Here is a 123263-nt window from a genome sequence, read left to right as displayed (position 1 = left end):
TAACACTTTCTGGAGAAACACTTCCTGGAGTCCTGCAACACCTGCAACTGGCTCGATATCAGACTGAAAGTTGCCTAAACATTCAATAAAAACTTTATTCATATGTTGCTGAGTCACATCAGTTCCTACCAACCAACCTTTCTGTGACATGTTAGTTTTATTTTAAAAGAAGAAGTCCGAGGGCGTGGCTATGGCGCGGAGCTGAGCGGTCGCACTTTGAGCTCTCTCCGTCATAATCGGTTAAATTGAAATTATCCTGTATTTAAAGCGAACGAACTTCTTCATAAAACCAAGTTAGGTGTTTCAGCAACCTGGAGATGTCGTCCAAACATCCCAAAACCCCGAGCCTTCAGACCCGCCGGGCTCAAACCAAATCCGACCAACACGAGGGTTCAGGTGAAGATGCTAGCATGCTGGCAACCGCCGAGCAGGCTCCGGGAACAGCGGGGATTTTGGAAGCAATCACAGCCCTGAAGAACGACTTCGGCTCCAAATTTGATGGAGTTCTTACTGCAATAAATGAGATCAAGTCGGACTTCAAAGATTTTTCAGGGAGATTGGGACAGGCAGAGGTCCGGATTAGCGACGTGGAAGATGATATTGCTGGAGAGAAAACTAAAATAGCGGCACTGGAGAAGCAGGTGTCTGAGCTCATCAATAAAGTAGACGACCTGGAGAACCGCAGCCGTCGCTCTAATCTCAGACTAGTGAACCTTCCGGAGAAAGTCGAAAAAGGTAATGCAGCTGCTTTCCTGGAGAACTGGCTACCCGCCGTCCTGGGCCCGGAGACTTTCCCTGCCCCGCCGGTTATCGAACGAGCGCACCGGCTGCCAGGCGCGCCGCGCTCCGCCGCACCGCGAGTGATGATCATGAAGTTCCTCAACTTCCAGGACAAGACTCGTGTCATGCAGGCAGCGAGGAAGATGGGCAAGATCATGTTTGAAGGCCACCACGTCATGTTTTTCCAAGACATCTCCACCGAGCTCCACAAGAAAAGGAAGCGCTTTGATGATGTTAAAAGGCGATTACGAGACCTGAGCATTGAATATGGATTCATTTACCCTGCTAAACTCCGGCTCTTCCACGAAGGAAAACCTTACGTGTTTGCTGATCCTACGGGTGTGGATTCGTTCATCAAAGACCTGGATACCTAACTGGCCGGTCCCGGTTTACGGATTACTCTGAGATGATCACGTTAAGGGACTGGCCTTTTTTTCTCTCCCTCTCAGCGGCAACAGGCAACGTGAACTTCCGAACCGGACTTTTTTCTTTTTTTTCTCTCTCTCTCACCGTCTGTCTGCTTCAAACACACGGTAATGTTGCCTCTTTGCTGTAACTTAAAGTTTAATTTTTTATGAAGAATTATATATCCTCTTTTTGGTTGTGCTGTACATTATCACTGCATACTGACGTGGTTTCAAACTCTAGATACACGTGTATATTAGACTATGTTCGCTCATTTTATTAAGCCGATTGTAGGCGGTAGTTTGTTTATTTTGTGACGCATTAGTTCTTATCTGCTCCTCTTATTAGTGGATCAGTTGAGCACCTAGTTCGCTCTTAATGTTACGAGGGGAAGCGCGCTGTCTCGTTCGGGGTGACAGTGATGGGATTAATTTAAGGGTCATAAATGTAAATTTTATTTTGTGTGGGACAGCGACATACGATCTAACTGCTTTAAGAATGGGGTTGCAATTTACAAACGTGTGTTTACTTTCAAGATGTCTATGGCATGGTTGATATATTTCATATTTGAATATAGTAGATATGGCTTCTAATGCAAATTTAAAGTTTACATCCTGGAATGTTAGAGGCATGGTTAAAATGGTAAAAATGAAGCAAGTAATCAACAGGCTTAAACAATTAAAATCATCAATTGTATATCTCCAAGAAACGCATCTATTGTCAGATGAAGTAATAAAGGTAAAAAGGAGATGGTCAGGGCAGGTGATATCAGCCTCTCACTTATCACACACCCGTGGAGTGATGATTCTGATTCACAGATCTGTACCTTTTGAAGTGAACAATGTAATTCGTGATACAGGGGGTAGATATCTTATTGTCCAGGGTACATTAATAAATGAAAAGATAAATATGATAAACATTTATGCCCCAAACGATGACAACCCTAAATTCTTTGAAAATTTGTTTTTGTTAATAGCCTCTCTCCCAGGAAAAGCTCTTATAGCAGGCGATTTCAACTGTACTTTGGATCCTAAATTAGACCGTTCATCTGGGGTGGACTCTTCTCACATTCAGAGTAGAAAGAAACTGTTACAATATGTAAATGATCTGGGCCTATGTGACCCCTGGAGGAGACTTAACCCTGGTAAATTAGAATTTTCCTGTTACTCGGCACGTTTTAACTCATACTCTCGTATAGACTATTTCCTCATTCCCAATTCTATGTTTTCCTCTGTGGTAGACTGTAATTATGATTCTATACTATTATCAGACCACTCTCCTACGTCACTTGTATGTAAAACACCGGGCCTAGTTAAAGCCACTCATAGATGGAGATTTCATCCCAGATGGTTGTCCGATTCAAATTTCCTGCTTTTCCTAGAGGCGCAAATTGAGTCGTTTTTTATCACAAATACAGATGAGACCTCTGCCACCATCAGATGGGAGGCCTTTAAGGCGTATATCAGAGGCATGATCATATCATATACTAGCTCAAAAACAAACAAACTCAAGCTGAAAATGAAGGAGTTAGAACACAAAATTAGACAACTGGAGAGAGAAGCAGTTTTGGATGACTCCACAAAAAAATAAACAAGAATTAATGTCTCTCAAAGCCCAATATGAAGAATTGTCCACATCAAAAGTTGAAAATAGTATAATTCGGCTAAAACAGAGTTATTATGATCAGGGTGAAAAATCAGGGAGATTGTTAGCCTGGCGAATTAAAAAACTGAATGCAGACAGGGCAATTACTGCAATTCAAACAGGAAGCGGAACAACAACAACGGACCCTCAGGAAATTAACAACATTTTTACCTCTTATTACAAAACATTGTATACATCTGAGTCCGCGGGGAGATTGGGAACACAGACTGAGTTCCTAGACAGTATCCATATTCCTTCCATAGATGATGATATGAAAGCACATATGGATGAGAAACTAGTTGCCTCAGAAATTAATGACGCTATTACCAATATGAGGGGAGGTAAAACTGCAGGTCCCGATGGACTGCCAGTTGATATCTATAAGATATTTAAAGACAAATTAATCAAACCTCTCTTAGCAATGTATGAAGAGGCGTTTCAACAAGGCTGTCTCCCAGACTCCCTGAGAAATGCACTAATAACACTTATACTGAAACCTAATAAGTCACCTACCAACTGCACATCATATAGACCTATTTCGTTACTTAACACCGATGCCAAGATTATTGCTAAGGTGATAGCTAGAAGATTAGAACCAGTGCTCCCATCAGTGATCAGTCTAGATCAGAATGGTTTTGTTAAAAACCGTCAGGCTTTCCATAATACCAGAAGGGTGTTGAATGTAATACATGCAAGTGAGGGGGCCCTTGACACTGCTATCCTGTCTTTGGATGCTGAAAAAGCATTTGACAGAGTGGAGTGGAGCTATTTATTTGATGTGCTGTTGCGCTTTGGTTTTGGTGATTACTTCCGAAAATGGATCAAGATACTTTATACTGACCCGTTGGCAGAGGTTTCCACCAACCATTTAATATCATCCCCTTTCAGACTTTCAAGAGGTACCCGTCAGGGATGCCCTCTCTCGCCAATGTTATTTGTTTTAGCAATGGAACCGTTTGCAATAGCGGTAAGATCACACCCCTCAATTTCAGGCATTAAAGTGTCAGAAACAGAGCATCGTATCATAATGTATGCTGATGACACTCTTTTGCTGTTAACTGACCTAAAAAATTCAATTTTTAATCTGTGCAACTTAATTGACACATTTGGAACATTTTCAGGCTTTAAAATAAATGAAACAAAATCCTCTATCATGTTTCTGAATAAGCAGGAACGATCAAATCCAGTGATAAATCACCCCTTCAACAATGCAGTGAACGGATTCAAATATCTTGGTATCACCATTACCCCAGACATCAAAGACTTAGTACCCTGTAATTATGAACCCATGATCTCTACAGTAACCGAATCCATAAACAATTGGTCATCTATGCCAATCTCCCTTATAGGACGTATAAATGTAATTAAGATGAGTATACTGCCAAAGTTTTTATATTTATTTCAAACTATCCCTTTACCTCCACCGCCACAGTTCTTTTCGAAAGTGAAGCAAATATTTACAACATTTATTTGGAATAACAGAAGGTCAAGGTTGCGCCTTTCACTTCTTTATTTGCCATATGAGAGAGGAGGATTACAATTACCCAATTTACAGTGGTACTTTTGGGCTGTTCAACTTAGGGCTGCAATGTACTGGTTCTCACCTGAGCCTTACTTACCATGGGTACAAATTGAAAGTTTCTGTACCAAAGGCCTGCGACTTGACACTTACTTATATTCTGCACCTGTCAAAAAACTAAAAAGACTCACCGATAACCCCTTTGTGAGAAACACAATTAATGTCTGGCATAGTGTACAATCATTTTTGGGTGAATCTTCTTCACTTTCTGGTTTTTCACCAATATGGGGGAATGATAGCTTCTCCCCTGGTAAAAAAGACCAAGGCTTTAAAATATGGACAACAAAGGGCATTTATAAAATCCTGGACCTATACAAGGAGAACAAATTAATGTCATTTGAGGAACTTGTAAATGAATATGGTATCTCCCGGACCCACTTCTTTAAATATTTACAGTTAAGGAGCTTCATTTATGCTAAAACACATTCTGTTACACAACCTCCTCTATCCATATTAGAAAATGTAGCTGTGAATAACTGCAATGGCAAAGGTCAAATATCCCTTTTCTATACTATACTAGCAGAAAACCATAAAGATTCTACTGAGCATAAGAGAACTCAATGGGTGAATGACATGCAGAAAGATATCTCAGATGAGGCCTGGAAAAAGATTTGCTCAGGAGTTCATCGTCTTACAATAAATACTCGCCTGAATCTGATTCAGTACAATTGGATTATGAGGACCTATATCACTCCGGAGAGACTGAATAAGATGAATCCTAATATTCTTGATGTCTGTGTCAAATGCAATGTGGAAAAAGGTACTTTATTTCACTGCTTTTGGGGTTGCCCTGAGATACATAAGTTCTGGAAGGAAGTTGTAAAATGCATTTCTCAAATGACCTTAAATCCAGTCCCTGATTGCCCTGAACTATGCATTCTCAATTTGTATCCGGAAGACTGTCTGCTGAACAACAAAGAGAGGAAAATGACTGACTTATGTCTTGTACAAGCTAGACGCTTGATCTCTCTATGTTGGAAGGATGTTAAGAGCCCTACGATTGGTCGCTGGCTGAAGGAGTTATCAACATGCCTTGTCCTTGAAAAACTGACGTACACGATGAAAAAGAAATCAGCCAAATTCCATGAGATCTGGAATCCCTTTCTTTCGTTCTTGGAGAACTGTGATCTTGGAGAATTTTTAGAAACTTGAAGGAGATATATTCATTTGGAAATATTGATGTAACCTCTGCATCATCTATCTGATATTTCAAACAAGTAATGTCGTTCCCTGTTTGTTTGTTTGTTTGTTTTTTTTTTTTTTTTTTTTTTTTTTTTTTTTTTTTCTGATTTCCCTTTGGGAGGGGGGAGGGTGGGGTTTTCGCTCAATTTTATGTGCAACTGTCTATGTGCAATACTGTTTTGTTTTGATTTAAAAGAAAATCAATAAACACATGTGTATAAAAAGAAGAAGTCCATCCATTATAGATAATGGATGGATGGATGGAAGTTTAGAGAACCGTTTCCTCGCAGGGCCACATATACAGACAAACAATCAGACATACTCACACTCATGGGCAATTTAGAACCATCAATTAACCTAATAGCATGTTTTTGGACTGTGGGAGGAAACCGGAGTAACCGGAGAGAACCCACACAAGCACGGGGAGAACATGCAAACTCCACACAGAAAGACCCTGCTGGGCCTGGGAGTCAAACCGGGAAACTTCTTGCTGTGAGGCAACAGTGCTAACCACTAAGCCACTGTTACAAAAACAAAAATGTCATACATTCTGGATTCATTACAAATCAACTGAAATATTGCAAGCCTTTTATTATTTTAATATTGCTGATCATGGCTTACAGCTTAAGAAAACTCAAATATCCTATCTCAAAAAATTTGAATATTCTGGGAATCTTAATCTTAAACTCTCACTCACTCACTCATCTTCTCCCGCTTTTCCGTTACCGGGTCGCGGGGGCAGCAGCCTCAGCAGGGATGCCCAGACTTCCTTCACCCCAGACACTTCCTCCAGCTCTTCCGGGGGGAGTCCGAGGCGTTCCCAGGCCAGCCGAGAGACATAGTCTCTCCAGCGTGTCCTGGGTCTTCCCCGGGGTCTCCTCCCGTAGGGACATGCCTGGACCACCTCCCTAGGGAGGCGTCCAGGAGGCATCCGGTACAGATGCCCAAGCCACCTCAGCTGACTCCTCTCAACGTGAAGGAGCAGCGGCTCGACTCCGAGCTCCTCCCGGGTGACCGAACTCCTCACCCTATCTCTAAGGGAGCGTCCAGCCACCCTGCGGAGGAAACTCATCTCGGCCGCTTGTATCCGCGATCTTGTCCTTTCGGTCACTACCCAAAGTTCATGACCATAGGTGAGGGTAGGGGCGTAGATTGACCGGTAAATCGAGAGCTTCGCCTTTCGACTCAGCTCCCTCTTCACCACGACGGTCCGGTACATCGACCGCATTACTGCGGACGCTGCACCGATCCGTCTGTCAATCTCACGCTCCATTGTTCCCTCACTCGTGAACAAGATCCCGAGATACTTGAACTCCTCCACCTGAGGCAGGACTTCCCCACCCACTCGGAGAAGGCATGCCACCCTTTTCTGGTCGAGAACCATGGCCTCGGTCTTGGAGGTGCTGATTCTCATCCCTGCCGCGTCGCACTCGGCCTCAAACCGCCCCAGCACATGCTGGAGGTCCCGGTCTGATGAAGCCAACAGGACAACATCATCTGCAAAAAGCAGAGATGAAATCCTGAGGTTCCCAAACCGGATCCCCTCCGGCCCCTGGCTGCGCCTAGAAATCCTGTCCATAAAAATTATGAACAGGACCGGTGACAAAGGGCAGCCCTGCCGGAGTCCAACATGCACTGGGAACAAGTCTGACTTACTGCCGGCAATGCGAACCAGACTCCTGCTTCGATCATACAGAGACCGGACAGCCCTTAGTAGAGGGCCCCGGACTCCATACTCACTCAGCACCCCCCACAGAATGGCACGAGGGACACAGTCAAATGCCTTCTCCAGATCCACAAAACACATGTAGACTAGTTGGGCAAATTCCCATGAACCCTCGAGCACCCTGCGGAGGGTATAGAGCTGGTCCAGTGTTCCACGACCGGGACGAAAACCGCATTGTTCCTCCTGAATCCGAGGTTCGACTATCGGCCGTAATCTCCTCTCCAGTACCCTGGCGTAGACTTTCCCCGGGAGGCTGAGAAGTGTGATCCCCCTGTAGTTGGAACACACTCTCCGGTCCCCCTTTTTAAACAGAGGGACCACCACCCCGGTTTGCCACCCCAGCGGTACTGTCCCCTTCCTCCATGCAATGTCGCAGAGGCGCAGGTCGCGACCGAAAGTCCTCCTCCATGGCCTCCCCGAACTCCTCCCAGACCCGAGTTTTTGCCTCCAAGACTGCCCGAGCCGCGGCCCGCTTGGCCTGCCGGTACCTATCTACTGCGTCAGGAGTCCCACCGGCCAACATAGCCCGGTAGTACTCCTTCTTCAGTCTGACGGCATCCTGTACTTCCGGTGTCCACCACCGGGTTCTAGGATTGCCGCCACGACAGGCACCGGAGACCTTGCGTCCACAGCTTCGAGCCGCCGCGTTGACAATGGAGGCAGAGAACATGGTCCACTCGGACTCAATGTCCCCCGCCTCCCCCGGGATCCGAGAGAAGCTCTCCCGGAGGTGGGAGTTGAAGATGTCCCTGACAGAGGGCTCGGCCAGACGTTCACAATCCGTTTGGGTCTGCCCGGTCTGTCCAACTTCCTCCTCCGCCAGCGCATCCAACTCACCACCAGGTGGTGATCAGTTGACAGCTCAGCCCCTCTCTTCACCCGAGTGTCCAAGACATGCGGCCGAAGGTCAGATGAAACGACAACAAAGTCGATCATTGACCTCCGGCCTAGGGTGTAATCTTAAACTGTAAACCATAATCATCAATATTAAAATAATAAAAGGCTTGCAATATTTCAGTTGATTTGTAATGAATCCAGAATGTATGACATTTTTGTTTTTTTAATTGCATTACAGAAAATAAAGAACTTTATCACAATATTCTAATTTTCTGAGACAGTCCTGTATGTTCATGTGGTTGATTGTGAGATTGTTTCAGTTCCACTCTTGTGTAACTTATCTGGTGATGTGGGGACTGTCGTGTCCTTCACGTGTGGTCGTGAAGTTATTGCTGACGTCACGTTTCCTCATATTCTGGACTTCACTGCATCACCAGTGAGTGTCGCCAATGGACAAAACATCAGAAAAGTGCGTTGCCAGACTTGATGTGTGTGTGTGTGTGTGTGTGTGTGTGAAAGACCGCAACTTTCCACGTTTAAAGGTATTGTGACATCATTTTTAACATGCTTTTAACACTATTAAAAGTCTTGGCCAACATCCCTCAAATGTGTCTAAAAGAGTGTAACAAGAAAAACTTCACTCTAGTACTCTTTTCCTGGCTTTTTATTACAGTGTTTTTTTGCGCCGTGAAAAATGCTTCCTTTCCCCCTTTCCTGTCAATCATTGCTCCGCTCCTCCTCCAAACCTCCTCCTCCTCCAGCCATACGCTCACAGCGGCGTCGGAGCGACAGGCGAAGCATGCACGGAAAAGCAGGAGGGCGAACCACAGCAAACAATCATAAAAATAAAGGCATGCAAGCAGCACTGTCCCCTTATCTTAAGTCCAGTCAGTGGCCGCGGGTCTTCTTAGCAGTTTTCCTCCGGTGATTAGAACAGAGGGGGCTCTAAACAGCTCCGTGTTAAGCCTCATTTATGGTTCCGCGTTAAATCGACGCAGACCCTACGCCGTAGGGTTCAGCGTATGGAGCGCGTCGCCGCGTAACCCTACGCCGTAGGCTCTGCGTCGGTGTAACGCGGAACCATAAATCAGCCTTTATGGTGCGCTGGAGAGGAGAGGAGACAGGGAGCTGGGTGGAGGGGGCGGTGATTTAGCGGATCGTTACGTAACGATCCGCCACCAAACCACATGCGCCGTTTTTGCATAGTTATGCGGAAAATCCCAGAAAGCACACAATACACTGAATGTTAAAAGTTCGTTGTTTTTTGGGTTTAATTGATGTCAAGACACCCAACAAAACACAAAAAATCAAGAAAAATGTGTTTTTCATGTCACAATCCCTTTAAGTCACTTTTTGGACCTCTGACCGTGAGCGTAGAAAGTGGTGTACGCGCGTTTTTTGTGCACCGCCCTATTAGTATCATGAGGCCCCTGGTCTGGAGGTCAGTAGTGATCCCTGCAGGTCGGCAGCAGCACAGCAGCCAACTGACTGTAGATGGAGTGATCCAGAGTTAAGAAGTGAAGGCTCAATCGTGGCACATGAGGACCAGGTGTGCAGGACCAGCTGTGCAGGACCAGCTGTGCAGGGCCAGCTGTGCAGGACCAGCTGTGCAGGACCAGCCGTGCAGGACCAGCCGTGAAGGAACAGCTGTGCAGGACCAGCCGTGAAGGAACAGCTGTGCAGGACCAGCCGTGAAGGAACAGCTGTGCAGGACCTGCTGTGCAGGACGAGGCCACAGCCACAGGGAGGAGCCAAACAGCAGCCAGACAGGATCCTGACATGTAACTGATGCCTATGTAAGAGGTTCACTGTTTTGTTGTGAATAAAGTTTATGTAAAAGGCTTTTTTGACTTGAAAATTAACCATATGTATGATGTTTTCTGTTTCATATTAAGTGTATGCTGGAGGTTTTCTGTGGTTTTGGAAAATTAAATGCATGTATTGAAATTTTCCATTATGTGTAAATGAGGCATACAAAGTCTGTTTTGTAAATAAAAGCATATTTTTAGGTTTTCTGTGTTTTATTGTAAATAAAGTCTATGAATTAGTTTTGTGTGTTTAGTTGTTAATAAACTACGAGGTGTTTTATCTTGTAAATAAAGATTAAATCTACTACTACTGTCATTTAGCAGACGCTTTTATCCAAAGAGACTTACATCTGAGACACACACCATCCTCGGAGACAAGGGCAAGACGACAGGGTTTAGATCAGGGGTCAGCAACCCAAAATGTTGAAAGAGCCATATTGGACCAAAAACACAAAAAACAAATATGTCTGGAGTCGCAAAAAATGAAAAGTCTTGTATCAGCCTTAGAATGAAGGCAACACATGCTGCATGTAGCTATATTAGTTATAACTGGGGGAAGATGTTTTTTTCATTATGCACTTCGAGAAAAAAGTCAAAATGTTGAGGAAATAGTCAAAATTTCATGAAAAAAGTCAAAATGTCGAGAAAAAAGTCGAAATGTCGAGATTAATGTTGAAGTACAATCTCCAGAAAAAAGTCGAAATGTTGAGAAAAAAGTCAAAATTTCAAGAAAAAAGTTGAAATTTTGAGAAAAAAGCCAAAATGTCGACAAAAAAGTCGAAATGTCGAGCAAAAATTTGATATTTCAAGAAAAAAGTCGAAATATCAAGATTAATGTTGAAGTACAATCTTGAGAAAAAAGTCAAAATTTCGAGAAAAAAGTTGAAATGTTGAGAAAAAAGTCGAAATGTTGAGAAAAAGTCAAAATTTCGAGAAAAAAGTCGAAATATCGAGATTAAAAAGGAAAGGAAAAAGGAAGAAAAAAATTTGAAAAACGGAAAAAGAGAAGAAAAGAGAAAAAAAGGAAAGTAAGAAAAAAAGAAATAAAAAGAGAAAAAAAGGAAAAAAAGAAAAAAAAAAGGAAAAAAAGGTCAAACATTTTTGAAAAAGCTCCAGGAGCCACCAGGGCGGCGCTAAAGAGCCGCATGCGACTCTGGAGCCGCGGGTTGCCGACCCCTGGTTTAGATGGATTGAATGATGGACTAAGTCCAGGCTGGGCTAGATGGGCGGTAAAGGGAAATTGACCTCAACGTGGCCCCTATCCACTGCCAAAGCACATACACACACCACATGTATGTATATGTATGAGGTTTCCTGGACCAACTTCAGCACACATCTGTTTCACATCTGTTCCCCTGCAGCCAGCACTAACAGCGATTCATCTCTTCAAAGATGAGTCTGCTGACATCACCAGTGACTCACACATTACATCAGGGCCTCACGTGTCCATGCTGCACTAACTCACCTGGGTGTGACAGGGGTCTGGCAGGTGAGTCAGCTGTGACGTCATCCCCTTTAGAGCTGCTCACCTGCAGACAAGCAGACTCGTTTAGACAGCCACAGCTGTTTTACCTGCCACCAGATGCTTTCCACCAAGACAGAACAGGAAATGAGCAGACACCTGAGCTGGAGACTTGGGCTGGGCGGTAACTCCAGACAGCTGCTCTGTCTGCTCGTTTGTAAGATGGGCTGTTGGAGTTACTGTGCAGGGAAGTTATTTTCTCAGTGTGAGAAATTGCCATGTGTGGCATGAGAGTGTGTGGACTGGCATGAAATGTGTGAGTCTCACACTAGACAGCCCTGTTATGTCAGCCAATTCTTCGTTGGAACCATCAGCTATTTTCTTCTCACAGTGCAGGTTTACTCGTAGTTCCTAGTGTATTCAAATGTAGATTTGGAGGACGGTCTTCTGCTATCAGGAACCGTTACTATGGAACCAACTTCCAATCTGGGTTAAGGAGGCTGACACCACCTCCACCTTTAAAACTAAACTAAAACCTTTCATCCTAGATATGCTGCTATAGAGCTACGCTGCAGGGGGACACGACATGATCCACTGCCCTGTACCCCCCCACCCCCCCTCTGACCACCTCAGTGTCTGCTGTCTGCACCTGTTTATATACTGGTGTCTGTAGTCCACCAACTAACTAGGTATCAGTCATATCTACATAGAACTCTTAATTCTCCAGTTAGCGGGTCATTAGTACTAATATATCTGCTCACTGTACCTGGACTGTACCTGGACTATATCCGTGTCTCTCCTCTCTGTTCTTCTTTCCTATCTCTCTTTTCCTGCTCTACCCAGCTGGTCTTCAGCAGGAGGCCCCCCCCTTATGATCCAGGTCCTGATCCAGGTTTCTTCCCTCCTAAAGGGGAGTTTTTACCTGCCGTGGTTTATAAAATAATTGCATAGCAACCATTATACATGACATCCTCCCCACAAACTGTCAAGGTTTGACATTCCCCCCAGCTTTCAGTTTCTGTTTTGCCCCGCCTGTGTCCCATCTGCCCTGATTGTCTGCACCTGTGTCTCGTCATGTCTCGTTATCCCCTGTGTATATCTGGTCTTGTCATTCCCTTGTTCCCTGTTGGACCGTAATGTTTTGTTCCCCATGTCTCCTGCCACGTTTTGCCTCCTCAAGTTTTTGATCCCTGTTTAGTTTGTTTTTATCCTGCCAAGCAGCGCTTTGTTTTTGCCTTTTGTTAATTAAATCCTGTTTTTTGCAGACTCCTGCCTCCCGCCTCCTGCTCTCCTGCGTTTGGGTCCACACCTTACACCCCAGACGTGACCTAAACAATGGACCTGAGAAGATAAAAAAAATTCAAGGCATCATTATTCCACTGGAGGTTTTTTCTCTTTTAAATGTAAAGGATAGTGCAATTAGCTGATTAGTCAGTGTTATGACACCCATCAGTGAGTTTAAGGTTAACTATGTCATCCAGATTGAAAAATGAAGTAAACCATCATAGATTTGTTGTCAACAGAAAGACTGTTTTGCAAGAACAATGAGGCCAAGTCCACTCTGATGGTATTTATTGATATCATCAGGGATGGTATCAATAAATACAATGGTACCATGCATTTTCAAATCTGAGATTTGAAAATGCACATAAGGTATCTCAGTGCCTGGTCGGTGGCAGTTCTGCATGGCCACGTCAGGTGGCCTTCTCTGTTCCTGATCTGCGGTTGAAGCTGCGTGTCGGCCCACTCTGGGTCCTGGGACCCTTCTTGCAGGGAGTTCCTGGTGGTAGGGGCACGTGCTGGTGACCTGGCTGTACGTCTTATGGCGCTTTTCCACTAGTACCTACTCAGCCTGCCTCAGTTTGGCGCCTTTCCACTGGGGGTCGAGGCGTGCCGAGTAGATACTTTTTCTGTAACTACTCTACGAGGTTCTAAGCGGCTGAGTCGGCTGCATCCGACGTCAGCGTAAGAGCGACTCTGACGGTGGCTTCTTGTTCATTTTATTCAACCAGCAATGGCAGCAAAACTCTGTTTCATGATCCAACTCTGAGGTGCAGATGTTCATAAACCTGGTGGCTGAGGAGAGAATTAAAAAGGGATCTAGACGGGCGATAAGGAACGACCAGATCTACCAGGAGCTCTGTCACTTCATAGCTGCTCACGGCTCCAGCTGACTTTTCAGCAGCGCCGAGATGAACTAAAAAAAATTAAAAAGCCTCATTTGAAGCTTCTCTCACTCTCATTTTTTAACTTTTTAACTTTATCTAAACTTCGTTTAGATCACACAATCAAATACGTCACAGCAGCTTCTCCAACCTCCTACTTCTGCTCCAAGTGCTGAATTGCTATGGAAAAGAAACCAGGGCGAGTTGAGTCGAGCCGAGTAGGTACTAGTGGAAAAGTGCCATAACATACGTCTATAACATCTCCTATACGGGATAGCCCTCTGCCCGGGACTTTCCTCCTCCAACCCCAGCCCCATACATACACACCAAATTGTATCCAGTAACTTGGAGAGTTGGGGCATGCTGGGATGGTCACCCCTGCACGCCCCACGTTCTTTGTAATGCACTCACTCACAAGACATATAAACAAAGAACATGGGGGAGGGGGGCTTTTTTTTTAACAAAACATACATTTTAGTTGACACTAAAGGCTTAGAGCGTGCAGGGAGTATCCACCCTGCATGTCCCACCTTCTGTTTTTAGTGTACCCAAATCACACTTGAATTTACATAAACATATAACATAGGGGGGAGGTGAAAAAGAAAGAAAAAAGAAAGAAAAGTGGAAAAATAAAACAAATCAAAATTGGTCAAGTCATCCAAAATTGGCGGGCGTTGGCAAGGCAGGTCATGGGACATTTTAGCCCTTCTGCTGCCAAGCGGGACCGTTGGGTGGGGGGCTTTCCGGTTCATGGCTGTCTGGTGTGCGTCCATGTTATTCAGGACTGGCCTTGTGGAATGGACTCTCTGGGCCTCAGGGTTACACCTTGGCTGGTGGGTCTGGTGCATGAGCCGGCCTCCGCAGATCCCTCTGGAGGGAGTGATGTGGTGACTAGTCGCTGGCTTGGTGTGCCCATCATGTCTTATCCGGTTCCGTATGGCTGGCCCTCTGGGTGCCAGCCGTCCCTCCCCTTGTGCAGCTGCTGTCAGACTGCCTGCAGGTAGCAGGCCGGGGGGGGTGACCGTCCCGTACCTTCTGAGGTTGGTTGCGTTGCTCTGGTCTCTCCATCCTCTTTCTCTTCTTCTTCACTGCCTTCCCCCGCCCTCTGCCCCAATGGTCGTGGATTGGTGGCGGGGGTGGCGGTGTCCCCGCGGTGGTTGCCGGGCTGCATGGGGTGGGGGTCTACTGGGTTTGTTGGACGTTGGTTTGGAAGGGGGTACAATGGGGTTGGGGGGTCTGGGGGAGGGGTGGCCTCATCGTTAGCCTTGTCTCTTGGGTCCTACTGGGTCTGTGGTTGGGGGATGGGGGCCCAGCTGGTGTATGAGCATATATATATATATATATATATATATATATATATATATATATATATATATATATATATATGCATGGGTGGGGTGCTGGAGACTGGGGGACTCACATGGGCGATGACAGTGAGACCTGGAAGGGCATGATTGGGAGGAACGGCCCCTCCGATGTGAGACTAACCTATGTTCTGTTATTGGACTTTAGTGCTCATCATGGATTGTTAATTCAATTCAATTCAAAAGTCTTTATTTCGAACATGATAGCAGTGTAAGTAACAAACATGCTTGAACATTTAAACAATGAATGCAAGAGCAGAAACAGCAGTCTTGCCATGTTCATAAAGCGGTAAAAAACTTTCAAATGGACCCTCGTTATTAGATATCAAAAATGTTTACATATTTAGAAGTTACGCAAATTAAGAGTAGGAGTTTTACACATAATAAATTAGCAGATACCTCAGTGATTATTGTCATATGCAGTTATATGTCACTGTATATAAACACTATTTACCCTGAATCCCTGTATTCATCGATACATAAAAGCATACATCTAAGACGTGTATTCATATTCACCCTGTAGAATCTTATTCATTGCAAGCATTCTTGCTCAGATATTTCTACATGCATTAAAACATACATGTACACACATACTTGTTACTGTCTATATATGTATAGATATACGCATTTCCACATACATATATATACACCTACAGTATATACATTCTCAACTATACAAGTCCAGTCCCCCCACCAACCTCTCACCCAGGAGCCCCCTCCGTGACAGAACAACAACAGAAGGAAGTCCCCCATCCCAATTGGACAGCACAAGACACCCCACAGCATCATCCATCCATCCATCCATCCATTATCTATACCCGCTTTATCCTTTGCAGGGTCGCGGGGGGTCTGCAGCTATTTTCAGGCGAGAGGCAGGGGTTACACCCTGGACAGGTCGCCAGTCCATCACAGGGCCACATATACAGACAAACAACCAGATACACTCACACTCACACCTACGGGCAATTTAGAATCACCAATTAACCTAGCATGCATGTTTTTGGACTGTGGGAGGAAACCGGAGTACTCGGAGGAAACCCACGCAAGCACGGGGAGAACATGCAAACTCCACACAGAAAGACCCTGCTGGGCCTGGGAGTCGAACCGGGGACCTTCTTGCTGTGAGGCAACAGTGCCTCACAGCAACAGTCCAAGAAAAAGAAAGACAGCATCAATTAATTTCAATTACATTTTATCTATATAGAATCTATTACAACAGGCATTGTCTCTAGGAGCTTTCCAGAGACCCAGAACATGACCCCCCAGCAATTATTACATAAACATAAACAATGGCAGGTAAAAACTGCTTGGGGGTCATGTTCTGGGTATGGGTCTCTGGAAAGCGTCTAGAGACAACTCTGTTGTATTAGACGCTATATAAATAAAATTGATTTGAATTGAATTGAATTGAAAAACTCCCCTAATGGGAGAAAAACCTTAAGCCAAAAGTGGCAAGCAGGCATCTACCAGACATTGATGAAGACAGGTGGAGGGAAGCAGTGGGATGATCAGAGGGGGGGACTGCAGGTCAGCATGCAGCTCCTGAAACTCTGGCCTGCAAACATGCACAGAAGACAAAAAGGGGGGCGGGGGGGCAGACCAGCACAACAAACTACAAGAACAATGGAGAACAATGATGGTTATGAGATGTTGTGGAGCCGTCTTGGTTGACACAACTGTGCAACATCAGAAGCAGTAAGGTCCTTAGTTTGAAGAAAGAGCAGCCTCAGAAGATCTATGGACCCACTACACATCTGCTAAATGACTCCCTGGTTTTATTCATGCTTTATTCACCCCTGCGCTCCTGTGCAGAGGGGTTTTTGTTCTGTTTGTCTGTGGTAACAAATTTGACCAAGTCAATATAGCAAATGGATATGGGAATCTCCAATATATCACAAAAGTGCTTTTAACATTTGCAAAAGGAGATTTTTTTTTTGTGATTTGAAAAAAGAACATTTCACAAAACTGCAGCAGAGTCCCATCATATTTCCTGTGGTAACTGATGATGAAGCAGGTCCCCCGGAGGAGCTAGAAGTTCTAGAGTCATCCCGAAGACCTGCATCCACCTCCCAGTGCTGGATTCAGCCAGCCCCCTCTACAGGGATAAAAAATTTGTTTTATCAGGATTTATAAATATCTGTTCAATTTAGCACCAAAACTGGGACTGAAACAGCCGACGTCTGATTACCAGCATGCTGCCTCGACCACACCTGCCCCTCATTACCCATCATCCCCTGGGGCGAAGTAGTCGGCCCACACTGCTGCTCTGCCTCATATCTGTGTTGACAAGAATCCTCGTTTAGACCCCGTTTAGACCAGAAAACGTCATTTAAGAATGAAGCTGGCTGTAAAGAAAAGCAAACATCTGTCGACATCCAGCAGCTGTAATCAGATCAATAACGTGTGTGATCAGACCTGATCATAAATACCTGCTGTAAACATACACTAAAGCCCCCCCCCCACTGTCTGGTTGGAGGTGGTGTTGAATTTCAATGAACATCCATAATGCATGATGTGTCTGTTACCATGGAAACATAAACCCAAGGTTACACCAAACCCAGCCCAACCCCCATACACCCTGAGACATAATTGGTCGCCACGGTAACTATTCTGAACTGAGTCCACATGGAGGGAGACATATCCACCAGCCCCCACCCCCCCACCAGCCAGAGCTCCCAGTCTGATTCTGGGAGGAGAAGGAGGAAATCAATCCAGCTTGTTTTAAGAGCTTATTTTTACATTTTGTTATCATCATGCATTAAAAGCGTCTTCTTTAAAACTGTCCAGACGCGTTTCCTCCCATGAGGCAAGACAAGGCAAGTTTATTTGTAAAGCACAATTCAACACACGCTAATTCAAAGTGCTTTACATCAACATTAAAAGCGGAAAGACACAATTAAAACATAAATAACAAATAAAATGAAACAAAATGATAAGAAAAGAGGTAAAATAATAGAAAGCACAAGTTTTTAAAAAGTAAGGGCAGTAGAGTACAGCAGGTACATCTCATTCTTACAATGGCAAGAATTACATTTCTATACGGTCAAAATGTACAAAGACCGGGTCAAATACAGTATTACAAAAGTAATCTGTGTCGATTCGTGCGGTGAATCAAACCAATTTGACAATTCTACGTCACAATGCCTGCATTCAGGGCTTATCCATTACTTTGTGCGGTTTTCAAAAAGTATTTAATTTAAGAGTACGCTTAAATAACAAATAAAATGATGAGAAAAGAGGCACAAGTTGTTAAAAAATAAGGGCAGTAGAGTACAGCAGGTAAGTATTTAATTCAGTAAACAGTAATGTTTTTAGGCCTGATTTAAAGGAGCTGACAGTTGCAGCAGACCTCAGGTCTACAGGAAGTTTGTTCCACCGGTGAGGAGCAGAATAACTGAACGCTGCCTCACCTTGCTTGGTTCTGGTTCTGGAACCACAACAAACCAGATCCAGATGAACCTCAGGGGTCTGGGAGCTTCATAGGGAACTAACAGATCAACCATGTATTTTGGTCCAAGACCATTCAGTGCTTTGTAGACCAGCAGTGAGATGGAATTTACTGTTTTTAGTGGTACTGGGTTCAAAATCATGCAACATAAATGTTTTGGGTGAACACAGAGATCAAAGAAACAACTACCAGAAGCATTTCACTTCCTACTAACCGGGCTTATTTCTGAGGTTTCTGCTCTATGATGACATGTGTGGTCACAATTGAGGTTATTGCAGCAACTATACGCTGTATTTCAGAAAATCTGGCATTTAGATAAAAGAAACGTGTGAGATTCCAGGAGAAGTGTAAAAGGAAGCATAAATATTACGTCAGGGTAAATGAGCAGAAGTATCTGTTTGGACTGATGCAGTTTGAGCCTAAATACTCCATTCAAGAACATCTGACCATCTACTGGACCAAGACTGATTTTATTTGTCTTTAGAGGTGTTTGAAGAGGAAGGTTCCGACAGACGTTTTAAATGACACATCTTGGTACATTTAGGAACAGCTGCTGAGCTGTGGGTGTTGGTACGAGGACATATCTCAGGAATGATGATGGACCTGGATGACGGATAATAGAATCTACACGAACATATGATCAACACGCGGTTAACTAAACATCGTAACTAGACATCGTAACGAGACATCATAACTGGACATCGTAACTAGACTTCGTAACTGGACATCATAACTGGACATCGTAACTAGACATCGTAAGTGGACATCATAACTGGACATCGTAACTAGACTTCGTAACGAGACATCATAACTGGACATCGTAACTAGACTTCGTAACTGGACATCATAACTGGACATCGTAACTAGACTCTGTAACTGGACATCATAACTGGACATCGTAACTAGACTTCGTAACTGGACATCATAACTGGACATCGTAACTAGACATCGTAACTAGACATCGTAACTAGACATATTAACTGGACATAGTAACTAGACTCCGTAACTGGACATCGTAACGAGACAAAGTAACTACACATCGTAACTGGACATCATAACTAGACATCGTAACTAGACTTCGTAACTGGACATCATAACTGGACATCGTAACTGGACATCATAACTAGACTTCGTAACGAGACGCCATAACTGGACATCGTAACTAGACATCGTAACTGGACATCGTAAGTGGACATCATAACTAGACATCGTAACGAGACGTCATAACTGGACATCGTAACTAGACATCGTAACGAGACAAAGTAACTACACATCGTAAGTGGACATCATAACTAGACTTCGTAACGAGACGTCATAACTAGACATCGTAACTAGACATCGTAACTAGACATCGTAACTAGACATCGTAACTAGACATCGTAACGAGACATCATAACTAGACATCGTAACTAGACATCGTAACTAGACATCATAACTGGACATCATAAGTGGACATCGTAACTAGACTTCGTAACTGGACATCATAACTGGACATAGTAACTAGACTCCGTAACTGGACATCGGAACGAGACAAAGTAACTACACATCGTAACTGGACATCATAACTGGACATCGTAACTAGACATCGTAACTAGACTTCGTAACTGGACATCATAACTGGACATCGTAACTGGACATCATAACTAGACTTCGTAACGAGACGTCATAACTGGACATCGTAACTAGACATCGTAACTGGACATCGTAAGTGGACATCATAACTAGACATCGTAACGAGACGTCATAACTGGACATCGTAACTAGACATCGTAACGAGACAAAGTAACTACACATCGTAAGTGGACATCATAACTAGACTTCGTAACGAGACGTCATAACTAGACATCGTAACTAGACATCGTAATGAGACATCATAACTAGACATCGTAACTAGACATCGTAACTAGACATGATAACTGGACATCATAAGTGGACATCGTAACTAGACTTCGTAACTGGACATCATAACTGGACATAGTAACTAGACTCCGTAACTGGACATCGGAACGAGACAAAGTAACTACACATCGTAAGTGGACATCGTAACTGGACATCATAACTAGACATCATAACTAGACTTCGTAACTGGACATCATAACTGGACATCTTAACTAGACATCGTAACGAGACATCGTAACTACACATCGTAAGTGGACATCGTAACTACACATCGTAAGTGGACATCGTAACTGGACATCATAACTAGACTTCGTAACGAGACGTCATAACTGGACATCCTAACTAGACTTCGTAACTGGACATCGTAAGTGGACATCATAACTAGACATCGTAACGAGACGTCATAACTGGACATCGTAACTAGACATCGTAACTGGACATCGTAACTGGACATCATAACTAGACTTCGTAACTAGACATCATAACTGGACATCGTAACTGGACATCGTAACTGGACATCGTGACGAGACATCGTAACTGGACATCGTAACTGGACATCGTAACTGGACATTGTAACTAGACATCATAACTAGACTTCGTAACTAGACATCATAACTGGACATCATAACTGGACATCGTAACTAGACATCATAACTGGACATCATAACTGGACATCGTAATGCAGTTATGTGATGTGTCCAAAAGTATGTAACGATAACTTCCTTCTCTCCAAACATTGGTCATTGTGGGGTCTCCCAGGCAGATCTTCCCAGTCCTTGTGTGATATTTCCTCCTGTATCACAGCCTCCCATCTCTCTTTAATATGTTTTGAGTAAGACTGAGTCATGTATAGAAATTCCTGGTATGTACTAGAAATTAATATTCCTCTATTTTTCCCCAATTGTAATTTTGCTGTAGTATGTCTCTAGTCCTGTTGGGTTTCTAATTTTATTCCAGTCATTATGCGCCAATGAGGGCGTCACCACGGGAAAACTGCCTGGATCAGGGCCGGCCGGTGTCCACAACATCAACTAGACATCGGTACCTAGACATCATAAACTAGACACTGTCAACTAGACTTCAACTTGACATCGTCAACTAAGCATTGTAACTAGACATTGTAAACTAGACACCGTCCTCTAGACGTCAACTAGGCATCATAACTAGACATCGGTACCTAGATATTACAAACTAGTCGCCGTCAACTAGACATTCAAACTAGAAATCATAAATTACCAGACGTTATTAACTAAACTTCCACTGGACGGTAACTAAACATTGTTAACTACACATCATTAACTAGCCGCAATCAACTCAACATCGGTAACTAGACATTAACTAGACACGGTCAACTAGATGTCAACTTGACATTTATACATCAATAAGTAAATGTTGATAATATAGCGTAAACTAGACGTTGTTGACTAGCATGTCTTACATTGTCTTGGAGCTCTGACATTAAACATTGTAGTCAGATGAGTCTAGACAAGCTTGGTGTTGGATAATTATGTCAACAGGGACCAATGCACCAAAGGTGGCTAATTCCTAATGACTAATCTGTTCCTGCTAACGCTTCAGATTTAGCTCATTAATGTTATTTTCTATGGTGATGATATGCATCTGTATTTGTCTATGAAGATGAGCAAAACTTCAGGCATGTCTTAAGGACATTAAGTCCAATTAATGTCCACTAACTTTTTAAACTTCTAAATTCTGATAAAACAGAGGTTATTTAATCTCCCAGGGTGATGCTGAAAAACTAATTCCCGTGTTTGTAACTTCTAGACTAGATTATTGTAATGTGTTATTAGCAGGATGTGCTCCCAGAGCTGCATGCTGCCCCCCCGCCCCCCAGCCGGGACCTAAATCTGTCTCTCCTCTGTTTTCATCCTCTCTTTTCCTGCTCTACAGCAGGATGGTCCCCCCTTATGATCCAGGTCCTGATTCAGGTTATTTCCTTTCTAAAGGGAGTTTTTACTTGCCGTTGTTTATGTAATAATTGATCCAAGGGTCATGTTCTGGTCTCTGGAGACGATGTTGAAGTAGAAGTTATATAAATAACATTGAACTGAACTGCAGCTTTGCATGCCTGCTTTAGATTAGAGTCAGGCTAGCAGCAGGTTAGTAGTTTTAACTCAGTTAAGACATTATCTACAGTTCTTTTAGAGATGAATACTTTTTACTACCAGAAATCATGAAACAGGTTAAACCCAGATACAAACATTTAAGGAGATATTGTCTGATGCTAAATTTTGACATTACAAGATGACAAATATTCTTTGATTTAAGAGTCCAGACGCAGTTAAACTACCGTCCCAAGGTCTTAAAATTAGCGCTCCAGTCGGCCAAAATAAGAATTAAAGAGGTCTGATCATGTATTGTTTTCAAGGTTACTAAACAAAAAGATATACTTTTATCCTTGAATAGATTTAAATACTTCCTGACCCAAAGTTAAAGACTGTAGGAGATAAAAAACATCCCAAAGAAAAAAAAATAAAAACTACCTTTTTAAGAAGCTTGACAACCAGTAATAGACCAGAGCAGCAGTCAAGGATGGATCAATAAAGACTCAGTAGTTGATCAGTTCCAGCTGATTTATTCAGTTTCACACACTTTCATTAAAGTTACAAAAAAACAACGGCCCGAATGGCCCGTTCATTTCCACAAAACTAACAAGTAGGAACCAAAACCAACTAAATTATCAGCAGCAGCTTCTTACTGCTGTCGTCAAACACAGAAAAGTCTTGAATTCGAATCACTTAACACCACATCCACCAGTACCCCCCCTCCCCAGTAACCCCTCCCCGCAGTCACAACTGCAAGGCATCCCATCACAGCAGGCGGCGTGGAAGCCCCAACCCACTGACATTCAGGTAACGTGAACAAGCGCCCGACGTTCCCTTTGACCTACAAAAATACACCTGAAAATACTTTTATTTTGTATTTCTGTAAAAAAAAAAAAAAAAAAAACACGAGGTATGTTTGTTTCCAACTACAAGAACTGGTTGTGATTCTCTTCAAGAAGCTCCAAAAACTATGAACACGCTACATATTCAGAAGGAAAAATAAACAGTCCTGAAGTCCTGCAGCGAGCAGAACTGGGTCTGTGGAAGGTGCATAGTCCGGGTCCCGGCTCAGAGGCCAGGAACACAAAACCACAAATCAGAAAACCCTGTTGGCAATAGTTCAGGAAGGAGAGGACAGTTGGGATGAGACGGCCCATGGTGATGGAGGACACACATTTGTGGATCTCCAGTTCAAGTTCAGCAACAGGAAGCTAGTGAGTGTATACGTTGCCGAGGCGTCTTAGTTGTTGGGGTTGAGTCTCATCCTGAGGCCGACCTGGTGGTTAAGAAGTCTTTGTCTAGTGTATCTTTAGAGCCGGGACGCATTGGTCCCAGTACCACCACCCCGACCCGGCCCCGGGGGTCAGTAGGTGAAGACCAGGTCGGAGAAGCTGGCCTCCAGCCACCCCCCCGCGATCATGCGGCTCAGCTCGGGGGTGCAGTGGTCGGGGAACTCGAAGTGGCTGCCCCGGCTGCTGCTGCACGAGTCCAGGTCCTGGTCCACCAGGGAGAGGGCGGAGGCCGCCCCCACGGGGCTGAAGGCGGGGCTCCAGGGCTCCAGGGCCGAGGCCTCTGGGCTCCCCAGGGGGCCCGGGGGGCTCAGCTGGTCCAGGTCCTCCCCCCCGCCGCAGCACTGGGACAGGGAGGCCGGGTACGAGGGGGAGGACAGCACCTTCTGGGTGATGTTCTTCAGCCGGAAGAAGAGGCGGCGGGGAGGAGGGTCGTAGGGGACGGGTCGGGCCGGCTCGGAGAGGCTTAGACCGGGGCTGGACCGGGACGGGGGGTCCGGGTCCAGGTCTCCCTCTTCCTCCTCCTCCTCCTCATCCTCGTCGGTAGAGTCCTGGTTCTTTAAGCTGGTCCCGGCCCCCCCAGCCCTGCTGGGCTTCAGCTTGGAGGGTTTCCTGCAGGCGGGGGGGCCCTGGGGGGCCCCCTCGGCCCGGGGCCTCTTCCTGGGCCGGTACTTGTAGTCGGGGTGGTCGGCCATGTGCTGCAGCCGCAGCCGCTCCGCCTCCCGCACGAACGGAACCTTCTCCGCGTCCCGCAGCGCCTTCCAGCGCTTCCCCAGCCGCTTGGAGATCTCTGCGTTGTGCATGTCCGGGTTGTGCTGCATGATCTTCCTCCGCTCCCCCTTGGACCACACCATGAAGGCGTTCATGGGCCGCTTGATGTGTCCCGGCGCGCCCCGGCAGCGCTCCGTCCCGGCCGGGCTGGCCCCCCGCGGGGCCCCGGCCCCGGCCCCGGCGCGGGTCCTGGGGGTCCGGCCGCCCCCCTGGCGGACCTCCGTGTGCTGCACCATGGCTCCCCGGCTCCGTTTACAGCGCTTGTTTCCCGGCGTGTCCCCCCGAGCACAGACTCTCCTCCGCTCCGCTTCTCCGGCTTCTCCTCTCCGTCTAATTAACCGGCTGGTCCCGCTACCACACGCGCGTCCTCTCAGCCAATCACGGCCCTCGTCCACTCAACCCGCCAGGAGCGTCTCAGCCAATCACAGGCCGCCATTCCCTTGTTTGTTCCCGCCCACCGGCGTCTCTCTTTAAAGCCGTCCGGCCCCGCCCCCTGGACCGTCTCAGCCAATCACAGACCGGCACCCGGCTCCGTTCTTCCCGCCCACCAGCGTCTCTGACCGTTACAATGATTACATGCCAGATTTGAAAAGATTCATTCACAGATTTTAAAACGATTCAATCCCAGATTAGAAACCATCCAATCCCAGATTTGAAACCATTCATTCCCAGATTTGAAAACGATTCAATCCCAGATTTGAAACCATTCATTCCCAGATCTGAAAACGATTCATTCCCAGACTTGAAACCATTCATTTCTAGATTTGAAAAGATTCATTCACAGATTTGAAAACGATTCATTCACAGATTTGAAAAAGATTCAATCCCAGATGTGAAATGATTCCATCCCAGATTTGAAAATACTGAAATATGTATACAAGGCTACAATATAATCAGACTGGATAGAAACAGACATGGAGGTGGAGTACCTTTTATATACAGGATCATATTCTAACAAAATTAAGAGGTGATCTTAACTATCCAGATGTGGAAGCAATCTGGATTAAGGTTAATTTGCCTCATCTCAAGCCATTACTAATGCTGTTATAGGCCACCGAACTCTGATGCTGTTTATCTTGAAAAAATCTGCTCAATGCTTCAGAATGTTTCAGAAACAGACAGAGAAATGTATTTTGTAGGAGACTTGAATATAGACTGGCTCTCAAAAAGCTGCCCTATGAAAAGAAAGCTTAAGGACATCGTCACTGTATGTAACCTATCTCAAATAAACGTACCAACCAGAATGAATATAAAGAAATCTGGTGTATCATCTTCAACCTGTATTGAACATTTCCTTACAAACTCAACTGATAAATGCTCAAATGTGTCAGTTCCTATTGGTTTCAGTGACCATAACATGATAGCCACAGCAAGAAAAGCCAAAGTCCCTGAATGGGTCCTAAAATTATATATAAAAGAATCTATAAGCCTTTCTGTGATAGTACATTTATTGAAGATATGTGCAAAATAAAGTGGGATAGTGTATTACAGTTTACTCACACTGAAGATGTTCTACATGAATTTATGAAGTTGTTTTCCTCTGTCTGTGACAAGCATGCACCACTAAAAAACTTACCGTCAGATCTGTCAAAGCACTTTGGCTCGACTCTGACTTCAAACTTCAAACTTTATTTATTTATATAGCACCAAATCATGCAATATAAATGCAACACATGGTGCTTTACATACAAAATAAAATAACAATCAAAAATACAATTTCTTGAGAAAATTAATGAAAGAAAGAGATCAATTGAAAAAAAATGCTACAAATTCAGGGTGCTCAGAGGATTGGCTGGTATATCGCTCTCTAAGAAACAAAGTGACCAAATTAAATAAACAGAAAAAAAGGCTTTACTATCAATCAAAAATTGAAGAAATGAAACATGACAGTTAAAAACTTTGGCGTACTCTCAATCAAATCATGGGTAAAGATAAAATGAAAAAATCAACATCTTTCATTGAATCAGGTGATGGTTTCATCACCAAACCCAAAGAAATTGCAGATCATTTCAATAATTATTTCATAGATAAAGTGAATACAATAAGAAACAGTATGCTGCCTGTAAATAGTCAACTTTCTGAATCAATTATAAAAAAACATATCATGCACGACAAAAGATGTCAATTTAAATTTCTGCCCACTAGCATGTTAGAAATTAAAAAACTTTTGTCTGAATTGAAACAAACAAACCTTGTGGACATGATAATTTAGATAGCAGACTGTTAAAACTCTCAGCTGAAATTGTAGCTGGACCAATATCCCATATTTTCAACTTGAGTTTGGAAGAGGGTATTTATCCTCAAGTGTGGAAGTTAGCTAAAGTCACTCCTTTACCTAAAAATAGAAAAGAACCATTCACTGGCTCAAACAGCAGGCCGATCAGTATCTTACTTGTTTTGGGAAAACTTATGGAAACAATTGTATTTACACAAATTCAAAATTACTTCTCTATAAATAATATCAATTCTGATTTTCAACATGCGTATATTCAACATGCACTGCTCTCACACAACTGACAGATGATTGGCTTAAACAAATTGATGGTAAATTATTGGTGGGAACAGTGTTGTTGGATTTTAGTGCTGCCTTTGATATCATTGACCATAAACTGCTCCTTTCAAAACTAGCTGCTTATGGTTTCCAACCCTCATCTATTAGCTGGATGAAAAGCTACCTATTCAATAGAAGGCAGTGTGTCATGTTTAATGGAACTTTTTAATGTATTAAAACATTACATTGTGGCCTTCCTCAAGGAAGCTGCCTTGGTCCTCTACTGTACTCGATATTTGTAAATGATATGCCTTATATTTAAAAAAATGCTCACACTGCAATTTATGCAGATGACACAACAATATATGCATCTGCAAAGAATGACACAGATCTGAGCAGTATTGTTCAAAAAGAGTTAACGCAGATTTCTAAATGGGTCACTGAAAATAAACTGAAACTGAATATATACAAAATGAAATGTCTTGTTATTTGCTCAAAACATGCTCGAAAAAAGGAACACAGATTATGTGTGTCCTTGCATGGAGCTGAAATTGAGCAAGTTAAGGAGGCCAGATTACTGGGTGTTACGATTGATGAAACATTGTTTTGGGACACTCACATAAACAACATTGTAGCAAAAATGAGTAGAAGCATCTCAATCATTAGAAGGAGTGCCTATTTTGTAACCAATACAATTATTAAACAAGTTATAGAATCTCTGGTTTTGTCACATATTGATTACTGCCCAGTAATCTGTCTAACGCCTCCAAACATGAAATAAATAAGATCCAGCTTACCCAAAATAGAGCAGCGAGACTCGCTCTGCATTGCTCGTATAGATATAGTGTCGAAAAAATGAATAATAAACTATCATGGATGAAAGTCAATGACAGACTAGCATGTAGCCTGATACTGTTTTTAAACAATATTTACACATGTCATACACCAAATTATCTCTTTTCTCAGTTGCTTCTTGCTAGTGATAGCCACAGCTATCATACTAGACACGAGAGGTCATTTCACCTGCCCACACCTAAAACCCACGCACTAAAAACAACAGTAATGTACAGGGCAGTTACTTACTGGAATATACTTCCAGAAAATCTTATTTCAACTAGTGGCAGAGTTGAAGCTTCAAGAGGAGACTAAGAAAGGAAGTTCAAAAGAAACTGGTTGTTTTAGATTGTGTCTAATGGTTTTAGCTTATTGATTTAAAGGAGCCGTCAGTAAGAAATGGCCAAAACTGGTACTGCAGTCACTTTCAAAATATTGTTGAGCGGCGTGTACCCTCCCCCTCCTCCCCCCGACCAGAGGTTGCCAGGTAGGCTGCAGAATGCAGCAGGAACGTAGGCTGCCATGGCTGCGATAATTAGAGCCGAGCTGGCAACCCGGATGCCGAAACAATACTGACTTGGTGATTGGGAGATAGGTGGAGGGTGGAGCTTCAGAAACAATACTGACTTGGTGATTGGGAGATAGGTGGAGGGTGGAGCTTCAGAAACAATACTGACTTGGTGATTGGGAGATAGGTGGAGGGTGGAGCTTCAGAAACAATACTGACTTGGTGATTGGGAGATAGGTGGAGGGTGGAGCTTCAGAAACAATACTGACTTGGTGATTGGGAGATAGGTGGAGGGTGGAGCTTCAGAAACAATACTGACTTGGTGATTGGGAGATAGGTGGAGGGTGGAGCTTCAGGCCAAAACAAAAAATGACAACATAAACATCAGTTGAGGGCTGCAACTCCTCTTTTTAAACTGGAATATCCTGGCTTGAGTGCTGTTGTCAGTGACATAAGTATTTGAAATGAACATGATTTTTAAATGTCTCTTGACATATCGGGGTCATTTTATGATTCGTTTTATTATTGCTCTTACATACAGCTCCTTTAATTGAGTTAGGTGTTATATAAATAAACATATTTTCTTGTCCTGCATTTAATTTACATTTTTAGTATTCTATTTTGCTGAGGTTTTGTGACGTTTCCAGTTATTTTCACTATTTACTTATTCTAAAATTTTCTTCTATTGAAATACATTTTTTTGTTTTTGTTTTTGTATTTGCCTTATTTAGTATGCACTTATTCATCTTTAGTTGTACTTGGATTTATCTTTAATCTATCTGTTTTTGGTTGTTATTTGTTTTTTTTTTGTTTTTTTTTTCATTTTCGTTTTTTCATTTAGGAAAATTAATTTTCTTTTTTTCATTGTTTTCTGCTTATTATTATCCTTAGTTTTTATTTGTTTTTGTTTTTTTTGTCTTGTTTTTCTTTTTAGTTGTTGTTCTTTGTACTTGTCATCTACTTTGTTATATTCTGTTTAACTAACATTTTATATTGTACTGTAAAAGTTTTATAGAAATGTATATTTGTACTGTTGGACCCCAGGAAGAATAGTTGCTGCTGAGGCAGCAACTAATGGGGATCTGAAATAAATAAATAAAAAAAAGATTCAATCCCAGATTTGAAAAGGATTCCCGTGAAAGTACCGGTAGTGCGCGTGAAGCGGGTTTACTGCTGTTTAGAGCAAGTATTCTATATAATCAATATTTACAGTCTCCTGATCAAAGTTGGCAGCATAAAGTCAGGATGTTCCACAAAAATACAGCATCTTTAAGCATCCAGGACTGTCTGACTGGAAATATTATTCACGTCGCACATCCATTTATTTTTGCTGGAAAACAAAGATCCTATAAACATCATGATTAAAGAAATGTTCTTTTACAGGAACATGTTGAGGCAAAGCTTGTTTTATGATGGGTGGGATAGGCGGGGCCCCCTGGGGTCAGCATACCCCCTCGTTTGCACCCCGATAACACCCAGCTATCACTACCACTACTACCATTTAGCAAATGAAAGGGAAAAGATCAGCGCTCACCTTGGCTCCATGTCATTGACAGCTACAAATCAAGCCAGAAATCTTGGTGTAATTATTGACTCAGACCTGAACTTCAACAGCTATTTAAAGTTTATCACTAAATCTGCCTATTATCACCTGAAAAACATTGCTAGAATTTTTAAGGGTATTCTGTCTAAACAAGACATGGAAAAACTTATTCATGCATTCATTTTTAGTAGGTTGGATTATTGCAATGGCATCTTTACAGGCCTTAACAAGAAATCTATCAGGCAGGCACTGAGATCCTCTTCCCAGGCTCTGTTGGTTGTCCCTCGGACAAAGTTAATAACCAAAGGTGATCGAGCATTTGCATGTTTTGCCCCCAGGGTATGGAACGAGCTCCCCTTCCACTTAAGAACAGTTGATTCTGTGGACATTTTTAAACGACTGCTAAAAACTCATCTTTTTAGAAAGGCTTTTCCACAGCTGGAATGATTAATTGTTGTGTGTTGATTGTTAACTCCATATTGTCTATTCTATTTGTTGTCTTATTTTATTAGAAATATTGGTTCCTGAATTGTTTTATTGATCATAATTGACTTGTTTTATTTTGTTCTTGTTAAAGCACTTTGTGACTGTCAATGTCTGTGAAAGGTGCTCTATAAATAAACTTTACTTACTTTACTTACAGCTGCAGCTGATCCAGAACGCTGCCGCCAGAGTCCTTACAAACACCAGGAAACTGGACCATATTACACCAGGAAACTGGACCATATTACACCAGGAAACTGGACCATATTACACCAGGAAACTGGACCATATTACACCAGGAAACTGGACCATATTACACCAGGAAACTGGACCATATTACACCAGGAAACTGGACCATATTACACCGGTCATGAAATCACTACACTGGCTTCCAGTGAGTCAAATGATAGAGTTTAAAATCTTACTGCTGGTCTACAAAGACCTGAATGGTCTTGGACCAAAATACATGGTTGATCTGTTAGTTCCTATGAAGCTCCCAGACCCCTGAGGTTCATCTGGATCTGGTTTGTTGTGGTTCCAGAACCAGAACCAAGCAAGGTGAGGCAGCGTTCAGGTATTCTGCTCCTCACCGGTGGAACAAACTTCCTGTAGACCTGAGGTCTGCTGCAACTGTAGATCCTTTAAATCAGCCCTAAAAACATTACTGTTTAATTAAATACTTAACTGCTCTACTGCCCTTACTTATTAACAACTTGTGCTTTTTATTATTTTACCTCTTTTCTTATCATTTTATTTGTTATTTACTGTTTCATTATGTCTTGCTGCTTTTAATGTTGATGTAAAGCACTTTGAATTACCTTATGTTGAATTGTGCTATACAGATAAACTTGCCTTGCCTTAGCAGACTAAATCTGAGAGAACAAATACAACAATTTGCCCGGGGAGCAGTTAGGGTTAAGGCCTTGCTCAGGGGCCCAAGGTGATTCATCTTGGTTCATTCTGGAGCTTGAACCTGGTCCTTCAGACTGGTCCCAAGCTGCTGAACTGACGGTAAGACCATTAAATGTCCTAAGTATACCATGAGTCCTTGAGGAATGGAAGGATGTTCATAGAAGAGGCAAAGCACTTCCCACCAGTTCTGCTTGAACTTTTTTTTTTTGTCTCCCAGGTCTTTGGAATCCTAATTTTTCAGATAAATCCAACCAGGAAACTCCAAAATCTCAGTTCCTCTACCGACCACTTGGATCCAGGTCCAGGTCCTGCTGTTCCTCTATCGACCACTTGGGTTAGATTCAATTTAGTTTGTAGAACAAAGAGTTGAAGATTGGTTCTAACCAGAGCTGGGTAGAGGAGCCAAAAATTGTACTCAAGTAAAAGTACTGTTACTTCAGAATAATTTGACTCAAGTAGAAATAAAAAGTATTCATCCAAATAATTACTTGAGTAAAAGTAAAAAAGTACTTGGTAAAAAACTACTCAAGTACTGAGTAACTGTTGAGTAACGTCTGAATGGTTGTGTTAAAAAAATAAATCAAACAGACAAAAGTACAAAATAATCATCTTCAGGCAAATTAAATCAATAAAATAAAGTTAATAAAAAATAGCTTAAATTAAAATAATCTTAAAGTAAATTCAAGTAGTTTAATACATAATAAAATAACAGAATAAAAAAATAAATTAAGCACAAGTAGCACAAAATTTCAAGCCTTTATACTTTTCTTTTTTAACCAGGCAGAAACTGTGTGTGTTTGAGTCTGTGTAAATGTGACAAAACATGCAAAAACAAACATTTTTCCCAAAGAATCACTCAGTGATGTCATGAGATTGACCCGTACGCGGATAAAAGGGATAAAAGAAAAGTAACAGCTCAACGTAGCCTAATGTAGCGGAGTAAGAGGAACAGTTTCTTCTTCACAAATCTACTCAAGTAAAAGTTAAAAGTATAGTGATTCAAAACTACTCCTAAAAGTACAACATCCAACCAACCAAAACTTACTCAAGTAAATGTAACAGAGTAAATGTAACTCGTTACTAGCCACCTCTGGTTCTAACCATCCATTACTGTCCTCTCCAAGTATCTTGATTGTTTACGGTTTTCAAATATTGGACATTAAAGTGCACAGAGACTGAAAGAGGGAGAGTGCGGGAACATGAGTGGATACAGACACCTGGATTTGAGAGGTTCTCTCAGAACTTCAGCAGTGTTGAAACTTGATCTGATAAAAAAACATGAAGCAGCAGTGTTCAACATCCAGATTTATTCACTTTTTCTAGTCCACGACAGTCACATGATCACACAAGCAGCAGAGACAGCGAACAATATCACCACCTAAACACTGGAACAACACAAATTCACTAAAAACATCCAATACTAGTGAGGCTCTTATTCTGAAGGAGACTGATTCAAACTTTACTTCGGGTTCAATGAAGCCTGACTTGTCCGTAGAAAGTAGGTGGAGATGAACCCGGTGTTCAATAAACCATCGTTCCTCGATCAACCTCAGAATAAAAAGCAGTCGTGGTGACGCAGGAAGGAGCAACTTCCTGTCTGAACACAGAAACAGCAACACAGTCAACGGTCACGGTTAATACTGATCACACTTCTGGAGATCCTGGAGCACCGATCGGGCTAAACATCTGCAATCAGCTCAGTGGATCCATTTAGAAAAGGACTGGCTGGTTTTAGCTGAAGGGATGGAGCACGAGTGGCTCCTGGTGACGTTAGCGGGAGGAACTCTGATTGGCTGTTTATGGTTTGATGAAGGTACATCAGAGTAGGCCTGTGTTGAAAAAAAAACCAAACAATTTTCCGATTCTAAATTGATTCTAATATTAATTCCTAAAAATCGATTTGTATGTCTAAAGATCGATTTTTTTTTTTTCATCATTACATTACAACTTTTGGTATTTTTTTTGTTTATGCCCATTAGATTATTAGACACAAGCATAACTAGTGCCATGTTTTTGCCTTTAAATATGTTTAAAGGTATGAAAACATTAAAGTTTTCAGTTATAATTGCATACATTGTCTATATTTCATTACTTTATATACTGTCTTGGGGTTATATTTCCATGAAATGCTAAAAACCAAATTCTCAAAAATTCAAAACCGAAAAAATGAAAACCGAATGTGGGAAAAAAATGAAATCGATTTCATACGTCCCTGTTTCCTCCCTGGATCTGTTTGATAATTCTTCCCCACGATGTTTCTGAAAGCAGTTCTATCAGCATTCTGGGAGCTGATTGGTCCTTACAGCATCATTAGCTGCCAATACTTGCTGTTGAATCTCAATATAATACTAGTATCTCGAAAAAGCTCAACAAAAATGTTTTAATAACACTAACCCAGATTGATATGGGAATCGAATCCAATCGTGATAATCGATTCTGAATCTTAAGAATCGGAATCGATTCTTGACATTTGAATGGATCCCCAGCCCTGCATCAGACACCTGTGATCAAGTGTTGCCATGACAACGCCCCACGTAGACTCCTGCCACCGAGACCTGAGCCTGGAGAGACTCAGCTAGCTGCCGCTCCGGCCCATCATGCACCTGCACCGCCGCTCTGAGGCGGGGATCCATCAGTCATTCATATCTTTAAAATATTTTATGTAATACTGTATTTGACCCAGTCGTTTTGACCGTATAGAAACGTAATTCTTGCCATTGTAAGAATGAGATGTACCTGCTGTACTCTACTGCCCTTACTTTTTAACAACTTGTGCTTTTCATTATTGTGGCAGGGTGCAGGATTGGCTGACCCCAGTAGCACGAGTTGGCTACTATTATTTTACCTCTTTTCTTATTATTTTATTTGTTATTCACTGTTTAATTGTGTCTTGCCGCTTTTAATGTTGATGTAAAGCACTTTGAATTACCTTGTGTTGAATTGTGCTATACAAATAAACTTGCCTTGTCTTGAATAAAATCCAACATGTGCTGATTCCAGACGTTTACCTCTCAGTTCCCTCCAAACCTTCAGTCCATTAAATACTTTTGTTGTTAAACGACAACATGCAGCTTCTAGTTTACGTGCAGACGTGGCGCTGGAGCGACCACAGCAGAGAGCATGCAGCTACGACCACGACACCAAGGACGACACTTCCACAACAGTTAGGCGGCTCCTGGGAGCTCCTGATTGGTCGAAGAGGAGGGGGCGGTTCTCACGGCCCCCGGGGCGGCTCCTCGTGCTCCCGGCGAGGTCACAGGATGCTCTCGCGCTCCTCGCCGAACGCCAGGGTGTCGGAGGAGACGGTGCAGACCTCGGGGGGGTCTCCGGGCTTCAGGCCCCTCTTCAGGTGCACCACCCGGACGTTCTCGTTGTTGGGGGCGGGCCGGGTGGCGGTCGGGGCCACGATGACGTCGGCGGTGGAGGAGGAGGTGGGCTCGGGGCGTGTCTGAGCGTTGGTGTTGTTGTTGAGCGTCACGTTGCTGGGCGTGCGGTTCAGGTTGGCTCCCCGGGAGGACGGCCAGCTGTCGTCGGGGCTGCTGGCCAGCAGGCTGCACTGGTCCTCGGAGCAGATGGACATGCGGGCCACGGCCGGGTCCTGCAGGCCGCCCAGGCCGGCGGGGACGCCGCGCTTCCGGGCCGGGCCGTCCTCGTCCAGCTCGATGAGGTCGGAGCGCTCCAGCTGCGACAGCTCCGCCTCCTCGTCCTGCAGCGAGTGGTTGGGCGAGCTCTCGTTGGAGCGTACGCCCGAGTCCGACGAGTCCTTCTTGTCCAGCGTGGCGTCCGACAGGTAGTCCTTCCCCTTGAGCGCCAGCGAGCCGCCGGGCGGCTTCTGCTCGGCCGCCTTCTTGCTGTCTTTGAGCAGGGGGGCGTTGTCCGACTCCTCCGACTCCTCGTCGTCGCTCGTCAGTTTCTGGTAGCGCAGCCCGCCGCCGGCTTTCAGCTTCAGGTCGGCGGCGCCCTGGAACAGCCCTTTGTCTGCAGACTTCTTACGGGTCAGCAGGGACTTGGAGGAGCCGTGGTCGCCCTTCTCATCCTCCTCCGTGATCGGGTCCAGGCCGTCGTTGTTGGAGACGAAGTCGGCGTTGTCGGCCGCCGGTTTGGCAGCGCTCCGCTTGTTGTAGGACTTGCGTCCGTCTTGCTCGGCGCCGTCCTTGCTCTTGTCCTCGGAGGACGGCGTCATGAACTGCTCGGGCTGCGGCTGGACGGGCTTCTCCCGGCCGCTGCCGCCGCCCATCTCCAGCGTGGCCATCTGGGCGATGTACTCCTGGTAGGCGCAGCGGTACTCCTGCTGCTGCTTGTCCGTCAGCTTGGCGATGTCGTTGGAGGATTCCTGGGAGTTGAGGCTGGTCATGCTGGCGGTGCGGTGAGCGCCCCCCTGAGGACAGATGGCAGAACAACGCTGAAGCTGAGCGGAGCAAAGCCATCACCATAACCCCACAGGGAATAATCAATAAGCCCTCACAGTTAACAGGGTTTACCAGCAATGATTCTTTTACTCTTAAAAAAGCTGATAATTGATCAAATCTGTTCAGTAACTGATCAGAACTAAGCCTGTGTTAAAAAAAAATCGATTTTCTGATACTAAATCGATTCTCATATGAATTCCTAAAAATTGATTTCTATGTCTAAAGATCGATTTTATTTTTTTATTAATTTTTTTTTTTTTTTTTTTTTTTTTTTCTCATCATTACATTTTTTCCTGGTGAACTTTAATCCCAGTAGTTTTGAAAACTCCTGAACTAAATTAACTTTTCTTTAGAGAAAATGCTGGACATTTCAGCTTAAATTTCTAAATGTTATATTAGTTCAATGAAGTTCATATTATCTATATTTACTATAGCTTGTTTGGTTTCTTTGTTATCGGACACGGTTTGTCATGAAATACCTGAAAAATGCCGGTGCTTCATGTCCAGCTGTGTCTGGTGACAGAATAAATCAGACAAGCTAAAATAATTTGTTTACTGCATGAACTGTTGCAATTTCTTTCTTTTTTTGCACTTTAAATTGATATTGAAAGGCCTATTTGAGTTATTTATTTCTTTGTTATTTCACAATAATTATTGTGAAATTATTATTTCAATCATTTTACCGTCATATAATCCAGGAAACACTAACCCAAATCAATATTGAAATGGATCGAATCAAATGGTGATAATCGATTCTGGATCTTAATAATCGGAATCGAATCGATTCTTGACATTTGAGTCGATATCATTCCTAATCAGAACCCGGTTAAACGTCTCTATGGTTACCATCCAGGGGGCGTGTCCGGGCCGCGGCCCCTCATCCAATCCCACGCCGCTCAGCTCCTCGAAGCTCAGGTTGAAGCTGTACATGGGCGACCCGTCCGGGTGGGCGGCGCCGGCGTGTGGCGGCGCGGCGGCCCGCCGCCCCGCCTCAGGGTGAACGCCCGCCACGCTGCCTTGCTCGCTGGCCGCTTCCTCGTTCAGCACCTGGCTCTCCAGGACACGCAGGTCCAGAACCTGCAGAGGGAGGCAGAGCCGGGTCAGACCTGGAACCGGTTCTGGTGTAAAACGGGCCTGAAGCGTTAGCGCGGCAGACCCACCATGGCTCGGAACAGCTGCCAGTCTCCGAAGTTCATGTTCATCTCCTTCTTCAGCTCATCGATGTTGCACTGGGACAGAACTCTGCCGTTCACGTTGGCCTGGAATCACAACACAGAGCAGAACCTGGTCAGAACCTGCTCAGAACCTGCTCAGAACCCGGTCAGAACCCAGTCTGGGGCTGCAGCAGGTTCCGAGCAACGGAAACGAGAGCCCTGCTGCGCGGGACTGTTTTCTTCATCCCGCTCCCGCTGAATTTCTGACCATTACCACCCGCAATGTGCGTGTTCAACTCCCGCCCGCATCGGCAAAACTCTGAAAATTCATGCCGCACAATAATAGAATTCAATTTTTATACAGAAAATAATTACAGTACATCTGAAACAAATGATTATAACAATATATTCGAGAGAAAAAGCGTTATTAAGAGTTATTTTGCCTCATTCAAATCATCATGTTGAAGTTTGCATCATAACTTCTCCTCAGCTGCCGGTTTACCTGCCGAACTTCCACCCATTTTTCTCCAGATTGTCGCTACGTTTCTCCATTTTCTGTTATCGCTTCTAATATTTTCTTCTTCTTTCTTACTGCTATTTTATTTTTCTTCTGCGTGACAGGGGTTCGCTTTGGCCTGGGGAATTAAATTCAGCACTCCCTTTAAAGATATCTCGCGCCATCTAGCGTTGTGAATGGGTATAACGTCCAGACCCCGAATGTAAGACGACCACCACTTTTTCAGTCTTATTTCAATGCAAAAAACACTGTCTTATATTCGGGCCAATACGGTAAGTGAATACACTTGAATTGAAAGTTCAAGGAGCGATTCATACGAACATCCTCAGTTCAAGACCAGGACCCAGGAACCAGGAACCAGGAACCAGGAACCAGGACCCCCCCAGACTGAGGGAGGTTCCTTTGACCTAAACTCCAGCCAGCCGGCAGCGTGATCTCCAGCATCACGTGATCGGCTGCTCTGCGTTTCTGAGCGACGCGTCACTGACCTTCCTGATGGTGGCGGCGTACTGTCCAGTCAGGTTCTGGTCCATGCCGTCCATCTGCCGCACACGCTCGCACACGGCGTCCGTCGTCATGGAGCTGAGGAGGACGGACGGAGTCACGGACACGATGGAAGGAGCACCCTGGAAACACACACACACACACACACACGCACACACACACACACACACACACACACACAAGTTAAAAACATCTGTTTGCAGTGTCAGCTACATCTGAGGTTGTACCGGTCGTCAGGACTCAACAACAACCCAGGGTTAAATGGGGGAACCAATCGTTGCATGACCTTGCAAGTCCAATCATTCGTCCCCAGAGGACAGTAGGAAGCCGTCCGTCATGCAATCAGCACGTCAGCCGGTGTCTGACCAAGACACCTGCAAGTCTGGAGCTCATATCTCTGTTGGTGAACTTAAACTGCTGCTGGTTTAAGAGTGCAGTGGGGGTGGGGGGGTCATGGGGGGGTGATGGGGGGCTAACGAAGCAGGAAGAGAGACAGAATTCAGATGGGTGGCAGGCATGTGGAGCCCCGCCATAGCTGAATTTTGTTCCTTTTCCTGCCCCATAGGTCTTACAAAAGGTGTCAGTGATGAAAGCACAAGTTTCCAGAATGAGCAGATCAAGCAACTACTACAGCTACGGGTGGACCAGGGGAGATGCATGCTGGGAGATGTAGCAGTTGGAACATTAGATCTTTATGTCCACAGCAACCGGATGAGTTTGGGCTGAACTCCGGTTTGGATGTTGCCAAATCATAGCTCAAATGTGGCTAAATCGTAGCTCAGATGTGGCTAAATCGTAGCTCAGATGTGGCTAAATCGTAGCTCAGATGTGGCTAAAACAAACTCTGGCTCAGACACGGCTGAGCTCTGGCTAAACTTCCGTTCGGGTTTCAGCTAAACTCTGGCACGGCTCTTTTTGTTGACAACCTCAACCTACTAAACTACTAAAACATCCTCTATGAATGTGTGAACACTTTATACTGCAGCTTAGGGCTGGGCGATTTTGGACGAAAATAAAATCCCGATTCCTTTTCTCTAAAAACCTGATTTTCGATTTTTTTGGTAAAACTACAAAAGACAATGGAATAAATTGTTTCAAATATTTTATCTTTATTTTTAAAGAAAAATAGCAAACAAATTTCCCTATTGGGAATGAAGTGCAATTGAAAGATACTGTAAATCCTCCTTGAGTTTAGTAAAGTGACAACATTTAAAATTTTCTTGACCAAACAAAGATGACTAGACGAGCTCTGTCTGTAATGCAGACAGCTGCAAAAAAGGAAAATCGATTTTCCGATTTTCCTTTTTTTAACATCGTCTTGATTAATAAATCCGATTTAGATTTAAAATCGATTACACAGCCCTACTGCAGCTGACAGTGCAGTTTACCAGTTTCCACCGCTCCAGCTGCAGCTCCTCCAATCACAGCCAGGGGGCGTGTTTGCCAAATGTCAATCATAGAGCGGTGAACCTGCTCCAGACAACCTCCCTCCTCCCTTCCTGCCTGCTTCACGTAAACATTGACACACCACCGCTTGAGGAAAACTAGATGTGAGGTGGTTGTAAGAGATTTATTAAAACAAACACTGCAGGTAAAGTTGCTGATATTTCCTTCAGCAGCTACTGTTTACACATGTAAGCGAAGTAAGCAGAAGAAAAAGAAGAAGGCAGCTGCAGAGAAGCAAGAAAAAAAGACAAACTGACGCGCCTGAATAAACCTCCGGTGAACGTTGGAGCGGTGTTTGGGGGCGGTGGACGGAGCTGCTGGACTTATTGGATGTAGAATCAGCAGTGATTGTTGACAGGAATCTCATTTTTGCCCATCTGGTTTATTTTTTGGCATTTAGGAGCAGACTAAGTGTATAAGGCGTACAGTAATGCCTGCATATTGTAAAAGAGGAAGATTGCGAGCTCAGCTGAGAAGGTTATTTTCACTTTATACTGAAAAGTTAAGTTGGCTTTATTATATATATATACTATATATTTATTCAAACTTTATTTGAACATTATCTACGGAAGAGTATTAGGGCCAGGCAGGAGAAAAATAAAATATTTTAAAAGGATTTTTTTTTCATTATGCATTTCAAAATGTCGAGAAAAAAGTCGAATTGTCAAGATTAATGTACAATTTTGAGAAAAAAATAAAAATGTCAAGAATAATGTTGAAATACACTCTCAAGAAAAAAGTAAAAATTTTGTGAATAAAATTGAAATGTTGAGAAAAAAGGCAAAATTTCGACTTTATTCTTGAAATTTCGACTTTATTCTTGAAATTGTATTTTAACATTAATCTCGACATTTCAACTTTTTTCCTCAACATTTAGACTTTTTTTCTCAAAATGCACAATAAAAAAAAAATCTTCCCCTCTCATATTTTTTCTCCTGCCTGGCCCTAATACTCCTCTAGTAAAGTAACAAACACAGACACGTGTTTGTGTTGTTATCAGGCGCTCTGTGCCCCCAGCGTCCACATAAACGCTTCAAGGACAACACATCCACTAAGTCTAAGTAAAAACTAAAAGTCACGTTACGTAGCACTCCATAATTCATACAGAGAGACATATGACAGGTGGACACAAGGTGTCTCGCCAAAGTCTGCGTTAAGTCTGGGTGAACTGTGGCTGAATTAACAGTTATATCTGAGATTCTAATGAGATGCTGACTTAAATGTCTCACAGCCTGTTCAAATGTGCTAGCTGCTTCTTTAGATTTGTTCTTAAATAACTTAGTAAGGTCAGCTTGTTTTCTAAGCTGCACGGAAGTGAAAATAAGTTTGTGAAATAACTTTTGTGAGCTATTTTGTAAAACTGAAACATTGAAGTTTGAATTTATTCACAATACCATAATAATAGTTATTATAATACAATCAAATTAAGTGGGTAGAGTGAATGGGTCCCCCAAGGAAGCTAGGAAAGCTTATAGCCGGGGGCCCCCTTCCATTCATAAGGGTTGTCCACTAAGTTCCATCAGATTTCAAAATGACCACAATAAACCAGTAACACCACCGCTTTAAAGAATCCTGTTTGTGTTATTTGTGAGATAATAAACTAACTTCTCTGTTGTGGTTTCTTCTTAAGAGCTTAGGATGTACCATTCAACTGAACTACTCTGTTGGGACCACAAGGCCATGAACCACTAGCTCAAACAGAGGTGTAGGGACTAGTGGACTGTGGGGATTTTTGCTGGGGTAAATGTCTGAAAACTGGAGCTACTAGAACAAGAAAGTGTTCATCCCAAACCCGATGTTTGCTGTGGACATCAGAGGAGGACAGGGGAGGTGATTCAGGGACAATTCAGTACCTGCTTCCTTCTTAGAGATGAACCCTTACACTGCAGACGGACAGACAGACAAGATGAAAACGTCAGGAAAACACACAGGAGCAGTGACACACAGAGGAATGAATCAAGAACATCAGCAGCTGCACTCCAACAACCGCAGAAGAAGAAGAGCAAAGGAAGCTCGGGAGCGCAGAAGAAGAAGACAGATGACACTGAAAGTGGTTTTGTGAAGTTAACAGTAACTCTGTTTTAAACTGGGACCAGTTACTTTTAGTTATATTCAACTTGATTAACAGTACTAGCTGACCAGCTAATTTGAACTTAATTAACAGTGTTGGTTTACTGGAACTAATTAAGTTAACAGTACTAGTGCTAGTTTATTGAAACCAGCTAATTAGTTATATTTAACTCCATTAACAATGCTAGTTTACTGGAACCAGCTAACTTGAACCCCATTAATAGTACAGGGTTACTGGAACCAGCTAACTTGAGCTCTATTAACAGTGCTAGTTTACTGGAACTAATTAATTTAACAGTACTAGTGCTAGTTTACTGGAACCAGCTAACTTTAACAGCCTGTCCTAACTGCACGCGAGCGTCCGACTATCGCGTCGCACTGTGTTACATTGAACGCTCTCTGTCCACAATGAAAGCGTTATGGGCCCCCACGTTATTTTGATTGACAGCTGAAACTCGCTTTTTAAGGCTGATTTATGGTTCCACGTTACACCAACGCAGAGCCTACGGCGTAGATTTTACACGGAACCATAAATCAGCCTTTATTCACTGCACTACCCGCCCGTGCGCTCCTGAAAGAAACTCCTAAAATAACTCCTAAAAGAGTAAAGAGACAAATAAAAGATGGGTGAGTACTTGTTATCTTCATTTCACTACAAAAACCTCAATAAAGTGGCATATTATTGTTATTATATATTATCTTATTATTATTATTAATTATTACTATTATATATTATCTTATTATTATATCTTATCAGAAACTTCCAGCTTCCTGGCGATCTCCCTTCAGCCAGCTGCCACTTTTTTGAAGTGAAATGAGGAGGAATCATAGAGATAACTTCTCATTTCAACTAACTGGATCAGACGTTCCTCATCCATGACTGTTTCCTACAGCGCTTTCAACCGGCTTTCAACGCGAGCAACAGGAAGAAAATAGAAGCAGGGCGTCCGACAAATGTTCAGCTCAAAACGGTGCGTCCAGTTAGGACAGTCCAATAGAAAATAAAGCAATGGAATTGATTTTGTCGCTAACGCTCGCTCGCATCGCATGAAGTTATGACACGGTAACTCCATTAGTAGCACTAGTGTACTGGAACTAATTTAGTTAATAGTACTAGTGCTAGTTTATTGAAACCAGCTCTTTTACTCCTGACCGAAAACAAACTGTTTTAGTCATGAATGGAACCCGCCCTTTTTGTCTGGGCCGGTACCAGCCCTTCTATTTTGGATCCACAACCAGCTGTTTCATTCTAGATCGGAACCAGCTCTTATAGTCTGCAGTCATGATATCCATCACATTGAAATGCCACATTAAAAAGTTCCTAGATGTGAAACCTCCTACTTCAAAAGCAGAAATGATTATCGACTTGTTTCGGGTGAGACTTGGTCCGTACATGTTCAGGGACTAACAATCAGTAAGGGATGTCAATTTGACTTCAGCTGCTGGTGGTACTTACAAGCGCAGCGGCATCCCGGATGAAGCCGCTTTTAGGAGGTGGGCGTGGATAAAGGTGTGGTGGGAAGGAGGCCACGAGTGGGCGTGGCAGCTGGTAAAGATGATGGGGGAAATATGGCTGGGGAAGGGGCAAAAAAATCAAAATAATGTTCATGGAGGTGAATCAACATAAGAAACTTAAAAAGAAGTGAATCTCTGCTGAAACATGTTTCTGCTCAAAACATGAGCCATAAAACATCACGAGCTGCTCACGTGACAGCGGAGATTCACTTTAAAACATGGAAACGGAACCAAATGAAGAATGAAGAACCAAACTGAAGCAGGAGTTGGGGGATCAATGGAGGGGTGGGGTGAGGGGGCGGGGTCTGTACGTACCCTGTTGTAAAAGGGGTGCTGTGGGCCGACCATCCCGCTGTAGTAGCTGCTGTGGGGCTGCGGGGAGACAACGCCCCCTCCTGCGTGGTTGAAAGGTCCGCTGAAGGATGCAGATGGAGAGCAGTTGGACGAGACCTGGCTGTAGACGGAGGTGGGGCGGGGCTGAGCCTCCGGCAGGGGGACCGGCGGGTACGTGACTGCACCCATGTTCATCTGCTCCCGGGCTGCACGCACATCTGCAGCAGAGAGACACATCTGGATGAGGAGTGCTGGCAGGGTCCTCTGTGACATCAGCAGATCCCTTTTAAATGGTTTTTATAACGGTATTTTAGCAAGTGTTGGGGTGGAAGCCTGACATTGGAGGACAGGAACAGGATTAATAAACTTATTAAAAAGGCTGGATCTGTCATAGGTATGAGCCCTTCTTCTCTGGAGGTCAGAACAGAGCAGAGGACTAGGAGGAAGCTCAGAGCTATCCTGTCCCAAGATGATCATCCCCTGTTAGTGCTGGGCGGTATAACCAAAAATTTATATCACGGTATTTTTCAAAATTATAATCGGTTTCACGGTATATCACGGTATTTTTTTTTTCATGCACAACTGGGTGTTAACCACATTTTCTAATGATTTGGAAAGGAATTGCTGCGGTAAATTGGCTTAGAATGGCCTATTTTAATGTCATGAGGAGGAAATATTGTAGAAAAACATTAATGTCCACACTAGTATAGATAAATTTGATTTAGGCATGCTTTTCAAAGAAAAAATCTTTTACAAAATTACAAGGTAGAAAATATTTATTGAACATAAAAAACTGAACATTTTTTAATTTCCCAGCATTATGTTGTTTTGGTTCCACCTCCTGGTGAATGTTAGGTAAAATTCTTACGTGGTTACTTTTTGGTTGGCCAACAATTTATGTTTGTGGTGCGCAACCGGTACGGAAGCGGCCAGTCTATTTCCTTATTTTACAACGCCGTTATTAATTGTTCGGATTTTTTCCCCACTTATTCCACCGAACACCGAAAGTGTTTTTTTGCCATTTTCGGCTGAACAATTTCGGTTACCGAACAATCGGTGCATCACTGCTGCTAAACAGTCCCCTCACAAACAGTGTCCAGCGGCGCTACGTTCCGCCGCGTGGCGCGGCGTTCCCAACGTTGTGTACGCTACTGTACATACTCACCGGTATTACGGTATATGAAAAATTCATATCATAAGAAAAATAAACACCGGTATTCGGTATGAACCGGTATACCGGTATATAAGTAGCAGAAGTAGACGGCTTCTTTTGCCCAGATGCTCCACAGAGAGATTTAGGAAGTCCTTTGTTCCTGCAGCAACCAGACTTTTTAACTTGGACTGCTGATGTCATGTCTTGCTGCTACTGTATATTAACCCTTGTACTGCACATTGCACTTTAAACTGCATCCACTGTTTTAGACTCTTTTGCTGCCATATTCTTTTGTACAGTGCACTTTAATTACAGCTATATTCTTAGCTGTTTAATTTGCTGCTATACTTGTCCTGCACATTGTACTTTTAAATGGATTGTATTCTTTTTCTTTTATCTCCTTTTTTTGGGGGGGGTCATTTTCTGGTTATTTTCTGTTGTATTGATCCACTGCTGTCCCTAGGTGGAGATATGTTAATGTGTATTGTTATGTTGTATTGTTGTGGCCATGGTGGCAATGAAGTTTTGAATCAATCAATCAATCAATCAATCAATCAATCCATCAATCCATCCCCCACAACTGGCCCCGGTGGTTACCTGAGATGATCTCTCTGAGTTTGGGGTCAAGGTTCACTGTGCAGGGCAGGAAGGTACGAATGTCTCTGGTCGTCAAGATGGGAGTCCGCGACGACAGGAAAACCTCAAAGCTACGGACGTCGCCATCAATCTCCAACAGTGGCTCCACGTCTTTGGTGGTGGGGATGTTCTTCAACACTCTGAGAGGAAAGCAGACACAATTAATGGAAGGACACTTCTGTGTGCCACACGTGTCAGGAGACTAACGTTACACCTGCAGCAGACGCGGTTGAGACATGAGCCTGGGATATACTTGCAGTTCAGAACGCGTACACATCATGGCCGCCACGCGTATCCTGCGTTCATTTCACAGGTCGACGTGCACGTTCTCAAAAAGACACAGAATGCTACGCGACCTGCAGTTCTGGCTCTGGCCATGAGTGGTGCTGGTCCCGGTCTGATACCAGCTGGTCACAAGTGACAACGCGGAGGTCGCTGGCACAGTTTCTTTTGCCGAGATCACAACCAAAGCAATGTTATAATCTCCTACATCATCCAATGTTGTCATGTAAACTTGTTTGTTGTTCTAATCTGCTACTGCTACTACTACTGCTACTACCGCTGCTGCTAAATATTTAATCACTTTTCCAACTGTTGTAGACATTTTTTGCTCATATGTGCGGCGCTTTTTTTGTGTACTATATGTATGTTTTATTCTAATGATTATTGGTTGTGATGAGTTTAACTCCCCATACCACCTTAAAATGTTGCTCTATGATGGATATACCAGTGTTTTCGCCTTGATGAGTGATTGTTTTCACCTGTGCTCATTACCACCCCTGTGGTTATTTATATGGGTTCCTTTCTCTGTATTGCTTTTGCCCTGATGAAGGCCAGATAGGCTGAAACATGTTGGCAGCCGTTTTTTAATAAAGGCTTTTTTATCTTTTTATCCACCTCGTCTCGAGTGCCTGGATCTTTAGCTTCTATTTTTCCACTTTTCCAACTGTTGCTCTGCTTACTGCCCCCTATCGGTCACCGCTGCGACGCGCTCTCCTCGCGTACCACGCGAGCGACGTTGCGGTTGGTGGTGCACACGAACGGACATGAACGGATGTGAATGCAAGCACCAACTGCAAGTATATCCCAGGCTTAACGTTACACCTGCAGCAAACTGGGTTAATGTATTGCTGCAGGTCCGGATCCTAGTGGACGCTAGAGTGGACGGAGGTCGTCCCTCAGACAGATCCGATCAGCTGCTGTGGTTAAGGTTCAGGTTACTGACATGAAAACAAGGGTGACCCCTGACCTCTCGTAGATGGTCTTGAGCGAGGCCTGCTCGGGGACTCCATCGGTCTCCTCCAGGTACAGGATGAGCCAGGACGTCCTGTAGGGCCACTGCTCCGTCATGTTGATCCAGGATGCCAGGCGGTCCCAGTTGAAGTTGATCTGATTGGCTCGCAGGAGTCGACCTGGACGCAGACAGGAAGACAGGGGTTGATCTGTTGCTGCAGAAACTTAATTGGATCCAGGTGCGAGGAGGTGCTGGAGAGAGGAAGGACATCACACCTGTGACGGACACAATGTTCAGCAGCCTCCTCATGACCTGTGGGCTGATGTCGCTGAACCAGTCCTCCGTCACCATGAGCTTGGTCAGGTCGAAGGACATCTGACGGGTCACGGAGCGCTGCACCTGACGCCGCCGGTATGTGTCCTGCTCACCAGAGGTGTCTTCAGTATTCACACTCATTACTCAGGTAGAAGTATAGATACTACAGTTTAAAAATACTCCTGTAGAAGTTGAAGTATCAACTCAAGTTTTTTACTCAAGTAAAAGTATAAAAGTACTGGTTTCAAAACTACTTAAAGTATAAAAGTAAAAGTAATGTAAGGGGGAAAAAGCCATTAAGGACAAAAGCCATTGAAAATGAATGCATCTTAGTATAGTGCAAATATATTAAAGAACCATATATGTGTACTATTGAGCATTAACATGTGTTTCAGAGAGCAGGAGATATGATGACTAGTTGGTGCAAAAAGTCAAACTTCAGAGGCATGTTATCATTTATCCTAACCTTTATTGGAATGTACATCCAAGTTTAGTTGCAGGAATCTGAGGGAACGGATGTAAGAACAAAACTGGACAAGAACATCTGAAACAACCACAACCAAATTCACTCTATCCGGATGGAGCAATTTAACTGGATAGTTTTTTTTTTTAAAGGCCGAAATGAAATAGAGTAACAAGGCTGTTTTTAAATGTAAGGAGTAAAAAGTACAGATAATTGTGTGAAAATGTAAGGAGTAAAAGTAAAAAGTCGTCTGAAAAATAATTACTCCAGTGAAGTATAGATGACCAAAATTTCTACTTAAGTAAGGTAACGAAGTATTTGTACTTCGTTACTCTGCTGCTCACACACACCACAGGTCACATGACCTCAAACATGTGACTCAGAGGTCAAAATCATCAACCCCCAAGAAAATATGGAACATTCCCCCACAATTCCTGAAACATCTCCCACCACGCAGCGCAGCGGTCCTCTCAGAGCATCCACGACAGAGACCCTGCGGAGCCAGCAGCTGCTGAAGGCAGCGCTACGGCAGGAACACGGTCGGACGGAAACAACCGAGCTGCTTCTTTTCACACCGATGCAGAATTTATGTTTAGCAGTTTAGCAGCAAGTTCATAGCAGAAGTTAAATACATCAAATGTTTTTGAAGAAATCACCTTCAATGTTCTTGTTAGCTGACATGTCTCCAACAAACTTGGGCTAATTAAAACCTAGTAGCTGAATAAAATCATTCATCCATAATCCCTTTAGTGTGTGTGTGTGTGCGTGTGTGTGTGTGCGTGTGCGTGTTGTACCCGGCGGGTGAGCGTGGTTTTGCTGCCGATCCTGGTCAGTTCTCCCAGACTGTGTTGAGACAGTTTCCTGTCCAGCTCCTCGTGCCAGCCAGCTGAAAGACAGAAGTTCACCTGGTTAGAAGCGAGTTAACTCCAGTCTGGCCCAAGAACCTGCTGATGAGGGCTAAGCTAACCCAGCTGCTGGGAACCAGGACATTTAAAAGTTCAAATGTTGGATCCGATCCATGATCCTAAATATGCCTGTAATTAATGAATCGCAATTAACGTGCTAATTTGACACCCCTAATTCTAATATGATCAAGTGACAGTCGGCTCAGCCAATAACCAGCCGTTATCACTTCCTCCTCTATCACCGTCATCCTACGGCGCTTAGCGAAGCAACAGCCAGTTGGTATGAGGCAGTGTTGGCTAAACGTGACGGTTATTTTGGTTTCATGAGATGTGGTGGGCGTGTTCTCTTCAGCTTCCTAAACAACATGGCTCCTCCCTGCATAAAAAAAAACGGGCTTCAAAACCGCTCCTCAGAAACGACTTTTCTTGTTTGTAAGAAAACAACAACTGTGAAGCTTTGACGGTGCGTGGGTTTGTTAATGTCTGATGTTAGTACCGTATTGGCCCGAATATAAGACGACCTTGATTGTAAGACGACCCCCTCTTTTTCAAGACTCAAGTTTGAAAAAAGACTTTTTAAACACCAAATTCAATTTTTATACAGAAAATAATTACAGTACATCTGAAACAAATGATAACAATATATTAGAGAGAAAAAGCCTGTTCTTTTGCCTCATTCAAATCATCATCTTGAAGTTTGCATCATAACTTCTTCGACCCACTTTTCTCCAGATTGTCGCTACGTTTCTCCATTTTCTGTTATCTCTTCTGTTATTTTCTTATCTTTTCTTTCTTACCGCTATTTTTATTTTTCTTCTTCGTGACAGGGGTTTGCTTTGGCCTAGGGGGGTTAAGTTCGGCATTCGCTTTAAAGATATCTGGCGCCATCTAGCGGTGTGAATGGGTATAACGTCTAGACCCCGAATGTAAGACGACCCCCACTTTTTCAGACTTATTTAAATGCAAAAAACACCGTCTTATATTCGGGCCAATACGGTATTCAGGGAGAGTCATGAACCAGGTGAGTACTCAACGCCAGCCCTTCTTCTCTCTCGGGAGTGGGTCATTGTTTGTGTCGTCATGGTTACCGTCAGTGTTGGCGGGGTCTCCATTGGCGGGCGCGGCAGCACACATCTTCCTGGCGCTGGAGAGTCCTCGGCTGTTGAGGAACACGGGCAGGTGGACGATGTTCCTCATGTAGTCGTGTCCGTTGATGTTGGAGTCTCTGAGGACGCTGTTCAGGTTCTGGTTGATGGCTTTGATGATGATGTGAGGGTCGCTGGCAAAGATGGAGATGAAGGGACCTTTGGAGAATAAAACCCGCACCTGCAGAGGAAAACCCGCATGGCTGAATGATTTTACAGCTGATTGGATCACCACCAACATCCTTTCCTACATTTCCAGAAATGACATCTCTGTGTGACGTCCACCAGCCTTCATCTCCAGCTCTGTTCACACAGCGGTTCCTTCAACTGTAGGGCCTTTTCCAGCCCTGGTGCTGTGTGAACAGTCCAGGACGGGGGTCGGCAACCCGCAGCTCTAGAGCCGCCCTAGTGGCTCCTGGAGCTTTTTCAAACATTTTTGAAAATGGAAATAGATGGGGGAGGGAAATATATTTTTTGTTTCTGTAGGACCAACATGACACAAACATTCTTAATGTTTTCCAATGCTGTAAAAATGTTTAGAATCAATATTAAATTTCAACATTTCTGTTTACGAAGATTTGCGTCATAGCCTGCGACACACGTTTCTGCCAGCAGGACGGCGCCAGGCAGGTGGCTGTTGTAAACAAACCGGCGGCTGTGTGATGGCCATGGATCCCAAAGGGAAAAAGAGAAAAATAACTGAGGAGAAAAGAGGATTCAACATTTCTTGGACAGAGTCATTTGCATTCATTGCCTGAATGTTTGGTCTGTAGCGAGAAGTTGTCCAATAACAAAAAGAGTCATGTGGAAAGACGTTTCCAGGGAAGGAAATGCTACATTTGCAGCAGAGTTCCCAGTTGGGAGGGAGAGAAAAAGTGCTATTGCATTACTTCTGGAAAAATTAGAGGAGCGCAAAAATAGATTTAAGAAGTGGATTGCATCTCCAAACTCCACTACTGCTGCAAGTTTTGTTGCAACCGGGGAGATAATAAAGCATGGAAAACCGTTTGCAGACATATTTGCAGACTTCAAAACCAAAACCGAGATAATACAGACTCTCTCCGCTAAGACAGTGAAGGAAAGGGCCATTAAGATGGCAGCAGCATCACCAATCAGCAAATCAAGGACATAAATTCAGCGGCAGCTACTCAATTATTGTGTTGAGTCGTGTGATGTGATTGATATTGAGCAGACTGCTTTTATGCAGGTATGTTAACTCTTAAAGGTGACCTATTATGAAAAACACGTTTTTTCTTGTTTTGACATACAGTGGTCTCCCCTCACCCTGCCAGCACAGGGGAGACAAAATACCATGAAATTCTGCAAGGTCTCTGACCCCGCCGGACAGAGTCCCCCAGTGTCACGTGACCTTTTTTTGAGCCATTCTGAATCTGCGCCTAGGGTGACGTCACCATAGGCGCTCATTTCCATAGGTTCAGCCTCCGCTGCTGAAACCACGCCCACAACCAGCTCTCTCCGCTGCTGGAGCGGTGCTTCCTTCAGCCAGTCAGACGCTGCGCCGCGGATCCAGGTTAAATCATCCAGGTTCCCGGGTGGTTTGAGAGCTGGGTCCTCGGGGTCTTTCCCAGGTCGGACCAGCTTCACCCTCCAACATTTCCAGCCAAATCTGTCGGTTTGATCCCCGTAAACGGGCGATGCGCAGCGGATGCGCTCCGGAGCCGATCTGTGCGCCCGCCGCGGGGTTGCAGCGCCCGTTGCGCAGCAGCCGCCGGGCAGATCCGGCTGAAATTCCGCTGGTCGGTCCCCGGGAGTCCCTGCTACCAGTCAAGGCCGGTTCCTGCGGTCCCGGCCGGTCGGAACCGGTCAGATTTCCCGGTTAAAGCCGCGGTGATGCGCGCGGCTCCAGCCTACTTTCTGGTTCCCAAAGCGGGGTTTCCGACTAAATTGTCTAGGTTCCCAGCCGCTTTGGGAGCAGGGATTTCTGGGGTACGTCCCAGGCTGGACCAGCTTCACCCTCCGAGACTTTCAGAGAAATCTGTCGGTTTGATCACCGGTAACGGGCGATGCGCCCCGGAGCCACGCCGGGCGCCCGGCGTGGCTCCGGGGCAGCGTTCAGCATCCGCCGGGCAGATCCGGCTGAAATAGTGCATAAATGTTATTTATGTACAACTCATATTTTATTTTTTTAACAATAAAGTTGCCATTTGTGAAAATTCAGTGTTGTGATAATTTACAGGCTTGGGCTGCTCTGGCGGAGCGAGGTTTATTCTCCTCCCCTGCTACACGTCATTCAGGGAGCCAATCAGCACAGAGCCTCATTATCATACCCCCCCCTTCCCTAAAAATGAGGCGCAGAAAAAGAGGTTAGAAGCGGTAAAACTAGTGACAGGGCCCACAGGCTGGATTTATGATTTATGTATAAAAAACAAGCTTTAGATTGTTTTTAAGACATTCAAGGCCTGTTTAAAATATACATTAAATGCCATAATAGGTCTCCTTTAAGTATTTGTAGCCAACTTAGTCATTTTGATAGTAGGCTAATATAACTAATATAGAAACATGCAGCATGTGTTGCCTTCATTCTAATGCTTATACAAGACTTTTCATTTTTTGCGGCTCCAGACACATTTGTTTTTTTGGTCCAATATGGCTTTTTCAACATTTTGGGTCCCTGGTCCAGGAGGGGGAGCTGTGGAACGTCTCCCAGCCGGGCCTGGAATCAGAGCGCCATGGACAAGAAAGAAGAGAAAAATACCAGTGGGTTTCCTCCACACTGGTCAGTGAGGCAGACGTCTCTTAGTCATGGTGGCACTAGATACTCAGTCAACCCTCCTCCAGTTGCTTAGCAACCTGGAGGAGCCCCCACCTGCTGTAGCCGCCGTCTGTCTTACAGTTGCGGGCCAGAATCCATCAGTGACAAGGAACTGTGTCCTCCAACATAACAACCAGGCAGAGAAACGTACAGTACATTCATCTTAACATTAAAACAGAGCTTGTCAGATGGCCATGGACACTAAAGCCCTGTGCAGGAATGTTTTCTTCATCCCGCCCCCGCTGAATTTATGACCATTACCGCCCGCTGCCGCAGTGTTTATATCCACTCCCGCCCGCATCCGCAAAACTCTGAGAATTCACGCCCGCACAATAATAGAGATGCATTGATTTAGTGTCCTCTCCCGTCCCGCAAGAGAAATGTCCAGACAAATCTATCTGATTTAATGTTAACATGATCATTGTGCAGCTTGATGGATAATTGACAGTTCATAGGCACCTGACTGAAAGTTAGATGCAAATCCATCATCGTCATCATCGACAAGCTATTTCGCCTTCCACGCACAAATCAATTATGTGATTGAGGTTATAGCAACAAGAGTAGCTTCGAGTGGCTCTAATAACACTAATAAATAACATAAAATAAACAAGTTAACGAATGAAACGAATTAATTTAACAAATGAATCACTTTTATATTGCTGTGGAGGAAGAGAATGTTGCTGACTGACTGAGGTTCCAATCCTCCGTCTCTCTTCCAAGATGCTCCACAGACACTAAACGCAGTTTCTCCAAATATCTGACTGGCCTTGCTTTGACTTGTAAATACCTTGTTTGAGGTTTATTTTCCACCTCATTGATTTCCATTTTGTCGCCAGGCTACATCCCGATCCTGCAGTGTTTGTTTTAGCGCCCTCAGCAAAGTTCAAACCGCCCGCTCCCGCCAGATTTGCGTTGGGTCCCGCAAATCCCAACGCAGCTCTGATGGCTCAGTGGGTTGAGAGGGCACCATTCACAGAGGCTGTAGCCCTCGTGAAGGCGGTGCAGGTTCGAGTCCCGGCCTGTCGCTCCTTACTACATGTCTTCCCCCTCCTCTTTAACTCTTTCCTGTCTACCTACTTTCGCAAAAAAGGGCCACTAGTGCCACAAAATGTTTTTTAACAAAAACAACTTGTCTCAAGGCAGGTACGCGTGGAGACACTATCAGTCGGAGACACGAAATACTAGACTCTAGTAACTAGAGTCAGTCAATCCCCTCTACTTAAGAGATCCTCTTGCACCTCAAAGCTTTTTGAATCTGAGTTAAATCTGAGATAAACCTTTGAGTTTCCTCACCGTGTCGAGCATCTGCAGGACTTTATCCTGTTCGCAGGAGTCCAGACCATCGATGACGACCACCAGCCTGGTCTGATGCTGCGTGAAGCCGTCAATGGTCTTAGCCATCCTCGCCATCAGCTCCACCTCGTTCTTCAGCACCTGCAGGATGGAATCCAGAAGCAACCTCAGAAATATTCCCGGGAACGACTGTGAGGAAGAGGTGACAGGGAATGGTAGTCTCTGAGCATGCCCAGAACTCTTGACTGCTTCTCCTTTACCTTCATGAAGCCCTCACTCTTCAGTTTGTGCATCCTGTTGGCCGCGCTGTGCAGCCTCTTCCTCTGAGAGTTCAGCACAGAGTCCGTCACCTGCCACCAGGTCCTGCAGTTCAGCACTAAGGCCAGACCCACAACGCTGCTGATGGCGATCAGCACGGCGTTCACCGTCTGGTTCTCACTGTCCACCTTAAAGATGGCCAGCAGCGCCATTCCAGTGATCAGGCAGCTCAGCACCAAGATGAAGAGGATGAAAGACGGCACGCAGCACGTCTTCTTCCACTTCCTCTTACCTGGGGGGAATGACAAAGCAAAAGAATTGCAGGGATGAGTGTTTGTGTTCATTTGTCTGGAAGTAAGTCCCTGAAGTATTTTCAATGATGCCTCAAAATATTCCAGCAACATTCTTCCTACATATCCCTACAATTAACCCACACCGTCCCAAAGTATCCCAACAGTATCAATACGATGCCCCCACAATGTCACAAAGGCCCAATCCCAATACACCCCCTACTTTCTTTCACTAGCCCTCCCTCACTATCACTACCCCTAAAAACGAAGCCACAGATTTTAGGGCACTTTAAATCTTCCCAGGGCCCTGTCCCAATACTCCCACTACTCCTACTTTCAGCACCACCCCTAAAATCAGGAAGCCCAGAGCCAAAAGCTGTTTTAATTTCAGCTGTAGCGCTGTTAATATGCCACCGTTAAGATCCCCAACCTGGGCTCAGTTTATCCAAATAACGCCTGTTAAGAAATTTGATCTGATGTTTTCGGAGAAGAGAAGAGCCGCCGGCTCGGAGCAGCAGCAGCTCACGTACAGACGTGATCGCCGGGTCAACCTGCACCGTCGTCCCGGGGAGAAACCTGCAGCTCTGTTGAGAATTACCGCTGGCTTAAATAAATCATTTAGGAAGATAAATGTTGGTTTAATAGATGAAATTTAACAGTTGTAGCTACGCCTGTTAAGAAATTTGCTCCAAAAATGTCGAGATTTCTGCCTGCCGGCTCCGGAGCTGATTTATGGTTCCGCGTTAAATCGACGCAGAGCCTACGGCGTAGGGTACGGCGTACGGCGCGCGTCGCCGCGTAACATCGATGCAGAGCCTACGGCGTGGGGTACGTAACCTACAGCGTAGGCTCTGCGTTGGTGTAACGCGGAACCATAAATCAGCCTTTATTCTGCCGTGATCTTCGGCAAACGGGCAAACGAGTGATTATATACATTCACTGAGTGAATATTATGAAAGAAAAATATCTATTTCTCGCTAGAAATGTAATCAAAACGCATTTTTATGCAGAAACTAACTCAAAATATTGATTTTATTCACTAAAAAATAAGAAATGTTCGCCATGTTTTTTTTTTTGATTCAGTCCATAAATGACGACAAAAAGCATTCTGGGAAATTTTTCTGGCCCTAGATCAGCTAGTGAGCATCGGAAATCCCTTGATCCGTAGGGACAGATTCATAGCCACTACACTAGTTTTCTTCACTCCCCCTAGGTGGAAAGAGGAATTGGGACACCACTACCCTCACGGGAACGCGCAAAATTTAGGGGTAAGACTGAAAAGTAGGGGTAGTGGTAGTATTGGGACAGGGCCTAAGTATCCCAAAACAAATTATTGTAGATGATTTAAACATTTGATTGGAGCAGTGTACATGACACGTGAACCTTCCTAGAACGCGCTGCCTCCAATCAAGTCAAGTTAAACAGGATGCTTTTAATTAGGAGTTTGACTAAAGAAATCCCAGCAGCCCTGATGTGTTTCCTGATCACCAGCAGATCGTTACCTTGACTCTCCTCGGTCTTAAACACCCGGAACAGACGCGTAGCGAGGAAGCCGAATTCTCTCTCGCAGGCGTCTGACAGTGTAGCGATCATCTCTGCCATGGACGTCTCCCCTCCCACACTGGACAGGCGGTTGTAATCTGTGAACAGGAACCTGAGGGAAACAAGATCATGGGATGTTACCCGCTGTGGAATATTTGCTACTAGGGCTGGGCGATATATCGAGATTTTAATATATATATATATATATATTTTCAAACGCGATATGGTACGAGACAATATCGTTTAAACTTGCCCATTCACTTTGACCGGTCACCACACACTACCTCCCACCATACTGTTATCTGTACTGTTGCTCCTTGATTGTCTATTTGTATGTATTGTGTATGTGTGTATGTATTATAATTTCTACTGTATTACTATTATATTTCCTGTATTGTATTGTTTGTTTTTATTCTGTAAGGTGACCTTGGGTGACATGAAAGGCGCCGTTAAATAAAATGAATTATTATTATTATTATTATATTGATGTAAAAAAAAATTATATTTTTTTTTTACGATTTTGATATAGCTTATTTTGTGACAAATTGACTTGAATGTTTTATTTGAGATTTGCATAAAAGTTTTGTTATTTACACAACTGTCAACCTCAGTGGAAAAGTCTGCCTGTTACTGTCTACATTGTATTAATTGTACATTGTATTTTAATGTAATTGTTATGCAGGAAAGGGATATTTGTTTTATTTTATTCAAGAAGCATTTTTATTCTATATATGCAGGCAGTTTATTTTTATTTCATTTGTTTTATACATTTTGATATTGTGCAGACCTCTGTTAACAAAGGTACCTGTGTGACATTTGGCACGAGGCTTTGTATTAAAACTGACTGTTTTTTTAAGGGTTTGCCTCAGAAAAAATGAAGCTAACAGAGATGCTATGCTATAATGCTTTAGGGGAAACCCCAATTATGGCACAGAAAAAATATCGATATATATCGAGTATCACCATTCAGCTAGAAAATATCGAGATATGACTTTTGGTCCATATCGCCCAGCCCTATTTGCTACCCAGAGTTTGTCTGGCAGGCGTGCTTTACCTGACAGGTAGAGCTCTGGTGCTCTGTTCAGGCAGCTCCGGGGGGTTCACAAACATTAGCTTCAGAAGCAGCTCCAGATAGCCGATGTGACGAGCCAAACGGGTGCTGAGCAACCATGCCCACGTCCAGCTGTCGCCGTCCCTACGTCCACCGAAGTACACCACCACTGCCGGATACACACTTAGTCTTAGACTGTATCTACACCTTCAACGTTCCACAGAAACACATGCAAGAGTCTGTGTCTCACCGAAGAACAGGTAGAGCAGAGCCAGCAGACTGAGGGACACTGCCATGGCGAGCTTGGGGTCGACGGTGAAGCCCAGGACGATGGCGACGGAGCCACACAGCAGCAAAGACAGGAAGACCATGAGCCAGGAGAACTGGAACAAGGGCTCGATCTGCTGCCCGGCAAAGGTCTTCATCTCATCTGAGGAGGAGGAGGAGGAAGGTGTCAGGGTGTGTTTTCAGGAGTGTGAAGTAGGGATGCACTGATACTATTTTATACTTCTACCACAAAAATAACTAGGCTAAAAATGCAATGAAAAATGCAATGAATTGGAAGACAGGTTTTATTTGCAACTAGGGGTGTAACGGTACATGTATTTGTATTGAACCGTTCGGCTCTGCAGCGCTGTTCTGCAACGGGAGTCAACCTGCTTCGTTGCCTAGTAAAGCCTGAATTATGGTTCGGCGTTAAATCGACGTAGAGCCTACGCCGTAAGGTACGCGGTGACGTGCACCGTACGGCGGCTCGCTGCGTACCCTACGGCGTAGGATCTGCATTGGTGTAACTAAATCAGCCTTAACGATGAGAGTACCGCTGCTGAGAGCGCGGGCATATTATTATACATTATGGGATGTATAGAGTTTGTAGCTAGCCAACTATGGCGCCGGCCAAAAAAATAAAAAATATCGCGGGCGACAGACAACATGTTTCTGCAGGTACGTGTGTTTGTGTTTGCATGTGACGCTGCAGGGAAGCATGAAGGAAAACACAGCCCGACGACACACATGCTTCCGCGGGGTCCTAGCGCCGGCACACGTAGAGCCAATGTTATTTTGTGTGTGTGTAATGAACAACTAGCACGTTTATATTTTGCATTTTGTTTTCTTACTGTACCGAAAATTAACCGAACCGTGACCTCCAAACCGAGGTACGTACCGAACCGAGATTTTTGTGTACTGTTACACCCCTATTTGCAACAGATAAATTCAATAAAAATATATAAAATGAATAGAATAACTATTTTAAACAAAAAATAATCTTTCTGTGTAAATAAAAAGTCACAAGAAAATATCAAACATATAACATATCACGGCTCGAGCGCGAAATCCTTCGTCTTGTCGAACTGACAGTAGGGCTGCAACGATTCGTCGACGTTGTCGTCAAAAGTCGATAATCAAAATTGTCGACAATGAATTCCATTGTCGACAATTGTCGCCAGACGTGTTTTTCCAACGGAGTGAGGCGTCTCACTTCAATACAATCTCTGCCGAGAGTCGTGCAGCACGATAGCGTCTCAGCAGCTGTGGGTAATAAAACTTAAAAAGTTTGGGAGCATTTTAGCCTCGATACGGCAAATAAAAAGATGACTTGTAAGGTTTGCAAAGCCGACGTTGCTTTTCACGGGAGCACGTCGGTAATGCATTTGAAGAGAAAGCACGTCGGAGTGTTGAATGAAACGGACTCGCCTTGGTAAGATATTAAGCCTATTTTCATTTGTTAAATTAATTTGTTTCATTTGTTAACTTTGTTTATTTCATGTTATTTATTAGTGTTATTGGAGCCACTCACAGCTACTCTCGTTGCTAAAACCTCAATCATAATTGATGCTGCGAAAGGCGAAAAAGCTTGTGTGATGATGACGATGGATTTGCATCTAACTTTCAGTCAGGTCTCTATGAACTGTCAATCATCCATCAAGCTCCACAATGATCATGTTAACATTAAATCAGATAGATTTGTCTGGACATTTCTCTTGCGGCACGGGAGAAGACACTAAATCAATGCATCTCTATTATTGTGCGGCATAAATTCTCAGAGTTTAGCGTATGCGGGCGGGAGCAGGATGAAGAAAACAGTCCCACTATAGCAGGGCTCTAGTGCCATCTTTCTAGTGTTTACTATCATTTGCCACATAATAAAAGCAACCTCATACTAAATTAAAAAAAAAAATTACTAATTATCCGATTAGTCGACTAATCGTTTCAATAGTCGATGACTAATCGACAATTAAAATAGTCGTTAGTTGCAGCCTTAACTGACAGTGGCTGGTCATCCAGCGCTTAGAGCCTCTGTTATTTTAACGACCGTGGGTTAATGTCTCTTCCCATTGTCTGTCGCTTTTGCAGAACCTGAGCTAATGTTGCTGTTGTGTTTTTGCAGTAGCATTAGAAAACTCTGTATACTCAGCTTTATGACGCGTCTTGAGATGTTTTATCAAGTTGCTGCTATTAAACAACTTATTCCCCTTTCCTCCTCTTGACACCTTAGCAGTACGTAGCTTGCCTTCCCTTATTTTGAAATATGTCCACACTGCTGACGTCCCGCTGCATTAATTGTCGCTATCTTGCCTGAAATGGCGCTGCCAGTCTCACTCATGTATCACTCTCTTCTCATCACCGCTGACTGCAGCTCAACATCTCCCCCTAGAGTCACTAACCAGTAACTACAACAACAATGGAGTGGTATCGGAGAATCTTTGCGTGTACGAGGATATGAGAGCAGTATCGGCCCCGATACCCATACCAGTACGGGTATCGGGGCATCCTAGTGTGAAGTGTTTCTGGGTCTGTGGACTCACCCTCGAGCTTCTTCAGGAGGAAGGACTTCCCGCTGCCCCACTGAGCGTACAGACCCACGCAGATGGGCGGCTGCATGGTGGGTTCGCTCAGGATGTCGGCCAGGGCCGAGCTGTACAGGTCGTAGCCCAGCATGTCCCCGTCGCTCTCAGTGGGGGACAGGTGACCTGTGGGAGGAGAGGGGAGTCAGTCAATACCGTTTTAACCTTTCACTTCATCATTTATGATTTCATAATTACTGCTTTCATAAAACTAATCTTTTCTGAACTCAATATGTTCATTTGAACCCAACTTTTATCGCAGTTATTATAAAGAATGATACGATAAATATCTTGGGGTGAATGTGGCTTTAAAACCTAAGGACCTTTTCCTCTTAAACTACATTCCATTGCTTAAAAAGTTCAAGGAAGAATTAGAACATTAAAAAACTCTTCCCATCTCATTTCTCTGATGAATTAATGTAATCAAAATGAATGTTCTGCCCCATTTTAGTTATTTGTTTCAGTCATTGCCCTGTAACTTGGATAAAACATTCTTTAAATCTATTAATAAAATGTTAACTTCTTTTATCTGGGAATAGCTTTTAAGACTAACAAAATCTAGAGAGAAGGACTGGCGTTACCAGACTTTCAAATGTACTATTGGGCTGCACAGACAAAGGGCTTGACTAGCTGGCTTTTTACTTTTTACTCCCGTTTCATCAACCTTGTTACCATTCATAAACAATATAAATGCACTAGATTGAATAGCAAAAACATATGTAGTTTACAACACTCTTCTGGCATGGCAAGATATGAATACATTTTGGCAAAATCTCCAGGCTTTCTCCTTTATCCTCAAACCCGGATCTGCCACCATCTATTGGTAGCTCCTTGTTTGCCAAATGGAGAGAAAATGGTATAAATCACTTCCGGCATCTGTTTGCCGAGGATACACTCAAATCCTTCGCAGAGCTGATGTTGGAATATGAAATCCCGAAACAGGACTTTAAAAGTCGTTAAAAGGGAACACGTTAGTGGGTTTCAGCCCTAATCATCACTCAGCTGAGTCACATGACTTCAGCGTGGAGTGGTGAGGCTATTGTGAGAGGAGAAGATGACATACGTGCTCCAAAGATCTGCGTGAGGATGCTCTTCTGGTGGCTGCAGTCCACGTTGTACGGCGTCTCGCCGGCCTTGTTGGGCCGGTACAGGAGCCGCCCGTCTTTGGGGTTTCTGAGGAGGAGCTCGGCCAGGCGGCGGCTTCGCCCTCGGATCGCAATGTGGAGGGGAGTGTCTCCTCTCTGGAGAGCAGGGTGGGGAGATACAACCATCAGGGGTTAAAGACACAATGATCCCACAACAGCCCCAGTGAGGACCTGACATTTATCTCCAAAGGAAACCTGATGACTCGTAATGACTCGTGTCCGGCAGCAAGTCTGACTTTCAGGAGAGTTTTTCTGGTCGACTTCTGTTTCCAGGATGGACTTTGACATGTGTGGTCTAGTTCTGATGATGAGGGCATCTCCACATCAACGCAGCTTTCTGTCTAGTGTTTCTGTCAGCGTGGTTCTGATTCTGAAAACTACCCGTGGTCCACACATCCGGTCTGGTATCTGGACTCACTGACACGTGTGTTCAGGTGTGATCGTGTGTTTTTAAACGGTAATAATGTTTTAGACAAATATCAATCTGGTTTTAGGACGAACCACAGTACCGAGTCGGCGCTGTTAAACATTGTTAATGATATCAGGTGTAACATGGACTCACAGAAACGTTTAGTCCTGGTGCTACTGGACCCAAGTCCTGCTTTCAATACAGTAGATCACCCCACCCTGTTAAATAGACTTAGAAACCTGGCGGGCCTCTCTGGTACTGTCCTAAACTGGTTCAGCTCCTACCTCAAAGACCAACAATTTTTTGTAAGTATGGATACATGTTCCTCAAGAACCTATAAAATCAAGTGCGGGGTACCCCAAGGTTCCATTTTAGGCCCAATACTTTTTTTGAAAAGCACTATACAAATAAAGTTTGATTTGATTTGATTCAGAAACTCACCTTGTCTATTGCCGACACTTTGGCTCCTTTGTCAAGCAGCAGCTCGACAATCTCAATGTTCCTCATCTTGGTGGCTTTGATCAGAGGAGTTTCTCCGTCCTAGAGGGACAAAGACAGAACGTTGAACTTGAACGTTCCCACCGCCCGTCTCACCCCCATGGGGTGCAGATCTGTCAGCCGCTCTGCTCCTCGCCTCTGGAACTCGTTACCATCTTCTACCAGCCTGTACCAGCTGGTCCTTGTGTATCATTATCTGCAGTTCTAGTACTTGAGTAATTGATTTGCCCATTTTACCCAGGATGCACCAGTGGAGACTCGAGATAGTAAAGTATCCCAGAATGCTTTTTTAAACAACAATTGAAAGGAATAGATTTAGAATACATTTTTTGTGTCCCAGAGTTTTTAGAGTTTTAAGATGTTTTCATGTAAGAATATAGTTGTTATGTGACACATATTTGTGGTCAAGTTCTAAAGATAGATCCTTTACTGACACACTAAAGTATGAAATGCAATAAAAAAAAAAAAAACCACATCATATAAAGTACTTGTTCAAGTGTGACAAGTACAGTGCAGTTCTAACTGCAGAAAGACGGGCATTCATCCTCTCGTCCTTCACAGAAGGTTCTTCCCTGCCAAGTAGGAACTAACCAAGGACACAAATCCAAACTTGAAGGACTTGGAGAAGCGGTCCAAGTAAAACCCAAAGGGTTGCAGACCTGCAGGTCCTCTGCAGACCACTAGGGTCCAGATCCAGACCTGCAGGTCCTCTACAGACCACTAGGGTCCAGATCCAGACCTGCAGGTCCTCTGCAGACCACTAGGGTCCAGATCCAGACCTGCAGGTCCTCTACAGACCACTAGGGTCCAGATCCAGACCTGCAGGTCCTCTACAGACCACTAGAGTCTGGATCCAAAAGTGAGTCATTGAACTTCATGCTGAAATGTTTGGGTTTGTTGAGTTTTAGATTCACTTTTTAAACTCTTAGGTTTCTGAGTCTGGTTTATCTGAGTGTGACATCACCAAAGTTGTCCAGTCTCTGGTCTCACCTTGGTGCAGTTCTCTGTGTCGGGGTTACACTGCAGGATGTCCCTCACCATGGTGGCGTTCCCCTTCTCCACCGCCCAGTACAGAGCCGTCTTACTCTCCTGGAGACAGGGCAGGGATGTGATCATGATTTCTTTGGTGACATGAGCACACAGGAACCGGCTGCACCTGTCCTGGACTCACCTGTCCTCTGATGTCGATGTCGGCGTACTTGTGCAGCAGAGCTCTGACAATCTCCACGTGGCCGCCCCTCACTGCTCCGATCAGCACCGTGTCCCCGCTCTGAAACACAACAAACACCACGCAGGTCAGCGCCGCCCTGTGGGGGACTGGACGTGGAACCACTCCGGCTGCTGTCACCTGGGAACCCTTCGGGACATAATGCCCCTTTTGCACTAGTCCTTACTCGGCCCGACTTGGCTCGCCACGCCTCGTCCCCGTTTGTTTTTCCACAGCCAGGGGAGAAGCGGGCAGGTTGGGGTGAAGCTGCTGTGACGTACTCGATTGCGCAACCGCTTTGTTCATGTCGGCGCTGATCAGAAATCAGCTGGAGCCGGAGCGGCTGAGAGTAAAACAGCCCGTCTACATCCCTTTTTTAATTCTCTCGTCAGTCACCAGGTTTATGAACATCTGCACCTCAGAGTTGGATCACCAAACAGACGTTTTGCGCTTTATAATAAAATCGCCGCGAGTCGCTCTCGCGCTGAATCCCGCTTCCTGATTCAAACGTCTGACGGCCCCGCCCCCCGACCAATCAGAGGCGAGGAGGGTGGTGACGTCAGAAATAGTCCCTGCTCAGCCCGGATAGAACCTCGCTAGAATGGTTACAGAAATAGTATCTGCTTGGAGCGGCTCTACCCGTCTCAGCCCTAGTGCAAAAGCGCAAAACGGGCCCGTGGCGGGTAGAACCGAGGTGAAGTGGGACTAGTGCAAAAGGGCCATAAGGTTCCTGCAAAACCTTGTTTGAAATGGATTCCAACCTAAAAAACGGAAAGCGTCTAGAGACAACATCTGTTGTATTAGACGCTATATAAATAAAATTGAATTGAATTGAATTGAGTTTCATCAGGTAGAAATGCCAGTCGATGTTTCAGTTCCCTTCAGACGGAACAGGTTCAGGTTTCTCTGCTTCAGTGACCTCTTCAGTTTGGAGCAGCTGCTGAGTCTGTATAACCGTGGATTCACACCAAAAGCGTCATAGGTGTCCAGCTGCCATTCATTTTCTATGAAAGTTCGCTGCAAGAGGCGTCAGAGGACACGGAGGCGTCGGGAGCGCCAATATGAACTTGAGAGAATCTCAACTTTATACAAATGAGCAGTGGCGACGCCGAGGCAGCGTCCAATCACAGACTGGGATTCCCAAAGCAAGAAGCTTTAATGCACATTGTACTTTAATGTAAACACAAACGTACACTCATTCACATGCACACATGAGCATAGCTGTGCACTAACAAACTTATTTTATCAGGAATTAATCTATTTCATCCAGCAAACTGACATTTCTGCTGATTTGACTGCAGTTTTTACCTGAACTGCTCAAGTGAAACACGTAACTGATGGTTGAGGAGCTGGATGGTCTGAACGATTTGATTTGCTACATCGATCAAACGCAAAATATTTAAAAACCGTGCTTATTAATCACAAAACACAGGTTAAACATCATGACCAAATCTGCTCCGACCTGTCAGTGATCACTGCAGACAGACTGCAGCTTCACCGGGACCAACGATGATGGTTGATGTTGATCCAGGACCAACCTGGTTAAGGAGCATCAAACTCACTCTTATCTACGTGGAAATAACGCTAAAATATAAAGAAGGCTTCCCAAAGTGTGATCCATGGTGAAATAGGAAACTGAACTGTGCACGCTATACAGGACTGTCTCAGAAAATTTGAATATTGTGATTTTCTCTAATGCAATTACAAAAACAAAAATGTCATACATTCTGGATTCATTACAAATCAACTGAAATATTGCAAGCCTTTTATTATTTTAATATTGCTGATCATGGCTTACAGCTTAAGAAAACTCAAATATCCTCTCTCAAAAAATGTGAATATTCTGGGAATCTTAAACTGTAAGCCATAATCAGCAATATTAAAATAATAAAAGGCTTGCAATATTTCAGTTGATTTGTAATGAATCCAGAATGTTGTTGTTTTTTTTTTTGTTTTTTTTTTTTAAATTACATTACAGAAAATAAAGAACTTTATCACAATATTCAAATTTTCTGAGACAGTCCTATATATAGATATGTGTAGACTATATGCACTTTGTTCCCTCCAGTTCTGCAGCGCAGCTTGAAAGCCCCGCCCACTACAGGCAGCGATGCACAGGCGATTTTTGCCGCTTTCAGTGTGAATCTAGGGTAAGGACGTATCTCAGGAACGCTGATGTATCTGGATGATTGATGCCTCTGTGGAATCTACACAGAAGGATCAACACATGGGTGTCCAAGTCACGTTACGTCTGGGATATCCAGTCAGGATGGCAGGAATTAAATGATCAGAGAGATCAGTAATGACTCAGATTCATCTCTGTCTTGTGAATCCATGACTCTATTCCACTGGAATTTGGTCTTTGCATGAGAAGATGTCAAAGGTGCTCTGTGTTTAAGTGGGGGGTTAGGTGGAACCATTAACCATTAATCTGGTGTGTTAAAGGGGACCTATTATGAAAAACACTTTTTCTCTTGCTTTAACATATATAAAGTGGTCTCCCCTCAGCCTGCCAACTCAGAGGAGGAGGAAAGCAGCCAAATTCTGCAGTGTCTGTACAGCCGCCCGGATGAGCCGTCCAGTGTGATGTGGCTTCTACGAGCCAATAAGATTCTGCTCCCTTTGGTTATGTAACGACGGGAGCGACGTGTGAAACCACGCCCACAACTAACTCTGGCCGGAACAACAACAACTCCACCGGCCGGAGCTTCCGCCATTTTCTACGCGTCATTCAGGCAGCCAATCAGCACAGAGCCTCATTATCATAGCCCCGCCCACTCAGAATCCCACATAGAGAATGAGGTTAGAGAATGGGATGATAAAGACATGGCTCAGAGACTTAATTTCTCATTTATTTAGCAAAAACAATCAAAAGCTTGTTTTTAAGACATTCAAGGCCTGTTTAAAATAGGTATTAGATGCCATAATAGGTCCCCTTTAATAAAAACGTCCGAACTCCTATCTGTCCCTGGTACCAGAGGAACCCACTAGAACATGGCAAAGAGCGAATCTCACCCTGTCGGGGATGTTGACGTACGTCCCGGCGTCCAGCAGGTCCTGGACGATCTCGGTGTAGCCTTCCTTGGCGGCGATCATCAGCGCCGTGTTTCCATCTTTGTCGGTCATGTTGACGTTGGGGTTCCTCTTCAGTAGCTCCTTCACCACCTCCGTGTATCCGCCCTTTACGGCTACGATCAGAGCCGTCATGGAGTTCTGAGGAGACCGCCAGCAAACACACGGTGTCATTAAACCAGCACACATTTGTTAGATTCTCACTATGGACTGAAATTATTGGTGCTGAACCGGTGAAACGCGTCAGATCAAATGATACGCTGCGTCTTACCGCCCCCTCCTGGTCCACGTCGGCGCCGTTCTCCAGCAGGTGCATCACACAGTCCAGGTGTCCCTTCCTGGCTGCCCAGATCAGAGGGGTGGTCCCATACTGGAACACACACACATTTTATATATACACACACTAGGGGTGTAACAATATATCATGCCACGAAATTTCGCAATACAAAAATGTCACGAAACGTGTCGTGGAGGTGACAAACTGTATCGCGATATTGGGTTATTAATATTAATCTATTGTGTTGACTAGTAACGACCGCGCCTCGACCCGCGGACCAAAATCTTCCTCCGCTCAGAAGAAACTAGTACCGTTTTGCGGTCCCGTTTTGAGCTCTGAACTTTTACTTATGTAAGGCTGGTGTAGAGTTAAGCCTTACCTTATTAAATTAAACCTTTATTGGGTCGTGAGTAGGATAAACACGGGGACAACTTCTGCTGAGTTCCAGTGTACTTTAATGTCCCTCAACAGTGTAGGATTTTAGAACATCAACACAGCACCTAGTGCCGTACTGTGGCGTATCACTCCGCCCAATCTAAAACAGACTAATCACTACAGATAAACTGACTAGTGTCATTAAGTCCCTGATTTACATCAGAATATAAAGAATATATTTATAAAATAATCAACCCTGAATTACCAAAATAACCTTAACAAAAATAAATCTCCTCTTACACTTATAAGGTGAGCATGAATCAATCTTTTTTATGATGTAAAATTGTATGTATTTATTTACTTTTATTTATTTATTTATTTAATTTTAGTTGTTAAATTTCTGGAAAAGAAAAAAGTAAAATCATACATGAGAGAAACTATTCAGTTTGTGGCAAAATATTTGTACTTGAATGAAACTGAAGATGCATAATGCAAACCTGACATTTACTTTTAGTTCATTTTGTGGAAAATGGTTGGCCTGGCTTTCTCTTTAAAACTTAAACAGTTATAAAGCATTACAGACTGTAACAATAGGGCAAACGCACAGCATTGTTTTGTATTTTGTGTCTTTCAAATAAAAGACAATTTTTTCCAGTCATATGTTCCTCATTCAAGGTTGTTAAAAAAATACTGCTATAATATCGTTGTTTTGTCATTTGTCACTCGTAGTTGTTGTCGTTACTCAGTGTTGTTGTCGTAGCTCATGTTATGGTCGTTCCTAGGGGGGGGGGGGGGGGGGGGGGGGGGGGTGTGTCTTCATAGTGCAGTGCTCATGTTGTCGTTGTTCACCTTGTCTGAACAATTGACTTTTGCTCCGTTCTGCTGCAGCAGCTTGACAATCTCGGCGTGTCCTCGGCCTGCGGCCCAGATGATCGGATAAACGCTGTACTGCTGTGGGACAGACAGGGGAGGGGTCAGCGGCCGTCGGCCCACACACATGCACTCTATGTGTGTGTGTGTGTGTGTGTGTGTGTGTGTGTGTGTGTGTGTGTGTGTGTGTGTGTGTGTGTGTGTGTGTGTGTGTGTGTGTGTGTGTGTGTGTGTGTGTGTGTGTGTGTGTGTGTGTGTGTGTTACCTGCCCGGTGGTGTTGGGGTTGGCTCCGTGCTCCAGCAGCAGGTCTGTCACCTCCACCCGTCCTTTGTAGGCCGCCCACATCAGAGCTGTCCAGCCGCCCTGTCACATGACGTCACAGTGGTCTGATAAACACAGGGTCTTCCTGTTTGGACTACATTTCCCATGAGCCTCTGCTTCCAAAAGATGTAATGTAATGATGAAAAAATATCGATCTTCAGACATACAAATCGATTTTTAGGAATTAATATGAGAATCGATTTAGAATCGGAAAATCGATTTTTTTCAATTCAATAAAGATCTGCATCTGACTCAGGTTTCCGATGTCCCAGCACATGGTGCATCATTTAAATGCTTCTTTGCATCTTCAATTGTCATTTAAAGCCTCACAGTTGGCATCAAGCAAACACATAAGGCCTTTTTAGACCGGATCCCGCAATTATCGCTGGACGATGGACGATGTTTAACGTGCGTTGGGTAATCTCAAACACTTTATTAGCCACCTCGGGCCTTAAGTTGAGTCGGGAGGCGTTACCCGCTAACATAACGTCACCTGTGTGGGCTTGTAGAATCATAACGTGTCCTACAACAGAAGGATTGATACACCAACACACAGGTGGAGTTTTCAGAAACGAGGATGGAGTAACATCAGGATGAGCGTTTCTGGTGAGTTATACTCACCAAACAACCCCCCCCTTGGCCAGGGAAAAATGGACAGGCATTAAACACGGGGTATCAGCCAGTGGAAAAGGGGCTACGCATGTTCTATGATCAGTGTTTTGACTTGTGGCTTAATTCTTCTGCCAGTGGATGGAGCTGCAGCTGCATCCCCGACGTGAGAGGGAGAGAGGGAGGGAGAGGGAGGACGAGAGAGAGGGAGGACGAGAGGGAGGGAGAGAGAGAGAGGGAGGGAGAGAGAGAGAGGACGAGAGGGAGGGAGAGAGAGAGAGGGAGGGAGAACGAGAGGGAGGGAGAACGAGAGGGAGGGAGAGAGAGAGAGGGAGGGAGAACGAGAGGGAGGGAGAACGAGAGGGAGGGAGGACGAGAGAGAGGGAGAGAGAGAGCGGACGAGAGAGAGGGAGGGAGTGAGAGGGAGGATGAGAGAACGAGAGGGAGGGAGAGAGAGAGAGGGCGGACGAGAGAATGACAGGGAGGGAGAGAGAGAGAGGGCGGACGAGAGAATGACAGGGAGGGAGAGAGAGAGAGGACGAGAGAGAGGGAGGGAGAGGGAGAGAGAGGGGACGAGAGAGAGGGAGGGAGAGGGAGAGAGAGGGGACGAGAGAGAGGGAGGGAGAGGGAGAGAGAGAGAGAGGGAGGGAGAGGGAGAGGGCGAGAGAGAGGGAGGGAGAGGGAGAGAGAGAGAGGGCGGACGAGAGAATGAGAGGGAGGGAGAGAGAGAGAGGACGAGAGAGAGGGAGGGAGTGAGAGAGGACGAGAGAGAGGGAGGACGAGAGGGAGGGAGAGAAAAAGAACGAGAGAGCAAGGGAGAGGGAAAGGGTAAGGGAGAGCGAGAGAGGGAGACTGGTCCGGTCTACTTCCTGGGTTTTTGTACTGGACTAGCAGGAGTCCAGGAGGCTGGGGATCTCTTATTCCTTTATCTAGATAGTATTTCATTGTTTTCATGGTGCTTTCTGCTTTTATCTGTACGGTGAGCTGATAAATAAGACATATTATCAATATTATTGTTATTGTACGACCGTGGACAGCGTGGACACGGATGTGAACGATGCGTCTGCACCACGTCTCCGAGTCCGTCCTCACCATGTCCCGGTGCTCGATGTAGGCGCTGTTCTCCAGCAGCTCCTTCACCACCTCCACGTGTCCCTCCTTAGCGGCCGAGATCAGAGCCGACCAGCAGTCCTGGCGACACAGAGCACACGTTACCACGGCAACCGCCTCCCAGCAGCCGCGGGGACAGGCGGCGGCGTGACTCTGCAGCTCACCACGTCGTCCAGGTTGACGTCGGCTCCTCTCCTGATGAGCTCCTGGATGATGTCCAGGCTGCCCTGCTCCGCCGCCAGCATGAGGGGCGTCTGGCCGTTCTGGGGGGGATACAGGTACATGAGGAACCACCGGGGTCTGACCTGGACCTGGTGTAACCTGGTTTAACCTGGACCACTAACCTGGTCTAACCTCAGATCCCTCAAGGATCTGTACTCGGCCCCACCCTATTCACCCTGTACAGTATATGCTTCCCCCCGGCACGGTTTAGCTTTCCATTGCTATGCTGATGACACACAGCTCTACATAAAACTGGACCCATCATCAGCAGAGTCATCTTCATCCACACTCACCATCTGCCTGGAGGAGATTAAGGTGTGGATGAAACAGCCCTTTCTACAACTAAACAGCGACAAAACAGAAGCCATGCTCATCGGCACCCCACACCAGGTTAAGTCATCCCCCATCACCTGCATCACCTTTCCTGGCCAGGATATCCCTCTGTCAACTGTCATCACCAACCTGGGCGTTAGAATGGACCCCCACCTCAACTATGAGGCCCACATCAAAACACCTTTGTCAAACATCCTTCTTCCACCTCAAAAACTTAGCCAAACTCCGCCCCATCCTGTCCCTGAAAGATGCTGAAAAATTGGTCCATGCCTTCGTCTCCTCCAGGCTCGATTACTTCAATGCACTTCTCATCGGGACCCCAAGCAAGAGCCTTTAAAAGCTTCAATACATTCAGAACAGCTGCTAGGATCCTGATGAGAGTGTAAATACGACCCTATCACTCCCATCCTCCACTCCCTGCACTGGCTCCCCATCTCCTCCCAGACACAATACAAAATCTGTTAACCTACCAATGCATCCATGGCAACGCACCCCCTTACCTCAAGGAGCTGATCCATACTCAGCCCCCCACCTGCACCCGCACAGCAAACAACAACCTCCTCAAACCCACCAAGACTAAACTGGTCACTATGGGAGACCGGGCCTTCTGCTCCGTTGGCCCTGAACTCTGGAACGCCCTCCCCGCCCACCTGAGAGAACCACAGTCAATTGACTCTTTCAAGAGTAGACTTAAGACCCACCTTTTCAGGAAAGCATATGCCAGCTAGGATTTATGATTTGTCATTGATTTTTATGACTTTTTTTTACATTTTAGTGATGATACTGCTGCTTTTTTTCCCCTTTTTTTGTTGATTTCCTTGCCTTGAATGCTCTGGCACTTTGAGATTTATCGAATGTAAAGTGCATTATAAATTAAATTCATTATTATTATTATTATTAACCTGAACCCAGTCTAACCTGGACCTAAACCACATTAAATTGTATCTTATTTAGCTTCATAATAGCTGACAGAGCGCCTGGTCTGGAGAATATCTGCCGTGACGGCGGCACTCGGGTCTACGTACGTCACTGCGTCCGTCCACCTCCTTGAAGCGGTCCAGGTGGACTCGGAGAGCTGCCAGGTTCTCCTCCTCCACGTAGCTGAACAGGTTCTGGATGGCCAGCGTGGTCATCTTGATGGATGTGGTGGTGTCCATGTTGGCGGTCTGTCACGGTGCCTCCTACTGGAACAACAGCAATGGCTTAGATTACAACCAACAGGTCTGGTTTAGATCAACCAAGACTGCTTTAAACTTCACTTGTTGTAATACCAAACCAGTTTCAGAATGCAGATTCTGCTGAAAGTACGTATCTTTGTATCTGTGAACCATTTAATACCATTAATCACAATAACCCTTGGACCAAGAGTATAAACCATGTGGACCAGGACTTGGACCAAGAGTCTTGTGAATCCGTGCGAAATGTGAGCTTTGCATTTAATTATTAATAAACGAGGAAATTCCTCAATGCTTTTTAGTAATCGAGTTACTCTGGGAATCTTTGCAGCCCTAGTTCAGACCATGCAGGACTGGTTCAGATTATGTAGAACCTGCATGTACAACCTGGTTCAGACCATGTATGGTTTAGTTGGTTCTAAAGGAAAACTAAAAAAAGTGTCTAAACAAAAGAAATAGACAAAAATCACATAGTTTGCAGATGATTCTGTTCTTTATTCCCCCATTCATACATACTTGGTTTCTTTTAGTGATGCACCGATTGTTCGGTAACCGAAATTGTTTGGCCGAAAATGGCAAAAAAACACTTTCGGTGGAATAAGTGGGGAAAAAAACGAACAATTAATAACGGCGTTGTAAAATAAGGAAATAGACTGGCCGCTCCGTCCCGTAACGTTGCGCACTACATAAATCGTTGGCCAACCAAAAACTAACCCCATAAAAATTTTACCTAACATTCACCAGGAGGTGGAACCAAAACAACATAATGCTGGGAAATTAAAAAAAATTCATTTTTTTATGTTCAATAAATATTTTCTACCTTGTAATTTTGTAAAAGATTTTTTTCTTTTAAAAGCATGCCTAAATCCAATGTATTTGATTTATGCAATGGTGAAAAATTGGCAAAATAAAGGAAAAACTGCTGAAGAACCATGTTCGGTATTGTTCGGTATTCGGCCAAGTGTTTATTATTATTTTCTGTTTCGGTTTCGGCCACAAATTTTCATTTCGGTGCATCACTAGTTTCTTTCCTAAATTCCTACATGTTTATTTTGACACAGTAGCTAATCAAACTGCACCAGTCTGGATCCAGGATGACCAACAGGACCGGTCTGGATCCACGATGATGCCTTCATGATTGGGTTCTTGAACTCATTGGCAGGATGGAAAACACCTTGGAGCAGTTGACGCTCGGCTTGGTGGAAACAGATTCTGCGTTTGGAATCGCCATGGAGATGAACCAGAGAGGCAGACGGAGAATTATGGGGTCGGCCTGAACCCCCCTCCCCCCATACCGCCCCCTCCTAATACAACAAACCAGCTTAATGCACCAGGAGGCTGTGGTGCTCACTTAGGAGGACTGTATGACCAACAGGACCGGTCCGGTTCTACAGGACCGGTCCGGTTCTACAGGACCAGACTGGACCTACAGGACCGGTTCAGACCTGCAGGACCAGACCAGATCTGCAGGACGGGTCTGGACCTACAGGACGGGTCTGGATCCGTGGCTCCGTCTGCAGCATCTGCTGGGCGGGGCTTGCTCACATTCCCCTGACATTTCTGTGGAGCAGAGATAAACGCTGCTGCTGCGTCACATGACCCCCGTCTGACTGAAGTCCCGTCTTCATCCCGTCTCAGCAGAGGACGAGGACTGAAGCTGGTCTCAGACCCAGATAACCTCCACAACACAGAGCGGAAACATCAATCACAACCCATCGCACTGGCTGCCGTCTCCATGACAACAACCGACCTCGTTCAGCAGGGGAACCGTCCACAGATGGCCACAACCGTGATTCCTGCTCACACGGCTCGTCTCCGGTTCATCCTCCAGACTGGAGGCTCTTGCAACGGCTGGATGAGAGGAATAATCAATAATCAGGTGTCCATCAGCCCCAAACCTGGTCTTCCTCATGAAAACATTAGCAGGACAAACAGAGATCTTTCAGAGGATTTCTGAAAGACTTTTCAGAAACATTTCCAGCCAGGGGGGAGGACAGACCAGAAGAACCGGACCAACCCAGACGAGACCATGAGGTTTCTGGGGAAAAAGACTTACGAAGCCTCGTTGTCATCTTACTGCACAGCATCATGTTAGTAGGATCCAGACCTGCAGTCCTTCTACCGACCACTAGGGTTTGGATCCAGACCCTAGTGGTCTGTAGAAGACCTGCAGGTCTGGATCTGGACCCTAGTGGTCTGTAGAGGACCTGCAGGTCTGGATCTGGACCCTAGTGGTCTGTAGAGGACCTGCAGGTCTGGATCTGGACCCTAGTGGTCTGTAGAGGACCTGCAGGTCTGGATCTGGACCCTAGTGGTCTGTAGAGGACCTGCAGGTCTGGATCTGGATCCTAGTGGTCTGTAGAGGACCTGCAGGTCTGGATCCGGACCCTAGTGGTCTGTAGAGGACCTGCAGGTCTGGATCTGGATCCTAGTGGTCTGTAGAGGACCTGCAGGTCTGGATCTGGACCCTAGTGGTCTGTAGAGGACCTGCAGGTCTGATCCAGATCCAGAGGATCGTCTCTAGAGTGAAGTTTAGTTAAATGTTCTCTGTGACGTCGGTTTCCTTGATGTTTAAGGAATAAAAGAAACAACCTTCATCAAAACAAGTCACGTCATCGGTAGTCGGCCAGCAGGCAAAGTCCAGAATCTTTATCACAAAGGAGAACCGTGAAGCACACATGCTTCACAAACGTTTCCATGACTCCTCCACTATCATAAATATAATCACATATAATCTCTGTGATAATGAGTTCAGCTGCACTCACCTGTCCTGCTTATGTGTTGACGGTCACAGACCCCCATCTGTCCCCCAGTCTGTCCTACCGTCTGTCCCCACGCCTGAACTCCCTGCTTCTGCCCAGTTTGGCCTTCGGCAGGAGGGCCCCCCTTATGATCCAGGTCCTGGTCCAGGTTTCTTCCCTCCTAAAGGGGAGTTTTTCTTGCAACTGTTTGGCTTAAGGTTTTTCTCCCACTAGGGGAGTTTTTACCTGCCATTGTTTATGTTATGTTTATGTAATAATTGCTCGGGGTTCATGTTCTGGGTCTCTGGAAAGATCCTAGAGACAACTTGTGTTGTAATAGACGCTCTAACTATGGAACAACCTGCCTCAGCAAATCAGACAGGCCTCCTCTCTGTCTGTTTTAAATCCCTTGTCAAAACCCACCGTTTCTCCTTGGCTTTTAACGCTTAGCAAGACAGTTGATTTTATTTTATCCTTTTTCTCTTTATTCTATTCTTTTATTTAATCCAATTTTATTGATTTAAGGTTTAATTAAGGTGTTTCTCCCACTAGGGGAGTTTTTTATCTGCCATTGTTTATGTGATAATTACTCGGGGTTCATGTTCTGGGTGGCTGGAAATATCCTAGAGACAACTTCTGTTGTAATAGACGCTATATAAATAAATATAAATAAAATTGAACTGAATTCCCCCCTGTCCCCCAGTCTGTCTTCCAGTTTGTCCTTCAGTGTGTCCTTCAGTCTGTCCTCCCATCTGTCTGGTCTGAAAGCTTCTATGATGAAGATCTCTGACTCCTCTTCACCACATCAATAAGGTGATCGGATATTAGATGATCGATAACTGACCCCCCCCCCCCCCCCCCCGTCGGAATGTCGGGATGAACAGGTGTCTCTGACCGTCATGAACGTCAGAAACCCGATCAAACATCCTCATCCCTCCAATAAACTCTAATAAACGTGGTCATTTTGACGTTTACGTTCACGTCCGTTTTCTGCAGAAACCACACAGACACCGAGCCATCCTCACCTGACGCCCTGAAGAACCAATCGATAAATAATCGATGACAGGGAGGATGCTGAAGGTGAACAGGACGGACTCACCTTCGAGAGAGAGCTGTGCTCGGGTTGGCGGTCCCGGTCCGGTCCGGGGGGACGGGTTTTCAGCGGGCTGTTAGCAGCGCGTCTCCTCGGCCTGTGTCGGGTTGGGATGAGCGTCTTCGTCAGTCTTCATCCCCGACCACAGCAGCCATCTTGATCTGTCCGAGCAGAAGAGCAGCAACAGCGCAGCCAATCAGGGCGCAGCCAATCACCGCGCAGCCAATCACAGAGCTCCGCGGCAAGCGCGGGGAAATCAGCACCGCGCTTCCTTTTGAATGCTGCCAAAATAAAAGCCCACGAAAAGCCTGCTTCCTGAAAACTACAAAATAAAACTCCTGCTCGCCCTTGAGATGTATTTTTTTTATGGAAAACCTGACATAGATAAGAAAGTGTAGGCACTACCCCCCCCACGGGCCCCACCTCAGACACAAATTCAATTTTACAATATTAAAATGACTATTATGTAGTAAGACACAGAGCATAATTGTTTGTAAAACATTTATTTTCATGTAAGTAATTGCAGAACAGATATTGTGAACAAATCCATAGCTGCGTCTGAAATTCCATACTTCCACCCTAATATTTGCAGATGATACCAATTTGTTTTGCTCTGGTATGAATTTAAGGGAACTTTTGTGTTGTGTAGAAAGGAAAATGGAAAATCTCAAAACTTGGTTTGATGTTAATAAATTATCTTGAAATATTAAGAAAACAAAATTCATGGTTTTTGGGAATCAAAATGAAAGTGATGGTAATATTAAATTAAAAATCTGTAATGTTGATATTGAAAGGGTTTTTGAGACTCAATTCCTTGCGGTTGTCATCGACCAAAAGTTAACATGGAAACAACACATTGAATCATTGAATACATTAAAGGGAAAATTTCAAAATCACTTGCAATCCTGTATAAATCCAGAAATGTACTGAATTCCAAGGCCTTGCATTTGATCTACCACTCATTGATTGTTCCCTATTTATCTTACTGTGTGGAATTGTGGGGATCCACCTTTAAAACGACCTTAAATTCAATAATAAAACTTCAAAAATGAGCCATACGTATCATCAATGAGGCTGATTACTACGATCACACAGAGCCACTTTTTCTAAATTCTCATGTTATGAAATTTTATGATTTGTTTTATTATAAAATCATGCAAATTATGTTCAGAGCAAAATCAAAAATGCTCCCTGACCCAATACAGAGGTTCTTTTCAATTCAGGAGACTCTGTATAATCTTAGAGGTGTCTGAAATTTTACTGTACAAAAGGCTAAAAAAGGTATGAAAAGGAGACGTGTCTCCATTACTGGAGTTAAATTCTGGAATGATGCCAACATACATTTAAAAAACATGTCATTCTCTTTTGGTTTTTAAGAAAATGGTTTGTAAAGCTATTTTTGAAGCTTATAAGTGCGATTGACTATCTGTTAATGTTGCTTTGCTTTTCTGTTGTTTCTTTGCCTTTTGTTGTTTCTTTGCTTTTCTGTTGTTTCTTTGCTTTTCTATTGTCTCTTTGGTTTTCTGGAGGTCGGTAGCCAAAAAAAGAAAGTTGATAATATAGGATAGGCTTTTATAAGCAGTTGGTTTCAGCCTATGCCTTTTTAGTCATTGTTCAACACATGATTATTGGTTTTGTGTGAAATGTTAATGCTGTGCACAATGTTTTTTGGTGTTGTGTTTTTGTGTTGTGTTGTCATGACTGAATAAACTTTATTCATTCATTCATGCATTCATTCATTCAATCTGTGGGTGTGCAAGACACAGCATGAAAGAGCCCATCTTCCCCAAGTCCCAAGCAGCCACGGAGACCAATATTTTGAAAATGAAGGTGGATTTATTTACAGGAATTAAATGAGATAGAGCTTGATCTGGCTTCAGGGTGGACCAACCAAGGCCAACATACTGTAAACAAAACAGATCTAACTGTGGAGTAATCAATCTAATCAAACCAAAAATAACCAAACAACAACTTACCTCCCTGACTAACATAAACATGAGAGAACAAGGTTAACCAAAATTGCAGTCCACCCCTTATTAGCTCTAACAAAAGATAATGTGATTACTATTAAGAGCAGGATCTGAATTGTGGCCAGGAGGGAGAGGAGGGAGAGGAGGGAGAGGAGGGAGAGGAGGGAGAGGAGGGAGAGGAGGGAGAGGAGGGAGAGGAGGGAGAGGAGGGAGAGGAGGGAGAGGAGGGAGAGGAGGGAGAGGAGGGAGAGGAGGGAGAGGAGGGAGATGGGAATGCCTCTTCTGCCTGGGGTGATGTCATCCAGACCATTTATAAAGCAGGTAAGAGCCAATCAATGGCCGAGCTGGAAACCAATCCCCCAATCACCTGCTGGTCCTCGCACACACCTATTTACATATCATCAGAATTGAATACACACACTTGACACAGATGTCCGCTCTGAAAAACACAAACATATTAACATAAATCTATCTATCTATCTATCTATCTATCTATCTATCTATCTATCTATCTATCTATCTATCTATCTATCTATCTATCTATCTATCTATCTATCTATCTATCTATCTATCTATCTATCTATCTATCTATCTATCTATGACTGTCTCAGAAAATGAGAATATTGTGATTTTCTGTAATGCAATTACAAAAACAAAAATGTCATATTACAGAAAATAAAGAACTTTATCACAATATTCTCATTTTCTGAGACAGTCCTGTCTATCTGTCAGTTACAGAGTCCGGTCGGCAGGGGGCGGTACGCCCCCGCACGGCGGAGTGATCTCATCTCAGTGACCGCCGTAGAAGAAGAGCAGCCGGCGTTAGTTTGTTGCCTGGTTCTGGTTCCGCATCATCATGTCTGCGGCGGACGAGGACACGGAGCTGAGAGACCTGCTGGTCCAGAACCTGGAGAACAGCGGGGTTCTGAACAAGATGAAGGTCAGACACCTTGAACCGAACACGTTTATCTGCTGCTGGCGGAGCCCCGAGCAGCGGAGCCCCGGTCAGCTGAGCAGCTGCAGCCAGGACAGGGTGTTGATACTGTCAACTCTGTCAAGATTTACATCCTAATACCTCCATATATCTGTCCAATCTACGGTTATCAACCGTCCCTTGAAAAACAGAATCCTCCCGTATTTATAAACTAAAGTACGTCCCGTATTGAGCTGAAAAGGGACGCACTTTGTCCAGTATTACTGTGAGTCAGAAAATAGTCAGAAAATTCCAATGGAAAATGGTATTGAGCTGTTGAGTTCATGAGTTATTTTTTTCTGTTTTACTACAACTGTATCCTACAGTCATGGATTTTGAGGCACAAATATGTTTACAGGTTTTCTACAGACTTTCTGTTTGCACTTTTGTTATTGCACTAAAAATGTGCACTATTACAGAATGGATGTTCTGCTTTCTTTCTATTGTTTTATATTAATTTATAGGTTTCTGTTTAAGAAAGATACTTGAGTTATTCAGTTCATTTTGGTATTTTGTATTAATGCAGTGTTTCTCAATCCTGGCCCTCTTGGGCCCCTGTCCTAGGGCTGGGCGATTTTGGACAAAAATAAAATCCAGATTTTTTTCTCTGAAAACCCGATTTCGATTTCGATTCTTTTGGTAAAACTACAAAAGACAATGGAATAAATTGTTTCAAATATTTTATCTTTATTTTTTAAAGAAAAATAGCAAACAAATTTCCTTATTGGGAATGAAGTGCAATTGAAAGATACTGTAAATCCTCCTTGAGTTTAGTAAAGTGACAACATTTACAATTTTCTTGACCAAACAAAGATGACTAGACAAGCTCTGTCTGTAATGCAGACAGCTGCAAAAAAGGAAAATCGATTTTCCGATTTTCCTTTTTTTAACATCGTCTTGATTAATAAATCCGATTTAGATTTAAAATCGATTAATCGCACAGCCCTACCCTGTCCTGCATGTTTCCCTGCACCAACACACCTGATTCTAATTAAATGTCCTCATTAGCTTGTCAGCAAGGTCTGCACACCTCTGTTGATGACACATGTACTTGTATCACGGTGTGCTGAAGCAGGGAAACATCTAAAACATGCCCACGAGGACCAGGATTGAGAAACACTGTATTAAAGTGACAATAATTTGTTTTCCATGTGTTCATGGCATTCAAAAATATGCATCTAATTCAATTCAGGTTCGAGTCAAATAGTAAAAAAATCGTTTCACTCACAAAAAAAGGGGCTAAAAAAATTCACCACGCCAGGAAAGGTGAAGGCAGTCGGGTTGGCCAGTGATGAGGTGTCCCTGATTTATTTTTCAGGGAGTTGGCAACCTTAGTCCAATCTTAGCGGGAGCATTAGAATATAATGATGATCTTACTGGCTGTTTGGTGTCAGTAAACGCTCGTTTCCAATAAAACCACCATGTAATCAGGAGAGTTGGAGACTCGGACCTGTCCTCCCTGCAAGCTTCAGGGGGTGGAACTGGTCCCAGGTTTGTCCTGCAGCTCTGGTCCAAATGGAACAAGAACGGAGACACATTTTCAGGTGGCACTGTGAAGAAATTAAAAAACTGACATGGTCAGAAGTCGAGTAGGGGACTACGTTTCCCAGAAACCCCACACAGCACCGACAGGTGCGTCTGGGTCACCTGATCTCGCTTCATGACAGGAGATGAGGAAGAAAGCAGCTGCTGGAGGCTGGGGAGAGGTCTGACCCGGGTCACCTCCGGGTCTGTCTTGGAAATCTGGTGGAAGATGATGGAGAGAAGGAGGTCTGGACCTCTCTGACCCCACTGATGCCACCATGAGCAGAACTTGGATAAGCTGTCACAGCTGTATTTATTTATTTATTCCGGATCCCCATTAGACTATTCTTCCTGGGGTCCAACATTGCACACATAAACAATAAAATACAATCCTTACAATTAAAACATAACTAAATCTAAACAAAAATGATCTGAGATGTGATGGAATTCAACACTTAAATTGTTGAAACCAGCCAGAACCAAACAAGAAATATTCCATTTTACACACTCAGAATTTCAGAATAAACCAACCAACTAAAACTGACTTCCTTGCTAAGCACTGCTTTTCTTAATTTATTTTTGAATCTAGCTTTATTGTTTAACATGGTTAAATGTGGTGGAAGCTTATTCCAATATGTTTCTGCTCTATACATCGTAGCCTCTTCAGTGCATTGGTTCTTGGTAGAGGAAGAGTAAAGTGAACACCAGAAGCAGATCTGGTTGCAGAGCCATGTTGAGTATTGCTGGGATTTAGATGTGATTACAAATTGATAGGTTTACCAATATTCCAGATGTATCAATTAGATGCCAGGTTCTGTGGAAAGATCTCTGCAGATGAACCCACGTCAGAGGGGACACTTTAACTACTCCCCCGATCCCTCGTTTTTGCCTTCTTTCTTCTCTTTTTCTCAGAAGGATGTCAGTTTTAGTCTTTCTGGTCTTGTCTTAAGTGAAGTATATATACTTGTTTTGTTTGTGGATTGAAAAAGACACACAAGAAACAGTTGGCAGATGAAAGGATGTTGACTGTTGAAGCAGACCAGGATGAGTTGGAGGTGCAGGGATTGATGCTGTGATTGGTGGAGGGGCTGAACTGATGGCAGGATATGTCGTGGTAATGTTGCTTCCATGTTTGCTGCAGGCAGAGATGAGGGCAGCCGTGTTTCTGGCCATGGAGGACCAGGACAGACTGGAGGTGAGTCCTCTTCCTGATTTTCTCCTCTCTGTACGGGATTGACCAGCTGCAAACCACATCTGTCTGTTTTCCTCAGAGCAAAACTCCGCTGGTCAACGAAGATCTGAAGAAGTGTCTCAACTCCAGAGACGGTGAGTTTCTGTTGTCTGCTCTGGTACTTGTGCAGTTCTGCTAGTCCTGGTTCCAGCTCTACTAGTCCCGGTTTTGGTTCTACTTGTCCTGGTTCCAGTTCTACTAGTCCCGGTTCCAGTTCTATTAGTCCTGGTTCCAGTTCTATTAGTCCCGCTTTAAGTTCTACTGGTCCCGGTTTTGGTTCTACTAGTCCCGGTTTTGGTTCTACTAGTCCCGGTTTTGGTTCTACTAGTCCCGGTTTTGGTTCTACTAGTCCCGGTTTTGGTTCTACTAGTCCCGGTTTTGGTTCTACTAGTCCTGGTTCCGGCTCTACTAGTCCTGGTTCCAGTTCTATTAGTCCCGCTTTAAGTTCTACTGGTCCCGGTTTTGGTTCTACTAGTCCTGGTTCCAGCTCTACTAGTCCTGGTTTTGGTTCTACTGGTCCTTGTTTCAGTTCAACTAGTCCCAGGAAAAAGAGCCTTTAAACCCCCACATAGAAAGGTGTGGATGACATCACAGAAGAGATGTGGACCACACCGTTCACATCTCAAGCTCTACATAGCACCGGGTCAACTTACAATGTGCTGCAGAAAAACAAACAAATGTGCTGCAGGTGAGAAATGTAAAAATGTAGTTATTTATAAAAATAAACTAAGATGATATGAGTGAACATGAGAAATGTTGTGTTTATACCGTCTTCATGGATATAAAAGTCAAATGGAAGAAGTGTTGTTCTTTACTATGTTTGTATGGAACCACATATCCAGACTGGAGCGAGCTGTCACCCTGAACCCCCCTGGTGTGTCCACAGGTCGCCTGGTGGCCAGTCTGATCGTGGACTTCCTGCAGGTCTTCAACCTGGACTTCACGCTGGCCGTGTTCCAGCCAGAGATCAACTCGGTGAGTCTCAGCTTGTGTGAAGATCCACAGTTGCCCAAGACAGTATATAAAGCAAAGAAATATAGACAATTTATGCAATTATAACTGAAAACTTTAATGTTTTCATACTTTTTTACCTTTTTTATTTATTTTTATTTATTTTTTATTATACACGTGTCTCTCTTGGTGCTACACGCAGCTGAACGGCCTGGACAACAGGGACCTGGTCTGCAGGGAACTGGGCCTGGCAGAGTCTGAGCAGAACAGGAAGTCTCCGCTGCTCCTGGAGCTCATCGGGACAGGAAGACCCGGAGGACAACCGGCACAGGTGAGATACACCTCTCCTCGTGGTTCCTGGAAGTTCCTGATGACTTCTAAAGGTTGCTGATGGTTCGTGAAGGTTCCTGACTGGTTTCTGTGGACTAGCGGAGCTGTTACAGACTACACACACAAACCCCTTGACCAGTTCACACTACAGTTGCTAGAAAAATTGTGCAGATCCTTCAGAATGAACAGTTGTTTTGCGTCAAATGTGATTCGCTCTTCATATAAATCGGTGTCAGACAAACTCAACATCTTAAACTGCTAACAATCTAAGAATTTCTGTGGTTTTATTAGCATTAGGCCAGCACAAAAAACTACAAGAACAATGGAGAGCTATGATGGTTATGAGGTACTTCTTTTTTTTTTTATTATTATTATTATTATTATTATTATTATTATTATTATTTATCAGGTTTATTTATTTATATATTTTTTAATTACTTAAATTTTGATTGAGTTTTCACATATATGTAGGCAAAACCAATACAAAAAACAAGATACAAGTTTGTAAACTTAAACTTACAAACTGTTTTGAAATACTATTATTCAGTCCACTGTTGCATTTTACAGCTTACTTGTGGTTCCTTGAGGTTCTAACGGTACAATGGGAGGTAGAACCTTCAGATATCAGGTTCCTCTCTGGAACCAGGTTGTGATCAGGAAGCAGAACCCTCTCTACCTTTTAAGATGACGCTTCAAACCTTCTTTTTTTATAAGTTTATAGTTAGGGATGGATCAGGTGACCTGAAAACATCCCTTAGTGATGCTGCTATAGACCTAGACTGCTGGGAGATCTCCCATGATGCACCTTTCCTCTCTCCAACTCTATTACTGACTCTATTCTTGTTGTCATGAACTTGTGTTCCTTTTTCCCAGCAGATGTTCCTGATCTGCTGACTTTTTAATTCCACAGTTGCCCGGTGCTGAATGATACTGAAGAGTATTAGGACAATGCAGGAGAAAAAATATTTGAGCGGGGAAGATTTTTTTTATTGTGCACTTCGAGAAATTTTATTCACGAAATTTTGACTTTTTTCCTCAACATTTCGTCTTTTTTCTCGAAATTGTACTTCAACATTAATCTCGACATTTCAAATCTTTTTCTTGACATTTTGACTTTTTTCTCGAAGTGCATAATGAAAATCTTCCTCCTCTAAAATATATATTTATCTTTTCTCCTGCCTGGCCCTAATACTCTTCCGTAGAATCAGGATGGGGGTTGGATCCAAGAAAAGTTTTTATGGCGTCTTTTGGTTTCCTGACTGAATCAATAATAATTATTTTATTGGCTTTGTATTAACTGGACTAATTTGGAACCAGTTGAACTGTATCGTTGAAGGGACTTGATGACTTTGGTTGTGATTTGGTGCAGTGTAAATAAAGCTGGGTTGAACTGAATTGAATCAGTGATGGATCAATGCTGGATCAGCTTTGTAGTTATGTTGGTTCAGGTTTTCCCCCCAGATGTTGCCATGGAGTCTCCAGCTGTGTTACTGGGCTCTGAAGGTCACAATGAAGGCGACTCAGGTGTGACGACTCACCTGCTTTTCTTTCTTCTTGTGTGTTCTTCTCCACAGGAACTCTCTCAGAGGCAGATAACAGAGGCCCACAGCACGTTTGACTTTTACGACAAGGTGGGTGTGACTATCTGATGACATCATCCATACAGATAAACAGTGTCCAGCCAATCACAGACCACGTATGGTTTTCCTGCAGGATCAGAGCGGATATGTTGGAAAAGAAGATCTGAAGAACATCTTCACAGATTTGCTCCCAAATATGAACAAGTAGGAAATATTTTTTACGTAACCTCAACTGTTTGTCCATCTGCGTGCAGTCATGTGATGAAGAGCGCACACTCTGCCTCAGTTCTTCATCCGTTTCTCATGGAGGAACTAAGGCAGGAATGTTACCTCTGGTAGCATCAGCCTGGAATAATGAGACCTCCCAGTTTTCCTGCAGGAATGATCAAGCCTGAAATAAACCCCACATTCCTGAGTTGGGGTTCTGTTGATATATGTGATCTAGTATCAGATGGTACACAGAAGTGAACGCTGGAAATTACTTTCAGCAGAATCAGTGATGCTTTCTGTTGCGTTGAGCCTCACATTAGTCAAGAATCTTCTGGAGCTCATGGTCCACCAAATGACATCATGTCCAGGTCACGTCCCCCCCATGACCCATGCTTGACAGTCCTGGTGTGTTTGTGCTTGCAGGAACATGTTGGAGAGGTTTGTCTGTGACGAGCTCAACGCTGCAGACAGAAGCTCCTCTGACAGTAAGTAGAAGGTCATTTCTCATGATTTCTGCCCAGATGGCAGTGTTGTGCAAGTTCATACTTCTCATGAACTAGTTAAAAGTTCAATCCACATAGTTTAAAAATCAACAGTTCACGTTCATAGTTCACCATTTTCACTTTGAACTAGTTCAAATACAGTTCATTTCAATATGTTTAGGTGAGAAGTACGAATGAAACGCCCCCCTATCCTAAAACTGTTCACTGTATACAATCATGTATTGCTAGCTTGATGAAGGAGGACTTTTCAACTTTACTCAGAGGCTGTAAATCTCCAACAATGTAGTCCAATATTAGTTTGTCCACCTGTTGCAGGTAAATCAACCCCCTGAAGGAGCAGCAGTGGGACTGGGGTCGTTTGGGGCTGTTGGGTCTTCTTGGTCTTTCCTGATCACTCTTTTTGATTGTTAAGGACTTGATATTTTCTCACACTGGACAGATGCTTTAACTCCACGTGACGTTTCAAATTTGAAGTTGACGAGGCTTGGGACTTGTTTTCTCAGCGCAGGTGGACATAATTTGCACAGAAAAGTTACATTTTTACCGTCGGACTCGTTGGGAGACACTGTGTAAAATTCCTGCAGATGATGATAAGGATCATCATCTGACGGCTCGCTGACGCTGCGTCTGTAACGTTTTTGTCTTCACTGGTCATGTAAAGATGCACTGGGCTCGGGCCGCCGTTGCCATGGAGATGGTGCCCGTTGCTATGCTAGTGTGCACTGCATTGTGGGTAATGTAGTGTGAAATCGTCGTCTTGTTGAGTATTTTAAATGTGTGCGCTGCCCGCTGGTGAAATTTATTCCGTAATAATTGGACGTAAACAGTGAAGCTGAAACTCACATAATCTGAACAGTTCAAATTCCAGTTCGTGATCTGCAGAATGAACAAGTTCACGTTCAAGTTCTTTATTTGCAAATATGTTGCGTTCAGTTCAACGTTCTCACAGAAATGAATGTGTTCAATGAACGCGTTCATTTGAACTCGTTCATGCACAACACTGCCAGATGACGTTTCCACATCAGAGGTGAAAAAGGGCCCGGTGAGCTCCATGTTCGGACTCAGTTCCTGCTCTGACAAAAGCTGTTACAGGTGCAGATTTGACTGATCTGTTTGTTCGCAGCCGTCCGCTTCCCGTTCTTCCTGGGAATGTACAGACGTCTGTTCAGCCAGTGCAGAAGTGTGGTGAGTCCCCATCATCATCATCTTGTTTTCAACGAACATTGCCTGCATGCATTTTACACTCTCTAATCATTAGTGAGATGATTAATAATTAAGTAGGCTCTGCATTGATTGGTTGTTGCATTAGGAATGAGCTGCACACTGATTGGTTGGTTTACAGCGACTAGGGATGCCCCGATACTGATACTGGTATTGGGGCCGATACTGTCCTCATATACTCGTACTTGCAAAAATTCTCCGATACCACGCACCGATACCACTCCATTGTTGTTGTAGTTACTGGTTAGTGACTCTAGGGGGAGATGTTGAGCTGCAGTCAGCGGTGATGAGAAGAGAGTGATACATGAGTGAGACTGGTAGCACCGTTTCAGGCAAGATAGCAACAATTAATGCCAGCAGGATGTCAGCAGTGTGGACATATTTCAAAATAAGGGACGACGACAGAAGCAAGGCAGACTGAAGCTACGTCCTAATGCTAAGGTGTCAAGAGGAGGGAAGGAGAATATGTCGTTTAATGCTACTCCAAGACCACAACAGCAACATTAGCTCAGGTTCTACAAAAGCGACAGACAAGAGACGACCCACGGGCCGTTAAAATAACGGAGGCTCTAACCCGTTATATATCGCTGGATGAGCAGCCACTGTCAGCTGGAGAAGACCAAGGATTTCACCGTCTTCTCAACGCACTCGAGCCGCAATATGATGTTTCATTGATATGTTATATGTTTGATATTTTCTTAAATGTGAAGACAGTGCCAGTGTGGAGACTTTTTATTTACACAGATTCTTTTTTGTTTAAAATAGTGTGGCGTTCCACAGGGTTCTCTTTCAGGCCCCACCCTTTTTTTCATTCTACATGTTTCTCCTGGGGTCTGTTTGCAAGAGGCACGTCTTGTTTCATTGCTGATGATGTACAGGTGCACATGTCCTTAACATTTAAAAATCCAAAGCTTCCCTATAGCCTCTGAGTCTCTTGCTTACCTTGTGCAGGTAGCATGTGCAGTTGTGGGAAAAATCGTCCGTCATAGCTCAAAAACGGTGCTGGTACATCTCACATTGAGACAGATGGACAGAAGCGTCCTGCGACCAGCTGCAACTGATAACCAAATGAGCAGATAACAAACTAATCTGGCTGAAACACACCTTTGTTAATTGGTTGTAATTACTTTAGTACTACTGTATTATACTACTGCTACTTTCTGTTAAATCATGGCTATATGTAGAGTGTATATGTTGCCACAAATAGCTTGTGCGTTTCATAATTGTAGCGACGTCCCTGCCTGATCCCTTATTTGCTTTAATATAAATGTAGGATATAAGAACAGTTAAAAACCCGCAATGATAAGCTGTGGTTGGTGTTTTTGTTCCACGAATAAGGTAAAAATCGTTGTCATGTCTGTTGCCAGGTAGAACGGAGCCCAGCATTCCTGTTATTGGCACACTTTAGTCCGGTGAACTGTACAGACACAGCATGTACATAGGCCTCTGTTGATTTTCCGACTCTAAATCGTTTCTCATATTAATTCCTAAAAATTGATTTGTATGTCTAAAGATCAATTTTCTTTTTTTTTTTTTTTTATTATTTTTTTTTTTTTTCCATCATTACATTACAACTTTTGGTATTTTTTGGTTTATACCCAAAAAAGGAATGTTTTGTTGAACACGAGAATAACTGGTGCCATTTAAATGTGTTTAAAGGTATGAAAACGTTAAAGTTTTCAGTTATAATTGCATAAATTGTCTATATTTCATTACTTTATATACTGTCTTGGGGTTACAATTGCATAAAATGCTAAAAACCAAATTCTCAAAAATTAAAAACAAAATTAAAGAAATAGACCAAAAATGGAAAAAATAAAAGCGATTTCATACATCCTCTGTTTGCTGCCGTGGATCTGTTTGATAATTCTGCCCCACCATGTTTCTGAAAGCAGTTCTATCAGCATTCTGGGAGCTGATTGGTCCTTACAGCATCATTAGCTGCCAATAGTTGCTGTTGAATCTCAATATAATACTAGTATTAATATGTTGCAGAACTACAGTCATATAATTCATGCAACAGCTCAAAAATCTGTTTTAATAACACTAACCCAAATCAATATCGGAATCGAATCAAATCTTGATAATCGATTCTGAATCTTAGGAATCGGAATCGAATCGATTCTTGACATTTGAATGGATCCCCAGCCCTACATGTACAGGGCCGTACCTGCTCAGGACACAGACTGATCTGATCAGCGTACAGGTGAACACTTCCTGCTGAAGCCACCAGGGGGCGCCAAGTGACCGTGTCAGCCTCACAAACAACCTCTTATGAGAAAATAAATGAGCTGTCTTCATTTGCAGTGTCCTAAAAAAGAACTTTCAGTGTTGACAACTGACATTAAGATTCAAATATGCACCATCTGTGATATGGTAGCAGTATTTGAGTTTATCAAGCTGGAAGAATGGTTTAGACCCCGTCCACACGTAGCCGGATATCTGCGGATATCTGCTAAACCGGAGATATTTTCCTACGTTTTGACCTGTCATCCACACGAAAACGCAAATAAACGAAGGTTTAAAAAAACTCCGGGCAAAGTGAAGATTTTTGAAAACTCCGTTTATGTAGATGCGTGTAGACACACACAACCGGAGTTTTGCGTTTTCGAACATCACATTATGCGCCAAAACAACAACAAATCTGCTCTGACGTGCGACTTTTGTTTACTATAGAAATACAGATGATCCAGCATCTGTTCTCCAAGCCATTTATTAAATAAATGGTCTCTGCTCTTGACCGGCCGCTTACTGCGTTACACCGACACAGAGGGCTCCGCGGAGCCGCGGAGGCTGAAACTCCGCGGAGCCCCGCCGAGCCCCCCGGAGCGGCGGAGCCGCCGAGCCCGCGGAGTTTCCCCGGGAGCCGCAGATTATCTACAGGTTAGAATCATAGGCGCCGGAACCGTGGGTGCTTCGGGGCCCGAGCACCCACGGAGATGGCCGAGCACCCACGGGGAGAGCCGAGTAGGGGAGCCCCCATGTCAACAATCACTGATTGGCTAAAGCGGTTTTCAAATAAAGGGCGCACAGCCGCCGCCGGCTTTCCCATTCAAGTGTATGTGCTGCCGCTGCGCAAGAGCGCAGGGTCTGAGTGACGCAGAGCCTGCGCGCATACACCTGTGTACACATTTATTGCAAGTTGCTTGGCGACTGAAAAAAAGTTTTTCCGGTCTGGCGCCGTTTTCCCACTCATTTGGACGTACAGTAGCTACAGCTCGGTTTGCAAAATGCATGTGTCCCTGATTCAAAGAAAAGCCCTGGCTTTAGTTCTTCTTCTGAGGAGGAGGAGACGAGCAGCAGCAGCAAGGAGGGGATGGGTCCATGAAATCCTCATGAAGACAGGATTTGGGGGAATACAGGCTCGTTCGGGAGCTCCATGATGGCCAGGTCAGGCTGAATCATATTTTATTAAAAAACCTTTCTGAACTATGTTGTTTTTTTTAGCTCATGTCAGTCATTTTAGCGGACCTGTAGTGCTTCAGTTTGCAAAAGTATTGACACGTGGTCTTTTCATAACCATATATTGATCAATGATTCAATTGATCCCCAGATGAGGCATGGAAATGCTATATTTTATTTTAAATTAACATTTTATTGTTAAAAGAGCAAAAGTATATCACATTTCTACCACTTTTAAACACACCAGGTGTGTCCAAATTCTGGGAGATTTCTCTCCACTTTTGTCCCTTTTTATTGATGTCCCGATAGTCCTGCAGTCTCATCCCACAGGTCTTCACAGACTCACAGCCAAGATCATTCTTTCTTCCATGTTGATCGTCTCTGATCTACAAGCTGCAACTTTTTTTTCTCCCTCCACCTTCTCTCCTATTGGACACCGCCCAGATGCCGTCACAGGGCGCACGGTGAAATTAAAAAAAATTCAATTCTACTGTTGTAGATTAGAAACGATCAAGATGGAAGAAAGAATGATCTTGGTTATGAACTATAGAAAAATAGCCTCCCTTTTCCTCAGATGAACACCCGAATTTGTTTAGAATTTGATTATTATTTGTGTGTGTCTGTGTGTGTGTGCGTGCGGCGTTCATGTCCGTTACCGCTGTTAAATCTACGTTGCTGAATTGCTACACTACACTACATGACATTCAGCACCCACCAGCAAAAACATAATTCGGCGCCTATGGTTAGAATGCTTATGAATGTGGTCGAAAACGCAGATCTTCGGTTACGTGTGGATGCAAATTTTTTTATAAACGGAGGGGGGAAATATTCGTTTTTAAAAATACCCGGCTACGTGTGGACGGGGTCTTACACGTTTCCAAGTTTATAAAGTCACAGTTTGATTTTCTGAAGTCATAAACTCTAAGCCTTCTCTTACAAAAATACTACAAAAATGTAGTTATTTTTCTGAGTTTTGTTTCGCAAGATTGCATTTCCAAAGTAAGAAATTTTTTCTCATTAGACTTTTCCCTTCTTCCCACCAAATATTTATTTTCAGGAGTTTAGACATTTAGGACGTTATACACCGGTAACAGATCTTTGAACTGGATTTTGAGTTTTATGGAGTGAGGCTAACACTCTCTTGCTGATTCCTGTCAGAACTTGCGCTGCTGCATTTTGGATCAGCTGGAGGATATTCAGACAATTACTTGGACATCCTGCTAATAACACATTACAGTAATCTAGTCTAGAAGATACAAATTCCTGAATTAGTTTTTCAGCATCACCCTGGGAGAGGATGTTCCTAATCTTTGTCTGTCTCGTCCGTCATGTTTTGCAGGTGGTTCAGGACTCAGGAGTGAACCAACAGCAGTGTCCTGAAGACAAACCCGCCTCTGCACCTGTCAGCAAGGTAGGTTTGGTCCTGGTGGTCTCACACAGAGCTTTTAAACTTGTGCATTTGTTCTCTGTAGCTGCTTCATTTACAAAACTCTGACGTTGCCGGGTCGCCTCTTCTATAACTAGATGTGGGTCTAGTCTGGTTCAGCTTGGAGGTCGGTACTGATGTTGTCACCAGTCAGTACCTGCGCTGCTGAAAAGTCAGCTGGAGCCGCGAGCAGCTATGAAGTGACAGAGCTCCTAGTAGATCTTGTAGATCCCTTTTTTAATTCTCTCCTCAGCCACCAGGTTTATGAACATCTGCACCTCAGAGTTGGATCACCAAACAGACTTCTGCTGCCATTGCTGGTCAAATAAAATGAACAAGGAGCTGCCGTCAGAGTCTCTCTTTCGCTGATTTCCACACCCTGACTCAGACGTCTGACTCCAACCCCCCGACCAATCAGTGGCCTGTAGTGTGATGATGTCAGATACAGCCGACTCAGCCACTTAGAACCTCGGCAGAATAGTTACAGAAAAAGTATCTACTCGGCATGTTAGACCCCTAGTTGGAAAGAACCGAGGCGAGTCGGGCTGAGTAGGTACTAGTGGAAAAGCACCACAAGTGGTTTTACAAGATGTGCTGGACTATCCCCACTCATTTCCACAGCATGGTCAGTGGGTCAGGAGTGGGTGGTTCTAGTTACAGCTAAACCTGACGTCCAGGAGGGTTCAGTCCTCATCCTGGACCCCTCTTAACCCTCTCTAAGATCCCCGAAGGGGACATGGGAGTTTATCAGTGCTACAGTTAATTTTTGTCCCGGTCCAAACAGAGCTAGTTTGATCTGCATTGCTGGTAGTGAGTCAGATTCGTTCCAGGGAGGAATTGGACTCCATCTCTCTTTATCACCGATTCTGGTTATGACTTTTATCTTCATCGGGTCGGGATCTTGGTCTCTCTGGAACGTTCAGAGCTGAGTGGGAAGAACCAGCACCTCCAGATCTGCAGGGTGGCTCCTCCACATCCAGAGGACACAGTTGAGGTGGTTCATCTGGTTAGGGTGTCTCCTGGACACCTCCGGGGGCATGTTTCAGGCCTGGGAACACCTCAGTTCCTTTGGAAGATCTGGAGGAGGTAGCTGGAGAGAGGGAAGTCTGGACCTGGCTGATTTAGACTGGCAGCAGATCTGCCCCCATGTGGTAAGAAGTGGTACTGCTACATGAAGTGGCTGCAAGGCAGAAAAGCAGGTAAACCTAATAAGATCCAAGGAAACGGAGACGTTGAAAGGGCTTTGAACATTAATGGGGGGTTAGAGACGACCAGACAGCTGTTCAGTCCTGCAGGCTAAAGCAGGTCCAGGTGAGGTCCAGGTGAGGTCCAGGTGAGGTTCAGATGAGTCTGACACTTGTTATTCCTGTTATTCCTGTCATGCACAGATTCCCAGGTATAAAGGCCAGAGGAGTCAAACAGCAGCCAAGGTAACGAGAGGTGGAACGTCATGTTTCCTGTCACCACTCTGATGGTTTAACATCTGATCACATCTCTGACCCGGTCTCTGATCCGATCCCTGACCAGGGGCCTCATGTACAAAGAGTGCGTGGATTTCAACGTGAATCCATGCGTGAAATTTTTGCGTACGCCAAAATAAATTCAGATATTCAAAACTGTGCGTACGCCCAAATCCACGCAGGTTCCTCTGAACATCACAATCAACGTACAATCAACGTACCACATCACTCCGCCCAGTCCCCTCCCTCAAATACATATATTTGAATATGATAATGAGGATAATTATCCATTAAAAACCACTCATCCTAACAAGGAACGTGGAAAAACAAGTAAAACAAATTGAAAAAAAACATCAACCGTGAGCTGGAGACAGTCATGTCAAAAGTTGAGGCTTGAAAAAATAATTTATTTGGGGGCTCCTTGTTTGTAATTTAAAAACCGACACCAAAACTTAAGTTGGTGGATGAAAAACGGCTCCTCGTTCCACTTTACCGTGTATTATATACTGACAGATGAAGACCAATGTACACGTTTATTGAGTCTTACACCTTGTGGATGTCCGGGATCACCTCTATTATAAGCAATATGAACAATATAAATTTATATTTAAAACATGAAGCATCACGATCTGATTCCTCTGCTGCAGAAAGACAACTTGTTCCAACGTGATTATCGAGGTGCAAACGTGAGAAATAAAGAACAAAGTTGCTGTAACTCGGAGTGTTGCATCTGCAGGAGGAGAAACCGGTCTTAGTCCTGGTCCATCACCGGAGAAACACTTTCTATAGTCCTGCAGCACCTGCAGCTGACTCCATATCAGACTCTGAAAGTTGCCTAAACATTCAATAAAAACATTTCAGTGACGTGTTAGTTTTAGTTTAAAAGAACTTTTAGAGAACCGGTTCTTTAATGTTTGTCTGTTCAGACACAGTTATGGGATGTTTTAGGATCTGGCTTCAATCTCCAGTCCTCGTCCCATACGGTCGTCATGGTGACTGAGATGTCCGACCTGTAGCAGCTCCAGCTGATGCATCATGTTGGTCTGAACCAGAGCAGCTGGTCCAGATCAGGACAGAGATCCAGAAGGATCCTCTTGGTACCTAAACCAGGTGATGGTCCAGTCTTAGTCCTGGACCAGCAGATCAGTCTGGTCCCTGAAGACTCGCTCCTGATCCTGCCATCAGCAGGTTCCTCTAACGGAGCCAAAGCTGCGATTGTGATGACAGGTTCCATCGTTGTGATTGACAGGTTCCATCGTTGAGCTCCTACCTATACATGATCATGTGGTTGATTGTGAGATTGTTGCAGTTCCACTCTTGTGTAACTTATCTGGTGATGTGGGGACTGTCGTGTCCTTCATGTGGTCGTGAACTTATTGTTGACGTTACGTTTCCTCATATTCTGCACTTCACTGCATCACCAGTGAGTCAGTCATCAACGGACAAAACCTCAGAAAAGTGCGTACGCCAGACTTGGTGTGTGCGTGAAAGACTGCAACTTTCCACGTGCAAATCACTTTTTGAACATCTGACCGTGAGCGTAGAAAGTGGCGTACGCACGTTTTTTGTGCGCCGCACTCTTTGTACATGAGGCCCCCGGGCCTCTGAACCGATCCCTGACCCGGTCTCCGATCGGCTTCTGTCTTCATCTTACTCAGCTTCGCGGCTTAGACGTGGTTGTTTTGTCTTCTTTGTGGCAGTTTAGACTCAAAATGACAAAATTATTTGATGCACACAGGAAGTAGACTTAAGAAGATTTAGTGGAACAGGACAAACTCACCACAACTAACTCCGCCGGCCGGAGCTTCCACCATTTTTTCGTAGCGGTGTATCGCATCATTCAGGCAGCCAATCAGCACATGCCTCATTATCATAGCCCCGCCCACTCAGAATCCCACATAGATAATGAGGTTAGAGAATGGGATGATAAAGACATGGTTTAGAGGCTGAATTTGTAATTTATTTAGCAAAAACAATCAAAAGCTTGTTTTTAAGACATTCAAGGCCCGTTTAAAATAGGTATTAGATGCCATAATAGGTCCCCTTTAAATATACTGGCTGATCAGACCAGTGACACACGGGTAAAACAATAAACATTATTAACAAATACTCTGAACACACATTGTATTTGACAATTGCTTTAACTTAACTCCTGAATAAAAAATGAACCAAAGAAACTTAAATTATAGTTAATATTAAACAGAACAACAGCTGATCCCCCCCATGATGTAGCTGCACTTGGTACAGCCCAGTCTCCTTGATTCCTGGCAGCTGCATCCTGGACACACACCCTCAGTCACGGCTTTCAGAACCCATAAACCATTAAATAAAGAAAACAAAGTTGAATATACAAAAGTAAACTAAATGTGCATTCCACAAATGGAACTTATTTATTTCAACAAAATGATGTAAACCCAGTTGTGTATCAATAAACCTGATGAAGTGTCAGTGCTTGGGGGTTACCACCATGTTATTGCTGTGGGGCTGCAGGTGCGTCCATCAGTCTCCTTCCAAAGGACGCTGTGACATCAGGAGTACCTGGCTTTAAGTTTATTACGTCACCAGATACTGGAGAAAAAGCAACTTTGCGTCAAATCCACAAATTTGATTGGAATAAAATGATTAAAACAAATGAAGATTCTCATCAAGTAGTTAATGTCAGTATAGGCTCGAGATGAATTATCCCCAAATGTTGTTAGAGTTGGATGAACAGTTTGAAAGTGGCTTTAGCATGAGCTTTGATGATTCACAGGTCTAACTGTTAGATTTAACCTGTAATTCCCGCCCTGGCTTCTATAAACCTCTGGTGTTCCTAACATATGTGTTTGCTTCAGCCTCCTTTAAACACTAAAACTGCTCCAGACGGTTTCCTCTCTGATTCCCTGTTTCCACCACAGGAACTAAACCGTTTTACCCACACAAGCTCTGCTAAGAGTAAAAAACAAAAACCTACCTCTTCTTTTACCCCTTTTCCACCAAACCGGTTCCAGGGCTGGTTCTGGGCCAGTGCTGAGTTCAGAACCGGGCTTTCCGTTTCCACTGACAAAGAACTGGCTCCGGGCCAGAAAAAGCGGTTCCAAGGTAGCACCAAGTCTTGGCTGGGCTAGAGGAAAGAGCCGCTTACGTAAGCGGAGGGGGCGGAGTTGTTAAGACCAACGGCAACAGCAAGACTGCAAGACAGCGACTTTTTCAAATAAGCGACAAATTAATCTGGATGCAACAAAGCAGCAGTGGCCTGAGGAGGAGACAACCTGTCTTTTAGAGATGTGTCCACGGAGGGAGCTAGGGGGACCAAGTCTGTATTAGAGCAAATACCTTCAACTTTCGTGCCAATGCAAACGCAGCGACGTAACTGACGTTTAAAGTGACGTAATGACGTGGCGTGGCCTCCCTTAGCACCCCTCAGCTGGTTCGCTAGTTGAATGAGTTATGAGTCAGAACCAGCTGGAACCGGTTTGGTGGAAAAAGGGTATATGTCCTCTCCTCTTGTTTCCCTCTGCTCCTCCTGTACCTCATCTATTCCATTTTTTTTAATTTTCTCACCTGTCCCGGGCTGCTTTATGGCACTTTTCCACTAGTACCTACTCAGCCCGACTTGACTCACCTTGCCCTCGTTTCTTAGTAGTGTTAGTAGTGTGATGACGTCAGATACAGCCGACTCAGCCGCTTAGAACCTCGGCAGAATAGTTACAGAAAAATATCTACTCGGCACGTTAAACCCCTAGTGGAAAAGAACCAAACCGAGTGGAGGCGAGTCGGGCTGAGTAGGTACTAGTGGAAAAGCGACATTAGATTCTCACCTGGACTGCTCTTGATTCTCATATGTTCTGGACTACTCTAATCTCTCGTGTCTGTGGGCGCTCTAGATTCTCATGTACCCTGGATGGCTCTAGAGTTTCACGGGTCCTGGACCGAGGTTGAATGCATTAAACTTTCTGTTGTCATTGTTGACTGTTTCACCTGAGACCAAGTTGTTTCCTGCCAGGACTCGGACCACGGGCTCTCCCGAGGTAAAGAAGACCTTCATCCTCCCTCCTCCTCCTCAGCTGTAAGGCCGGCCCGCCTGGAGCTGGAAATCGACCCCGACGAGGGAGATTCTTTCTTCGACGACCCGCTGCCCAAACCGCAGAAGACGTACGGCTGGTGAGGACCGCCGATCCGCATCACCTGACACAACCGATTCTGGAGGTTTCTAGGATCCAGAATGTATTGCAAAGTCCAGTTCTGGGGTCAGCTTGGGTTGATCTAAAGTGTTTTCAGACATTTTAGTTCTAAAGAGTTTCTGTGCCAACCTTTCATCTATGGGTTCACCTAAATGACTGATGTCAGGCCCGTTCTGAATGCTCCTCGTATTATCCGCGCTTTACTCTCCGGCTACAGGCTGAACTACCGTAAAAGCGAGTCCCCTTAATGATCCAGCTCTTCAAATGCTTTACCATCAAAATATCTAAACCTGGCTTCACATATTTGGGCATTTACATGTAGCATCAGCATATAAAATAATTAACAATTGTCTCATTACGGCACAACCTTTGTTAACGAGGAGACATTCAGTAATAATGATCATGAATCTTATCTAAAGTTGTACTTTTATTAACAGCATGCAAAGGTATATTATTGATTTAATGTTCTAAATGATTATGGGATGGGGATAAACATAAGTGGAATAACTGGGAGGAAACTGGATAAACGAAATAATTACACTTTAATGAGATAGATAACCTGAAAAATGTATCCTGCAGAGAATAAAAATGATCTGCTGGGTGTCAGAGGAGAGGAGTTTGGTAAAATCTCAAACGCAAATTTGAGAATGTAACAAATTATGGAAAAACTGAGTAAACTGATCAACATCTTTCTATCAGCTAATCTGTGACATCCATCCAGATCCTCTGCACATCTTCATAGTTACAGCAGGGCTGTGGTCCGGTTGAGCCGAGACGCTGCTCAGCCCAAGTGTCCAGGACTTTCTGGATCTGAGCTCGTTTCCAGATAAAAGACTAGCAACTTGACGTCACAAACATGAACGTTTCTATAACCGGGGGCAAAAATATTGATTGCATATTATTGGTGAGCTGGCGAGATTGGTCAAAGTTGCTCTGGAAGTTCTTCAGCTGGAGACATCGGCCTGAAAGTTACGATGACTCTTTGCCGTCATGACTGAACTGCATGGAAGACAAACTCACTGACTACGTTTACATGCAGTCAAAATTCGGGTTATTGCTAATATTCCGGATACTGAAACATTCAGAATAATAATATCCGAATGATTAATTACATGGTAATTAATCATTCGGAATATCTGGATCAAACCAGCGACGCACGGAGAACATCATGACGCAATTACCGCCATTTCCGCTTCTTCTTCCTGTATCCAAATTCAAAACAAATGCTGCTTCGCTCAACTTTTCGCTCACCTTTTTGTAAATCTCTCTATCCCGGTACTTTCTACCGTCTACAAATGCAGAAATGTTCATATCCTTCATTACATTTATGAAGTGATTAGTCTCCTCCTGGTCTTGGTTTCTCCATGTTTATAAGAACTTCCTGGACTCAAAAGACCAGGATTCCTTTTGAACAGAGCATGAGCAGAAAACAAATTCATGTTCCGTTTGATGGGGATATTCCGTTTGGCGTTTACATGACCCAATATTCGGGTTTTAAAAGGAGTAACCCAGGGGTCATATTCAGGTTTTTAAAAACCCGAATATGAGCAAATTCTGGTTATTCAAAGGGGTTATTGGTGTTTACATGGCCGTGCAAATTCGAGTTATTGCCAATATTCGGGTTTTAAAAGGGTTATTGATGCATGGAAACACAGTCAATGAAGACAGAAAGACCTGGAGTTTTATGTCAGAACACCACAACATTCTGCTCTAAAGGGCTGAGCCCTCCTCTTCTGAACTAACAAGACCACAACACTGAAGTTGAAGAGTATCAACACTGATAAGTAACAAAATAAAACATTCAAATGTTCTGAACTAAGTAACAACTAGGTTAAAGCCAATTTATTTAAGTCATATTGTTTTAATCATCCTGAAAACAATGAATCTTCATTAAAATATTGGCATAATGAATTAAAGTGAAGTCACACACTTTGATCAACTTAAAGTTCTTCTTTTCCAGCAGAACGTGATTCTGCAACATATGAGAAATGACAAAGGTCTGTGGCTGCGTTTCCTCCAGGCTCGTGTGCTGGGTTGCCATGACAACGCTAGTTCTGGCTCCTAGGGAGTAGCAGCAGCTTCTCTGGTTAAGACGTGGGTCTCAACGGCTGCTTGTGATAGTCGCAGGCTGGTACTGAAACGCAGGGTTCAGAACTATGGATTTTGTTGTTAAAAAAGTAGTCTAAAAATGATAAAAACAAAAGTTTTCAGACCCCAGGATTGTTACAAATATTACCAGAGACGTGGAGGGGCTCTGAAGCAAAACGCCTGCGTGTTATTTGAAAAGGTTCAATCAGATTTGAAGGGATGGAAAACCACTTCACCTTTCCGTAGCAGGAAATGAAAGAGCTTCTGAAACGTTCTATTTCCATAGTACTGTTTTTACCTCTACAGGAGATCTTTTAGGCCACGTTTACACGTAGCCGGGTATTTACAAAAACGGATATTTTCCCCTCTACGTTTTCAAAAATATCCTCGTTTACACGGACCCGCATGAAAACGCTGTTAACGTCATGCTAGCCAATCAGAATCCTGGAAAAAACATCAACAAATGACACGTGTAACCTCCAGTTAAGGCTGATTTATGGTTCCGCGTTACACCAACGCAGAGCCTACGGCGCGCATCGCCGCGTACCTCACGCCGTAGGCTCTGCGTCGATTTAACGCGGGACCATAATTCAGGCTTTACTTCCAAGACGGAACGAGTCTTTCGTTTGGAATGACAGAGAAGTGGAGTTACTTTTAAGTGTGACTTTAGAATATAAAACAGGTAAAATACAAGAAAATATTGACGGTGGCCAAACTAATTGTAAACACAGGTCGCACAAATGACGCTGGTGAGTTTCTGGTGCATAATGTGACGTTCTAAAGCCTAAATCTCCGTTTTCCTCCGTTTTCCTCCGTTTTCCTCTGTTTAGACGCAAACGTGAAAACTGAGTTTTTGAAAATCTCCACTTTGGCCGGAGTTTTCAGAAATGATCGTTTTTGGGGGCTTTGAGCTGCGTTTTCGTGTAAACGAACGGCCAAAACGCATGAAAACGCCTCCGTTTTTGCTCCGTGTAAACGGGGCCTTAGACCACTACAGGATATCTTTCCTGCCTACAGCAATAAACCTCTACAGTGACTTTCAGGAGACTATTTTTTGTAAATTTCTCTTTGGGGATGAATAACGTATGTCCGAACTGAACTGAATTCACAACTGGCTTTGTTTTTGCACCAGTTCAGAACTGGGTCAGGTAGACTTCAGATCTGATATATTAACTCTTGTGCTGTCTTTGGGTCAAGGGAGGGTGAAGGGAGAAATGAAGGAAGAGAGAAAAGAAGGAAGGAAGTAGGAAAGGGAGTAAGGAAGGGAGAAAAGATGGAAGGGAGGAAAGAAGGGAGAAAATGAAGGAAGTAGGAAAGGGAGTAAGGAAGGGAGAAAAGATGGAAGGGAGAAAAAATGGAAGGAAGGGAGAAAGGAAGTAAAGAAGGGAGAAAAGGAAAGAAGGGACGTGGAAGGAATGGAGAAAAGGAAAGAAAGAAGGGAGGGAAGAAGGAAGGAATGGAGAAAAGGAAAGAAAGAAGGGAGGAAAAGCAAAGAAGCTAATAAAGGAACGAATGATGAAAGGGAAGTAGGAAGAAAAAGGAGTAAATGAGGGTAAAAAAGGAAGAAAAGAGGAAAGGAAGAAGGAAGGAGAGAGCAGGAGGAAAGAAGGATAGAAGAATTGGGTCATTTTGACCCAAAGACGGTAATAGGGTTAAATGACATGTTCCAAAGCTAAGAACCTATCCAGCTACACATTATACTGTCTCATTAGTTCAATAGCGGTTTTCTAGTTATTCTCATAACTAGTTGAATTAACCATTTTTATTTTTGAAATATAGAAGAATCATCAATATACTGTTCTTCCTTCACACCTTCTCTGTTTTCTTAAACCATTACATCATTTGGTCTTCAGATAAGGCTTACAACATCCTGAGAACCCAAATGCGGTGTGGGTGTCTCGATGTTTAACTGGTCTTTTGGTTGCTCTCTGGTGGTGAGTTGTGGGTACTGCAGCTTAATTTTCTTTAAGCTCATGTTTCAAATACCCTGATGTGTTGCCCTTTAGACCCTTTTCCATCGGAGGATAACCCGCGTTTAACACACGGATCTAGCGTGTCATCTGTCCTTTTTACATTGACCCACGTGGGGGTGTGTCAAGTTGGCCCCGTCCATTACTCCTCCGAGGGAGGAGTAATTGCTTTATATACTTTCTTGGGGTTATATTTGCATAAAATGCTAAAAACTGAATTCTCCAAAATTAAAAACCGAAAAACACAGAAAATGGAAAAGATAAAAACGGAATGTGGGAAAAAATAAAAACGATTTCATCCGTCTCTGTTTGCTGCCCTGGATCTGTTTGGTAATTCTGACCCACATGATGTTTCTGAAAGCAGTTCTATCAGCATTCTGGGAGCTGATTGGTCCTTACAGCATCATTAGCTGCCAATACTTGCTGTTTAATCTCAATATAATACTAGTATTAATATGTTGCATAACTACACAGTCATATAATTAATGCAATAGCTCAAAAATATAACACTAACCCAAATCAATATCGGAAACTAATCAAATCCTGATAATCGATTCTGAATCTTAAGAATTGAAATCAAATCGATTCATGACATTTGAATCGAAACCCAGCCCTACCTGTTTGTTGGTGTATGAATCCTGCTGTTGTAGGGACATACGTCACTCTACACGCCCACACAGGTGAGGTTATGTTAGCGGGTAACTCCTCCCCACTCACCTCCAGACCTGAGGTGACAGAAAACAGCCCAGTTTATATTACCCAACATGCATTAAACACGTTCATCATCCAGAGATGATAGCTGGACCAATCTAGAAAGGCCTTGTGTCGACTTTAACTGTGATAATAAAGTGTTCTGAATGGGCTGCTGCTAAGAACCAGAACCGATGGTCCTGAATGTTGTTCTTTGTCTGTCTGGTCTCTGTCTCTGCTGCTTCTGAAGTCAGAACTCTCTGACTGGACCCAAGGACCCGTCAGATAACACAGACGGTGTAAAAGAGTGAGTATCACCCTCTGCAGGAAGCCGCCACCACAATAAGAGTCAGAGCAGCTCCAGTTCACATGGTTGAATGAAGAAGTTTTGGGGGAGTAGATCTGCATGTTCCTTCCTTCACCCCTGTCTGCTACTTAATGTCCTCACAACTCCCTGAGCTTCCTACCTGTCCTGTCCCCGTCTGGTTTTTCTACCCTGTCCCGTTTGTCTGTTCTACTGTTCTCACCTGTCCTTCCTGTCCTTCTTACCTGTAGTGTTATCCTTCTGAGTGAGGAGTGTCTCTCTGGACCCGTCATCTCCCCCATGAGACGAGGCAAAAGCCTCAACGAGTGAGTGTCTACACATTCAGACCAGAGAGACGTCACCACGACAACAGTGAACCAAAGGCTTCATTAGAATCTTAACTGCATCTAAAAACCTGCTGAAATCCGGGTCCGAGTTTGACGGCCAGGAAAGTCTGAGGTGGAAGGCGTCAACCTCGTCTGAGCCTAAATGCGTTAGTTCTAGAAGATCCTTTTTTTTCTTCTTTTTTTCTCTTTTTATTTCTTTTTTTCTTATTTTCTTCTTTTTTTCTTCTCTTTTTCCATTTTTCAAATTTTTTTCTTCCTTTTTCCTTTCCTTTTTAATCTCGACATTTCGACTTTTTTCTTGAAATTTTGACACTTTCTCAACATTTCGACTTTTTTTTCAACATTTCAACTTTTTTCTCGAAATTTTGACTTTTTTTCTCAAGATTGTACTTCAACATTAATCTTGACATTTCAACTTTTTTCTCGACATCTTGACTTTTTTCTCAACATTTCAACTTTTTTCTTGAAATTTTGACTCTTTTCTCGACATTTCGACTTTTTTCTCGAGATTGTACTTCAACATTAATCTCGACATTTCGACTTTTTTCTCAACATTTTGAGTTTTTTCATGAAATTTTGACTATTTCCTCAACATTTCGACTTTTTTCTCAATATTTTGACTTTTTACTCATAGTGCATAATGAAAAAAAGATCTTCCCTCAGTTATAACTAATATAGAAACATGCAGCATGTGTTGCCTTCATTCTAAGGCTGATACAGGACTTTTCATTTTTTGCGGCTCCAGACATATTTGTTTTTTGTAATTTTCGTCCAATATGGCTCTTTCAACATTTTGGGTTGCTGACCCCTGCTCTAGGATAACTGACGTAGCTGAGAAGCCGTCTCAGAGCGTCTCCTGGTTTTACATTAATGACAAACTTGACACTAAACCGTCCTCAGACGTGTCTCACAGAGCTGCATGACCATCCACTTTTGAAAAACCAGGTTTCCACAGCACCACGCTCCAGACATGGTGGCCACTGACTCTTCTTTCTCTCTTTTTCCTCCTTCTCTTCCTCTCTGGTCTCAGTCTCTCTGTCTTGGCTGATGATTTGGAAGGAGTCCATCCTCCCGCTGACCGCAGGTGAGCCTCGTGAGCACCTGTCTCTCGTCTTTGGTCAGGTGCCCTGAATCAGACCAGAAGACCAGCATCTGCTCAGATCTTCATCCATGTAAATCTGATTATGGCAGCTCTGGTTCACATCCTGGTTCTTAGACCCGTTCACTGGTTTGATGTTTGATTTGAAGTTCGATTACATTTTACAAATAATTTCAGTTTTTGTAGTTGAAACAAAGGCAAGGTACTTGTGCTCCAGAGAAGGATCAGCACAACTGGACGATAAACCTGCGAGCAGCAGTAACTGAAATGTGTGGGGTCTTCAGGTGGGAACCTCCTTCCACCACTGGTTAGTTAGTCCAGAAGGATAAACGGTGACTCTGGCTTCCCAGAGTCTACACCCTCTCTAACTCTCTAACAGAGGCAAACCAACTTACCAGCAACTAAAAAAAGTCTTAGCTGAGAACAGGTCAAATAAAAACTCAAATCCTATGCACACGAAGAGTAAAAATAAATTAGTCGTGGTTATACGTCAGTTATCAGCTGACTTGACGGCAACGTGCCCTGAGCATGAAGAAGAGAAGCCTGTGGAACTGGACCTGGTTTTTGACTGTTTCCTGCCAGGTTTCCTGGTAGATCAGTTCATCTCTGGAAAGGTTTTAGCCAGTAACTGTTTCTGCTCCACAGGAAACTGGAGACATCTGGGATTAGAGGGAGTCCGGTGGCGTCCCTGTCTGAAGCCTCGAAACCAGGACGAGGAGGAGAGAGCACCACGGACCACAGTCACAGCAGAATCGGTCAGTTTGACTCAAAAAAAAAAGTCAGGCTTCTAACTGGCTCATGGATCAGTCTTTACCTTACAGCTTTTAGACATTTCCTTTATGCAAGTACTCCCATAAAGGACTACCAGCAGATCCTGAAGAGTCCTGTATTCTACTAAGAATGTCTAGACCTTTTCAGGTAGAGACTCTTATTATACCCTGAAGACTGAGAAAGTAAAGGTAACTATACAGGACTGTCTCAGAAAATTAGAATATTGTGATTTTCTGTAATGCAATTACAAAAACAAAAATGTCATACATTCTGGATTCATTACAAATCATCAACTGAAATATTGCAAGCCTTTTATTATTTTAATATTGCTGATCATGGCTTACAGCTTAAGAAAACTCAAATATCCTATCTTAAAAAACTTGAATATTCTGGGAATCTTAATCTTAAACTGTAAACCATAATCAGCAATATTAAAAAATTAAAAGGCTTGCAATATTTCAGTTGATTTGTAATGAATCCAGAATTTCTTTTATTTTTTTTAATTGCATTACAGAAAATAAAGAACTTTATCACAATATTCTAATTTCCTGAGACAGTCCTGTATACAGCACTTATCACACGTGAAAGCCACAAGCGATTCACGAAAAAATACAGTTTCATTAAATCGTATCCTATTTCTAGAAATCATTAAAATGCACCCAACAACCTTACAAAAGATGCGAAACAGAAATAAGACGGTATAAAAGACATAGTTTGAATCGCTGTGAATCACTTTACGAGTTTGTAATCTTGTTTTCTTCTTGGATTGTTTTTTTTTATCAAAGACAAGAACCCAGATGTTACCAGAAGGGGTCCCATCAAACCAGTTGTTGTGAGCTGGTGCACCAGCAAATCTACATAGCTGTTGTACTGCAACACCCACCTGGATTTGTTGTGGTACTAGTGAACCTATATGGATTACTTCTGGTACTAGAGAACCTACATTGATTAGTTGTGGTAATAGCTAAACTATGTGGGTTAGTTTGTGGTACTCGTGAACCTACCTGGATTAGTTTGTGGTGAGAGGATGTCACGAGGGGTCTAGGATGGTTGCCTCATCTAAGAGAGCAGTTCATGCTGTTGAGTTCTGTTTATTACATTTTTAACATTTTTGAAAAGCTCCTTCCCAAAACATAAATGAGAGATAAACCTGAACTCAGCTGGTATGTGAAGAACTGAAGAGTTGGACATATGCACACCCCTCATAGCAAAAGTCCCCTATGACTGACCTGCGTATTTAAGTTTGAGTTGGTTGAATATGAAATGTCCTCTCTGCTGCAGGAGCAGTAAATTCCAGAGACAAAGGCCTGAAGAACCAGAGCGACAGGACCGGATCCCTGCATTTAGGTACGATTCAGCTTCCTAACTTCAGAGGCAGCTGCAGTCAAACTGTTTTCACACATAATAGTATTATTTTTTTCAGTGACCCCTAAAAAGTAAGTAAAGTTTATTTGTAAAAGAGGACTAAAATTGGCGACATTGGGACACAAAAAAGCAGGAATGAGATACATAATAGATGCATACTGATTACATGAAAGTACCATGTACATACTATCTATAAATATACATACATGTATACATGTTCATAAATAATACATAAGTGTATTTTTAAATGCTTGTAAATACACTCAAGGGCCACTTTATTAGGTACACCTTGCTAGTACCGGGTTGAACCCCCTTTTGCCTTCAGAACTGCCTTAATCCTTTTGTGGGATAGATTCAACAAGGTTGTGGAAACATTCCTCAGAGTTTGGTCCATATTGATATGATAGCAGCAGTTGCTGCAGATTTGTTAGCTGCACATCCATGATGAGAATCTCCTGTTCCACCACATCCCAAAGGAGCTCTATAGGATACAGATCTGGTGACTGTGGAGGCTGTTTGAGTAGTGAACTTATTGTCATGTTCAAGAAACCAGTCTGAGATGATTCTTTATGACATGTTTTCCTGCTGGAAGTAGCATCAGAAGATTCAATTCAATTCAATTTTATTTATATAGCGTCTAATACAACAGATTGTCTCTAGACGCTTTCCAGAGATCCAGAACATGAACATAAACATAAGAAACACAAGATGGTCCACTGAGGTCATAAATGGATGGACATGGTCAGCACCAATACTCAGGTCGGCTGTGGTGTTGAGATGATGATCAGCTGGTACTAATGGACCCAAAGTGTGCCAGGAAAATCCCCCCCACACCATTACACCCCCACCACCAGTCTGAAGCGTTGGTACAAGGCAGGACGGATCCATGCTTTCATGTTGTTGACGCCAAATTCTGACCCTACCGTCCGACCGTCGTAGCAGAAATGGAGACTGTGTGAACTGTAGCCTTAGTTTCCTTTTCTTAGCTGACAGGAGTGACCCAGTGTGGGTCTCCTTGTCTCCTCCGCCTCCAGGTTCCACGTGCCGTGGTTCAGAGATGCTCTTCTGCACCTCGGTTGTAATGACTGGTTATTTGAGTTACCGTTTCCTTTCTATCAGCTCCAACCAGTCTGGACATTCTCCTCTGACCTCTGTCATCCACAAGGCATTTGCACCCACAGAACTGCTGCTCGCTGGATATTTTTTCAGACCATTCTCTGTAAACCCTAGAAATGGTTGTGGGTGAAAATCCCAGTAGATCAGCAGTTTCTGAAATACTCAGTACTCAGCAGCCAGTCTGGCACCAACAACCATGACACATTCAAGGTCACTTAAATCACCTTTCCTCCCCGTTCTGATGCTGGTTTGAACTGGAGCAGATCGTCTGGACCACGTCTACATGTCTACATGCATTGAGTTGCTGCTGATTAGAAATTTGCTTTAAAAAGCAGTTGGACAGGTGTACCTAATAAAGTGGCAGGTGAGTGTATGCACACGTGTATGGTATTGTTGTCAACAGCTCTGTGTATTTGTCTCTGCAGATGAAGAGGTCGAATATGACGACGACTTTAACAGGTAAGCCTGATGATGGTTTCTGTGATTATGATGACCGCTGCAGCTCGGTTTAAACCAAGAATGAAGCTGTGCTGTTGTTGCAGTCAGTACAGGCATAAACCAGAACTATCATTAAAAACTGCAGAGCTGCAGTCCTTGAACTCCGCCTTAGTCTGAAGTGCTCAGGTTGTTTTACCCAGAGAACTTCCCAGCAAAGTCGGGTCACTTTTCGCTGAAATATGCCATCTCAATCATTGTCTTTCACATGAATTATGTCAATGTAAAAAGTGTCTTTTCAGTAACACATCTTTGGTGGAACGCAACACGCGAGGAAGAAGCTGCTAAACAGTTTAGCAGCTTTTTCTTAGTTACTTTTACATTATAATAACATTACATCTCATTAAGCGGTAGGAGTGGGCAGAAATATCAATATGGCAACATATAACATAACAGCCGATTCGATATTAAAAATTTGAATATCGATTAAAAAAAAAAAAAAATAATAATTTTTTTTTCCTCAAATAATAAATCAAGTTTCAGGCGAGTTGTAAATCCAGTATGACTTTGTCTACCTGGGCTTAAATAATATTGTTAATGTTAATTTCATATTATGTAAATAATATGAAAACCATATGCAAATATGTTGTACCTATAACTTGTATAGTTACAAAACATATTACATTGGATAATTACATTGTTTTTACTCAGTTTGTCCCATGAATTAAAGCTATAGTCTGATGTACGTGCAACTCGGATTTTAAGATGCATAAAGCCTTTTACAGTTTTCAACGAACTATGTATAACATCGCAATATATCGTAAAATTTGGATATCGCAATATCATATCGTGATATTTATCTTATCATGAGGTCCTTGGCAACATCCACCCCTATTAAGCGGACACCCTGGTAAAAGCTGGGGTCTGTTAAAGTTACGTTACATAATATGAAAAAGCAGTTTTGCTTTAAGGTGTACTGGCAACGCAGCGAGGCCCTGATCGTGATCATGATTGGCCTAAAGACTCACTTGCACGTGTTGCGTTCCACCACAGATGTGTTATCTCTACCATTCATGTGGACGACATCTCCATTTAAACGGTGAACAGCCCTGTATGTTTCAAACCAGACTCCCTGATCTGAAGCAAACTCCCCCACAAATATTGTGTGAAACACCTTCAGAAGCCGAGATAATCAGTTAACAGACGTTCTGAGGGTGAAGCGATGACGATCCACGACACAACTGCAGCTTTAAGGTTTCTGTTTCAGTCACCGCTCAGACCTCTCCAAGAGCGAGCTCAGCATCGGGGAGGAGATCGAGGAGGTGTCCATCGAGGGACCTGATGACAGCGAGAAGGTGAGGAGGCCGTAACAAGTAGAGATGCACCGATCGATCGGCAACCGATTGGTATCGGCAGATAATGCCCCTATCGGTTTTGATTGGAGTTCTCAAAACAATAGTTCAAAGCGGCCGATCCGATGACGTTTACAACAACAACCCGCCGCCCGCGCATGCGTTCCCACACCTCTGTCCTAAGGGGGCATGGCCGGCAATGCCGGTATGAGAGTTTTACAATGTCCGAATAGGACAACAAATTTGCAGTTTGCAAGCTGTTTGCAAAGGAAATACCCCGAGGAGGAATGTTATAAAATAATTTCAACAAAACGAAGCTGATAAGACATTTGAAAGTTTTTCACACTAAGGAGTATATTGAGATTTCAAAGTTGGCTGCTGCTAAGGCAGAGAAACAACAGGAGCGTGCAGCAACGCCGCTACCTCACCTGTAACAGAGACCTATAAACGACAGCAAGAAAAATAAAGAACTACATTGTAAGGCAGGGGTAGGCAATTCCGGTCCTCGAGGGCCGGTGTCCTGCATGTTTTAGATGTTTCCCTGCTTCAACACACCTGATTCTAATTAATCATCGTCATCAGCTTGTCATCCAGGGCTGCACAATTCTGTTAATGACACAGGTACTTTTATCACGGTGTGCTGAAGCAGGGTAATATCTAAGACATGCAGGACACCGGCCCTCGAGGACCGGAATTGCCTACCCCTGTTGTAAGGTAATGAATTCATATGCTTTGCTTATCAGCCGCTTTCTGTTGTAGAAGACATCGGGTTTAAACGCGTCGTTAGCAGCTCGGATCCGCGGTTCGCGCTGCAACGTTGTAAATATTTCACTGATGAAATCACGTCGAGTTTTACCAGACTATATACAGTCACACCCAACCCCTAACCCTCACGCAGGACGACAGTCGTGTCAGTCGCTTCATGAGTGACATTTGGAGTTCTAGTGTGAAGAGTTGTGCTTCACAAGCTTACTAATTCATAATACATTTTTTATTTTAAGATGTAATTCCTTCTTCCACCAAAACCAAGGTTTGTGTTGTACATAATTATTACCACAAGAAAGCTGAAGCTAGTAAGCTACACTTACTCTTTGTAAGCGAGTCCAAGTCGTCTCTAAAAGTCTCTAGAGGGTAAAATATTGCACTTTTCATTTCATGATACTTTCTCGTCTCCTAAATTTTATACCTAATAATACAATGTTAGTGTTGTGTACATGAGACAACAATATTGACGAATTTATGGATTTTACGCTGTGATCGGTGATCAGCAGATACTGATTTTGGAGATCGGTGATCGGCCCTCAAAATCCTGATCGGTGCATCTCTAGTAACGAGGCTCTACTGACACTAACAAGGCTTGATTCATCTTCTGTGCTGGTCTGAGTAGAGTCTGATCTCCACGTTGTTGTTTGTGTCGTCCAGCTGGATGAAATCACGCAGGATCTGAGCGTCTCTCAGCTCAGCCAGAGACACGGAGTCGACTACATGGAGGATGTGGGCTGAAACTCCCATCATGCACCTTATTGTTACAAAATGTTTTAACCTGTACAGTTTCAGTGGCTCAATAAATTGATTTACATTGCTCTTGTTTTTGTCTTTACTGCAAGAAAACAAAAGACTAAAATATAAAACGTCATTTTATAATAATATTAAAAGGTAAATATTGCGACTAGGCGATTTTGGAAGAATGATGAAAATGCAAAAACACTGAACACAAATAATGCATCCTTGTTTGTGGAGGAACTCCAGACTGAACAGAAGAACATAAAAGCTGAACAGCTGCTCTTAAACACAAACAGTATCTCAGCACAACCCTTTATCTTCATTCTACGGAAGAGTATTAGGGCCAGGCAGGAGAAAAATAAAAATAATATTTTAGAGGAGGAAGATTTATTTTTTCATTATGCCCTTAGAGAATAATGTCAATGTCGAGATTAATTTTGAAGTACAATTTCAAGAAAAAAGTCAAAATTTCATGAATAAAGTTGAAATGTTGAGAAAGCTAAATTTAAACTTTTTTCTCAAAATTGTATTTCAACATTAATCTTGACATTAATCTCGACATTTCGACTTTTTTTTTCTCGAAGTGCACAATTAAAAGAAATCTTCCCCTCTCAAATATTTTTTTCTCCTGCATGGCCCTAATACTCTTCCTTATCATTCAGAGTTCAGAAACGTCTGTACAAATGTTCAGAACCGACACACAGAACGTAACCACATATAGTTCTGTTTTTTTTTAATGGCTGCAGAGGATGAAACATGCAAGTGTGCAATCAGTCAAAGTGGGCGTGGATGAGCTGAAACAGAAAATTGTGCAGTCTCAGATGAAAACACGAGGAAGCAGAACATCCACTCAGAAAGAGGAAGACCGTAACTGAAGCTTCAGGTGTAGTAACCTGTCAGCCTGACCCGGGTAGTCCAGCAGTAGCTCCAGCAGCTCCAGAGGCCCCAGCAGCTCCAGCAGCTCCAGAGGCTCCAGCAGCTCCAGCAGCTCCAGCAGCTCTGTAAGTTCTCCTGAGTTTCTCTGATTAACGTCTGTCGCAGTGAAACCTCAGCTTCTCATCTCTATTTATCTTTTTCACTTTCATATCTCTTTTCTTGAGTTTCGCTTGAATTGAGGAAATTAAATGCATAGTTGATGTGAAAATGTACAGATATTGGTTCACTGGTGAGCAGGAACTGATTTAGATTTGAGATCAGCTTCATGTTTGGTTTGGATCTCGAAGCCTCAGAGCAGATGATGTAACGAGTCCGATCAGATCAGTCCTCCGACCGAGGTTCTCTCTGATCCCATGTTCTGAACTTCAGTGTACCGTCAGCAGCCTCTTCAGCAGCTGCAGCTATTCAAGTATCTGTTGAGCATTGTCTATCTAGATGTGGTCTCCTTATCTGTTCAGTTTCCTGACCTCAAACCACAGATTTATATCAACCAAACCGAAGTTACATAACAGCGACTCTGCCTCCACCCGCACAGCTTGAATGAGTTTAACTTTGTTTTACTTTGAACTTCGTGCTTCAGTAAAGGTTTTTATGGATATAACATGTTACAAATCAGTTCATAAGTTTTTAGGATTTAGTCTGAAATGCCTACCTGGACTCCTGGATCAGACGGAGCTGATCTATTAAACCGTTAATCTGGACGCTTTCAGAGCTCGGCTCTGCAGATTGTTCAACACGGGTTTTTCTACGTCCTCGGTGTGTCTGGAATCCTAAAAGGATGAGCGAAGGTTTCAAACAGCTTCCACAAGTTAATGACTTGCTGCTGCTGGTGTTTTTATTTTGAAAACCTTGACAAGTCAGGTATGGCACTTCTGCTGGAAAAAACTTTTTTGGATCGCCATCCGGCAGAAAAATAGAGATGAGATGTTACATAAAGGTGTTTCAGTCCGTTTTAGCTTCTTTATTTTTTGGCTGAGGTTTTTTTGTTTTTGACCTTTTATTTACACATACAGCACTTTGGCCCAGTTTACGAGTTTGATGAGTAAAGTTTGTCTGGTACTTCTGATCGCTGGACCTACTTCAGCAACCGGATGTTCAGATGAAACCTTTAAAGGTCTTAAAAGTTGAAAAGTCTGACTTTTTTTTTTGTTTTTTTTTAATACTCAAAGGTACCAGCAGGAAGCTAAATATTTTGTATTTATTTATCATTTACATACATATATGAGGGGGGCGGGGGGGGCGTGGCATCCGCTGCAAGTCAAAAATGAGAGAAACAAAGGAAAACACAACGGGCACACAAGCATTTGGAATCTGCAAGAGAGAAAAACAAACGGGAACAGGCAGAGACACAAGCAGCAACCATTCCAGGGGCCTCATTTAAAGCTTGCATGCGCACAAAACAGGGCTTGAAAGATGCGCACGCCACCTTCTATGCAAAGATTGGGATTTAAAAAGAAAAAAACTAACGGAAAAATGTGCGTATCTATGGCAACCCTGATTCATGTCATACTTTTAATGTCATCACATATCAGACTTATAGATCCATGTACACCCAAGCCGGGGTTCTGCCGAGGTGTCCTACCTCCGTGAATCGTCCTACCCGTAGGATGAAATAATATACTTCTCTGCCGAGGTGTCCTACGGCAGAAAATACCACCGTACGATCCCCGTTTCTTTTATTTCAGTTTCTTTTTTTTTCAAAGGCTTTTTCATGCAAATAGACGAATAGCAGGAAGTCAGAATGTGCTTCCACATAGATCTATGTGTACGATGCTTCAGCGGAAGAAAAAAAACGTCAAATCACGCTTCCACATAGATAAATGTTGATGTCTATGTGGAAGCGAGATCTGACAGGGTATTTTCATCTGTCAAATGATCCTACCTGCCAATATCGGTTGGTTTAACCCAGAACCATAAATCAGGCTTAATGTGGTAAACAGGGAGGGGGTGGTCAGGGCAACATGTGGGTATGCAAGTAACCACATTTGACAGTGCCCCCCCCCCACAATAGTTGTCTTTATCTCTTTGATTCACTGTAACCGGAAAAAGTCGGATAAACCATTCAGGAAAAGATCGCGAATTAGCGGTCACGGGGGGTACTGCACCGCGGAGAATGGAGTGACGGAGAAGTTCGAAGGTTCACGACGGCATCACGGTGACGGCGTGTGCTCTGCGTTGGTTTGACGCAGAACCTTAATTCAGGCTTAAGAAATAAACATATTTGGGCCCTGGATAGCTCAGTGGGTGCCATTTGTAGAGGCTATAGTCCTCATGCGTGCAGCACAGGTTTGATTCCGGCCTGTCGCTCTGTAGCCTACTACAGAGTCCCCCCCCCCCCCCCTCTCACTTTCCTCTTCTCAATAAAGGCCACTACTGCCACAAAAAAAGAAAGAAACATATTTATTGTCTGGTACAGACCCTCGTCTTGCTCTGGAAGGTTCTGGGTGGGAGCAGGCTGAAGCAGCTCCTTCATCTGGAGTTGGAAGCCGCTACCCGGACTACCCAGCTGGACTGATCATCATGTTGGAACGTGTTTTTCTAAGTTTAGAACATAAAAACTTCTCGCCATCTGAGCTGCAGATCTCATATTTTGTCTGGAAGATGGTCCTGTTTTTCCAGATTCAGTTCTGCTGGTTGGCGTGGGTGTTTATGTAGTAGTGACTCATGTCCTGCTGCCGTCAGACTCGCCTGTTCGGTACATAACACCTGACCGAGTTCATCTTCCAGTCTTTAGTCATGGCTCTCTTTTAGGAGGTCCCGAAAGTCTGAGACTTTTGAAACGTCCTGCTGGTTTCTGGTGCGTCTTCTAAGGATCTCTGCTATAATTACATGTTGTTCTTTGTCGAGACTCTGTTTTACTATTGGGGTGAACGGTGGCGTTCATCAGACCTGGACCTCGAGCAGCGCACCCGTCCTGCAGGTGTGTGCAGCTGTTTTTTTCTTTCCTTTCTCCTGTACTTTATTTTGTTGTTCTTCTGGTTGGAGCTCTGCAGCTGCTGATCCCTGGTGGGGTTTTAACATTTAATGAAGTTCCACAAGTTTCTACTGTTTTTACTTTGGCTACGTTCACACTGCAGTCCTTAATGCTCAATTCCGATTTTTTCCCATATCCGATTTTTTTGTGTGGCTGTTCACATTATCTTTTAAAATGTGTCCTATATCCGCCTCGAGTGTGAACGCATCGCGGCCCTGAACTGACCCGCATGCGCAGAGGCGTGGGATGATGACAATGATGGATTTGCATCCAACAGGTGCCTGAACTGCCAATTATCCATCAAGCTCCACAATTATCATGTTAACATTAAATCAGATAGATTTGTCAAGGACGTTTCTCTTGCATCTCTATCATTGTGCGGGCATAAATTCTCAGAGTTTTGCGGGAGCGGATGTAAACACTGCGGGCGCGGGCGGGAGTGGAACACACACGTTGCGGGTGCGGGTAATGGTCAGAAATGCAGCGGGAGCGGGATGAAGAGAACAGTCCCGCTATAGCAGGGCTCTAGCTCCGCTCCCCGGAGTGTCAGCTCTGCTCTCCGGCGTTCAGCTGGGTTTATCACCTAACACACGGTCCAGCTCGCTGTAAAACGGGCAGGTTATGCGACCACGACCGCTTCGCTGATTTGAATCCTTAACTTCTTTATTTAGTAATATGCTTAAATTCAGCAGGTTGTCTCGTCTGATCTGAGGTCGTATAAAGAGGTGAGCGGAGGGGAGGAGGAGAGGCGGAGGCGGCCCGTAGGGACCCCCGCCGTCTCCCGTGTCTCCCCCGCGGCTCGGGGCTCTGCGTGTGACGTCAAAGTCGCATTAATTCCGACCTGCCTGTTCACACTGAGGTCGCATTGCAAAACATCAGACCTGTATCCGATTTAGAACCACATATGGAAGCAACCTGAATCTGATTTGAAAAGATCAGATTCCATGTTCACACTGTCATAAACAAATCAGATCTGAGTCACATATGAGCAAAAAATCGGATTTGGGTCACTTGGGAACTGCAGTGTGAACGTAGTAGTTTAACCTGCAGATTCTGTCAAAATATCAAGGTTCTTTGTTACATGTTCCCTAATTTTTAAAGCTTCAGGTTTGGCTGAAAGTGACGAGTAACGAGTAGGGGTGTAACAATACACTAATCTCACGATACGGTACAATACACGATATTGAGGTCACGATAACGATACGATATTATAGCAGTATTTTTTGAACAACCTTGAATGAGGAACATATTACTGGAAAAAATGGTCTTTTATTTGAAAGACACAAACTACAAAACAATGCTGTGCGTTTGCCCTATTGTTACAGTTTGTAATGCTTTAAAACTGTTTATGTTTTAAAGAGCAAGCCAGGCCAACCATTTTCCACAAACTGAACTGAAAGTAAATGTCAGGTTTGCATTATGCATCTTCAGTTTCATACAAGTACAAATATTTTGCCACAAACTGAATAGTTTCTCTCATGTATGACTTGACTTTTTTCTTTTTCAGAAATTTAACAACTAAAATGAAATAAATAAATAAAAGTAAATAAACTATGAAAATTCACAAACTCAAAATGCAACATGACTGTTATTTATCTTGTGCCAGAGCTAAGAGCTTCAGCCACTTGCTCCCAGCCTGAGGTCGTAAGGTGAACCCCGTTATCGTTTCATCCTCCCACCTTTGGGGACGACACAATCTTTACATCATAAAAAAGATTGATTCATGCTCACCTTATAAGTAAAAGTTCAGAGCTCAAAACCCCCCAAGAGTCCCGTGATCAGGACCGCAAAACGGTACTAGTTTCTTCTGAGCGTAGTAAGATTTTGGCCCGTGAAATTTCGTGGCACGATATATTGCTACACCCCTACTAACGAGTTAGTGTAATTAGAGCCTCCACAACCATTTTATTATGTCGTGGAGATGCTATTTTAAGACCTGCATCACTGATTTAGCAATAAATATGTTTTGAAAGAGCATCACTTAATCTTTGGAAAAATTCTCCCGTAACTCTTCATTTCTGGAAATCTTCTCCCGTAAAGCTCAATTTTTTTGTAAACTTCTCCTCTAACGCTTAATTTCGGGGAAACTTCTCCCATAACGCTCCATTTTTGGGAAACGTGAGCGTGAGCAGCCAGGTTTGGTCCGGGCATGTTTGGTTGGCTTTGCTATTTTGTGTGTTTCCATTGTAAATGGGTCCCATACAACCGAATCAAACGGCACCATTTCTGGGCCCCTTTCAGCTGTGAGTCCATAGGAAAATGGTACGGTTAAGGCGGAGCTACTGGCGTCACACGATATAATCTGTTGATTGGCTGACAGAAAAACGTCACTGCCCACCGCAAAAGCAAGATGTTTTCTTCTTTTTTCAGCCGTATTTCTCTCCGTCGCTTGCAGCCCTCTTTCATACAATGCAGCACGTGCTGTACAGACAAAGAACCATGTAATATTGGATATGATGGATTATAATGATCTACATTATAAAGCCTTTGACACTATTGATCAGGATTTTATTTTTTAAATCTATTTCCTTTTTAGGTTTTGGTAATCATAGCTTCAGCTATGACTACTGACACACTAGAGTTTAGACTAACTAGAGGTTTACTAAACACTAACTATAGGCTTCACTAAACAGAAAGGTTTTAAGTTTAGTTTTAAAGGTGGAGGTGGTGTCAGCCTCCTTAACCCAGATTGGAAGTTGGTTCCATAATGGTGCCTGATAGCAGAAGACCGTCCTCCAAATCTACATTTGGATACTCTAGGAACTACGAGTAAACCTGCACTCTGAGAACGGAGAGCTGTATTAGGAACATACGGTACTTTCACGTCTTACAAATATCGCGGAGCTAAGCTGTTTTGGGCTTTATACGCAAGTAATAACATTTTGAATTGGATTCTGAATTTTACGGGGACCAATGGAGCAAAGCTAACACTGGAGAGACGTGGTCTCTCCTGCTGATTCCTGTCAGTACTCGCGCTGCTGCATTTTGGATCAGCTGGAGGATATTCAGAGAATTACTTGGACATCGTGCTAATAACATATTACAGTAATATAATCTAGAAGATACAAACGCAATAATTTTTTTCCCCGCATCACTCTGCGAGAGGATTTTCCAAATCTTTGTGATATTACGGAGATGGAAAAATTATATTAAATTTTACAAACCTGATTAACATATGGTTTAAACGACAAATCCTGATCGAAAATAACACCAAGGTTTCTCACAGTTGCACTGGAAGCCATCGCAACACCATCTAATCCCTTCCTAAGATGCTCTGGACCAAGAATGATAATCTCTGTTTTATCTGAATTTAGAAGCAAGAAATTTCTGGACATCCAGTCCTTGATGTTCCTCAGACATGCCTGAAGTTTAACTAACGGTTCTGTTTCATCCGGCTTCATGGACAAATAGAGCTGCGTATCATCGGCATAGCAATGAAAGTGTATGCCGTGATTCTGGATTATACTTCCCAATGGCTGCATGTATAAACTGAACAAGATTGGCCCTAGCACTGAACCCTGCGGAACACCATAACAGACCCTTGACTGTTCTGAAGAAACCTCATGTACATGAACAAACTGGAACCTGTCAGATAGATATGATTTAAACCAACGTACAGCTGTCCCTTTAATCCCAACAACATGCTCTAACCTGTGCAGTAAAATGCTGATCTACAGTGTCAAAATCAGCACTGAGGTCCAGTAGAACCAGTATGGAAACTAATCCCTTATCTGAGGTCCAGTAGAACCAGTATGGACACTAATCCCTTATCTGAGGCCATAAGAAGGTCATTCGTGACTCGAACCAGTGCTGTGTCTGTGCTATGATGCATTCTGAACCCTGACTGAAAGACTTCAAACAGATCATTCCTATACAAATAGTCACATAACTGACTTGCAACTACTTTTTCCAGAATTTTAGATACAAATGAAAGGTTGGAAATTGGTCTATAATTAGCTAAGATGTCTTTGTAAAGAGAAGGTTTTTTAAGTAAAGGTTTTATTACTGCGACTTTTAAAAACTGTGGTACATATCTTAAGCTTAGGGATAGGTTGATTTGGTCCAGTATTGTCGTACCAATAAGAGAAAAAATATGTTTGAATAGTCGAGTCGGGATGGGGTCTAACATACATGTGTCAAGTCAGAGTCTGAGGAAGTCACTAAAGCTGAAAAAACGCCCACAACCGCTACCGGGTGGGCCTGGTTGATTTCTTATTTTGATGATTTTACTGTTAAAGAAGCTGATAAAATCTTGGTCAACTGAGAGCTGCAGGAATGCACGGCTCAACAGAGTTGTGACTCTTTGTCAGCCTGGCTACAGTGCTGAACAGAAAACGTGGGTTACTTTTGTTATCCTCTATCAACGTTGAATAATAAGCTGTTCTGGCTTTGCGAATGGCTTTTTTATATACTATTAGAATATCTTTCCATTCACGATAAGAGTCTACAGACTTACAAGAGTACCACTTCGTTTTCATTTTACGCACGTTTTGTTTCAACATGCGGATATCTGAATTATACCAGGGAGTGAAGCTCCTATGGTTGGAAACCCTCCTTTTCAAAGGAGCAACTTCACCTAAAGCTGAATGCAGCAAATCAGCAGTGTTACTATTAAGGAAATCAACATCTGCAGAGGTAGAACCCAGGTCACTGGCCTCTACTACTTCACTATTTTCCACTGTCGTAAGATGAGCAATGGCCTCCGTAAATTTAGCAATAGCTTCATCGGATAAACATCTGCTAAAGTAATACCTCCTATTTTGCACTTCAACATCGACAATATTAAATTCAAATATTATTAAAGGAGCATGAGGCTCCTTTTAAGAAATGAGACTCATTAGCGCCACCTTCTAGTGCCACCAAATTACTAGAGACAAGAGCTGCACCATCCCGGGTGGGATGAATGGCGTCTCTTCTAATCAGACCGGGCTTTCCCCAAAATGTCTTACCAATTGTCAATAAAGGCCACGTGGTTTTCTGAACACCACCAGGACAGCCAGCGACGGAGCGAGAGCATGCGGCTAAACATATTATTACTGGTCAGATTGGGGAGGGGACCAGAGAAACCTACGGACTCCGACATGGTTTTGGCGTAGTTACACACCGACACAATATTAATTTTAGTGACTTCCGACTGGCGTAGGCAGGTGTCATTAGCGCCGACATGTATGATAACTTTACCAAATTTACGATTACTCTTTGCCAGCAGCTTCAAATTTGTTAAAATGTCGCCCGCTCTGGCCCCCGGGATGCACCTAACTATGGTCGCTGGAGTCAGCCTCACATGCCTGACTATGGAGGCGCCAATCACCAGGGTCGGTTTCTCAGCGGGTGATTCGCTGAGTGGGGAAAAACGGTTAGAAACCCAGCTGCCCTGACTGGCCGGCTTCTTGGGAGTTGCAAGGGAGCGGCTACCAGCAGCTACTTTAGGTCAGCCACGGTCAAGGTTTCATGTTAACTAGTCCTGGTTTTGGCTCCTCTAGTCACGGATTCAGGTCTACTAGTCCTGGTTTCATCCCCTGTAGTCGTGTATTCAGGTTTACTAGTCCCGGTTTCAGTTCCTCGAGTCACGGATTCAGGTCTAATAGTCCTGGTTTGATCTCTTCTAAATCTAGTTTCAGCTTCTCCAGTCCAAGTTTCAGGTCTACTAGTCCAGGTCTCAGCTCCTATAGTCACAGATTCAGGTCTACTAGTCCAGGTCTACTAGTCCAGGTCTCAGCTCCTCTAGTCATGGATTCAGGTCTACTAGTCCAGGTTTCAGCTCCTCTAGTCATGGATTCAGGTCTACTAGTCCAGGTTTCAGCTCCTCTAGTCATGGATTCAGGTCTACTAGTCCAGGTCTCAGCTCCTATAGTCACGGATTCAGGTCTACTAGTCCAGGTTTCAGCTCCTCTAGTCATGGATTCAGGTCTACTAGTCCAGGTCTCAGCTCCTATAGTCACAGATTCAGGTCTACTAGTCCAGGTCTCAGCTCCTATAGTCACAGATTCAGGTCTACTAGTCCCGGTGTCACGGATCAGACTCTCTGATGTGGACATGAAGACAGGACGTGTCAAGTTGATAAGCTACTCACAGAAAGGAAGATGTTATTCTGAAAAACATTAAAAACAGGATTTTTTTAGGTCAAACTTCACAGAAAGTTGTTAAAGGTTCCAAATCTGCTCTGAATGAATGGATCAGAGATGGAGCCTCTACCGTCCACTCCTGACCCTGAGCCCACGTTGAGGGCAGTTATGTTGGAATGGCTTCTCTTAGTGGGATGGAGATGAGGGCGAGCGTACGACAGAGACGACTGGGATGTTCTAAGGCAGTGTTTCCCAACCCTGGTCCTCAGGACCCCCTGTCCTGCATGTTTTGGATACTACCCTGCTTCAGCACACCGTGATACAAGTGTCATCAACAGAGTTGTGCAGACCTTGATGACAAGCTCATGAGGACCATTAATTAGAATCAGGTGTGTTGGTGTAGGGAAACATCTAAAACTTTTAGCCTCTGAGTGCCAACTCTGGTTCTGATGTTCCGTTTCTTCTTGAGAAAAGAAAAAAAGCAGGTGTTTTAGTGCGGTCTGTTCTGTGTGAGCAGAAACAACATGAACTGGGTCACTCGGCGCCTCTGAGTCAACTGACCTCTTTTTTACACGTTTGTTGTAGCATTCAGCAAGTTTGCTACCTTACCTTCAGCAGACGACGGACCACAACTAGGACACAGTTGTGTGAAGCCTCCACAACAGCCTTTCACATCATTTACATGCTTAATGTCGGGACCTTCAGCTTCAAAGTCATTAAACTGCAGAGAGTCAGAGCGAGAAGCTTGTTTCTGCTGTCAAACATCAGCGTGGAGGTTCAAAACTGTGTCAGATGTGGTGTTTCCACGTTCCTCCCTCACTCCTGCAGCATTTCCACCTTTAAACCTACACACTGCCATTAATACCAGTTTTTCAAGCAGAAGTGAGCAAAACTTTCATCAAACAAAGCAGAAACAGCGGGACTGAGAAGTTCTCCTCTCAGAACATCAGAGACACAGTTTCTCTGCAATTATTATTTTCGTTTCCTGTTTTTACACATTTACACAGAGGAAGTTCACAGATACACCTCAACAACAACCAAACCTTCACATGAATTAACCTACATAGTTCAGCTGAGATAAACACCAGTTAAAACATTAACTAGGATGTGGAAGAAGCCCCACGTCAGACGGAACCACAGAAGTAGAGCACTTCCTGAAGACTTCACTCCTCTGTCTGAAGTTTTCATTGTTCATATTTGTCAGGTCCACCTTGATGAGTGAAGACCAGCAGGCCTCACATCAGTCCAGATGAAGACGTTTCTAAAGCAGTGACGTCTTCTACGCCTCACGTTCAGGGTCCCCAAGAATCCTGGGCCGCATAAAAATATGTCCCAACGGGTCAGCCCAGCACCAGCTGTGTTTGAAAGTTGGTGGTGTGGTACAGTGGGCTGACCGCCAAGCTGTGAACAAAGACCCGACATAGCATAACTTCAACAATGTCTTGTTGAGCTGTTACCTGAGAGACCACTATGACCAGTTCTGGGTTGGTTTAGAGGGGTTCAGGAGTGAAGCTGAGAAAACCAGCTATCTTCACCCTGGTTGGTGGGTCTGTACCATCATTGGCTTCTGCCTCTGGGAAGATTTGAATCCTCTGGTTGAGCCAGCAGCTAGTTTCAAGGACCAATTCAGTCTGACCCCAGACAGAGCTTATGGGTAGCTAGTTGCTCTCCTCCAGGCTTGGCCGTCCGTTACTTGGTCACGAAGGTTGCTACGCGTGGTTGATCTATGTGCCACTATGAACAACTGAGTCCTGAAACCAGGTGACCGAATGACTGCAGGACCAAGGAGTTCTTCTAGTCCTAGTTTCGGATCTACTAGTCCTAGTTTCGGATCTACTAGTCCTTGTTTCTGTTCGACCAGTCCTTCTTTCAGTTCTACTAGTCCTGGTTTCAGTTCTACTGGTCCCAGTGTCAGTTCTACTAATCCTGGTGTCAGTTAGGATAGTCATTGTTTCAGTTCTACTGGTCATGGTTTACACCAGGTGCTGGTGTCAGTTCAATGGTCTTCTTCGTCATGTTCTGGTTGACCCAGTACTGCTCCCCTCCCATGACACGTACAAAGAAAGATGCAAGTAAGGCAGGATACCGTCAGTTACCATCCATCTTCAAAACCGTTTCTGATGTTGAACTTAAAGACGTTTCTTTAGTCTCACTTTGAGAATTTGAATCCATGAGAAGTCAGACTGACGTTGTCTCTTGTTGTTTTTCTAGTGAGACAAGATGGCCGTAACAGAAGAGATGTACAACCTGTTGGACTACTACAACGACTATGACTACGACAATTCCAGTTTTAGTCCCCCGTGTTCCTTCAAAATGAACAACGGCGTGAGCCTCGTAGTCGGCCCGTATGTTCACTCCATCATCTTCATCCTAGGTTTTGTTGGGAATAGCCTGGTCATCGTCACCTACATGTTCTACAAGAGGACCAAGTCCATGACTGACATCTACCTGCTCAACGTGGCCATCGCTGACCTGCTGTTCGTGCTGTCGCTGCCGCTGCTCGTCTACAATGACATGTCATCGTGGCCCATGGGGTCAGTGGCGTGCAAGCTGCTGCGTGGTTCCTACAGTGTGAATCTGTACAGTGGCATGCTGCTGCTGGCCTGCATCAGCACCGACCGCTACATCGCCATCGTGCAGGCCCGCCGCAGCTTCGGGCTGCGCTCACTGTCCTACAGCCGCATCATCTGTGTCGTCATCTGGGCTTTCGCTTTGTTGGTGTCCGTGCCCACCTTCTATTTCTACCAGAGGTACACGCCGGGGCACATGATGCTCAACGGCTCAAATTTCACGGCTCAAAACCTGACGGGTCAGTGGGCCGTCTGTGAATTCAAGAGTGAGAATAAAGAGCTCGCCGTGGTGGCCAAGCTGGCCATTCCCAGCATCCAACTGGCGGTAGGCTTCTTCCTGCCGCTGCTCATCATGGTCTTCTGCTACACTGCCGTCATCGTTACGCTGATGAAGGCCAAGAACTTCCAGCGACACAAGGCGGTGCGGGTGGTGATGGCAGTAGTGGTGGTGTTTGTGCTGTGCCACCTGCCCTACAACGTGGGTCTGCTCTACGAAACCGCCATCAAGTTCCAAATCGGTGAATGCGACGATGTGGACATACTGCAGACAGCGCTGACCGTCATGCAGTCCATCGCATACCTGCACTGCTGCCTCAACCCGGTGCTGTACGCCTTTGTGGGGGTCAGGTTCAGGAACCACTTCAGGAGGATCTTCCAGGACCTGTGGTGTCTGGGGAAGAAGTATATCACTCCCCGCCGCTTCTCCAGAGTCACCTCTGAGATGTATGTTTCCTCAGTGCGCCGCTCGGTGGACGGATCCAATGACACCGGCTCTTCCTTCACCATGTGAGGACCTGCAGAAGAGCAGAGCTTCAGGCCTGAAGGACTCTGGAGACTGGACTCGGGTCCATGAATCACCTCATGTTTGAGAGCTTCTGAAACCACACATGACCAACTTCAAGAGTGCCAGAAGAGACTGAATGAGACCTCAGAAGTGATTGTATTTTTTACATTTGTTTTGATCATTTAGTCATGTACTGCCTTCCATCTTTTTACGATTGCATCATGTGAGAGCTGACAACAACTTAACAATCCTGTTTTTGTTTTGTCAAACATAATAAAAATCACATGATCATAATGTGACCGGGTGTCACTGGTTTGGGTCTCACCGGGCCAGGTCTGAGTGGTCCAGGTCTCCTTGGCCATGCCTGTGGACGGGCTGCTTTCTTCATCTCTGCAGAGTTCCGGGTCGATTTTTGAGGAAAAATACAAATATCTACAAATCATCTTGTCCTGAAACATTTAAAGTATAAAAGAAGTATACTTATATGAAAATACATTTTGAATATGTAGTAAAGTTTTAGGAGAAAAAGTATAAGAGTGACACATTAACCTCGTCGGACCTCTGACAGACTGATGATTAAAATTAACTTTTTTTATTTTCAACATATATATGAGGGGGATCGGGGTGGTGGCATCCGCTGCAAGTCTGAAAGGAGAGAAACACAGAAAAACACACAACGGGCACACAAGCCTTTTGGAATCTGCAAGAGAGAAAACAAACAAACAGAAACGGGAACCATTTCAGGTCCCTGAGACTGAATCAAGACTAGGCCACTCCGATTATCTTTCCCCCAAAACTGTGGGGTGAGTATGTAGGTGAGTGAGCAGGTGTAAATGTCTGTGTAACTGTGTGTGCAAAGTGAAAACAAGGCTCTACCTGAACTGTAACTAGAGTGGAGGAGGGAGGGCACAACCTGAGAGACCAGAAGCCGACAAGGTGAGAGGCAGGGGGGTACACCCTGGACAGGCCGCCAGTCCATCGCAGGACACCCACCCCCACAGACACCACCATACACTCACTGACAAAGACATGGACAATAATTCTCTCACCATTCCCATCTCCCCCTGGAGGCCCGGCACAAACTAGCAGCCCTTCAGGAATTCTGTAATTGAGCCATGTGGATAAATCTTCACATATCTCCATCCAGAACCTCTGCACAGGTGCACAAAACCATAAAGCATGCATATAATTATCAGGAGTGTTCTCTGTGCACTGTGAGCAGATATTAAAGGTGACGAAGCCCATCTGGAACATCCTTTGTCCTGTATAATGTATTCTGTAAATAACTTTGTACTGTATAAGTTGCAAGTTTGGATTCTTGTAGTGAAAGTATTTAAACATATTTGTGACCAAGAAATTTGATTAGTGTTGAGACATAAGTCCGCCTCCCATTTCGAGATCAGAAGAGAGACTGAGTTATGTATTTTGGACATTAAGCTGTACA

The 123263-nt window shown here is 43.9% G+C and overlaps 4 protein-coding genes across 11 annotated transcripts; 2 read left to right on the top strand and 2 right to left on the bottom strand.

Moving 5' to 3' along the window:
* Positions 1-23102: 23102 nt before the first annotated feature.
* On the bottom strand, positions 23103-24764 carry sox11b (SRY-box transcription factor 11b). The gene has a single exon (XM_061706938.1). It carries the CDS (start codon positions 24659-24661, stop codon positions 23729-23731), a length of 933 nt encoding a protein of 310 aa, XP_061562922.1. The 5' UTR covers positions 24662-24764; the 3' UTR covers positions 23103-23728.
* A 7724-nt stretch (positions 24765-32488) lies between these two features.
* On the bottom strand, positions 32489-74666 carry kidins220b (kinase D-interacting substrate 220b). 5 transcript variants are annotated; one of them, XM_061706924.1, is made up of 30 exons: positions 74513-74666; positions 70523-70681; positions 69107-69205; positions 68925-69023; positions 67167-67265; positions 66881-66982; positions 65651-65749; positions 65323-65520; positions 62272-62370; positions 62091-62189; positions 61044-61142; positions 60112-60289; positions 59010-59174; positions 56453-56632; positions 56206-56371; positions 55112-55263; positions 53322-53611; positions 53062-53202; positions 48939-49176; positions 47740-47831; positions 46443-46587; positions 46183-46345; positions 44895-45073; positions 43127-43362; positions 42753-42869; positions 41080-41109; positions 37765-37902; positions 36766-36864; positions 36452-36682; positions 32489-35574 (listed from the first exon to the last, which is right to left on the bottom strand). In XM_061706924.1, the coding sequence occupies exons 2-30, from the start codon at positions 70652-70654 to the stop codon at positions 34450-34452; spliced, it is 5190 nt and encodes a 1729-aa protein (XP_061562908.1). In that variant the 5' UTR covers positions 70655-70681; positions 74513-74666; the 3' UTR covers positions 32489-34449. The 5 variants fall into 5 exon arrangements, with proteins under 5 accessions (XP_061562908.1, XP_061562909.1, XP_061562910.1 ...); XM_061706925.1 differs by having other exon boundaries at positions 70523-70678; XM_061706926.1 differs by lacking the exon at positions 41080-41109.
* Positions 74667-77282: 2616 nt separating this feature from the next.
* On the top strand, positions 77283-108563 carry cep43 (centrosomal protein 43). Of its 4 annotated transcripts, XM_061706932.1 has the most exons (20): positions 77283-77416; positions 80115-80168; positions 80245-80299; positions 81091-81179; positions 81358-81486; positions 83060-83116; positions 83199-83269; positions 83699-83760; positions 84902-84963; positions 89741-89812; positions 91216-91257; positions 95273-95430; positions 100449-100505; positions 100754-100828; positions 101880-101933; positions 102594-102703; positions 104001-104066; positions 105626-105659; positions 106903-106990; positions 108410-108563. In XM_061706932.1, exons 1-20 carry the CDS (start codon positions 77333-77335, stop codon positions 108488-108490), a joined length of 1500 nt encoding a protein of 499 aa, XP_061562916.1. In that variant the 5' UTR covers positions 77283-77332; the 3' UTR covers positions 108491-108563. The 4 variants fall into 4 exon arrangements, with proteins under 4 accessions (XP_061562916.1, XP_061562917.1, XP_061562918.1 ...); XM_061706933.1 differs by lacking the exon at positions 91216-91257; XM_061706934.1 differs by lacking the exon at positions 100754-100828.
* A 792-nt stretch (positions 108564-109355) lies between these two features.
* On the top strand, positions 109356-122250 carry ccr6a (chemokine (C-C motif) receptor 6a). The gene is made up of 2 exons (XM_061706937.1): positions 109356-109491; positions 120677-122250. The coding sequence occupies exon 2, from the start codon at positions 120686-120688 to the stop codon at positions 121823-121825; it is 1140 nt and encodes a 379-aa protein (XP_061562921.1). The 5' UTR covers positions 109356-109491; positions 120677-120685; the 3' UTR covers positions 121826-122250.
* The last annotated feature ends 1013 nt before the right edge of the window (positions 122251-123263 follow it).

The sequence above is a fragment of the Cololabis saira genome, chromosome 18 (genome assembly GCF_033807715.1).
Source record: "Cololabis saira isolate AMF1-May2022 chromosome 18, fColSai1.1, whole genome shotgun sequence".
In the NCBI taxonomy this organism is placed as follows: domain Eukaryota; kingdom Metazoa; phylum Chordata; class Actinopteri; order Beloniformes; family Belonidae; genus Cololabis; species Cololabis saira.
The sequence above is the reverse complement of the archived record's forward strand: the minus strand, read 5'-3'. Positions and strand labels throughout refer to the sequence as shown.

Excerpts from the sequence above, each read along its gene's own strand:
- kidins220b (XM_061706924.1), bottom strand. The coding sequence starts at position 70,654 with ATGGACACCACCACATCCATCAAGATGACCACGCTGGCCATCCAGAAC. Across the intron at positions 65,521-65,650 it reads ACGTGGACCAGGAGGGGGCG|AACTCCATGACGGCTCTGAT; the intron begins GTAAGACGCAGC and ends CGGTCTCCTCAG. Across the intron at positions 41,110-42,752 it reads TCCGGGATGCCGCTGCGCTT|TGTAAGGGTTCATCTCTAAG; the intron begins GTAAGTACCACC and ends GTCCGTCTGCAG.
- sox11b (XM_061706938.1), bottom strand. The coding sequence starts at position 24,661 with ATGGTGCAGCACACGGAGGTCCGCCAGGGGGGCGGCCGGACCCCCAGG.
- ccr6a (XM_061706937.1), top strand. The coding sequence starts at position 120,686 with ATGGCCGTAACAGAAGAGATGTACAACCTGTTGGACTACTACAACGAC.
- cep43 (XM_061706932.1), top strand. The coding sequence starts at position 77,333 with ATGTCTGCGGCGGACGAGGACACGGAGCTGAGAGACCTGCTGGTCCAG. Across the intron at positions 83,117-83,198 it reads CGTTTGACTTTTACGACAAG|GATCAGAGCGGATATGTTGG; the intron begins GTGGGTGTGACT and ends GTTTTCCTGCAG. Across the intron at positions 91,258-95,272 it reads GGAGTCAAACAGCAGCCAAG|GACTCGGACCACGGGCTCTC; the intron begins GTAACGAGAGGT and ends GTTTCCTGCCAG.